Source organism: Scyliorhinus torazame, chromosome 3 (genome assembly GCF_047496885.1).
Source record: "Scyliorhinus torazame isolate Kashiwa2021f chromosome 3, sScyTor2.1, whole genome shotgun sequence".
Classification (NCBI taxonomy): Eukaryota; Metazoa; Chordata; class Chondrichthyes; order Carcharhiniformes; family Scyliorhinidae; genus Scyliorhinus; species Scyliorhinus torazame.
In genome coordinates, this window is record NC_092709.1 from 40,648,089 (window position 1) to 40,792,267 (window position 144,179).

The following is a 144,179-nucleotide window of genomic DNA, read 5'->3' on the forward strand; positions in this document are numbered from 1 at the left end:
CTCGCTGTTTGTAAGAACTTGCAGTGGGCAAGTTGGATCCCATATTTCTTTATAAGGCCACAAAGGAGTCCACACCGAGTAGTTCAAAGAAGTTATGGGCGGGATTCTCCAGCCACGTCTGCCTGACGGTCGAAGAATCCCGACCCAGGTTAATGGACTTCTCCGTTGTCCGCGTCTCGCCCGTGGCGTTCTTGCGGAAGGTGAGGCGGAAGAATCCAGCCCTTAGTTTATTTACAATAACTATTCTATACATCACACAGTAGTTCCCAACGGGTTCAGCTTTGACAATGCCTAAGTGGCCAGCTTAATATGTCATACAACCAGACATTGTTCAGAGGTCCCCGCCCCATTAACGGGGGAGCTCATATTCTGCAAGCTTCATGGGGAAGTTAATTGTTTCCACCCCATAAGGTACTTGCAGGTTGTAACAGTTCCCTGCACTACAACAATGATTACAGGTGGAAGTAACTGCACCACCCCCCCTCCCCGGTATTGGGCTTGGCGACGTGAGCGGCATTTCATTGGGTGGGAGGGTGCAAGTGGGGACCCTGCTCCCTTCTCACTTGTGCCTGATTAAGTCCAGTGTGGGATATCTTGTGGACGGCCTTCCACAGGATGCTAACTGAGACCCATAAGTGAGACCCTTTATGCCCACTTAACCTTAGGGAGTTAATTGCAGAGGCTCTGACCCACATTTTGTATTCCTCTCTGGCCACAGGGAAGGTGCCAGAGGATTGGAGGGCAGCTAATGTAGTTCCACTTTTCAAGAAGGATGGTAGAGATGCATCGGGGAATTACAGACCAGTGAGTCTCATATCAGTGGTGGGAAACTATTGGAGAAAATTCTGAAGGAGAGCATTAATCTCCACTTAGGGAGGAAAGGTTTGATCAGGGATAGTCAGCATGGCTTTGTCAGAGGAAGGTCATGCCTAACAAATTTGATTGAATTTTTTGAGGAGATGACCAGGATAGTGCAGTTGATATTGTTTATATGGATGTCAGCAAAGCCTTTGACAAGGTCCCACATGGGAGGCTGATAAAAAAGGCAAAAAAGCACATGGGATCTAGGGTGCTTTGGCAAGTTGAATCTAAAACTGACTCAGTGATAGGAGACAGGGTGATGGTCGAAGGCTGTTTGTGTGATGTCCAGTAACACATCACAGGAATCACTGTTAGATCTCTTATTGTTCGTGTTTTTTTTAACAATATAAATGAGAATATGTGGTGGGGGGGGTGATAAGTAAATTTGGAAATGACATGAAGATTGGCAGGATGGTTAATAGTGAGGAAGAAGGTCTTAGGTTGCAGGAAGATGTGGAAACTTTGGTCAGATGGGCAGATCTGTGGCAGATGGATTTAACTCTGAAAGTGTAAGGTGATGCATTTTGGAAGGAGTAACAAGACAAGGGAGTACTCAATGAATGGCAGGACACTAGGAAGCTCAGAGGAACAAAGGGATCTTTGGGTGTTTGTCCACAGATCTCTGAGTGTGGCAGGACAGGTTAATAGGGTAGTTAAGAAGGCATAAGGGACACTTGCCTTTATCAGTTGTGGCATAGATTATAAGAGCAGGAAGGTTATGTTGGACCTGTACACAACTTTGATAAGGCCATTGTGCAGATCTGGTTGCCTCTCTATAGGAAGGATGTGATTGCACTGGAGAGGACACAAAGGAGATTCACCAGGATGTTCCTTAGGATGGAGCATTTGAGCTATGAAGAGAGGCTGGATAGGCTCGGGCTGTTTTCTTTAGAGCAGAGAAGGCTGAGGAGGGCCTGATCGAGGTGTGTAAGATTCTGAGTGGTATGGACAGGGTGGATAGGTCAATAGCGAGTGGGCATAATTCTAAAGTGAGAGGCAGGAGGTTTAGAGGGGATTTGAGGAAAGATGTTTTCGCCCAGCGGGTGATGGGAGAATGGAATACACAGCCTGGGAGAGTAGTAGATGCGGGAAACCTCACAGCCTTTGAAATGTATGTGGATGAGCACTTGAACTATCATAGTATTCAAGGCTATGGGCCATGTGCTGGAAAGTGGAATTAGCGTAGGTTTAGTAAAGCTTTGACGGTGCAGACTTGATGGGCTGAAGGGCCTCTTCTGTACTGAATGACTCTATGTCTAGTTTGGATGCGGACCTTGAGATGGTCGTTCTGGTTGCCACTTCTCATTAATGGCCTTCCTTCAGGCTGGGCGGCCCTGGAGTAGGGGTACGAGTAGGTTTTGCCTTCCAGTACATTTGAAGCCTTCCATGATCGATGAGCACTGCAGGGACTGGAGTTCAGAGTAGATAATACTACAGCATTATGATTTAATCTTCAGTAGTTTTCTTTGTGGATACTAGCTGTATTTCTTTAAAAGAAGGGCATTATGGTTTATGGCTGCTGACACAGAGTGTCCCATAGATTGCTTCTAGAAAAGAATACAAGTTGCGCTTCGGAAATATGGAAGGATCAGTATTTGGAATTCAAGGACCATGGGCGGAATCTTCCCAAAATTTGGCGAAGTGTCGATTCCGGAGAGAAATCCGGTGCGAATCCTGCCGGCACCGGTGGGAAATCCCACGGAATATTGAGCCTATGCAGCAACTTTTCTTTCCACATGAATCACGGCGTGCACGTGCTGGACTCCCGCTGATTCATTCACCTCGGGGCAACTTAATCTCTGCAATCGGTGGGGAGCTCCACATAATCGCCGAGGGAGCCCTCACCAAGCTCCTGGATGGTGTGCAACAGAGGCAGGACTTCCTACTCCCGCAGACGTCCTTCCAGCAAGGTCACCACCCCCGCCTGGGAGGCCGTGGCAACCTTAGTCTGTGCCAGCTCACTGCATTGGAGGATGGGACAGCAGTGCCACAAGAAGATGCATGACTTTCTTCGCTTGGCCAGGGGAATCCACCTCCTCCATTCTCTCGCTGCACCCCCTCACACCTCCAAAGTGATCTCTCACCCAGCCACCTCGCGGATTGACAAGGCCTATTATGTGACTCTCTTCCTGCCACCATCTCACCAATCCCAATGGACCCCCCACCTTGCGAATCCCCATGGTTACCCCCCCGCCCCCCTAGTAGCTACTTTGTTCCTCACGTTCCCGCTCCCACTTAAGTCCCACCTATGCCACACCTCATCACCATCTGAACTTGCAGGACTCCCGCCTACACTCTTCCCATCTGTTTCTCCGCAGCATAAAATGGAGCATAACAGGCGACAGCGGACACAGCTAGCCAGAGTAATACCTGAGCTCCGATGCTTAACGCCTTTGAGGAAAGAGCCCTTGAGCTGGCTGGAGAGGAGCAAGGCCGCACTTTTGCAGAGGGCAAAGTAGGGACAGCAGACAAAAGTGAGAATCCTCTAGATACCCAGTCGTCGTTCAAACTTTGGGTGAGTAACCTTTCCCCCCATGATGCACTAATGCCACCGCCCATCCCCTGCAAGACGATCAGCCCACCAGCTCACAATGCTCGCATTGTGTAGTAGAAAGGCTTCTGGATCACTCATGGTGAGAACCTCACATGAGGTTCCAAGTTTGATTCCAGTTGTGGGTCAGTGTCTGTGTGGCGTTTGCACATTCTCCCTGTGTTTGCTTCGGTTTCACCCCACAACCCAACGATGTGCACGGTAGGTGGATTGGCCACGCTAAATTACCCCTTAATTGGAGAAAAATGAAGTCTAAATTTAAAAACAAAATGGCGAGATCCTCACAATTGAAGATCCACAGTAGGCAGAGGCAGGGAGATTTCTGGGACCCAGCATTCCAGATGGATGCTACAGCCCAGAACTCAGATGAGACCCTAGCCGATGCGTTCCCTTGGATCCGGTCGCCCAAGAACTGCAGGAGCTACAAATGCTGAGTCAAAAGCATCAGTAAGGGATGACAGGACACCTGCCAAACGTCAAGGCCCACTGGAGGAGTCCTATCATCTTCTAACCGAGGAGATGGTACCGTCACTCCAACGCAAAAGACTCACACTTTGAGGGTGGCATTCACTGTGGAAACCTTGGCAGAGGAATTGTAATCCATGGGGGGGAATGTCCGCCCAATGGTTCAGCTCATGACCTCCATGGCTGAGGGCATGAGCTCCATGGTGCAGGGCGTCAACTGCATGGTGCAGGCACTAACGGTCATGCACAAGTGTGATGGGCCTTCTGGGTCTCACTCCAGCTGCCCTCTAACCTGTGGAAGAGCAAATGGGCTCCCTGGCATCCAAAGGGAAAAGGATTGGCAGGAGAGCAGCTTGGGCCCTCCACACAGGGGACCCTGGGAGTGCCCACCTGACACACGCCTCTCTGTGAATCACACACCTCCAGCCAAGTGCACTGAGGGGGGTAGCACTGCAACACCCGTGCTGACCAAAAGTAGGCCTAGACCTTCAAGGTCATGGCCCCCTCCAAGGGACACCCGCCAAGTTTAACTCAGGCAACACAATGTGGAAGGCAGCAGGCTGCCTCAAACTCAGCTGCGGATCCTGGGCTTACACTTAGACTTAGCGAGAGAATGAGGAAGAGTGAGATGCTGTAGGTACCGACAGGGCATTGGTGAGCCTAGGCACTCGTTGTCCATTTTAATATAACTCTTGTATTAAACATCATTTTATCCACCAACAGATTCTCCACTCTGTCGGCCAGTATAATTTGTTTGGATTCACCATTAGCTTTATTCTCTTCCTCAGAATTCTCTTCATTGCAACTCCTGGATCACTTCAAACAGAGTTAAGTGCTTTCCATTCATCTCCCTTCATGGTTGAGTGACTTTGAAGTGGTCAACTGTGAAACTAACAGCACTTAACTTGGTTTGATGTGGTCCAGGCGCTGTCAATCAAAGCTTTATCAATCAAAAGTTTCACAGCTGACCACTTCAAGGTTACTCAAACAGGATGATGATGGAACAATGCTGACAGCTCGAAGTGTGTGGAAGCTGTCAATCACAGCCTAGAATATCAATATGAAAGAGAAATGAATGAAAGACTTGTGGATCAAAGATCAGAGGGAGTTTAAACCCAGCTGACCGTTTTTCTCCTTCCGGGAATTGACACGTGCTGCTTCCTTGCCTGAGCCAGCAGGTGTATTGCCAAGGTAAGTGTTAAAGGCTGTGACATACTTCTGCCAGCACTGCTCTCTAGATTCCAGACAGGGGTCTCTCTTCTGGGAGTGTCTCTTTATTTTGGCGGTTGCTGGGGTGGTCTTTTTATTTGAGGGGTCTCTGTTGGGTGTCTCTTTATTTAGGGGGTGTCTGGAGGAGGTCCCTTTAATTAGGGAGTCTCTGTGGGGGGATCTCTTTAATTAAGGGTGGTGGTGGGAGGGGGTCTGCTGGGGGTGGGCTGATCTTGCATTGTGGAGGAGGACAAGGTCACCCTCTGATGGACTTTGAGGCAAGCGTCCTTAAAGAGTTACCCCCTTGGCCCACTGTAAGGTCCACCAGGTCAAATACACGTTTGTCAGGACCAGCACCAATTCTCGCCCAGGTGATTTACGCCCAGAGGTCCAGAAACTCACAAGGGCCAGAGAATACGGTGCCCGGCCCAACCAACCAAGGCTGGTTGTAAATTTGTCTTAATCAACCGTTTGAATCCTCCCGGTAGCGTGGGGCGCGAACCTTGATCCCGACACCAGCGGAGGGCAGGAGCATCGGAAACATCAATGCCATTTTCTTCTGGATGCCAGATTCTCTGCTGCATCGGGAACTCCGCTACCGGCAGCACGAGGCGAAGAATCCAGCCCCTGGACTCTTATGAAATCTAGCAATCATTGAGCTTTTTATTTTTGTGTCACTGTCGAACGTTTCATTTGCTTCACAAAGGCTGAGGGAAATGACTACACAGGGCTTTTTTTTAAAAATGCAGTGCACCTCTGACCCAACATGGTCTCCTTCTCCAAGAACTGAATCCCAGTTAGATCAATTGCCAGTCCACATGAGACACCTTAATACAATCCGACAATCTTACTGCTAGTACCGATACAGGGATTTCCAAATTGGATTTTATCAATCTGTTATATAATCTGTTAAAGTCCACAATTTATACTTCCTTGGAATGACCATCTGTTTTCTGAATTTTGTCAAATTCTGACCATGCCTCAAAAGCATTTAGCAGATTATCTTTCTTGTAGATTTCACCCAAGAGCTCTAATGTAAGATTCAAACCTTCATCACTATCCAACTGGCAGACATCCATCTCATAAAATACTTTCCTTCAGATATTACTTCTCGTAGGAATTGACAATGCCTTGTTTTCTCTTTGGTAGAGAGATAAACCCATATTCACATAGCGACATCATATTGGTTTGAAATTTTGGTGCAATTTTAATTCCATATTCCTCATTTCAATATCCCATCCATCACTTCCCTGTTACCTGTTACCTGTTGAGTTTGTTTGTCTACTTTTGCTGTACATGAATGTCACACATTTCCATGTTTTTAACAAAATTACTTATTCTATCAATGAATTTTAGGATTTTATTTGATGCAAATTACCCTGCAATTCAGCTTTTGTACCGTGAACATATTTACTGAATAAACCGCCATGAAAAATATCAGTCTTCCACTCATCATTATGTTCAAATTTCAAGTTAATCAGTGATAACCATATTCCAACAAGGTTCACTTGCTTTCTGCCATTTTTTCACAATGGCCCCAAGGATTTTAGGTTTCTGTCTGTTAGTTTTTAACCTTCACCTCGAGGCAGCCATTCTCTAGTGCCATGTTTTTAGTTCTGGAAAGCCAAGTGGTGGAATTGGGAGCAACCTTTGCACACTTTTAAAATTATTTATTTGCCGATATGGATTGCAGACACCCGTCTCCTAAACCAACCACTATAGTTTCCGCCTGTTCCCGTTCTTAGCAGCACAGGTAATGCCCACCACCTTCAAACAATTAAATGCAATTAATAGATAATCAATAATTTTATTGTGGTAATTAATCTTAAAATTGCATTACAATAAGGAGGGTCCTGTCGTAGTCGAACTAGTTAATTGGCATTTGGATTTTATTTTCACAAGGCTGGCATCTTTGCAGGTTATAGCTGGAACCTTTTGGCTCATGTCTAAAATATATAGAATGTCAATTCAGATTCCCAAGCCCAGTTCAATTCCTCTGTGATACCAATCAACATAACAATCAAACAAACAATGTGACACATGCCAAATAAACTCAATGCCTGTAAGTATTAAGTGCCTATGCCATCCAACAATCTGGGACTGGCACAGAGAGCCACAGAGTGACAAATCCAACGTCATTTTGCTCCACCTTTGGTGAAGATAAGTGAAAGAAGAATTAACCTAATTTTTTTCTTCAAAGTAGTTGTGTTTCAATCCTGAAATTAGCCTGCAACCTTCTTTCTGATTGTTTAAAAATAAATTTGGATCAGCTTTCCAGTGAAAACAGGAAACTGCAAATAATTTTGTTCAGTTTTTTTTCTTCATGGAAGTATAATGGTGCAGTTATTTTTAAGAACCTTTGCTGCCTTCATAATACTTCTGCTAAACCATGAGTCCTGTTCCATAAGCTGACTTTCAATAAATGGATTAAGCTGAATGGAAATACAGTACCATTCAAACGCATATACTGTCTTTAATAATTCATCGAGCAAAGAAAGGGATACATCATTAGGAATTGTGTTATATGAATGTATTCAGAATTGAGGGCCATCTGACTAGGTATTTTTCACTATGAAGTATATGCACTTTAGTCAATTAAAGCAGGCGATTTGAATATAATTGATTTTTTTTAACATGCATTTGTTTACAACACATACATTTATATTTTGTTTATTTCTGACATTATAATGGGAATAGCTTGACTTGGATCAGAATGTGTGAGTCATTGGCTACTCTATTTATGTGTCATGGTTTAATAACTAATGACTCATTCTACAACCTTATCTAAATAATCTTATCACATGATATTGTGCTGGATCTCAGTGATTCATCACAGAACTCACAGGCCATCTTCCCATACCCTTGATAAACCTGTCTTCTCCATGTCCCTGAACTTACATTCATGGCCCATTTAAGTGAGATTCTGTCACAACTAAGATTGATCATTGTTTACTTTCACCCCTTGCTATCAAATAAAAGAAAATGAATCAGCTGATTATCCGAGAATGGAGGGAGCAGGAGGGAACAATATATTAACATTATAGGGGCTGTGATTTTAATGGAGATTAGCCTTAAATTCCCATTCTTTTTCTTCTGGGGAAAATACCTGGGGCGGGATTCTCCGTTTGGGAGACTAGAGGCTGCATTCTCCACCTTGCATTGCTGGAAACGCGAATCACAATTGGGCGGAGAATCAGGCGTCATGTGCAAATCGATGTTTGCGTCCGACACCCATTCCGAAGCCATGCGCAGGTCCCTCCACCGCGAAAACGAAGTTTGTGGCCCATGCCGGTGGGGATATGCAAAACCGGCATTTGCATGCATTTAAAAGTGATTAGGGTGTTGGGTGCTCATTCTCTGCATTTCTGTGATGGTACGCCCCTCTCAGGCTGAAGTCTTGTGGGTGCGAATTACTACAAGTATTTACAAATGGGGACTGGGCACCATGGTTGCGGAGAGGGAATGGGAGGCTAAAAAAATACTGAAAATCTGTTGAAAACTGTAGGGCTCGCTGGGGTGTGTCTGTGGGGGAAGGGGGGGGGGGTGGCTGCCTGGGTCGGGGACAGTCATGGGGAACGACTTGATGCCAAGTCCATCCACTCGGATTGTCCCTCTCAGAATCGGGGTGGCCAAGCTCAGATTGCATTGCTGCAGTCTGTCTTCCAAATTCACCCCTTTGGTGCTTTGGTGTTACCTACAGGCTGCTGGCTACTCACTATGCTGAGTGCTGCCTGTATCCTTTAAATACTCAGAAGACCTTTAGTCATCTGGGAGCCCACCCAGGCGGACCTTCTGGATGCCCTCATACCCCAGATTTATCATCAAGGGGATGGCCATGGCCATGATCAATCAGGGGCCCATCAGGCATTGGCACTCCTCAGACGCGCTGCCCACTGCAGAGGAAGGAGATGATCAGCAGAGCTCACCCCAACCAGAGGAGACCTGCATCCATGGCCTTTGGAGCCCTCCCTGGTTCTCTGCCCTTCTCAGGGCAGAGGCCTCACCAATAATCCCCACCCTTCAGGATCACCGCTGTCTCCTCCTGGTGAGGCTGGCAGTGCTGAGTGCCTCTACCACCACTTCACAGGCGGTGCTCAAGAGGCAGGCTTGTGTCTGTGGCCCACACTGGGGAAGAGGGTGTCCCTCCACTCCTCACTGGCATGGGACTGTGGGTTCACATCAGACTCCTGACCTCAGGGGGGCAGGTCTTCTCTGAGCTGCCTTTGTGGCTGCAGTCAGTGCGTGGTAAGTGGAGTGTTTAAATACAGCTCCAGCTGCCAGGCTCTAGTGGTTAGGATGCCCACTGGGCCAGGAATTGTTTTGAATTTGCACCAGCAGAGTGTTACCTTATTTGTTTGTCCTGACTCTCTTACCAAACAGTGCCCGGAATTGGAATCACATGCAATTCAACCCCGACAGCAACAATTAGGGCGCAAGCGAAATAAAGCGCAAAAAGACAGAGTCCCATTTTGCACTCAGCTCATCAGTGCAGGAAGAGATCGGGATGCCACCCTCTGATTCCCCCCCACCACCCCCCCCCCCCTCCTCCAACTGCCCCAACTTACTTCCTAGGGGGTCCGCAAGGCCCCTTCACCCCACCTCTTAAGGGCAGGACACACAGGCCTGATCCCTGGAACAGGCCACCTGGCAATTGGGCACCTTGGCACCACCAGCCTGGCTCCCTGGTGGCACTGTCAGGGTGCCTGGATGGCAGCGGGCATACCAGGCTACCTCTCTCCCCACAGCCCCACAACACAGGAGCCTCCGCTGGCCTGGGGGAACCCCCGGGTACCTGTTACGCCTGTTCCACGTTTGTGTGGACTAGTACTAAACGGCGCAGTGGCAAGGTCTCCCAGGCATGGACATTCATTCCCGGGCCTCAGGAGGATCAGGTGGCAACATATTTAAATTAGCCTAATGGCTCATTTAAATATGTTAATCTAGATCTCGCCCATCCGGCAGGATCCAGATCACGAGGTCTCGCAAGATCGAACGAGATCTTGCGAGGTGTGCCGAGATTAGTGACTAATCTCGCAACAGCCTTGTCGCGTCACTGTGTCGGGAGCGACGAGACAGTTTGATCACGCCCCAAGTCTCCCAGAGGGAGAATCCTGCTCGATGTTCTACCGCCATAGCTGATTGCACCCATTTTGTCCTCATGCTGGGAGTGCAAATCAGGAAGCGAGTCCTAATCCCCAGACATGCAAATTTATGCATGACAAGGATTGCGAGGGATTCTTTCGGGATTCCCGCTATCAGGTCGCCATCATGATCAGGTGGCACGATAGTGCACTCGGGTGGCTAGGGCCCCACCGCAATGCAATTCAGCATCCCCCCCATAATTTTCTGGATCACCCTCCTTGCCCCCCCACTCCGGAATTCTCTGGGTCGCCCACTGCCCTCCACATAGTACGGGGTTGATCTGACCTGATCCATCAATTTTGGATCCTGTGAAGCTTGGACTTGGGAAGCATACTTGGAATGCATACTGCTTATGAAGCACCCAGGCAAATGTAGAGGAAAGAATATCGGGCTCCTGTGTTTCATCAGTATTCCTCTTTCTATGAAGGGCTAGGTATGACTGAACTACATTGCTACATTGCATCACATATTATGAGTTAACCATGTTGTCCAACAGGTTAATAAAGTTGGTAAAGTTGGTCATCTCACTCCTCCTTGGGTCAGTGTTTTGTTGTTCACTTACCTATGCACAATGGCAGATGTTAATATATCAAGTTCAGGCAATTAAAGCTTTCATACTGCTTATCAGTCTGAAAAGGTAAGAGTGAGAGAATATAGTGGAAGACGGATAAAATCTATCATTCACGCATGTTCTTGGCGACACCCATACTGCAGTATAAGAACTTTATCCCGTGGCTGCATGTTAGCCAAGCAGGGGACCCTTTAGCTGCAATTTTCACCAGTTGCTTTCATGTTATCACTTAAATACTGCAACGTAAGCTTATTAGTGTCTATATTGCAAATGATGATGAGAATTCTTCAGTCTCATCCTGCCATACAATATTGCACACAAAATCATAAAAGCAAACTAAATTACTGAACATTTCTTACATACAATTTATAAAACAAAGTTAAATGAAAGCAGTCTCTTCTGTGATTATAAAGCTCTGAACGCTATCGTCTATGCAATTCAGATTAGCACTGTTATGTAAATTTATATCAACTCTGCCTTGCTGTTAATGAATAGTTTAACTGAATAGGCATGCTCAAAGGACTTCTTAGCCAGATTAAATTTAAAAAACAAAGATTATACTTATAGCTGGGCTTTGTTCTGTAAAATTAAAATAATTATTGGAATATGCAATGGCAAGATCACATCAGTTTGTATCGTAAGTTACCAATAATCTAATTTTAGCCCTCTAAAGCTAATATAGAAGAAAGAGATAATTTTGCAAATCTATGGCTCTGTTACCCAGAAATTGGGGGGGGAAACAAAATCAAGTTTTCTGAAAAATCGTCTACCAGTCTGAAAATAAACCGACACAAAATCCTCTTGGCATTTAAATTAACAGGTCGTTGCTGAGAATAATATAATTTTCATAAAAGTTTAATCAAATTTTGCAAAAGTCAACCGAGCTGCCACAAAGTTTTCCATGATGTCAAACAGGTGGCAAAAATAAAATGTGATCGTAACAAGCTCCAGTAACAAAGGATTTGGAGATGTTCTGGAGAAAGGGTAGACAGAATCTCCCTTTGGGCATTGGCTGGGAGGCAAAGAGGATGGCAAAATGGCACAGAAAGGCACTGGGGAGTGCGCAAAGTATACATGCCGCCGTGACATTTTTCCCGCCACAGGAAAGTTGGCAGATCAGCCAGCTGGCAGGAGGTTTTTTGATCCAATTCAGAGGGCAATTAAGCATCACTTCACACCTCCATAGGTGTTTGCCAATGTTAGGGTGGGTGGATCCGCCATGTGGGGAGACTGTGCAGTGGAATCCGGTGGCTTCCCAGCAGCCCCCAGGAAGGCCCTCTTTTTCATGGAGGAGCCCTTGGTGGCACTTGGAGAGACATCGCCACCGCTACTTAGTCACCTCACTCCCAGTCCCCCACCAATCCTTATTGCGAGAGCCTGCCCACCTGGCTCAGGGAGTCCCCAACCCAACTTACTTGTCTTCAAAGGCGTCCGGTGATAAAGGTGCCATTGCCCCTTTTTGGGCCTGCGATTCTTCAGTGTGGGGATGGATGGCAGCTCCACCAGCCGACATTTAATTGGGCAGTGCTAGCAATATGCCTCCCGAAGTTCCACCACCAGCCAAAGCAGGATTTACACAGAGACATACATAAGAAATAGAATCAGGAGGAGGCCATTCGGCCTTTGGAGCCTGCTCCGCCATTCATTATGATCATGGATGATATTCAAGTTCAATATCCTGATCCCTCCTTCCCCCATATTCCTTGATCCCTTTAGCCCCTGAGCTATATCTAATTCCTTCTTGAAATTACACAACGTTTTGGTCTCAACTGCTTTCTGTGGTAGTGAATTCGATAGATTTACCACTCTCTGGGTGAAGAAATTTCTCCTCACCTCAGTCCAAGAAGGTTTACCCCTCTATCCTCAACCTATGACATCTAGTTCTGGACTCCCCCACCATCGGGAACATTCTTTCTGAATCTACCCTGGCTAAGCCTCAGGTACCCAGCCACGCCAACAGAACACCACTGTTTCACAGGCGGTATTAAGGTGTCACCAAACTTAGGATTACTTCAGATGTCTGGCTTCTTGGTCGCCGACTTCTCTAGGTCTGCACCTTTTAGCTGACTTTAACTGAAGCCTTTCTCTGCCTCTTTCTTTCACTTCAGTGAACATACCTTATTCAGATTCCAGTTCGTTGTCTCTTTGACATCAGTCTCCTTGAGACTCTTCTTTTTACCCCCTGGTTTCCAGAACTATCTGTTCTTTCGCTTCTGGGACTTACATTCTGCCCCTTACTCCATTGTCCTGTCTCTCTGATGCTGTGCTCTGGTTCTAACTGAGCCACAAGTACACATGCCTTTCAGTGTGGGCCCCTAGTTACTAAGCAATAGCCTCAACTTTCTTCACCCTGTTTGTTTTCACGTCGTAAACTTTAAGTACAATGCAGGAGCTGTTTGAGATGATACAAAAACCCACACCCTGGCAGGCATCCTTGTTTAACATGAGCTAATTTAAAACACTGCAATGAAGTGAAAATCCCCTAGTCACCACACTCCGGTGCCTGTTCGGGTACATTGAGGGAGAATTCAGAATGTCCAATTCAACTAACAGGCACGTCATTCAGGAATTTGAAATATGGATAAATTAAGACCCTTGCCAGAGTAAGATCTAACAACTTTTCTTTGCTTATCATCAACAATTGAAACATAAGAGGGTAGATTATACAGTATCTCCTTCAATCTCTATTCCCATTGCTGGCCTGTTGCATATTATTCACCAAAGGAGACAAAGTTTCTCGACATGATTATCAGCTAAGGACTTAGTCCAATTCCAAATGTTGCACATTGAGTCAGTAACTCCACTATATGCTTATGCCAATGATGTTTTCACTTACAGTTCTATTTGGCTGTGAACTGATTTTGCTGTTTGATCTCAAATATCTTTTACAGCAAAATAAGCCTAAACACTGAAAGCTTTAAAGGCAACCAGATCCCTGTGGGATCATGATCCATTTAAAATCTCAATTTTATCTTGTCCTGAAGATGTAATCTTACTGAAATACACTTTTGGCTCTCAAAGTGCAGATTGGAAAACTACATTCTTGGCTAACATGTGTCCACTGAAGATTTTGAAAGCAAACACATTTCCAAAAGTGAAGGAGAAACACGGTAGGACGCATACCTTTGGCGTGCTGTGTAATTACAATGAAGCAACTCTTCCTTGAGGCTTTGCAGTGCCTTGTTGAGGCTCTGTAACTACAAATCTGCACAAAGAAATCTTTTTATCAAAAGCTTCCATCTCACTGAGAAGGATTCAGCCCAATCCTCATCCAATGATCTGTTCTGAAAACTCTCCTCACATTTTGACAGCTTTGACAAATTACACCCAAAAATGCTGAGACAATACACAACATTGTAAAATAGACTTAGCCCACCTTTTCACTCGGAGAGGTGGTGGTGGGGACAGGGGGAAAGAGTTGGAGAGCACATTTGTATAGTTTGCTTACTTAAGGGGTCAATGAGCAATTTTCAGAAACAGTTGGCACAATAAATTGAATTTCAAAAAGGTTTGGGTTTTAAGGAAATAAATAATTGCTGAGCAAAAATACAGAAAAGTCACAGCAATTAAATATCCAATTAAAAAAAATTATAAGTTGACGAGAATGTGAGAAGGTGCTTGTATATGGGCAGTGTGTGGCGGTGTGAGTGAATGAGAAACCTGAGACCGGGCACAAGGTAGATTGACATTCATCCCCACAGTCAGTCAGTCAGACTCCCACGCGCACACATGCACACACTCCCACACACACTCAGTCAGTCAGACTCCCATGCATACTCATTCGCACACTCCCATACACACACAGTCTCTCACTCCCACATGCACACATACACACACTTGCACACACAGTCTCTCACTCCCACATGCACACAAACACACACTTCCATACGCACACACATATACAGTCAATCTCTCACAGCCACATGCACATATATACAGGCATGCCATACAATGGCTCCGAAGTGGAGATGGTCGATAGCTTTAAGTTTCTGGGGGTCACTATCACCAACAGTCTGTCGTGGTCCACTCACGTTGATGGAACAGTCAAGAAAGCCCAACAATGTCTCTACTTCCTACGGAAGCTAAAGAAATTCGGCATGTCTGCATCGACTCTCACAAACATCTACAGATATGCCATAGAGAGCATCTATTCGGCTGCATCATGGCAACTACTCAGCACAAGATCGCAAGAAACTGCAGAGTGTGGTGAACTCAGCCCAATGCATCACACAAGCTTGCCACCCCCACATTGATTCTGTCTACACCTCCCGCTGCCCTCTTCCAGACCTTTCCATGAGGCAGAAGATACAGAGGTCTGAAGATCCACTCATCCAGACAAAGGAACAGCTTCTTCCCCACAGCTACAAGACTCCTCAACGACTCCCCCTCGGACTGATCTGTTCTCTGTAAGAACACCATTCACGACGCCCTACGCTGCTCTTGCTCATGTATTTGCTTTGTTTGGCCCTTGTTCCGCACTGTAACCAATCACTAATGGTCGATATACGTTTTGTCAATGTACTATGTTGATTATTCTTTTCAATGTACTTCGGTACATGTGACAATAAATTAATCAATCAATCAATCAATCAGCGTCTGACTCCCACACATACTCTCCCATACACTCAGCACAGCACAATCTGGGCCCCCTGATACTTGACCCTCACAGGGCTGCCAAGACCTCACCCTCAGCGGGCCCGATGGATCAGCCAAACTTCACCTTCCATAGGCCGCCATACCAGACTTACAGGCCTCTAGCCCTGCTGTGCCTTCAGTCCCCTTGGTCGGAAGACCTCAGCGCATCCTCCTCCCTGCTCCTCCAATCAGAGATTATTTCTCTCCCTGATTTGCTGCTGAAGGAGCAAGCAAATGCAGGAGAGAAACAAAACACTGTTTGGAGGTGCAAGTCGATGCAAATTCATCCATTGAAATACATCTCTATGACAGGAATTTTGGAAACTGGATCAGGAGCTGCATGGAGGGGCTTTGAGGGCCATATCTCGCCTATGGGCTGTACATTGGACAAGCCTATAACATTTGTTATGGGCCAGGGCTTAGAGAATCCCAAAGTGTATCATGGAGTTCACCTGTCCCACGACTTTTACTAGATTGTGTTATGGGGAGCATACGGCCCACTCTGCAGGTGTGGTACAGTAGAAATCGAAAAGTATTTTTTAAAGCAAAACAATGTTTATCCTATGAACTCAAGTTAACCTTTTTAAAACATAAAGTGAACATCTTAGCAACCATCAATTCAAATACAACTCTCAAAGAATACAACACTATGTAATCCTTACTTTCCTTTTGATACCCATAAGACATTAAAAAAAACTTTTTAACAGAAGCCCATCAGGTTTAAATTCACTACTGAGAACAGTTATTACTCTGAATTCACCAAATGATCAAGAGATAGTCTTTCCATGGCAGAGAGAACAACATTACACCTCCTTTGGCTGGCTGCGCTCCAACACTAAAACAAAACCAAACAAAACACAGACACACCCAAGCTTTTCTCAAAGTGAAACCTAAAGCAGAGCCAGAGCTCAGCTCCACCCACACTCTGACATCACTGCAGTAACTTGAGCAGACAAACATTTCTTAAGGTGACATTCTCATGACACATTCAACACCATTCTCCAGAAAACAACTCACTACGTTCCAAAATAAAAGTCAATTTGATCTTACTTCAAGCATTAATGGATTCTTTAGAAAAGAGTGGATCTACACCTTCACCAAAAATGAAGCATTTCTTCCCTATCCATACCCTATTCATGTACCAGGTTGCATTGAAATTCACCCATTTGTTTTAAAGAAATATTGGGCAAAATGTTTGGAGGAGCGGGAATCACTGGAACTCCACATCTCTTGCCTGGACTTCCGAACCAGACTTTATGAGAAATGTGGAACACATCTGCTACTGGGATCCTTCCCTCAGAGCGTAGGAACATGGGGGGGGGGGGGGGGGGGACCAAGCCATGTCCCCTTTTTATGGCATTAGCTGCAGTATTCCAATAAGTTTAATGTCCCTTTGTTTAAATTCCACTTTGACAAGCTAAGGACAGAAGGTAAGTGTGTAAGCTAATTGCATGAGATGACAGGCTGGGTCAGTGGTGGGATGGTAGTGGGGTCATCGGAAGTGGGGTTTAGGCAATTCAGTGTAGGAGGGTAGTCAGGGAGTAATAGGAAGTGAGGGTGAAGGATAGTTGGGGATAGAGGGTTAGCTGGGGTGGGGGGAGGTAGTCAGGAGGTGGGACAGGAGGTATGACTGGGACATAGTCATAGGGTCAGGAGGGTAGTTGAGGGATTGGAGGCGATATTCGGGTTGTTGGGGGAGGATAGTTAGTTCCAGGGGAGATAGTTGATTGGCGGGCTGGTGTTCCGGGGGATGTAGTTGGTTGGTGTTGGGTTGGGACAGTACTATTGTTACCCAGTTTTAATCTTTCTAATTGGTTTTAATCCTTCTAACTCTTCCGGGTAGCCATTCTGCTAAGTGAGGCAGAACCTTCTGACATCTCCACCTTCAAATCAGAGTTTCTGAGGTTCCAGATGCAGGTGAATTGCCCTATAAAAGATGAAGGTTACCAGGAAATTCCCAAGTAGTCAGTGCTTGGGGACTTCTCAGGGGTCCCACAATGCATCTCCTGGTACGACCATCTGGAGAGTAGAAGATCTGGGCCATTGTTTACAGAGAAATGTATTACTGAACAGAGGCAAAAACATTTCTTCTGCTTACCTTCAGTGGTAGAGGTAATAAAACATTGTTTAGGCTGCATGTTTTTTGAGCATGATTTTATATTTTCTCCACATTTAAGTATTGTGACATTTTATTCAGCTAACACTTCCATCGTTGAAACCAAGGAGGCCATTAAACTACTCAGGTATGTTATTCTCCTATGTCACAGTCTTGAGTGAATCATTTATTTATTGTACATATTTCCCAAGGAAATTCATGATGTCACAACTGATACTATTATAGTTGTTGTTTAGCTTTTGCACCTTGTCTGTAATAGTGTGACTGCCTTATGAATATTAATGACTCAAGGGGTTATTCCATCACCATTAATCATTCATCCGTGGTTTAAATACTTTGAATCGTACCAATTGATGTTTAGCCATTACCTGTGACCACAAAGCAAAAAGTGACATCCCTTACCACCATTCACGCTCTTTATGATACATTACTGGAATTTGTAGTTTAACAGTAATAGGAATATTGTAGTGTTTTTTTTAAAGCTATTATCCATTGAAGAAACAATTTTGCGCAGCAAATTGAAAACATTGCCACTGGACCTTTGAGTAAAATTTCTGTTAATTTTTGTTTCTTTGTCGTCCTGAAATTTTCTCATTGTTTCAGACAGTGATGCATGAAACTACGCAGCAGAAATTTCACTTCCTTACAGGGACAAGTATGGAGGTGTGCAAAAATTCAGGAATTTAATTTGGCCAGCCTGCCAGTTTTGCCATCCGGCACACCGAGCCAATTTGCTCGAGGTGGGATCTGGGTTGGAAGACACTTGGAGGGTATTGCAGGCAAACAATTGAAATAAGTAAATTACCTATTCAGGTTACAACAAAAACAAAAAAACCTGGACAAAATCTCAGCAGGTCTAACAGCATCCGTGGAAATAGAAGAGAGCTAACATTTCGGGTCATTTTGTGGGCAGCACGGCAGCACAAGTGGATAGTTCTGTGGCTTCACAGCACCAGGGTCCCAGGTTCAATTCCCCACTGGGTCACTGTCTGTGCGGAGTCTGCATGTTCTCCCCATGTATGCATGGGTTTCCTCCGGGTGCTCCGGTTTCCTCCCACAGTCCAAAGTTTGGCCATGATAAATTGCCCTTAGTGACCAAAAACGTTAGGAGGGGTTATGGGGATAGGGTGGAAGTGAGGGCTTAAGTGGGTCGGTGCAGACTCGGTGGTCCAAATGGCCTCCTTCTGCACTGTATGTTCTATGTCTATGTCTGCATGGCTCCTTAGTAGGCTTAATAGACAGTGACAGAGACACTGTCAGCCTACATTGGGAACTCAGCCAGCTGCCTGGTGGAGGCCTCCCAGTGGCAGACCAGGGGGCCAGCAATCCAAGCAGACTCTTGGCCACACCTCTGGCTGCAGGCTGAGTTAGAATGTGATCATTTTTTTAAATGAGATTAAGAAATATATTCCTTTTTTTCAAATTTAAAATCCAATTTTCTAGCAAAATGAAAATATTTCATTGAGTCACAAGCGGCTGTTGCCATTTTATATTTATGTTTGGCAGAGATGGCCACCTGAATCATGACTCCTTCTGAGCTGGAGGGTCCTACAGCTTTGAGAACATGCCCTCCATCCTAAATTGGATGGTGTGTCTGCTCTCTGGCCACTGATTGGCCAATTCATGTAAAATCTCTGCCACCTGACAGTGAAGGGTTAGGACCTCCATTTGACACAGAAATTGGAGTCCCACCAAAAGCTCCCAATCCTGTCCATCAGGTGCAACTTTGTAAAACACGTGATAATGAATAAGCAGCCAATTTCTCCCTCTTTCAAATTTCTTATAAGTCAATACAATTGAACTTGATTTCATCTGATGTAACATTCTTACATACTTTTCAGCAAGAGTGATCAGGAGAAGGAAATCTTCTCCTTTATTTAGTGACCTTATGGTGCTGAATGAAATTGTAACTTCCCAGCTGTTGTCTTACCTGAGATCTGATACAGAACCTTCTTTGGCCACATGGTTCAGTGGCATAATGTGCTGTGCATTTACTAGCTGAGCTTTTGCCCATCCTGGGAGAGACACCTGTGCATGCAGGGCTGCATCTGCATGTCTTCATTGATACCAAATGGACATAAGAACATATGAAATAGGAACAAGAGTGGACTATTCAGCTATTTTTTAAAAGCTATTTAAAAGGTGCCATGAAAAGTGGGCATGGTTTCCCTTCCTCCGATGCTGTTGCCATACACTGAATGGACATTCCTTAACTGACCCGGGATGGGAAGGCTGACCGGCCTGGATATGTAAAAGTACCTTGCATGTTCGGGGCCGTTACACAAAAGTGCAGACAGTGCATCTACCATTTTAAGATATGCACTGGGTGGGCAGGTTTCTCTGCTGCCAACGCATACTTAGGAGACTAATCTATAATCGAATTAGAAAGCTTTTGAGTTTGGTCTTTTTCAGTATTTGTGTTTACTGCTATTAAAAAAATAAGAAATTCCTCTTTGGAAAATTGAGTTCTGACCCCATTTAACAGGGACCCAATCCACCCTCATTCTCTTTGTGCTATTTTGTGCGTGTGAAAAACCTACTGCCTGAAACCAAGTTGTCATCTGTACATTATGAATCCTCTTGGAGGCATTCCTAACTGGCATGGGATAAAACATGACAAACAAAGTCATGCAATGAGCAAAGATTCATTTAAATCCTGCTTAAGTGCTTCACCTGTACTAAAAGTGTAAGCCTGGCAAGGACTGTGAGCAGAGGCATTGTGCAAACGTAAGGCTTTCATATCAAATTACCCGCCACTTTCCTATTTTGAAAAGAAAAATGTGAATAACTCTTGCCAAATTATTAACAGAGAAGAAATCTGAGATTTTGAGATCCTAAGTTACCTTGAACATGAAGCAAGAGTAGGCTATATGGCTCTTTTATCAATGTTAGACAATGTTTTCTACTTCTGTTCAATGGCCACAGTGCGGATCAAGCATTAAAACTGCTGGGAGACAAAGAGAAAAGATAAAACTTAAACTAACATATCCCATTTTTAAAAAGTGAAACTGGTAATGGTTATTTATTTGAAAAAAAACCATTTGTTTTGCTTGATAAGGCTGGTTAAAGGCTTTGTTAATGAAATCTAAGGGAAACAAAGGACAATGAATCAACCACTAAAAATTGTGCCACAGGCTAACAAGGATTTTTTAAAAAATGCATATCAAGCATTATTACTAGAGAGATAGACTTGATATGTAGAGAAGTTATGCTAAACCTGTATTAAGCCTTGCTTAGACCACACTTAGAAAAGTGTAAGCATTTTGGGTCTCAATTTATGAAAAGGATATACAGACACTGGAGAGATTGCAGAGAAGATTTACAAGGATAATATACCAGATGCGTAGGTATGCATTTCAGGAAAGGGTCGACAAGACTGGTATCTTGAAAAGAAGGCTGAGGGGTCTCCTTTTTAAAACAATTTAGTGTACCCAATTATTTTTTTTTCCATTTAAGGGACAATTTAGCATGGCCAATCCACCTAACCTGCATATCTTTGGATTGTGGGGGTGAAACCCACACAGACAGGGGGAGAATGTGCAAACTCCGCACAGACAGTGACCCAGGGTTGGGATCGAACCCGGGTCCTCAGTGCCGTAGGCAGCAGTGCTAACCACTGTGCCACCATCCCGCCCAGCTAAGGGGTGACCTAATCGAGGTTTTTAAAATCATGAAAGGTTTTGACAGTAGATATTGTGGGAGAGAGCATAACTATAAGCCATCAATAGAAGATGGCTACTGTAATGATGTTTGACCCAGAAGCAGTACAGCAAGGAAAACTTATAATTAACGTAAAGCGTCTCTATAATCTGTAAATGTTTGAAAAGAACTATTAAGAGTTTGCATCAATTGCAGTTTTGTTGGATAATATGAAATACTATAATAAAAATGTGTTTTGGTGACTCTTGACCTGGAAACAATATCAACAGAAAGGAAGTTATGATCGGATGTCATGTGACTGACAGGCACAAAGGAAAGCTAGAGGCAGAAGATAATCTGCAAACAGATGTGGATACAGGCACAAAGTGCTGCAGCAGGACAACATTATCAATCTACTATGAGCTTAGGAGAAAGCCGCTCTCTCTCCAACAAGAAAGTTTTTTATTTGGTAGTAAGAAACAATAAGAATTTCAGAAGCTCTTGGGAAGCGATGTGTGACCAAGTTAAAAGGGGCTCAATCATGAAAGTCATGTGAATAGCTCAGGCATGTGAAAGAGCTGAGAGTTTGTATCAGGAAATTATATTCTTGGTTTGTTTATTGAAAAGGAACACTGGAAAGCTCTGTCATCAGGACTAGTGGTGCCCTGAGTGAGAGAGATGTCATAGATGCATGCCTTTTCAGTGTTAACCATGAAATACATTTGCTGGAGAACAGAACTCAAGGACATAATCCATTGGGTGGGAAAACAAAAGATATAACATACCAGAAGCTGCGTTTGAAAGATTGAGATTGGACATAGTGCCCCATTTGTGACAAAGTGACCATGAAATGAAGGGATGTAGCAGAAATCTTAGGAGTAAATAAGAAAATAAGGTGAGATGCCAGGGCACCACTATGCCCAAAGGGCATGCAGCTTAGCGCTTGGAAACCCCCAGATAGTGGCGTTCAGTCTGGTCCCCATTTGTGGGAACGAGTACCAATCGGCGCTCGCCCAAGGCAAAGGGATTGAACCCAAAGTCTCAGGTACCTTGGGAATCTGCACACTCTACTTGCTCGAATAGGCAAATTTGCCTAAAACTGATCCCGCCCATTGAGGGCAGTATTCCCCTTGCAACGTCTCCCAAGAGCACGGGCAGCACGGTAGCATTATGGATAGCACAATTGCTGCACAGCTCCAGGGTCCCAGGTTCGATTCCGGCTTGGGTCACTGTCTGTGCGGAGTCTGCACATCCTCCCCGTGTGTGCGTGGGTTTCCTCCGGGTGCTCCGGTTTCCTCCCACAGTCCAAAGATGTGCAGGTGAGGTGGATTGGCCATGATCAATTGCCCTTAGTGTCCAAAATTGCCCTTAGTGTTGGATGGGGTTACTGGGTTATGGGGATAGGGTGGAGGTGTTGACCTTGGGTAGGGTGCTCTTTCCAAGAGCCAGTGCAGACTCGATGGGCCGAATGGCCTCCTTCTGCACTGTAAATTCTATGATAATTCTATGAGATGCAACGTTGCATGGTGTTGCGAGCCGGGTAGATCCCGGGAGCGGGATCTTTCAGCTTTCACCTACTACACAGCGCTGGCCGAACTACTTCTCCAGCGCAGCGTGGCCCGTAGATCACACCCAAAGGCTTTGCATATATATACATGGGGAGGCGGTGGGTTAGTGGTATTGTCACTGGACTAGTAAACCAGAAACCACGGTAATGCTCAAGGGACCCGGGTTTGAATCCCACCACTGCAGATGGTGAAATTTGAAATCAATAAAACTCTGGAAGTAAAAGTCTAATGATGATCATAATGACCATGAAACCATTGTCGATTGTCATAAAAAAACCCATCTGGTTTACTAATGTCCCTTAGCGAAGGAAATCTGCCATCCTTACCTCGTCTCCCAGACCCACAGCAATGTGGTTAACTCTTAACTGCCCCCTCAAGGGCAATTAGAGATGGGCAATAAATGTTGGCACTGCCCATGTCCAATGAATTAAATAAAAATACGTAGCATTCAAAACAAAACAGATGAACAAATAGAGATAAATAAGTATGGTCTGATAGCCATTACAGAGATGGCTAAAGGATGAGTGATTGGGAACTGAATGTTGAACAGTATGTGACAGGAAGTTAGGAAAATAATAATAATAATAACTTATTGTCACAATTAGGCTTCAATGAAGTTACTGTGAAAAGCCCCCAGTCACCACATTCCGGCACCGTTTCGGTGAGGCTGGTATGGGAATTGAACCCGCGCTGCTGCCTTGTTCTGCATTACAAGCCAGCTGTTTAGCCCACTGTGCTAAGTTAATTAATGATGGTATTCACAGAGAAGTCGTCCAATCTAAGTTCAAGAAACCAGGATGTAGAAGTAGCTTGGGCTGAGTTGAGAACTGATAAAGGCAGGAGTCAATTGAAATTATAAATTTTTTTTATTTTGTTTTTGAACAAAGTATATTTACTGTTATGTACACAGAATTATATAGAGGAGCACACATCAACAAACCAAAAAAAAGAAGAAAAAAATAGATAAATAAACTAAAATAACTGGTAGGGTATTATGCACTAGATCAACAGCAGCAACTCTGTACAATTGCCAATATTATTTTTAACACATAAGTAGGCATCTGTTTGTGGGGGGGGTGGGGGGGGGGGGACTGTGGAGGTACGTATACATTTGAGTGCCGGAGAAACAATTACACAGGGCAATATGCAAATGGGTCTGGTGTTGGTGTTGCCACTTGCTTCTCCCAGACGGATTTCGCTGCCGTTGTCGTCTCACATTCACCTCCGCTTCAGCTGTTCGTCCCGTCTTTCGCCTGGATTTTCCTTGCTCTCTGTTCCTGTAGATGCCAAGTTTGTTGCAGTTTCCCGTGCCCTCCTTCCGGCTATCATTCCCCTGCCTCCCCCCACCTCTCTGGTTCTCCTCTACTGTTCCCTGTCTCCTCACTCTTTCCCCCGCTCTCCCCCCCCCCCCCCCCCACCTTCTGCCCCCCTTCCCCCTCCCCTTCTCCTGTGGTTCGCCTTTCTTTTCTCTTAGGTTTAGCTGCCCCCCCCCCCCCCCCCTCCCGGTCTATCCCTCCCTCTCATGCCTTGGCTACTTTCCCCTGATTCTTGGCTACCTGGCTATTCTTCTGCTTGTTCGTTGGCCACAAACAGATCCCGGAACAATTGGGTGAATGGCTCCCACGTTCTGTGGAAGCCGTCGTCTGACCCTCGCATGGTGAATTTGATTTTCTCCATTTGGAGAGATGCAGGAGTCAATTGAGGGAGTGGTCGATTGGCCCCCTAATTGTAATTACATGGTGGGACAGAGTATAAGGGATAAGATAATGGGACCTTGTCAGAAAAGTACAGCAGTAAATGTGAGGGATTTTAATCTACATATAACTGGAAAAAGCAAAGGTAGCCCAGAAGAAGAGTTTGTGGAATGTTTTCAGGACAGTTTCTTGGAACAGCACTTTCTGGAGCCAAACAGACCTGATATTGTGCAACAAGATAGGATTAATTGATAACCTCGTAGGTAAAGGCACCTCCAGGTAACAGCAATCATAACGGGATGGAAATGTACATTCAGTTTGAGGGAGAGAAGAGTGGGTCCAAGTCTAGTATTTTAAACGTAGAGAATGGCATCTTTGAGTTAGAGCTAGCTAACTTAAATTGGCATACAAGGTTAAGAAATAGGTCAATAGAAATGTAGCGGCAGACATTTTAAGCAATATTTCAGAACTCACAGGATTGTTACATTCCAATGAATAAGAGAAATTTTAAGGGAGGACCCCCTCCCTATCCTTGGTTAACTAAATTAGTTAAAGACAATATCAAACTGAAAGAAAAAGCATATATTTGTGAAAAGACAGGTAGCTGGTCAAAAGATTCGACATAATACAAAGAGTAGAAAAGGATGGCAAAAAGATTAATGAGGAGGAGAAAGTTAGAGTATGAGTGAAACCTAGCTGGAAATATTATGATATTTAGATAAGGAAAGTGTTGTAAAATGACCATTGGTCCTACAGAAAATGAGTCTGGGGAATTGATGGTGGAAAGTAGGGAAATGGCAGATGAATTGAACAGGTATTTTGCATCAGTCTTCATTACAGAGGATAAAAACTAACATCCCAGAAAAAGCTGTTAATCAGGAAATGAAAGGGAAGGAGGAACTCAGGAAAATTATGAACACCAGGGAAGTGGTATTAAGCAGGTTGTTGGGTTTGCAGCCTGGCAAATCCATGGGTCCTGATGGACTTTATCCGAGGGTCTTAAAAGAAGTTGCTAGTGAGATAGCTGATATATTGGTTTTAATTTTCCAAAATTCCCTAGATTTGGGGAACGTTCTATTAGATTGTAAAAAAGCAAATGCAGCTTCTTTAATCACTAAGGGCAATTTATCATGGCCAATCCACCCAACCTGCACGTCTTTGGACTGTGGGAGGAAACTGGAGCACCCGGAGGAAACCCACGCAGACACGGGGAGAACGTGCAGACTCCGCACAGACAGTGACCCAGTGGGGAATCGAACCTGGGACCATGGCGCTGTGAAGCCACAGTGCTATCTACTTGTGCTACCGTGTTGCCCTCAGACTGACATCACACTGCTGTCCTTTCCAAGAGATTTATTACGTGAATCTCGTGGCCTTACGTAACAGGAAGATATCGGAGGTGAGCGCTCAGGCAACCGTGAATCTCCAGGTTGTTCAATGTTCAGGGTTCACCAGAGAGGATATGGGGAATACAAATAAGATAAACTTGGGTCAGGGTTCAGTCTCTCACAATAATATAAAAATCTTTATTGTCACAAGTGGGCTTACATTAACACTGCAATGAAGTGACTATGAAAAGCCCTTAGTTGCCTCATTCCAGCGCCTGTTGGGGAGAATTCAGAATGCCCAAATTATCTAACAGCACGTCATTCGGGACTTGTGGGAGGAAACCGGAGAACCCGGAGGAAACCCATGCAGATACGGGGAGAACATGCAGACTCCTCACAGACAGTGACCCAATCCGGGAATCGAACCTGGGACTCTGGCGCTGTGAAGCAACAGTGCTAACCACTGTACTGCCGTGCCACCCACTATAACTGTGGTGCCCATGATAGGTTGATGCCCATGTTCATGGGAAGGACACTAAAGCCATTGGCGAAACTCTGCACGAGAATGATGATGACTTGCATTGAGGACTGAGCGATGCTCCACTCGTCATCAGCGATATGTCCGACTCCTGCCTGGTAAGACAGTAAAGGCCCTGTCAATGAACGGTCTTATCATGGGGTTCAGAGATGCAGGATGAACTCTCATTTCTACAGCCTCCATTGAAGTTAGAGGTCATCGTGTTTGCTCCCAACTAACCTGAGGTTGGTCCGCCTCTCTAAACTTTGTCAGCCCATAGTCTCTTTATCACTGGAGAAGAGTGGCAGAATTTATTTTTATTTTTTATAAATTTAGAGTACCCAATTAATTTTATCCAATTAAGGGGTAATTTAGCGTGGCCAATCCACCTAGCCTGCACATCTTTGGGTTGTGGGGGCGAAACCCACGCAAACACGGGGAGAATGTGCAAACTCCCCGCGGACAGTAACCCAGAGCCGGGATCAAACCTGGGACCTCGGCGCCGTGAGGCAGCAGTGTTACTCACTGCGCCACCGTGCTGCTCAAGAGTGGCAGAAATGAGACGCATGAGTGTTGATGCTGGCTGTTGGGGGCCCCTGTCAGCAGCACCGCGTCTTTACTGAGTAATTGGTATGGGAGGTGGGAGAGACATAGTACTGCCTTTCTCGCACTCCACAGGGATGAAGCACTGAGTGTGGGCTGCGGTTTGCGGAGCATGGAGCCATGAAATGTCAGGGTAGAGGACCTACTTGTGAATAAAGTCATGTTTATCACAAGTGCTATAGTAGAGGGGTGAACTACCTAAACGGATGCCTATATTCACCTGTGCCCCTAGGTCCCTGCAGTCCTACCTTACCCTCCCACGACATCTAGGTGTAATCAATGATCCACAGGTGAGTTGAGGCGGCATACTAAATTCCACGTCCTGTTGCCTGAGATAACATTGGAGGGTGTCCCCTAGGGGAGCCTGGACCTTGAGGGTCTGGGCCTATTTTCGGGCAGTACAGGTGTGTCAGTCCTACCCTCCTCAGTGTGCAGAGCTGTAGGTGCGTCGCTCACAGGGAGGGGGGTGTCAGATGCGCTGGACATCTCCAGGGTCCCGTGGGTGGAGGGCCCTGGACTGCATTCCTGCAGGTACTCTTCAGGTGCCCATGGGCCCCTGTGCTCCTCCATGGGATAGATGGGCAGCTGGGGTGAGATCCATAAGCCCCCCCCGTCCTCTGGTGCTGACATTCATGGATTCACAAAAGTGCCTGCATCATGCCCTCAGCAGACTTTTCCCGCCCGGAGTGCACCTCCTGCACCAAGGTCTCCACTGTGGTCACCACCCCTTCAGTTTTGGTCTTGTTGTGTCACAGGGACAACACCATCTTTGCCTTTGCAGTTCCAGCAGCTCTGGGACAACCGGGCCCAGGGAACGTCATCGACCTAGGGCTCATCAGTGTCCTGTGCCCCAGCATCCCTCCGAGTGCCAGATTCCTGGAACGTCGTTGCTTCCACCTGCTGTGGATCATCAGCTGTGAGGTGCTCACCAGCGAGTGACCCAGAAGCCAGCCACTTGTCATCCCCATCTGCTCTGGTGATGTGACGCCTCTTCATTGCCGATGTCTGAAAATTCTACTTTAAAGCTGCTTGGGTCTTTGGTTTTCAAGGGGTGTGAGGATGGTCCGGCCTGCTTCTCTGATTACCCTGCAAGGAAGGCTGATGGCATTAGCACATTACGGGGATAAATTATGCAAAATATTTAATCACGTGAGGTTTGAGGATTTACTGTGTCTTGAGGGTTCTCACATTTGTTCGGGGCCCTCACTTCACCCTCTGCACAGGTGAGATCTTGCTCCTCACTGGCGAGCTCAGAAATTCTTTCCTCAAATGAGGTGAGCATTCGGAGCTCGCACATCTCTCCAGGTGGCTGTGCCCGCTGATGCCTGATGTGCTTTGCCCTACGGAGAGACTAATGGGGCGATTGTAGGCGGGTGTCTTGCCAGTTTACAGGGGTGAGGAGTGGCAGGCGTGAGACTGGAGTAGGAGTAGGAATGTCAAGAGCAGTGTAGAGACTTGTGGGGTGGGTGGGGGGAGAGCACCTTGCGCCAGGTGTTGGCAACCCCTGAGTTGCCTGGGTGAGATATCACACAGGTGGAGCAAGAGACTGGAGGTGGCAGACTTAATCTGGCCATGTGAAGAAGGTCATTCATTTTTCTACGGGACTGCTGCCCAGTCCTCCACTGCAGGGAGCTGGCACTGACTAATGCAGCCATTGCCTCCCAGGCAGCAGTGGTACCTTGCTGGATGGACGCCATCTGGAACATGCGTATTGGAGGTTCCACCTCTGCTGGACTCCATCCAGGTGTCTGGTGGGGGCTTCTTCTGAGAATTTTGGAGGAGGTTTCCTGGTTGCCACGCCCTCGATTGTATCTGCAATAAGTGCTGGGGAGGCATTTAAAATGGATCACCCCACTGATTGGCAGGAATGAAGTTACCCCAGGGCGAACAGGTCAGTGGGAGGCTCCCATGAGCGTGGCGCGATTCACTTGAAGGAAAGAACTTTTGTTTCAGAGGTTCAATATTCCATGAGATTTCCCGCCGCTGGTGTGGGTGGGATTCACAATGTTTTTCTCCCTGGAGCTGATTTGCCATTTTTGGTAAGATTGCGCCTGATGTGTCACAATGTACTGGAAGCTGTCCTCCCAGTAGATAATTGTCATGCGTCCAACAGAGTAAGTCAGGATGCTTTACTTACTCAGGAGAGACTGACAAAGACCCTAATGCCTCCAGCTTGATGACTTTGCAGCTGGAGATCCTCAAGCCCCATTTACTTACTGCAGATTTGTTTTCCATGAATTACACTGGCACCCAGGAACTTCCACGTGCTACAGCCATGATACATCACCCGTGAAGCCATACCGATGTGTTTTCATTAATAACTTAATTATTCCATTGAATTAGTTTGTTTAAATTTTATGTACTGTATTACTCTTTATAATTCAGAAGAAACATCTTCACCCAAAATGTGGTGAGAATATGGAACCCGCTACAACAGGGAGTGGTTGAAGTGAATAGTACAGATTCATTTCAACTAGGCAATGGAGCAGATGGTTATGCTGGTAGATTTAGATGAGAATAGATGGGTTAGAATAGAAAAGGCTCAAGTGAAGCATGATTACCAGCATGGAGTGGTCGGGATGAATGTCCCGTTTGTGCCGTATATTTTAGATAATCCTCTGTACAGAGGCATTAGTTTCAAATGGAGGGATTTAACTTGACAAGCTCATAGTTGGTTCATTTGGTCAGCTGAACTGTATTCAACACGGGAGCAACTACACTATTGGGAAGTGTTCCTATTTAAAGTGGATCTTTTTTCTTTGCGTTTTTCACGTAAGCTGGTTCAATGTCATGGTGGCAGAGATCGGGCATGAAGGGAGACCATCAGGCTTTTAAACTTCATTGCTCACAACTATTACTGGGCCTAGCAGCATTCAGCTTTAAGGAAATTGAGCTAATGAGCAATAAACTGTCGGATAGTCCATGTGCGGTCTTCGAAAGTACATGTCACTTTCCCTCATGATAAATCAAAACATCTCAAGGCTTAGATGTTAAATAAAAGGATACCAGCATCAAGAAGGCTGGGGACTAACCAAGAAATTCATTGAAATATAATCTGCAGAAGCAGACCATTCACACAATTTTTCACATTTTAATTGTCATTTACTTTTCGTTTGATTTCAGAGGCTTAGGAGGTACTCGCATCCGAGCAATTACTTTGGTTCCAGGTTCCAGTACCTGTGAATTAAGAAATTAGTCTTCTGACATCTGGAAGTGTCCTTGCCAAGAGGATTGGTATGTATGAATTCAAACTCTGCTTTATTTATTTTGATTCTAACTCCTTTGCATACCAACTAATCACGCAACAGGATGAGAACATTCCCGAGTTCCAGGTAACATACCTGATGGAGGCTGTCCTCCCAGTAGATAATTGTCATGCGTCCAACAGAGTAAGTCAGGATGCTTTACTTACTCAGGAGAGACTGACAAAGACCCTGAGCTCCCACTTCCATTCTGCTGCAATTAGTTCTGATGTGTGTAATAAATGAATCAGTTGGGCATTTGGTTAATAGCGTAGACGAAAGCCCTCATGTTAGAATCACAATTCCCATTCTACAATCACAGATACCATGTAGTCATGAACCAGTTGTGGGAAGGGAGCAAACATGATCCTAGATTAGTAATTGGTGTTTACTTTTGATCTCCACTACTCTCTGAACAACAGGAGATGCCAAAGTGAAAACATGACATCACTGCCATCTGCCTTCTGCACCTGATTTCTAAACAACGAAAACTGAATTTGCACAATACCTATAGAATTACTCAATGACATTTTCAAATAACATCAAACCTGAAGCAAAAGCAAAATTATAGGTGTTCGCACAGAAATTACAGAATGAGTTGACACAAATAGAACAATTGGATATGACATTTATTGCATATATAGGAAGGAAAAGAAGGATGAGATACATGCTCAAAGGTTAAAACAGCCAAGGATTAAGTCGGAGAAAGACCTTTGATGCTCAATATGTCTGTGCAATGCAGATCAACAAAACTATTAAGGAAAGACAGGAGAGTGCAAGCCAGAAGATATCACAACAAAATTATATTATTCTCTGGTCAGACCAAATTTCGAAGGAATAAATTCGAGCCTTGGAAACAATGCAAAGGAACCTTAAAAGGTGTGAGTTATGAGGGAAGCAATTTATACATTTCAAGCTTGAAAGGAGGTATCTGCGAAGTGACTGTACTGAGTTATACAAAATGTAACATGGTAATGTCACAATTCATGTTGGGATGTATAAACCAGAAAAATTAAATTTATCAAACATCCCAAATGAAGAAACAACCAAAAATGATTTCTCTCTTTGTAGCTTTCATTTTCACCCAATTTAGCATCAATGTAAATTAAACATAGATTAACAGGCAAGTCACAGTTGTTATGAATGATGCAGATGGAATACCAGATACAAAGCAATGAGATCTCAAGATTATTAGAGGCAGTCCACTTCGCTTGCTCTTTCAAGTTCAGATCTCCCTCCGATATAATTCCAATCCCCTCCCTTCAAAAAAGATTTCTCATCAACCACTACCCCACCCCCCTACCCCACCCCCGACGAACCGTCTCCCCTGTCTCCGGACACTCGCCTGTGTGATCCAACCAGTCTCACTGAAACTCTGATCTTTCCCACGAGAGCTTCCAATCTCTACATTCTAAGAACTCTTGGATTTCTTTCCCAAACAATGCTTTCATTCTGATGTCTTCAACAAGGATCCGCCTCCAGGGTATAAATCTCTCCTTGTGGTATTCCTTTCCCCTGGATAGAAACACAAAAATAGAAGCAGGAGGAGGCCATTCGGCCCTTTGAGCCTGCTCCACCATTCATTATGATCATGGCTGATCATCAGTTCAATACCCTGATCCTGCCTTCCTCCCATATCCCTTGATCCCTTTAGCCGCAAGAGCTATATCTAATTCCTTCTTGAAATTACAAAATGTTTTGGCCTCAACCACGTTCTGTGATAGCGAATTCCCGATTCACCACTCTCTGAGTGAAGAAATTTCACCTTACCTTCGTCCTAAAAGGTTTACCCCTTATCCTCAAACTGTGAACTCCTCCACCATCGGGAACATTTTTTTCTGAATCTACCCTGTCTAATCCTATTAGAATTTTGGAAGTTTCTATGAGATCCCCTCTGACATTTCTAAACTCTGAATATAATCCTAACCGATTTAGTCTCTCCTCATATGACAGTCCCGCCATCCCAGGATTTGCTGCACTCCCTCCATAGCAAGAACATCCCTCCTCAGAAAAAGACACCAAAACTGCACACAATACTCCAGGTGTGGCCTCACGAATTCCCTATACAATTGCAGTAAAACACCTCTATTCCTGTACTCAAATCCTCTCACTATGAAGGCCAACATACCATTTGCCTTCTTTACTGCCTGCTGTACCTGCGGGCTTACTTTCAGCGACTGATGCATGAGGACACCAAGGTCTCGCTGAGTATCCACCTCTCTCAATTTACACCCATTCAAATAATAATCTGCCTTCCTATTTTTGCTACCAAAGTGGATAACCTCACATTTATCCACATTATAATGCACCTGCCACGCATGTGCCCACTCACTCAGCCTGCCCAAATCCGACTGAAGCATCTCTGCATCCTCCTCGCAGCTCATATTCCTGCCCAACTTTGCATCATCTGAAAATTTGGAGGTAATACATTTAGTTCCCTTGAACAAATCATTAATATATAATGTGAACAGTTGGGGTCCTGGCACAGATTCCTGTGGTTTCCCCACTAGTCACTGCCTGCCAATCGGAAAAAGATGCATTTATTCCAACTCTTTGCTTCCTGTCTGCTAAGCAACTTTCTATCCATTTCCCTTGATCCCACGTGCTTTAACTTTATGTATTACTCTGCCATGTGAGACCTTGCCGAAAGCCTTCTGAAAGTCTAAATAAACCACGTCCACCAGTTCTCCCTGGTCAACTCTACCAGTTACATCTTTGCGCACATTCAAGTTTCACATTCCATGCACACACTCAGATAATCGGCCATGCTCAGCAGAGCACCACTTTTCCGAAGGCCCATTGTAAGGAGTCACCAACTTTCAGCTGTCTCCTCAAATCTTCTGGCTTCTCTCAGGCCCACTTTGATTTAAGTCTGATTCCTGGAGCTCCAATTTGGAGTCTTTTCCGCTATTCCTTACTTTTAACTTCATTCAACAAGACCCGTTTCAGATTTCTGTACTTCTCCCTTAATTAAACTGCCTTCTTGGGACTTCTTTCTGTCCCACTTAGTTTTGGGGGATCTTCTTCTTTGCTCCTGGATCTGATCCCCATCTACCTGGTATCAGACAGGAACTTGCAGAGGTAGATTGGGGGAGACTGTTGGCAGGCAAAGGGACTGCTGGTAAATGGGAGGCTTTTAAAAATGTGTTAACCAGGGTGCAGGGTAACCACATTCCCTTTAGAGTGAAGGGCAAGGCTGGTAGAAGTAGGGAACCCTGGATGACTCGAGATATTGAGACTCTGGTCAAAAAGAAGAAGGAGGCATATGACGTACATAAGCAACTGGGATCAAGTGGATCCCTTGAAGAGTATAGAGATTGTCGAAATAGAGTTAAGAGGGAAATCAGGAGGGCAAAAAGGGGACATGAAATTGCTTTGGCAAATAATGCAAGGGAGAATCCAAAGAGATTCTACAGATACATAAAGGGGAAAAGAGTAACTAGGGACAGAGTAGGGCCTCTTAAGGATCAACAAGGACATCTATGTGCAGAGCCACAAGAGTTGGGTGAGATCCTGAATGAATATTTCTCATCGGTATTCACGGTGGAGAAAGGCATGGATGTTAGGAAACTAAGGGAAATAAATAGTGATGTCTTGAGAAGTGTGCATATTACAGAGGAGGAGGTGCTGGAAGTCTTAAAGCGCATCAAGGTAGATAAATCCCCGGGACCTGATGAAATGTATCCCAGCATGTTGTGGGAGGCTAGGGAGGAAATTGCGGGTCCCCTAACAGAGATATTTGAATCATCGGCAGCCACAGGTGAGGTGCCTGAAGATTGGAGAGTGGCGAATGTTGTGCCCTTGTTTAAGAAGGGCAGCAGGGAAAAGCCTGGGAACTACAGACCGGTGAGCCTAACGTCTGTAGTAGGTAAGTTGCTAGATGGTATTCTGAGAGACAGGATCTACAAGCATCTAGAGAGGCAAGGACTGATTCGGGGCAGTCAGCATGGCTTTGTGCGTGGAAAATCATGTCTCACAAATTTGATTGAGTTTTTTGAGGGGGTGACCAAGAAGGTAGATGAGGGCAGTGCAGTAGACGTTGTCTACATGGACTTTAGCAAAGCCTTTGACAAGGTACCGCATGGTAGGTTGTTGCAGAAGATTAAAGCTCACGGGATCCAGGGTGAGGTTGCCAATTGGGTTCAAAATTGGCTGGACGACAGAAGGCAGAGGGTGGTTGTAGAGGGTTGTTTTTCAAACTGGAGGCCTGTGACCAGTGGTGTGCCTCAGGGATCGGTGCTGGGTCCACTGTTATTTGTGATTTATATTAATGATTTGGATGAGAATTTAGGAGGCATGGTTAGTAAGTTTGCAGATGACACCAAGATTGGTGGCACAGTGGATAGTGAAGAAGGTTATCTAGGATTGTAACGGGATCTTGATCAATTAGGCCAGTGGGCCGACGAATGGCAGATGGAGTTTAATTTAGATAAATGTGAGGTGATGCATTTGGCAGATCGAATCAGGCCAGGACCTACTCAGTTAATGGCATGGCGTTGGGGAGAGTTATAGAACAAAGAGATCTAGGAGTACAGGTTCATAGCTCCTTGAAGGTGGAGTTGCAGGTGGACAGGGTGGTGAAGAAGGCATTCGGCATGCTTGGTTTCATTGGTCAGAACACTGAATACAGGAGTTGGGACATCTTGTTGAAGTTGTACAAGACATTGGTACGGCCACACTTGCAATACTGTGTGCAGTTCTGGTCACCCTATTATAGAAAGGATATTATTAAACTGGAAAGAGTCCAGAAAAGATTTACTAGGATGTTGCCGGGACTTGATGGTTTGAGTTATAAGGAGAGGCTGGATAGACTGGGACTTTTTTCCCTGGAGCGTAGGAGGCTTAGGGGTGATCTTATAGAGGTCTATAAAATAATGAGAGGCATAGATAAGGTAGATAGTCAACATCTTTTCCCAAAGGTAGGGGAGTCTAAAACTAGAGGGCATAGGTTTAAGGTGAGAGGGGAGAGATTCAGAAGGGCCCAGAGGGGCAATTTCTTCACTCAGAGGGTAATGAATGTCTGGAATGGGCTGCCAGAGGTAGTAGTAGAGGCGGGTACAATTGTGTCTTTTAAAAAGCATTTAGATAGTTACATGGGTAAGATGGTATAGAGGGTTATGGGCCAAGTGCGGGCAACTGGGACCAGCTTAATGGTAAAAACTGGGCGGCATGGACTGGTTGGGCCGAAGGGCCTGTTTCCATGCTGTAAACTTCTATGATTCTATGATTCTACCTCCTGTATCCTGCTCCTTTCGACGCTCTCTGCAGAATGGCACTGCTGTGCCAGGTTATTTGATCTTTTTGTGCTGTTTAACTTTGGGTCTTTTCCTTTTTGTGCATGCGCGCAGAGCTGGTTTCCTGCCTGAAGGTATCAAAGAAACAAACCGCTCATGTGCGTGGGGCCGTTTACTGGTCTGGAAACTAGGAAGGCATAAACTGCACATGTGTGGCTATTCTCCAGCCAGCGCAGAGCACGAAGATTGAAAGATTGAGAGTGGACTGTGCATTTGTGGCCATTCTACTGCTTGTGCATGTGCAGAGACTGCCAGGACCTGTAGTTCCCAAACTCTAAGGGCTTGGTCTCTAATTTAAAGGTCAGCTTTTTCATCGTTTTTTGGGGGATTCGTCACAAAATACTTTAACACATAACACATTACGTATTACACAGGTGGCAATAATGATAGACTGGATGTGCAAAACAAGCTTCATTACAAACATATACATATGTTTTACCATCTTATAAAACTGAATACCTTCATCTGGCTTTAAGACATTGTTCTCAATTCTTGGTAGGACACCCACAATCGCATTGTGTCGGCCAAAAATCTGCACAATTTTTGTGTAAATGGTTGCAGCATCAAACTCCATTGAAAAAAGTCTTTAGCTCTGTTGGGGGGGGGGGGGGGGGGTTGAAGTTTTCCAGGAACACAGGTGGGTAGTGGTCTGTGCCTCCCCATACTTTGATCAAAAAAAATAGTCATATTGTGAACATTTTATTAACTCAGTTATTACACACTGTGTAGGTAACACATTTCCCTTGTCACAGTTCGCAATCAAATATTTATTGGACTTCACTAATAAAAGAAACAATCAAATGTGAAAATAAAAATTAACATTTTGAGTTTACTAGAGTCGCAATTTTCTTGCAAACACGAGTTTATTTTGCTACTGCACTTCCTTTCGATCCTGTCAAAAGATGATCCTACTCATTTTTCTTAATCTCTGCAGTTTTTTCAATGTCCTTGTCTAGGATGGTGTATTCACTTTTATATGTCTCATGTTGCTTTCTAAAATCTGTAGAGGATGGTGCACCATTTGGACACTGTGAGAGCATCCTTAAATAATCCAAAGGTTTTACAATTTATTTTGTCTGTTTAACTTTGTTTTTATAAATTTTAGAGTACCCAATTCTTTTTTTCTCCAATTAAGGGGCAATTTATTTTGGCCAATCCACCTACCCTGCACATCTTTGGGTTGTGGGGGGTGAGACCCACACAGACATGGGGAGAATGTGGAAACTCCACAAGGACAGTGACCCGGGGCCGGGATTGAACCCGGGTCCTCAGCACCGTGAGGCAGCAGTGCTAACCATTGTGCCACGTACCATGCGTTGGCTTTTTAGCTTGGTCAGGAAACAGACTGCTAAGTATTGGCAATTCATCTGGCTGCACAGTGCTGGCTATTATGAACTGGAACTTAGGAAATTTCCTGTCATACCATTCCTTACCCTCGGGACGCAAACATTTCCACTGCTTTTCTTTACTATGGAATACCAGACTTGCATCAGGACATTTTCGGTGCTAGTTCCAGAGCTTTCAACTTTTAAAACAGGCGTTGAACTATTTTGCTCATTGTGGTAGTCGGTATTAGGGGTATTACGGTACCTGGGTTGAGGCTGTAAAATCATTGATGTGGGAGGTACCTGAATCAGTAAGATCATTGGTGAAGCCTTCCTGCTGGTTCCACACAGTAAGGTGGAGTATCAGAGTCTGTGTCTCCCTAGCAGCTGCATTTAGCACACTGGGCTAAATCGCTGGCTTTTAAAGCAGACCAAGCAGGTCAGCAGCACGGTTCAATTCCCGTACCAGCCTCCTCGAACAGGCGCCGGAATGTGGCGACTAGGGGCTTTTCACAGTAACTTCATTGAAGCCTACTTGTGACAATAAGCGATTTTCATTTCATTTCATTCTGTACCTGCACTGCTGGGGGAAACATCTAATCCAATAAAGTCTTCAATTGTCATCCAATCTCGCTTCTGGAGTCATTGATCGAGCATCAATTTATTGGACTGGATTTTAAAGAATGGAGCTCCGAATCAAGCGGAGTGTCTGCAACTCAGCCCCCACGCAGAAAACTCAGCGGCAACCTTCAAACATTAGCTGGCGTGCTTCAACGGCCACGACTGCACCCACGGAGGACCAGAAGATGCAAGTTCTCCACTCGATGGTGAGCCCAGAGATCTACACCCTCATCGAGGATGCGGACGATTTCGAGGCCGCGATGGCCCTGTTGAAAGGACACTACATTTGCCCTGTAAACCAGGTTTACACCCGACATCTGCTAGAGACAAGGCGACAAATCCCAGGGGAATCGCTGGATGAATTCTACTGCACGATCCTGGTACTAGGTAGGAACTATGACTGCCCGCATGTTTCAGCCAGCGACCACACAGAACTTTTAATCCAGTACGCATTCGTCGCAAGTATGCTGTCCTCCCAAATCCGTCAGTGGCTGCTGGAGAAAGAGACACTAGGCCCATGCTAGCTCCCTGGATGTGGCTTCCCGAAACGCCTGCACGTACGTCTCCGACCGCTTGGCAGCCACTTGGGCAGCGAGGAACCCACCCCGGCCGACCCCGATGCATCCCCCATCCTCCCACAAGCTTGTGCCGCGCGGCTACCAGGCAACCCCGGGGGCCCCCGCTGTTATTTTTGCGGGCAAGCCAAGCACACCCGGCTGCGCTGCCCGGCCCGCTCCTCCACCTGCAAAGGTTGTGGCAAAAAGGGCCATTTTGTGGCAGTATGCCAGGCCCGGGCGGTTGCCGTTGTCTCCGGGGGTGAACCGGGGCCGCCACCACAACTCTCTCCATGGGCCACTTGTGGGCAGCGGGCGCCACCATCTTCATTTTCCCGGGCCACGTGTGGGCCCCGGGTGCCGCGATCTTGTTCCCCAGGGACCACGCGCGATGCGTGATTGCCGCCATCTTGCCCCCCCCCAGCCATGTGTGACCTGTGGGTGCCGCCATCTTGGCTGGATTCTCAGGACCCCGATTTGGATGACCACACACCACCCGAGGAAAATCTTCAACTTTTACCACGACTCGCCTCGGTGACCCTGGACCAGTCTCGGCCCCGAACGCTCTCGACCGCGACGATGACCGTGCTCATCAACAGGCGCAAAACATCTTGCCTGACCGACTCTGGGAGCACAGAGAGCTTCATACACCCCAACACGGTAAGGCGCTGTTCTCTTCCCATACACCCAGTTAACCAAAGAATCTCCCTGGCCTCCGGGTCTCACTCTGTAGTGATCAAGGGGTTCTGCACAGCGAACCTCACGGTCCAGGGAAGAGAATTTAAAAATTTCCGACTCTACGTCCTCCCTCACCTTTGTGCTGCACGCTCCTGGGATTGGACTTCCAATGCAACCTCCAGAGCTTAACCTTTAAATTCGGCGGCCCTATACCCCCCCTCACTGTCTGCAGCCTCGCGACCCTCAAGGTCGACCCGCCTTCCCTTTTTGCGAACCTCACCCCGGATTGCAAACCTGTCGCCACCAGGAGCAGACGGTACAGTGCCCAGGACCGGACCTTCATTAGGTCGGAAGTCCAGCGGCTACTGAAGGAAGGTATTATCAAGGCTAGCAACAGGTATACGCAGCTCGACGCGTACCCTCTCCCCCGCATATCTGATTTGGTAAATCAGATTGCGCAATACAAGGTATTTTCCACGGTGGACCTCAAATCCGCCTACCACCAGCTCCCCATCCGCCCGGGCGACCGCAAGCATTCGAAGCAGATGGGCGGCTCTACCACTTCCTAAGGGTTCCCTTCGGTGTCACAAATGGAGTCTCAGTCTTCCAATGGGAGATGGACCGAATGGTTGACCTGTACGGTTTGCGGGCCATGTTTCCGAACCTCGACACAACATCATCATCGGCGACCACAACACCAACCTCCGCAAATTCCTCCATAACGCAAAAACCCTTAACTTAACCTACAACAAGGACAAATGAGTGTCCAGCACCGACCGTCTAGCCATCCTCGGCTACGTAGTGCATGATGGAGTCATAGGCCCAGATCCCGAACGCATGCGCCCCCTCATGGAGTTTCCCCACCCCCACGGCTCCAAGGCCCTGAAACGCTGTCTGGGATTCTGTTCATATTACGCCCAGTGGGTCCCCAATTATGCGGACAAGGCCGGCCCACTAATCCAATCCTCCGTTTTCCCCCTGTCAGCAGAGGCCCGCCGCCAGGCCTTCAGCTGCATAAAGATGGACATCGCAAAGGCCACGATACACACAATCGATGAAACCCTTCCCTTCCAAGTCGAGAGCGACACGTCCGACGTAGCTCTGGCGGCCACCCTCAACCAAGTGGGTAGGCTCGTGGCCTTCTTCTCACGCACCTTCCATGTTTCAGAAATCCGTCATTCCTCCATTGAAAAGAGGCCCAGGCCATAGTAGAAGCTGTGCAGCACTGGAGGCATTACCTGGCCGGCAGGAGATTCACGCTCCTCACTGACCAACGGTCGGTAGCTTTCATGTTTGATAATGCACAGCGGGGCAAGATAAAGAACGATACGATCTTACGGTGGAGGATCAAGCTCTCCACCGACAACTCTGAGATCTTGTATCGTCCCGGGAAGCTAAACGAGCCTCCTGATGCCCTATCCCGCGGCACGGGTGCCAACACACAAGTGGACTGACTCAGGGACCTCCATGAGGATCTCTGCCACCCCGGGGTCACTCGACTCTTCCATTTTATCAAGACCCGCAACCTGCCCTACTCCCTCGAGGAGGTCAGGACCACCACCAGGAACTGCCAAATTTGCGCAAGCCACACTTCTACAGGCCAGAGAAAGCGCACCTGATAAAGGCTTCCCGTCCCTTTGAACGGCTCAGTATGGACTTCAAAGGGCCCTTCCCCCCCCACCGACTGCAACACGTACTTCCTGAACGTGATTGATGAGTACTTCCGGTTCCCATTCGCCATCTCCTGCCGCGACATGACCGCAGCCACCGTCAGAAAAGCCCTCCACAGTATATTTACCCTGTTCGGTTTCCCTGCCTACATACACAGCGATAGGGGGTCCTCCTTCATGAGCGACGAACTGCGTCAATTCCGGCTCAGCAAGGGCATCGCCTCGAGCAGGACCACCAGTTATAATCCCTGGGGAAATGGACAGGTAGAGAGGGATAACAGAACGGTCTGGAAGACCGTCCTACTGGCCCTATGGTCCAGGAATCTCCCAGTCTCCCGCTGGCAGGAGGTCCTTCCCGATGCACTCCACTCCATCCGATCACTGCTGTGTACCACGACAAACGAAACACCTCATGAACGTCTCCTTGCCTTCCCTAGGAAGTCCTCCGGGACCTCGATCCCAACCTGGCTGGCAACTCCTGAACCCATTCTGCTCCGCAAACACGTGCGGGGGCACAAGTCGGACCCATTGGTAGAGAGGGTCCACCTCCTTCACGCTAACTCTCAGTACGCCTACGTGGCATACCCTGACGGCCGGCAGGATACGGTCTCGCTACGGGACCTGACACCCGCTGGATCCCCACCCACACCCCACCCTCCCTCCCACCGGCGCACCCCACGACTGCCCCCTTCCCAGGTGGATCAGTTCTTCCACTGGTCCCACCCAGGAGTAATGAAGCTACCGAAGAAGCCAAAGTCACGCTCACGGAGTCATGGATGCCCGAGCCGGCGCCTGCATCACTGCCGAAACAGCGACGATCACAGAGGACGACCAGGGCATCCGATCGACTAATTGCTTGATTCTGATATGCACATGTAAAATGAATACTGTAAATAGTTGTGACATGTAATAAGGCAAAACACTGTACCACCGATGGGTACCACCATAACCTCTACCATTGTATGACGCGAGACCACCACCCCCGCCGGACTCTTTTTTTAACAGGGGGTGAATGTGGTAGTCGGTATTAGGGGTATTACGGTACCTAGGTTGAGGCTATAAGATCATTGGTGTGGGAGGTACCTGAGACAGGAAGATCATTGGTGAAGCCTGCCTGCTGGTTACACCCAATAAGGCGGAGTATAAGAGTCTGTGTCTCGCTAGCAGCTGCATTCTGTACCTGCACTGCTGGGGGAAACATCTAGTCCAATAAAGCCTTCAATTGTCATCAAATCTCACTTTTGAAGTCATTGATCGAGCATCGCTCATTCTAACTCCTGATCCTTATTTTCTTCCCTGTGTGCATGTTTTGTTTTAATGCCAACCAAACATGCAAATTGTTGCAAAGAACAATTGAATTCACTTCATCCTGTTTCACTTCAGGGTCACATTTAACTTTTAAGTTCTTTTCCACAATCTGACTCTTCATTATTCTTTTCCAAAAGAAACATTTTGAATGCTTCTTCCATTTGTGCAATAAGTTATTTTTTCTGTCGACTAATGTCCACTTTAGCCACTTTACAATCTTCACTGCGGTTATTTAATGCTAGGCTAAGAAAGCTTGATCATCGTTTTTGAATTTCTCAATTCCTCTTAATCTCTTCCTGTTTCTCCATATCCCATCAAACTTGAGCTCTGTCTAATTCCATTCAAGCACAAGTGATTGCATAGTTGTTCTGGATTTTTAATGTGCATTTAGGAAACATATATTCTTTACTGAAGCTTTGTATTATTAACACTGGGCTCAGATTTTCTATTTTCCTCCAAAGCATGGTGTTTCCCAGTTTCATCATTTGCTTTAAATACTGTGGCTCTCTGCTTTGTCGCATCTTCCGTATGTGTGTTCAGCATTTTTAATTTGGGTGGCTTGAAACATCTCCAACTACCATGAAGATTTTCTCCTTAGCCCCATGCCCCAATGTCCTTTCTAAACTAGCAGATGGAGTTTTTGACTCTTGATACATTTTTAGTCAGAGCATCAATTGCAACAATAGGTTTATAACAAGTCATTCATTCTTTAAATTCATCCAACATTTCTGGTACAACTTTCAGCAACCTTAGCAATCTTTCCCAAAACCTTTCGAGATGGTAATGCCAAGTTAATTCCTAATAAGAAATCCATACCTTCAATGGGTTAATTAGGAATGGCCTCTTCAGTAACAAAACCCATGACAAAGACACATTTTAGGTTAACATTGTACAATGGAATGGGTAAACTGCTTTCATAAATACCCCATATCAATACTTCATTATTCCGCAAACATTTTGACGAGAGCTTCATATCACCTGCCACGATCGGTGAATGTGCTGATCCCCCTTTATCTCAACTGATGAGTGTACTTTATCCTGAAACAGAAAACTTCCCGAGCTTTCCGCACTCTGATTTGTTCCATCAGTAAACACAGGAGAGCCTACCAGCTTGTTTAGCCACCGGCACAGTATTATCTGAAAGAACACGATGCAACTGTACTAATGCCACAGACCTGCTTTTCCACTTCCAACATTCAGCCTTTGTATGTCTTTCTTATGACAAGAGAAACATGTCTGTCCCCTCAAATCAAATGTATTCTCCAGACTTTGTCTGTTATTAACCTGAGAAGGTCTTTACCATTTCCACTATTCTCACAGGGCATGACCTCTTCTTATTAATTATCTCCCTCTCATCCAGTTTGGCTGGAAGGTTCCAAAGTGGGGCAGGGTACTAATCGACTAATGAGTTAATTCATAATTCTCTGCTATTACCAAAGCTTCCTTTAATTTACAAACTTTGTGGTCTTCCAGCTGAGATCTTAACCCAAAAGGGACACTAATTTTGATTTCCTCCACCAACGTCATCTCCCTAGGGTTACCACAGTTCTGTCCCAGCTTCACCAACCTACACCACTCACCAAATGCCATTTCCTTTCCCTAGCAAATTCTGGTCTCGGTCTCAAATTTCTAAATTCCTGCCTGTAGGCTTCTGGCAGCAACGCGTACATGTTGAGTACAGCAGGAGTCTTTGCTTCTTTATAATGACATGACTACTCGGCTGAAAGCGAGGAGTACACCTCCAAAAAGCCTTCCCTATCAAAACACTTTGTAGGAGCATACTTCACTGTTCTTTTGGTCACTTCAGATTGTGGCAATTTTCTACAATGACATGAAACACATCTCCACACACATCACTAAATGTGGGTGTGAAGCAAAAATGCCTTGCCAAATCAAAACTAAGATGTTTTCATCTCTCTCTTTCAATATCTATTTCCACGCTTGCCAATATTTCTCTTCCCAAATTAATCTTTCTCGGTTATATGCCTTTTTCAATTCCGGCCAGTTGTATTTGATCGGTAACAGAACGGGCCCTTTCTTCTTTGATGCACAGCTGCCAAATCAATTCTTCAGAGACCCTTCCCTCTCTTAGCGCCTGACCTTGTACCAATCCCCATGTTGCTCTGCTACAGTCTGCAAATCATCATTTCTCAACTTTTCAAGTCTCTGAGAGTCTGGTGCGCTTCTGAACAAAGATTGAGCCTCAACAAGGTACTCATGTACATTTCCCAATAAAATATAGCAAAAGAAAGAGAAACTGTGTTTATTTAAATGCTGAAAAGTTCCAGTATATTATTTTTTACAGCCTTTGGATCTGTGATGCAAGAGCCACAAACTTTGTGATGATCCCGTGAATTTCCATAAATCAAAGTCATCGAACAACCTCAAGCAAGGAAATTACCCAACAAGGTTTCACTTATTGTAACTTTTAACCCGAATCAGAATCAACGTATATTAAACGGCAGATCGCGGTTGTTACTGTTATTGAGAAGCCAAGCAGTGAACTAGGAAACCATTACTTAATACTAAGAATTATTTATAGAATGCAACATTAGACATGTCTATCTCCTCCCAAACCAACAGTCATTCTTCCAGAAGATTTTATAGATGTTCATAGGATTCAAATTCAATCCAGTGGGATTGGAACCCAGGTCTCCAGAGCATGTCCAGTGCTTTCTGGAGTAATAGTCCAGCAGCAATATCACTATGTTGCCAGAAGACTTTCTATTTGCTCAAGGTACTTAATGAATCAATACAGTCCACCTGTATATCCTTAACTTTAACATGTATGCACTATAAATTAAACATGGAATAGCCGATATAATGCAGAGAGATCACACAAACCTTTTAGATAGCTCGCTCCACCTGTACAGCACGAAGTTCAACCACACTGTTCTTCCAAGCTTGGACCTTCCTCAGGAAAGAATTCCAGATCCTTCCCATTGTGGACTTAGCTGATTCCCCACAAGAAAGCAGCTTCTGTATAAACAGCGTTACAACCATGCAATCTTCTACACAATGGCGCATTTCTTTCTGGAATCTTCGCAACTCTCAGCTTGGATTGGACAACAAATGCTGGCCTAACCAGCGACGCTCCGTAAATGAATTTTAAAAAAGAGTCGGTGCAGACTCCGTGGGCCAAATGACCACCTTCTGCACTGTTTCTAAGAACTCAATTGCCCTGCTCATGCATAATTATTTTTGTGAAGTTCAGAGTTCCAGTTTAAATTCTGTGAAACATTATGGACGCGATTCACCCAAAAAATAAGGGCTCGATTCAACCAATGGGAACAAAGTCCCATGGCGAATGCATTTAGCCGCGTGTTTCCTGGCACTCACAGCCCCCATATCCCCCAACATCCACGCAGGGGCACTGCCAGGGTGCCAGGTTGGCACTGCCAAGGTGCCAAGCTGCCACTTTTTGCGTGGGCGTGATCGGGCCGGGGTGTGCCCTGCACAGGTATTGGCGGGTGGCTGGGGATCGCTTTGGGGGCCATGGAGATCAGAATGCCATTTAAAAATAGTGTCCCAATCTCTCATTACACTGAGGAGTTCCGTCAAGACTGGGCTATGTGCAGCCTCGGCCGCGTGTTCCCCGTTGAGGCCCCTTATTAAATGCGAGTTGCATTTTATAGCCATGTGTTTCTCGAAGCTGCAAGCGCTGGGAAACATGCAGCTAAAAGCCCTTGGCTGTGGGACTTTGTTCCCATTTAGTTACATCGGGCCCATTGTTTTGGGCCTTGGGTTGTTTCTCCCCGGTGTAGCCCACACTTAGAAATTTTTTCAGCAGTGCGGAGCTGAATTCGCCATTGAAACTGGTTCCTCAAAGATCAGGGTGCCATTTTGAAAGAGTGCCCCAATCTCGAAATGAGCTTGAGGGTCCCTCACAGCCCCCATCCATGGGCAATGCTAACCCCCACAGACATGGGTATTAACCCCCTCCTCAAGTATGGTCAACCGTTATGGGGTCACTGAGGTTCTACCCATTTCTGGGCATGCCACTCCCCTTTTAGAACTCCCCGTTCACCTCTGCCAACCTTTAGGGACCTCCTTCATACCCCCTTCACCTCTACCTCTGTTCATACCCCGCCCCCACACACCCATTTCATGAGCATGAAGCCTCTCAGGCCCGACCCTTGGCAGTGCCAACCTGCCACACAAGCACCCTGGCACTGCCAGCCTGATACCTGGGCAGTGCCAACTGGGCACTTTAGCAGTGGCAGGTTAGCACTGCCAGGAGGACCAGGTGTCAGGTGGAGTATCAGCATACTGCCCTTCCCTGTCCCTGACCACCTGGAGAGCTTCAATGGGTTTCGAGACCACCGGAGTGGCTATCATGCCTGATCCCTTGCGAAGAACAGTACTAATTTGCACCCAGGTGAGACCTCATGGGTATGGCCAGTGGCTCCCAGACACTGGGAGAATGTGGCCTCAACTGGGCGGCACATGTTTAAATGAGCCTATTTGGTTTTGGGCGTGATCCATGGGTTGGGTGACTTGCGCGAGTTTTCACGTCCAGCACAAAGCCCAAGTTGGGTTTTTCCCGCGAAACACCCGGCGTGCCCTATATGTTTTCATGGAGCGGAGGCTGTGAAACTGCCAGGACTCTGAGCCAGCCAGCAACTCAGAGAGGAAGGCTGATATCCTGAATGGGGCAGTGGTCCTGCTCAAGCCTTCCTTATATGCCACTGCTATCAGTGACACTATCCCCCGTTCACCCATGCAAGGCCGGAACCATTTGGTCCCAGAGGCGGGTGCAGTGTTATGACAGTAGAATTCCAACTTTTAACTCGTTTTTTCTCTCCACAGATGCTGCCTAAATTGCGGTGTATTTATTAAGTGTCCAGGCATTGGATGTTAGTAACGGAGAAGAATAAAGAGGACGTTTGCAGCCCTTGTACTTGCATGGAAAGGTGCTGAGGTAGAAGTGCAAGTCTTGTGGCTAATGGAAGAGTGGAGCAAAATGTCACAGTGGGAATGGTCCCTTCTGATGCTGAGAGGGAGAGGGGGATGTGCTGGAGATGATGAAAACAGCTGTGGAAGATGAATCAACTGCAAAAGAACACAAGATATTTGCGTGGGAATAGGATGTATAACCCCCCCTCCCCCTCAGCGCCCACCCCCGAGTCTGGTCCACATTACAATAAGATCATGGCTGAACATTAATTAATGCTCGGCATTTCTATGGGCCCAGCAGTGCCAGGTTCAAGCAGAGGCCACTACTGGAACTACAGGTGGTTTCAGAAGAAAAGGAATAAATGGAGGCTGTTCAGTCCTGAGGTAATGGTAGTGCCTGACTGGTAGGCCTCTGTAAGGTGGGATAAGGGGGTATGGGGGCTAGGTTTGATAGGTTGAGAGATGTTTAAAGAGGGGGTATATTCATGTGTGGGGGAAAGGGGAAGTAGTGTCTGCGATGGGCACAGAAAACTGCTTAAAGTGGTTCCGCTCCCACCAGCATGCCCAGTAAAACGTGCCAGGCTACCCACATGACCCTGCCCTAGCCATGAATAAATTAGCAATGGGGCAGGATTAGGTACTTAAGTAGTCCATTAATTGGGCACACAAGGGCCTCCATAGATTCTAGGGTGGACAGGCATGCCTCCACCGCCTTCTGTAAAATGAGGACAGGTTGGGGGTCAGTAGGTAGTGTGCAAGCCTTGTGCGGCATTCTATCAGACCTTTCAAACCTGCTGGCAGGAGATTGTAAAATTATACCCTAGTTCTAGACATTCAATAAAGGGAAATAGATCTCCACATCTACCATGCGTAGCTCTCTAAAACGTTTATACATTTTAATGAAATCAATTTGTAATTTACTGAACTCCAAAATATATCGGCCCATTCTACTCAAGCTCTCCTTATACGAGTACCTTCCCACTCCAGTAATCAATCTAGTGAATCTTTGCTGCACCCATTCAGCAGCAAGTACATCCAGAGGTAAGAGACAAAAACACTGCTCAGTACTCCAGGTTTGATTTTACCAAAGCCCTTTATAATTGCAACAAAACTTCTTCACCCTTTTATGCTTACTCCTCTTTGCAATAAAGGCAAATATACTGGGCTGGATTCGCCGTTTTGGAAACTATGTCGCCACACCGGCGTGTGGCGTTTTAGAAAAATGGCGTTTTAGAAAAAATGCTTCATGGTTACTGATACTCTTCTCGCAGCACAGACTGTTGGTGGTACCGAATCATCTAGTCTTATGTGATATATAACTGGCAGCTTATCAATGATATTACGATTGAAGAGGTTTTTGTATGCGGTCATCTCTCGGACTTGGTGTTGTAAAGCACACATGCCTAGACCAAGTTGAATGAGCCTCATGTAATGCTGTCTAGAAGACCTAGTAGTGGCCTTACATTCTGCTTAACGATATGAAACTTGAAATTGCCCTGTGTGCAGTACAGAATGGCCACATCTTCAGTGTAGATGGTTCATCCGCCATGAGTCACGTGGTCCACCTGGGTGCTGGGGCCTGGTGCTGCATACGGGGCTAGTACCCATAACAGTTGGCTGGATAATATGTTGCAATTTGTTCCACTGACAATCTTTATCTTCAGTTTTGCCTTACTGCCAATTATACTGAGGGTGGTAAAGATCTCATCCTTTTCTGTGACGCAATAAAGTGTTGTTGGAGGCTTTGTAGCTTCGCTGCTTTGGCTGAGCTTCAATTCATTTACCTTACTGACACTCCTAACCCTGGAGAACTGACCTGCTGCCATGTTGCTGGTGGCACAGGGCTGCAGTGGCTTCGATCAGCAGTACTTAGCAAAGTGATTCAATTTCCCAGATTTGTTACATCTTTTACTACATGTAAAACAAACTGTTTTGTTTGGAGGATGCTAGGCACTGCAGTTGGAGCAGGACGCCCCTGTACTGTGAATACTTCTGTTTCCTGCGTAAAATCTCTGCTTTTTTCTGATTGTTTGTTTAACGTACAGATACTAATGGTTGTATTTAGCATTCTTTCTCTCGCAGCAGCTGGTTGCGGACTAAATCAGTATGAATTACACAAACTATTTGATCCCTGATTAATTTGTCAGTGAGAGTTCCAATATTTTAACGGTTGTGTATTGTATTGTATTAATTTAGCTGTTCTTTGGTTTGTTGAATTGAATGCATGTCTGTGTGGAACTATGATTTTTTTTTTAAACCAAAAGACAGATATTCTCAAATTGAACGCATGTCTATCTGGATTATGTTTCTTTTCAAACCTAAGTCTCAAACTTTTGGGGGATTTGGGGGGATGTTTTTCAGGGTCCTCTTTTTCCTCCTCCATCTGAAAAGCAAACATCTTGAATTTTTTGACGGCCTCAGGGGTCACTAAACTTAATAGAGTACAAATCTGTACCTTTTTCTGCTTGTCAGACAATGCACCACTGCAGAAAATACTCCACTCCACTCCATCTCAAAGATTTCTCAACTATCTGCAATATTTTCATCAAAGATGAGTGGTTCGGTGGGGCGAAGTCCTTGTGCCACACTTCCAACTTCTGACACCTTGTAAATATTGTGGGTTCCTGAATCACTGACAGCAAGGACTTTCAACAAGGAGAAGTTTATTCACTTGCTTAGCAGCCACTTCAACACTTGCTCTCTGCACACGCTCCAGAGGATTTGCCACAAAACCTCTTTTGTAGTCGCGTTATCACGTTCCCATGTAGCCATTGAGTCTAGAGCCCGTAACTCTCTAGCTCCCCAGCATCAGATTTGAGGGCTACCCCAGTGATGCAATGGGGAATCGCTCTCTATTCCAGGTAAGATTTCACCTGGCAATTGTCCAGAAGTGCTAACTTTCCCTGGATAATTTCACTGTCAAGGGAACCATCCGATAAAGCGGTTTAAATTGCTAACTTTGGATGGTTCTGCCAGTGTTATATTAATAGTTACTCTGAAAGAGTTCAAAGAAATAAAACCACTTCCCATTTCAGCGTACCAATTTCAAACACCCAGTCCGAACCCCGCATAGGACACCCCGCCCACACTCTGGAATCCCCACCCACCTCCACACTCCGCCAAATCCCCAACCTGCGGACCGATTCTTAGTCTCCCCTGATGTGATGCCCCCCAACCCAATCCGACCCCGTCGAGAAGCTAAACCCCATCCACTAACCTGGACATTTGCGTTCTCCCTGACTGTCAATTTCATTGGGTCCTTTAAAATTACCTATGTTATGGCAGCCAGTGCAGTAAAAAGGGGACGTGGCCTCCCTGAGCTCACTGGTGTTGCTCTGCACTGTGACCTTCCAGAATTATTTCATTGCAGGTCCTAAGCAGCTACAGCCAGCGGAGGTTTCAACAAAGTTTTCAAGAGTAGATAGGTAAGCTTTGAACTCTTCTAAAGTCGTGACGCGATGGAATTGCAAATTATGGCCTGTGGTTAAAACGCAAAACAAAATGACTTAGAATGGGTCAACTTAAAGAGCGGACTAAATGTAACTATAACATGCAGTCTACTCGAGAATGTAATCTGGTAAAAAGTTGTCACTTAATGAATGAAAGCCAACATGGATTTATTAAAGACAAATATTGCCTGACTAAATTGATTGAACTCTGCTGAAATAATAGAAGGGGTTGAGGAGGGCAGCTCCACTGATGTTTTATACATGAATATCAAAAGGCCTTTGATAAATTGGCACTTATCATTAGCAAAACTGAAGCCCAAGCTGAAGGGGCAATATGGAATTGGAAACGACGAACAAAGGAACGTCCACATACAATCTAATGCTACAACGTGTGGTTATTGAAGATAGCAGTGCTTACTTTGCTGTGACGGCCTTTGACTTGGAAGCAACAACAGTCAGGAAGATTTGTAATTACTGTAAACTATTTGGGAATCTGTAATTGTTTTTATAAATGTTTAAAAATTACTTGTAAACGTTTGTATCAATTTTAAAGGGGATCTATTATAATTTTTGGTTAGTAACTACAGGCCCGTGTGACCTGGTAACTCTTGACCTGGAAGGAAGTTAAAATACAGAGACCTATGTGACACACAATGAAGAAAAGGGACAGCTGGAGAGAGAAGGCAGTCAGGAAGCCAAGCTGGATTTTTGAGGGAGCGGAAAGCACATTTAGGACTTCTGCTGCTGTTTCCTTCACTTCCAAGTGATTGAATACCCAGAATCAGTCATACCGTGTCAGACGATTCTGGTAGATCCATGCTATCATTGTCAGTTGAGAAGTGCATTATTGTGTAGAAGGTTGCATGGGCAGAAATTTGTGTGGAAGCTGCTGCCTGCAGAGGTTTGTCTAAATCCTTACAAGAAAAGGACTGGATTCTACCTGAGGAGGATCTGTGCTTGAAAGATTTAGTGCCATACGGATGGAGTGGACAGCCTGGTAACTCCATGATATATCTTCAGTATTGCTGAAAACTAACATTTTGTCAAAGCTTTTGGTCTTGTATTCGTCACAATTACAAGAATACGAATGGCAGGGGAAATAACAACTTTTATAATGTATGAGAAGGGAGTGCTGATTGGTTGGCAAGTGGGGTCTGATTGGTAGAGGCATTGCTATGGCAAATGCAATGGTTACGGTGACTCACCATTAACTACCAAGCATTATTTGGAAATGTAAACCAAGCAGCTTGACTCTGATTGATCAAGGCATTATCCTGAGGAATGAACCAGAGAATGGCTATCACTGATTATATTTAGCTGAAATAGCTACAATGTGTGTATGTTTACTTTCTGCCTGCAAAGGGGCCTGTGTATTAATATATGTAGCTTCCAGTACACACATGTGTGCCACACTGCGAGCTTGATTGACAATCTTACATTGTTGCCAGCGTAATCTTTTGCTGACTGAAGATTATTTAGTAGATGTTGTCCAACCACTGAATCACATCTAATGTTGGACATTGTGTTTTGAGTTTTGCAAGCACGAGTTGGTTGGGTATGGTCTGTACCTTGCGGTCTGTACCTTGTCCGTTGACTACAAAATCTAGGCCATGAATTTATACTTAGAACAAATGCTGAAAAGAACCCAAATTCAAGCTGTTCTCTCAGTTGCAGAAAAGGAGAGCAGAAAATAGGACAGCGACTAAAGTGGGAGCGTGTTCAGCACAATATACCCTTTGTCTTGAAGCTGATTGCCAAATAACCACCAAAACCGAACAGTTCAGTACCAAAAAAAAATATTTTTCCAGCAGGAGGAGAATCAATGAAATAATGGAACAAAACATTACAGGACACTTTTCAGAATAAGGTCACAGCACAAAAATGACTAACAACTGAAAGAAACAGCGACAATCAATGACTGTAGATAAATCCCAGGTTCTGGACCGCAATCTTCTCTCAACTTTGATTACGATAATCTAAGAAAGTGTATCAGGGCTTGAATCAGGGCCCTGTTGCGGAGATTGCTGATTAAAAAGCAATCCATAAATACTTCCATGAGGCTTCTGTGCACATTTGACATATGTCAACTTATGAACATCATTTGTGCGTGGATTTATACATATTTTTAAAAGTTGGTCTCTTATTCTCATAAAATAAGGGAACCTATAAAAGTATAAACAAACTAGCTTTACTCTTTTAAGTCCTGCACTTTGAAAATGCAGTAGTTTCACAGCAGAATCCTATTTTGTGCACCATGCTGAGATAAATAAAATTGCGACTAAATCAAACTTTTGTGCATATCAGAAAATAAACTGAACCAGTACTGACCTTGCCAGGAGCAAACTGGGATTTGAATCGTTTCATTATACACATGTACAGAAGAATTATGCTACAGTGAAAAAGATTATATTTCAGTAAAACACAGTCACTGTCAGATGATTCTATTATAATTCCATGCCAGTGTCATAATATCGCAAATCCCCAACCCTTCCTGCCATGTGATCCAAATGACTATGACAAGGCCTAAGAATCTTACAGTAGGCAGTGTCAGTAAGCAAACAACAAACAAAACCACAAACAAAAATTGTAAATTTTAAATGTAAGCAATGAAAGGCTGCACAAGGTTTACAATTGGGCACCCCAAACTCATTCAATACATCAGAAAGAACATATGCTGTGTGCTGGTGCAAACACAATTCAGGCCTTGCTGGAGAGTGGGTGTGGAGCTGGAAGACCAAAGCCTTGCTTGGCATTTTAGGTGGCCTAATAACTGAGTGAACACAATCAAAATAGACCACTCAATCTTGTAGGTCACCGTTAAGCAGTGCACAAGGTAATTTTTACTGTAATAGCAAACATTCACTCAGCAATCAATCAATCTGGCAGGCCCAGGCTACATGCAACTTAGGGAGTGTTTTGAGAAAGACGTTGGTGCTTTCTGGGATACACAAGGAAAATAACAAATTGTGCATGACCAAAATGATGATGCTTATCTCTCTCTGCCCATGATTCACTTTGAAGCTAATGTGACCTAATTTTCAAGATGGTTTTCCAAATCCAGAACCAAACATTATTCTCAATTTGATACATATTAAATAATGCCTATCGTGTTTATATACTCACATGAAGGAGGGCGAATTAGAGTGGGTGAATTCAATGTAAAATTGGGTTGAGAGAGAAAAAATAACGACAGGGAAATAACGATTGATTAAAAAAGAGCAAAAAGGTACATTGATTGATTGATTGATATTTATTGTCACATGTACTGAAGTACAGTGAAAAGTATTTTTCTGCGGCCAAGGGAACTTTCACAGTACGTACATAGTAGACAAAAGAATAATGGACAGAGTACATTGGCAGTCATGCATCAACAAATAGTGATTGGTTACCGTACGGAACAAGGCTAAACAAGAGCAGCATAGGGTGTCGTGAATAGCTTTCTTACAGGGAACAGATCAGTCCAAGGGAGAGTCGTTGAGGAGTCTCGTAACTGGTGAGGAAGAAGCTGTTCCTATGTCTGGATGTGCAGATCTTCAGACTTCTATATCTTCTGCCTGATGGAATTGTCTGGAAGAGAGCAAAGCCTGGGTATGAGGGGTCTCTGACAATGCTGTCTGCCTTTCTGAGGCAGCGGGAGGTGTAGACAGAATCAGTGGGAGAATGGCAAGCTTGTGTGATGCGTTGGGCTGAGTTCACCACACTGCAGTTGCTTGCGATCTTGGGCCGAGCAGTTGCCATACCAGGCTGTGATACAGCCTGATAGAATGCTCTCTACGGCACATCTGTAGAAGTTTGTGAGAGTCAATAAAGACATGACAAATTTTTTGAGCTTCTGTAGGAAGTAGATACGTTGTTGCGCTTTCTTGACTGTTGCATCAACGTGAGTGGACGAGGACAGTTGGTGATGGTGACCCCCAGAAACTTAAAGCTATCGACCATCTGTACTTCGGAGCCATTGATGTAGATGGGGGGGGGGGGGGGTGCTGTTGTGCTATGCTTCCTGAAGTTGATGATCATTTCCTTAGCCTATCCAGCATTTAGAGAGAGGTTGTTTTCGGTACACCATGCAACCAAGTGATCTATCTCCCTCCTGTAGTCTGATTCGTCGTTGTTTAAGATACCACCCACCACAGTCGTATCATCTGCAAACTTATAGATTGAATTGGAGTTGAATCTTGCCGCACAATCATGTGTGTACAGGCAGTACAGTAGAGGACTGAGCACACATCCTTGCGGTGTTGAGGACTGTTGTGGAGGTGTTTTTACCTATCCTGACAGATTGTGGTCTGTTGGTGAGGAAGTCAAAGATCCAGCTGCACAGGGAGGGGTCAAATTCAAGGTTGCAGAGTTTACAGATGGAAAAATTCAGCAAAAAATGTAAAAATCTTCAGTTGTAAAATTTCCAAAAAATCCCTCACAACCTTAAGAAATGAGACTCGACACTTTGAGTATTTTTGGGTAACAAACTAAACAAAATCAACAAATTGAAGGACAAATTAAAAGGGAAGCCCCTTAAAGGGATATTGCATTACAGTAAAGAAATTCTCAAAGGAAACTTAAAACATCAAAAAATGTGATTAAGGTGGTCAATAAAACAGCCCAGCCCCCGCGGTGCCACAGAGCATGGTAGCCCTCGATCGTGCCGGCGGACACTGTGTGCTCCTTCTCCAAGGATACCTGCCGCGAACATAGCCCTGGAAGGCCATAGTGCCATGCTGGATTGCCCCCTTGATTGTCCAACTCTACAATTATATCATTTTATCAAAAACTAACACCCAATTAATCTAGATTAAATAAACTGAGGGACAAATTTAAAAAGCAGCCCTTTAGTAGCATACTGCATCAAATTAAAACAAATCACAAAGGAAACTTGAAACATTAAATCAAACTGTCATCAAAGAGGTCAATCAAGCACCTCAATGCCTGTAGTGCCCACCAAACATGAAAGGCTTCGATCATGCTGAGAGACACCGCATGTTCCCTCTCCAAGGGCACCTCGCCACAAATACAGCCACGGAAGAGGGACAAAGAGTTGGGCTAGATAACCCCCTTGTCATTTGACTCCACATTTATACTCTTCTAAGTTTCCATGCTGAATTTAATAGGCAATTAGTGTGAAAATGCAACAACTTCATGAAAATTACAGGGTAGTTCAGAATGGGATCCATTTCCACAAAGCTAACAGTGAAGCAGTGCAAATTAGCCAGAGACTTGTGTAAATTTGCAATTCACAGGATAATTCTTGCTAAAGGTTGCTGGCCTATCTGCACCTTAATAATGGCATCCGTTATTCAGATGCAATTAATATTTAAAGGAAAATCTGATGCAAATATAAATATAACTAGTGCTGTTAAATGGGCAGGAACAGATTGCAGCATTATCCCTTTTAAACCCGTTCAAAAGATTGCAAAAACCCAATTTGCATTGGATATCATTTGGAATTATTTTCTGCGCTAGTTGGGTTGAATTTAGTCAAATTGCTCTGATAATACTTGTGAAATCACATCAAAACTCAAGGCCTTTTTGTTTAATTGTCAAATATAAATCTCTCAAATACAAGACTTGATTCATATCAATTTCGATCTTGCAACATTAAAAACTGTAGTTTAAGGTAAAGTTCCAGAAAGGAAATAGTCGCTTTCATTGTTGCTGAGAGTAACATAAAGGTAAATGCTCAAAAATGCAACAGTGTTAAACTAAAACTATGAACGATGAAAAGGTGAAAGAAGTGGAGAAAATAAGCAGAAAGCTTCCAATATCACATAGTTTCTAACCCGAGTCACCCTGGCTAGGATTTTCAAAGGGTCAGAGAGTCAGGACCCAATATAGGAGACCTTTGAAAATCATGGTCCTGGAGTTCATGTTGGGGTCCCAATACATCTGACAGTCTTGAATTTTAAATAGGCTGCTGGGGATGCAGGGAGGGGAGCAGCAAAGGCACTTGCCTCCAATTACTGACCCCTTCAGCTCCTTTAGGAGCTTGTTAAAAGGCTTGTCATCAAAGGAATAAGATTTGATTTGATTTTCCGGGCAAGTCAGAACAGTTTTGCACACACCAGTGCACCGATTTTGGGTTAGCTGCATGATACATGAGAACTGCTTGGCACAATTTTTAAAGTTTAATCAGTGGGTCCAGTGGGAGCCAGCACAAATACTGCTCCAACCTATCTTGACTACAACCATTTGCAATTGCGTTCCACTTTTGGGAACTGCTCATCTTATCAGCAAGGCAACAGCAGCCCGCACATGGCTGCCACCTGCCTTTCCTGCTGGTGCCAGATAGGTAGCTCCCAACTTTTTTGAGCGATTTGGTGTCTCTAATTAGGCATTGAGCTGGCCTCCTGGTCAATTAGTCTCTTTCCGTTTGAAAATCACTTCGCAAGTGTGACACAGCTCAGTCACGGGGCCTGAAAACAGAATTCATTCAGGTGATGAGGTCCCAAATCCACATTGAAAATTAAGCCCCCATTATCACAATCTTTAATAAGTGCTCTAACTACATATAATCCTTCAATTTAATACAACATATAATACAACCCTTCCGGCAGCATATGGTACCACAGTCACCCCAAGATCAAATAGTTCTTTACGCATTCACTCCAAATCATTCAATCTTTAACACAATCATTCCTAGATTATATAGCCCTAAATAAAGGCATGGCAACATCATCCAATGACACTTCACCCAATCCTTAACGAGATCATTGCATTGTACAATTCCTGACACCACTATTAACACACGTGAGTGGAGTCACTCCAAAATTACCCAGTCTTAATAACCATTCTAAAATCATACAACCCTCAACAGTCACTCCAATATAATAATGCTTAAGGCATATTTACACATCATGTGGTTAGTATGCCGGTGCAGAAAGTAATTAGCGAAGTTAACAGAACCTTTTTTTTATTGTAAGAGGAATTGAATACAAGAGTAGGGAGGCTATGCTTCAGTTATACAGGGCATTGGTGAGACCAAAAGGAGAGATGCATTGGAAGCAGTTCAGGGAAGGTTTACTAGATTAACCTGGAGTTGGGCGAGTTGTCTTCTGAGGAAAGGCTAGGATTGTATTCAATGGAGTTTAGAAGAGTAAGAGGTCATGTGAGTGGAACATGTAATAACCTGAGGGGTCTTGACATGAGAGGATATTTCCTGTTGTGAGATAATCTAAAACTAGAGACCACTGTTTAAAATTAAGGGGTTGCCCATGAAAGACAGATGAGGAAGACATTTTCTCTCAGAGGATCATGAAACTTTGGTATTCTCTTCCTCAAAATTTGGTTGAGGCAGGATGCTTGAATATATTTAAGGCATAAGTAGGTGGTTTATGGATAAACAAGGGGGTGAAAGGTTATTGGAAGTTGGCAGGAATGTGAAGTTGAAATTAAAATTAGATGAGCCGTGATCTTCTTGAATGGTGGAGCAGGCTCAGAGGGTTGAGTGACCTACACCTGGTCCTAATTCATATACAGGTATGTAGTGTTGCTGACTTAGGAAAGTGACCTTCTTGGCTCACTCTCCCCTTTTTACACCCTTTGAGAATTCATTTATCTCAGTGTCTAGGACTCCTTTATAAGTCCGTGAGGTGAGAGTGTAAACATCTAGGACCAGGAACTTGCTAGCTCTTCAGAGGAAGTCATAACCCAATGGCATTTTCATGGACCGCATTTTCACGAATATATACTGATGTCAGTTCCTGGAATATCAGGTTGCTGCTGCCATGGACTTCAGCCAACGGAGGAAGTTGACAGTTGGCACCAATTCTGAGTTACAAAAGCATTGATAGTCATTTCAACACCAAACTGCACTTAACACAATTACTCCAGCATTAGACTAACATTATTACAGAGACATAAAAGGCGTTCACGGAACTTTTAATGAATAGCACTTTAAATCCATGATTGTAAACAATTGCATCATTATTCTGTACTGCTTGTTGAATTAACCCAAATGATTGCTGTGTAGCATTTTATATTTATTCCATGTTTCAAAGTTTTGCTGACTAATTTAAGCACGTATAAACTACTACAGTGTGGATAGAATAATAATGTATTACAGTTTTTATTGACAATAAACTGCTTCAACAATGTGAGAAAAATACAACATCCATTTGTTCATAATATCTTATTTTTAAAAAAGTCAAGTTTCCCCAATTTTTCACCTTAATCTGCTGTTTTCTTCTTTTAATCTAAAAAAGTTAAATTTGGTAGCTTAAAATAAGGGTTGGTTTAAATAGTTTATCTAACCACAAATCAAAAGAACGAGTGATCCTGTGTAATATAAAAGAGCTGACGAAGATTAGGATCTTCACTCAAAGATGAGATACGCTCTTGGGATTCAAATGGTCTGATTAACCATGGGAGCCTTGCTCTGTAGACTGCTGGATATCCAAGAGAACATATCAACATATATGGCCATTAAATACATTCCCACTTCTCACTAACTTTTACTTCAATCATACCAGGAATTGCTAGAAACATATATCATATTTACATATAAGTGGGTTTGATGGGAGTAACTTTATTCCTAAAAAAAAACATCTGCCCAAGTGATAGGGAAAAGGACATCACAAGAGAGGAATCTATAGATTATATGAATGAGATAAAGGAAAACAATCTTTTCTGCTGTCTACCAGTGGAATTGCTGGTTCCTCTTGGGATCCAGATCAATTACTCAACATGAGAAAATACCCAAGAAATAGCTGAAATGTTTGTCTTCTCGGAGGGAGCCAAACCTAATAAATGTGAAAATTTACTTTTGACTTCAAGTGTTATCATAGATCAACTTTCTCAATTTCTCTTTTGGTGTGGTTTTAATCAGTCGTGGAAACGAAAGAAGAGGCTATTAGATAAATAGACACTTGGGATTATTGATATTGCGTTTTGCTAAATCATCCCCCTTACTGGATACCATCACTTCAGAAAAAAAAAGGAGTACATTTCTTTTTATTTAGAATTTTCGAAAGAGTACAGTAAACATGTTTGCAAGTAACACTGTGTATAAACTACCGAACGTTGTTGAACCGAGGAGCTCTGATAATTGTGGGTCTGCGGCTCGTCACTAGTAGTGTGCGTGAAGGACACAGTCACAGTTTGAAAACTTGTCGCAATTTGGGAACACTCCATCACAAAAAAATAGAAAAAACAGTCACATCTAAAACAGTGATATTGCATCTTTAATGCACATCTGATTGGTTTCTGTACAGTTGGCTTCTTTTGGTGCCGATCTGTGGCGGTCGGTGATTAAAGAAAGAGCTGGGGAGCTCAGTAAAAGTTTTTTGAGTGCTGTAAACAGGCACACACAGGTCTTGGAAGTGACCAGACCAGTCACTTCCAAAGAAAGTCTCCAAATCGCATCATTCTCAGACCTGCTGAGAGCATTCGATTCCATAATTAGCACGACTGTCCCCAATATTACAGGAATCGACTGTGTTATGCACAACACGATGGCCAGGATGACGGACTCGAAAGTTGATTTTGTTTCTTTAACGTCGTTGGCTTGTGCAAAATCATGCTGCAACAGCAGAAGGGACTAGCAAATTCTCTTCCGTGCTGTGGAGAGAAACAGACAGAAGCAATAAGTTAGCCTTACAGCTGGGAAATAGCAACGTATCAATTCTGTCACTGCCAAAGTGTATATCACTCTTTAATAATAACCAACTTTATGTAACATTTTAATGGCTGAATCTTTCCCCTCTGTCACTGCGGCAATTTCATTTTATGCCTTCGCCTTCTCAGTGTCTACAACATTCTTTGTGAACCTCTTCCTTACAATGCTGCTCAAACTTCCCCTAACATTGAATTCAGCAGCCCAGGTCTTCTCCACATACCCATTGTTCTCTTGCTTGCCAAGCTGCATGCGCCTGAGTGAATGAACTTCAAGATCCTTATACTGAAATTCCTCAATGACCTTCCTGCACCCTATTCAGACACATGTCCTGATCATAACCTGTGTTCCAGCAACACCTGATGTGTAGAACTTTAGAGCCCCATCGTGGGAGTCGTCGGAAAATGTAGCGAGCCATTCCAAAGTCCATTGACTTTGCTGACACCAGAAGATCCGAACAATGGGAGGGGCTGTAATATTCTGCCAAATGAACACCTGTACACCACTCCATCATTGGAGGCCCATATTTCAGTCACGTTACTGCCGTACTGCACCTCCATAACTTTAAAAGTCTCCAAAACCTTCCTCTTAGACCTTGTCTTAGTTCACCACTGTATATATCCTGGCATTGACCATCGAATCTAATTAAGCATACAGATGTTTGCTTTCACAAGAGAAACTGTCTAAGTATTAACATTGTTGTTCTCATCATTCCACTGCACTACCTAATAGTTCTCTATTGAGAGGACATGCAACCTGCTCTTTGGCCTTTGCTCACAACTATTTTGAACTGGCTACAAAGAGGTACAAACGTAATGAGGATTGACTTGTCCTCCAAGTGTCCTTCTCTGGAAGGAAGCACCTCCCAAAATATCTGGCCTCGGACTCGAGAATTCATATCTAGGCAGTGAATAAATTTGGGGATCTGTGCTGTGACATATAATGATAGGCACTGTGTCAGCAGAACACTTTTTGCCATACTTTCTCATTAAAATGCAAACGCGATACGTTGCAGGCAAACATAAAATTGGTTAGTAACAATCTGAGCAGGGAAACATTCTGTGATATGCTTGGTGAATCCATGAAGGGAATTTACTTCAGCATAAACATCCAGGTTACATCAAATGCATTTTGAAATTCACTTATTTTCCTTTCAGTATCGGGTTACAGGACACCTTTTAATAATGTGGTTGTTTTGATGAATAACTTCAGTTTTCCATGTTGAAATGAAGATGAATTGATCTGAACAACATTTGTTGCTTTTTTTCAGTCCCATTACATGATCTTTAAAAACATCACAAATGATGAGGATTCTATTTTGCTCAATGTTGGGGAAAGAAAATCATCCTTAAAGGGCACAATAAAGTTTCATTTATCATGGTATTCTGATCTCATTACATTCAGATTTGCTTCGGAGCAGCAAGATTATAAAATACAAAACTGCCAGACACACACACAGATGGAGATTTTGAATATTCTTGATGCATGCCGAATATTTGACGCATTCACTAAGACATAAACCTGAGGATTTATACAAGTATATTCATCCCAATGTGCCAAATCATTCCCCATTGACTCCTAAGATATAGAATTCCAATGAACAAAAGCACCCCCATTAAATCTAGAGCGCGATCTAACCAAATTGTTGCAATCCAGGGCCTCAGTGGGGAATGCACTTAGTCCTGTTTCCTGCACTGAGGAGCTCCGCTCGCCAGAACTCCGCAGTGCAGGAAGAACAGGAGGCCATTTTTAAATGACGTCCCGATCTCTCAACCCCCAGCTCACCTACCAGGGGGTCTTCAGGCCCCTCCGCGCCTCACCTCACAAGGGCAGGGCAGCCCCAGGTCTAATCCCCAGCACAGGCAAAATGCCAACCTGGCATCCTGGCAGTGCCACATTGGCACCCAGGTGGCAGTGCTAGGGTGCCAGGATGGCAGTGCCCAGGTGGCACCAGCAGTGCCACGGTGCCACCATGCCCAGAGGGCAACCACCTGGGGGCCTCCAATCCCCCTAGTGCCATTCCATCTGGTCCCCATTTGTGGGGATCGACATTGAACAGAGCTCATCTGAAGTCTTTGAGGCAAAGGGGTTAAATCCCAGGGCCTTGGTAGATCAAGTGGTGAGTGCATATTAGAGTGAGACTACCTGTCTTGCTCTAATATGCAGTTTTCCAGATAGTAATCCCACCCACAATGGACTGGAATCAGATTGCGACACCTCGTGAGATCATGTTAGTTCTCGCGAGGCGTGGCGATCCGGGTAGATCCCGGATCTACCGGCCGTGTCATGTTGTGCCAGCATTCAGGCACAAAGCGGCTGGTAGATCACGGCTCTAACAAATTAAAATATTTTTTTCTCACCAATCTTTTCCTTTCCTCTCTGAAGGGAAAGAAAATTTACATGTACTTCAGGGCATAGGAAATATTGTGAAATGGGATGCATCAGAGTGTGGGGATAGGGCTTGACTTTGTATGGTTGTGCAAAATGGATGATAATGCATTGCTAACTGCTATCAACAATAATTGAGAGAAAGTGGGTTAGCAATGCATTATAATCCATTCTACACAACCATACAAAGTCATTTACATTTCTCTCAATTATTATTTTCATTGATATCATTGGTAATAATAATTGGGAGATGGAGAATGGGTTTCCAGTCATTAACAAGCGTGTTACACCATTGCACAGAATCAAAATGGCCACCCAGGTTTCTGAAGGAATCTGCATAATTTTTCTTCACTTGAATTAAAGAGTGGCGAATTCAAAATGTTCCTTTACGGGTGTGCACTCAAACTAGCCTGACCTTCTGATGTTCTCTTGAATGCAGTCTAAATAAGTCCTTTCATTGAGACATCCTCCAGGGCTTTGGCAGTCGTCACTCATGTTTAAAATATTGACAGTGACCATAAAAGTTAATTGAACCTCAAGGGATTCCTCACAGGGTGTCCTCACACATTCATTTCTGACAGTAGCAACCAAATAGTGATCAGAAGTGGGACGCCCCCCCCCCCCCGCCCCAACCCCAACCCAGTTTATCTTCCTAACCTGGGCTGTTAGAACAAATTGTAGCATCCCTCAGATGAGATGAGCTGCCTCTGTACATAGTCAAGATCAAAATTGGGACCGTTAGCATATTATACTCTTTCTATTATTATTAAGTATTGCCAGGCAAGCAGTAATTTTCATCCGGAGTCATCAATATATTTCACAGAAATAATTACTTCTCTGCAAAATATATGTTTTTGTTCCGTGTTTACTGTTTTGCTTTCAAATGGCTTATTGGAATGACTGATTAATTGGGCTTTTAGTCCAAATTTGCTGATCAGCTATTTTCATTGACAGTTTATAGAGGTGCTCTTCCAAACAGTATAATTTCTTGGCAAAGTGTATTTTTATGCTTATCAGGGGTCAACTGTATACACAGGTTTATTTGTTAATAAATGATTGATTAATCCCCCCCCCCCCCCCTCCCGCCCCGCCGATGCCCCCACTCCCCACTGAAAATAAAGTTACTCCGTGCTGCACCATGGACCATCCTACAGCCATAATGCATTATGGCCAGGCAAGACAAAGGCCAAGTGGGACCTCTACTTGTCACTGGGGAGAAGGTCCCACCCCCTGGAGATGCCAGTCTATCCAATTGCTCGGCAGCTCCATCAGACCTGGTAGTGTCAAGGGGGCATTAGTGACCACTGCTGGGACTACAACAAGGTACTGAACCAGTAATTACAGGGTCTTCGGTAGGGAGGGTTTTGGCTGTCCAGAGAAGGGCCAAGGGAATGGGGGCATTGGGTTTAAGGCTCTGGGAGTTAGGAAGAAAGGGAAGGGTTTTGATATTTTCTTTATTGGGGGGTGCACCACCTGATCCACCTGATCCACAAGGGGCAACACCCGAAGATTAAACCTGCCCTTCCGTCCTGCTCTTTGAAGCGATTATTCATAAAATGGAGCCACCCACTCCTGCCCGGCTTCCCATGTCAAATGTTTTATGGGATGGGCAATATATTATCAGGGTCAATTCCCTGGATAGTTCCCTAGCTAACAAGGCCAATTAGCCCTTGATTACCTATTTGGATACAGTGGGAGGGCTGCCGATTTTGGTGCTCTGTATTCTGTGGGTGAGTGGGAAGTTGATGGAACGAGCTTCTGCATTATTTTACATGCCCCCTGCTGGAAACACATCCAATGGAGGCAAGTTAAATGCAGCCCAAAGTCAACCCTCGCTGTTTGTAGGATCCAGTTCAAGGTAGTACAGACGACTACTTGAAAAAAGACACATTTCTCCCTCTCCAAATTATGATGTGAATAAACATGGTGGAGAACATATTAATTTAGAAAGCAAAATGGTTGGAATGAGACTGACTGGAGCAGCACAGTAGCACAGTGGTTAGCACTGTGGCTTCACAGCGCCAGGATCCCAGGTTCGACCAGGTTCGATTCCCGGCTTGGGTCACTCTCTGTGCGGAATCTGCACATTCTCCCCGCGTCTGCGTGGATTTCCTCTGGGTGCTCCGGTTTCCTCCCACAAGTCCTGAAAGACTTTCTGTTAGGCAATTTGGACATTCTGAATTCTCCCTCTGTGTACCCTGACAGGCGCCGGAATGTGGTGACTAGGGACTTTTCACAGTAACTTCATTGCAGTGTTACTGTCAGCCTACTTGTGACAATAAAGATTATTATTATTGTATGATATAGTAGACATCTTCACTTACATAGGGCTACCTAGACCCTAAGTTCTGGATTTCGTTTTGTAAATCTCTCTGCCTTGCTACCTCCTCTTCCACCTTTCAAACTCTTCAAATGTGCCTTTTGAACAAGCTTTTGATCATATTGTCTAATATCTCCAAATGTGACTTGGCATCAGATTTTGTGTGATAATGCTCCTCTGAGGTCCCTTAGGACTTTTTATTAAGTTAAAGATGCTGTATGAATACATTGTTGTTATTGTTAGCATTCTCGAAAAGATGATACTAAAGATGAATGGGAAGGAGAGAGGAAGAGTAAAAAGGGGAAAAGGGAGAAAAAGAAGGAAGAGAAAGAGTCAAGTTAATTTGATCCTAACCTGGCCAATGGAAACTGTCAGCAATATATCAACTGTCTGTTTCACATCCTGCCCTAATTTTACTTTTCATTGACTTTGTGTAAAACGGGCAGGCTCTCTGTCAGCTTTTCCCCCCAATTAAATTAATATTATCTCCAGGAGGTCAGTGAGGGAGCAAAAGAGATGGAACTTTAATGGTTAGGGTACCATACTGTCAACCAGGAAGTTGTTTGTTCAGGCCCCGCTATAATGAGCTGTGAAATTGCAAAGTTTGTGTATCTGCTTGTTGCACAATAGAGAGGTGCGTTATGGGTTTAAGCATCATTCTCTATGTCAGGAGTTCCAAATCTCATTCAATAGTCGCGGGAAATACCAATAGGGAAATAGCCAAGTTACCTATCAACCTCTTAATTACAGAATGAAACGTTACATGGGGGTATCCAAGCAAAAAAGAAAAAAAATAATCCTAAAGGGATTCTTCATTCACAAAACCTCCTGGTGTTTAGGGAAGAAGAGGTGTAATATTTGCCCTAATGGGATTATAAGCAAGTGAAGCTATGAAATCTTTTGACATTGTTACATAATTACACTGTGTTCTGGTACACAATGGAAAAGGGTTTTCCTGACTTTTTTTTGACACAGATGGTGCCTCTTTTAAATCTGAAAAATGGAGCGCAACCAAAGTTTGAAATCAATCATGCAGAATGGAGTCAATCTATTTTTATTGCTGAATGCACCGTCTAATTCAGTTCAGCAAGGGAAGTGAGAAATGGGAAAATACTTTAGGTGCTGGAGACTGAGAAGAGACTGGAAAGAGCAAAATAATGCGAAAGAGAAATGGTCGATAAGAAAAGAGAAACAGGAAACGATATATATTGTAACACTGAAAACTAGAGTGAGAAAAGAGAGCACAGGGACAACATTGTTTCCACAAAATCACAAAGATAGGCCTCCATGAAGAAAGATGATCAGGCTATTTAGGATCATCGAAAGCACAATACAGAAGAAACCACTCAGATCATTCCACCTATGCCAGTGCGAGGTGATCAACTGTTCCTTGATAGTTCTTCGCTGCCCTTTCTCTTCTCCTTTCCCAAGTTTCCTATTAATTCCTTATTCTATTCCCTTTTAAATAATGTGTTAACAGCCACATATATAAAAGTGTTTGATTTTGTTCTTCCAGAATACCAATCCTACACTCCCCACATTACAGGCTAGTATCCTGTCTCAACCATCTTTCTGTTAACCTTCTGGTGTAAAGAAATACTTCCTGACATCTGTCCTAAACATGACCTCACAACATTGAATGAATGTCCTCTTGTCCTGCTGCCACAGTTTATCGGAAGATATTGTTTCATGTTTACATTCTCTATTCCATTAAGTATCTTAAATAGCTCTACAAGGTAACTCTGGATGTCTCTTTTTCAAAATGAGTCCAGCTAATCTAATCTAATTTCTCATAGCTTGGGTAGATCAGGGATTCCATGGACGGGATTCTCTCAGCCCGACACCTGGCCGGAGAATCCCATCAATTGGCGCAAATCGCGCCACGCCACCCCGACGCCGGCACGCGATTCTCCACAGAGTGGAGAATTGGTGACGATGTGGTTGGCGCGGCGCTGGTCATGGGCCGCTCTATGCGGCCAGCCCGCCGATTCTCGGTCCGCGATGGGCCAAGCGGCCGTTGTGGAAACGCAGAGTCCCGCCGGCGTTATCCACACCTGCGCTCAGCCGACGGGAACTCAGTGTTGAATGGTTGGGTGGCGGCCTGTGAGGGGGGGGAGGGGGGATGGAGTTCCGACCCCAGGGGCGGCCTCCGATGTGGCCTGGCCTGCGATCGGGACCCACCAATAGGAAGGCCGGCCTCTCTGTCTCCCGACCTCCTTTCCGCGCCGGCCCCTGTACTCCTGCGCCATGTTGCGCGGGGCCGGCGCGGACAAGGGAGACACCGTGCATGCGTGGAAATGGCGCCGGTGGGACTGCGCATGCGCGGGTTTACGCCAGACCCACTGCGCATGCGCGCATCCCCTGCACCCATTTCACGGCCGGATTAGCAGCTGGAGTGGCGTGAACCACTCCAGCACCGTGTTGGGCCCCTGTAGGGGCCGGAATTGCTGATCCTGGGGCCGTGTTGACGCCATCGAGAAACGCGACGGTGTTTCCGATGGCGTCAACACTTAGCCTCAGGATCAGAGAATCCCGCCCCATGTGTGCTGAATGAGCACCTCAACTTCTCAGTGGTGGCCCTCAATGTGGTAGTGGCAAGCATGTCGCTAACAAGCCATTTAGAATAGGCGGCCCCAATAGTAAGAAGCATGGACTCCATAAAAGATCCGGCGAAATCAGCATGCAGTCTTACCAGTGATGCCCTGGCCATTGCCAGGGTGGAGGGAGGCCAAAAGTGGAAGTTTTTGGTGCTCCCATGCTGATCAACTATGCATGACTCACTCGATGTCCCCATCGATTCCAGGCAACCAGATGTAACTTCGAGCCAGCATCTTCATTTCTGAGGCGCCCGGGTGACCACTGTGTAAATCCTTCAGGATCAGTTCCTGACCCTGCAGTGGGATGACCACATGATGCCCCCCACAGAAAGGTGTCATCTTCCACACTCAATTTTTGTAGCTTTTGGACATAGGTCTTTCGGGCTGCTGGGGGGTGGTCCCCTGATAACCCGCCACGTAATAACATGTGTCGGAGCTTCGTCAATTTGGGCCATCACCGACAGTTGTGTTCCTAAAGTTCAGAGTCACCACAATTTCATCCACCACTGCTGGAGAAGGGGACCACTCTGGCAGTGGGAGGTGACTAAGCGCTTCAGCGTGGGCTATCTTGGCCCAAGGGTGATGTTGAAAAGAATACTCATAAACTGCGAGCAAGAGTGCCCAGCTCTGAATTTGGGTCGATGCTGAGGGGGGAATCCCCTTGTCCTCTTTAAAGAGGCTCAACAGAGGCTTGTGGTCAGATGAAGAAGTATTGCCCGTAAACATACTGATGAAATTTCTTGACACCACTGCCAGGCCTTCCTTTTCCATTTGGGAATCGTGACGCTCTACGTCTGCCAGAGTTCTGGATGCGAATGCAATGGGATGGTATCGTCCCATCTATGGGCCAGCACCGTCCCAATGCCATAGCGGGAGGTTGCGCAAGTAATGGTGAGCAGCCGTGATGGGTCATAGTTGGTGAGTAGTTGAGAGGGTGACAAACACCTCTTCACCCCAGAAAATGCCTCTTCCTGTGGAGCACCCCAGGCTCACTTTTGGTTCTCTTTCTAACAAATTGTGTAAGGCTGCCAACAGAGTGGCCAAGCTCAAAATGAACTTTCCATAGTAATTCACAAGGCCTAAAAATGATTGCAGTTCTGTGGTATTCCTTGGAGCTGGGGCCCCTTTTACTCCTGAAACTTCTCCTCCATATGGTGTAGACTGTCTTTGCCCACCCTGTACCCCAAGTACCTCACCGTTTTCACTCTAAAAAACATTTTCTTCTTTTCAGGCAGCAGCAACCTGAGAGAATCAGCGGAACACTTCCTCTAGGCTTTCCATGTGCTCCTTGTCGGTGGTCCCTGTATTGAGCACATCATCCAAATACACTGCTAACTTTGGCAGTCACTGAGGTCTGCCTCCCATCACCCTTTGGAAGATCGCAGGAGCTGAAGACATCCCGAATGGGAGGCGTGTGTTCTCGAATAATCCCCTGTGCATGTTTATGGTTGCGTATTTTTGAGATGTGGAGTCCAGTTCCAAATGCAGATAAGTATGGCTCACATCAAGTTTTGTAAAGGGGCACCCTCCAGTCAGTTTCACATATAAGCCTTCTACCCGAGGCATCGGGTAACGGCACAGTTGCGATGCCCTGTTCACCTTAGTTTGTAGTCCACACAGGGGTGAATAGACTTGTCCGGCTTCATAACCGGTACTAATGGTGAGCCCACTCTGTGAAACGTACTGAGCGTATGATTTCTAGATCTTCCAGAGACTGCAACTCTGCAACAACCTTGGCAAGTAAGGTTTATGGAACAGGACCTGCCCTAAAATATCTGAGCTAAGCCTCTGGGTTTAGGTAGATGCAAGCCTTGGCTCCCTTTATCCTGCCTAGGCCCTCCTGGAATACTTCTGGATATTTGCCAAAGACATCATACATATTTCCAGTGCCCATGAGGAAAATCTGCTGCCAATCGAAATGGAGGACTCGTGGCCAATCACATCCCAGCGGATTAGGTCCTGGCCCTTGCAGCATGACTAACGGTAGCCTGACTGTTTTCTGCCCGTGGGTCACTGGGGTCACAATGGTTCCCACGATGCACAGTGGTTCACCCCTGTATGTCGCCAATCTGGCCTTGTTGTCACACAGGGTTAGTGGCAAGATCTGTGTATGAAGTCGGCAAAAGGTTTGGTGACCAATGGTTGAGACTGCAACTCCTGTGTCCATCTCCATCATTAGGGGATGTTCATTCACTTGTAGCGTGACCCGAATCAGTGCCACCTTCAGGGTTGTGATGCAGTTTAGCTGCATCTTTTTCTTCTTCCTCGGGTCCTGGCTCGCGGTGACCTCATCACCTGCCTTGATGCTGCTCTCTCTGACGATTCTGGTGGTGTTGATTACCACGTGTTTTACACCCGCAAGCCTGGCAATGCTGTTGGAATTCCCCCTCATCCTCGGGAAAGGAGCCCGCTGGTCAGTAGCAGCTCTCGAGTGCTGAACCGGATGACGATATTGTACGTTTGGAGGTGATCTGGCCATTCGGGCACCGTCCTGGGATATTGCGGAAATCCGATAAGGAGGTCGGGTCACACTATGGATCCTTCGTCCATGGATCCTTAAAGTTCCTTTACCCCTTTCTTCGGGTTTTCGTGAGACAGTGCTCAATCAATGGCCGGCTTTAAATCCATTGTGGGCTCCGCCAACAGCTTCCTTTGTGTGGCCATGCTATTGATTCCACAAACAGGCCTATCCCTCAACATTTCAGATAGGGATGGTTCGAACACGCAGTACTCTACCAGCCACCTGAGGCGGGTCAAAACATCAGTCACTGACTCTTCCGCAGTTCACACAACTGTGTTGAACCAGTAGCATTGCATCATGACCGATGACTTTGCATCATACTGGTAAGGCACCATGCAAGAACTCATTAAATGACTTGGAATCCAGAGCAGCCGGGTAGGTGATGTTCTTTATAATCCCAAAGTTTGGGCCCTGCAAGCTGTTAGGAGGATTACGTTTTGTCCGTCTTCTCCCAAAATGCCTGAAAAAAATACCTCATACGTTCCGCATAGTGAGGCCAGTCTTCCAGGCCTGCCTCAAAGGCGTCCAGGTTCCCAAAAAGCGGGATTTTTAAACCTCAGTTCCTCACGCTGCTGCATGGCAGTCTTCCGGGGTGGTTGGGGCATCTGGAAACAGGGTCCAGAGTTTCCTTCCTCTTCATCATCAGTTTAATGACCAGGAAGCCAGCGGTAGGAATGACAAAAGATTTATTTAACCACACATAAAGTCTGCTCACGGCAGTAACTATGTACACATCACAGTCCTCAATGGGGCAACCAACATGCTGGCCCTCACTTGGGCCGGCTTTTATGCTCGATTTTACAAGCCCCAGCTGAGTGGGTGTAGAAGCCACCTCCGCCCACTACCGAGGAAGCTCATACTCCACGAGCCCCACGGGGACATCGATTAGGGCTTCCCTGTGGGCCTCACGGGGGTTGTGATATCAATTTGTCAGTGGGCAAAGTTTCTTACAGGCACTTCAGATTTGTAAAAGTACCCCTTTGTTTTAACCTCTTGACTATCTCCTCTGAGCACACAAATGAATACTAACCCAGATCATTTATGTAATGTAAGATCAGAGGGGATCCCAGCAAAGACCTAAGGCCACAATTTTTAAACTATTTTTATTGGGGTGTGGAAGTTGCTGACAAGACTAGCAATTGTTGCTCATCCTTAATTACCCTTAAATTGAGTGGCTTATTGGGCCATTTCAGAGGGCAATTTAAGAGTCAGCCACATTGCTGTGGGTCTGGAGTCACATGTGGAGCAGGTAAGGATGGCAGATTTCCTTCCTTAAAAGACCGTTGGAACCAAATGGGTTTTCAGAACGATCAATGATCATTTTATGACACCATGACTGAGATTAGTTTTCAATGCCAGATTTTGACTGAAACTGATTTTAACTGAATTAATTAATTGAATGAATTTTCTCACTTCAGCTGCCATTATGGGATTTGGACTCATGCTCTCAGGGCATTTGCCTGAGTCTCTAGATTGCCAGCCCAGTAACATTATCACTGCACCACCATCAATACTTGCTCACCTATTTTCCTGAAGTACAGTCACAAGTATCCTCTGCTTTCTTTCCCTTGACCAGTTATTTATCTGTATGCATGTCTTGTTCTAGGTCTACTGAGTTAGCGGATAGAGCAGTCTCTTATGCAGTATTTCAATAACAAAAAAAGGCCTTTAGGAAACTTTGGTGCACTATGTCACATATCTTTTGCCATCAGGGTCAGATGTTGCCTCCTGAAAAGATCCAGAAGGTTTATTGGAGGTCAACTCTTTAGGGAGCCATATTGGCTGGCATTAGTTTGGTAATTTTCATACAAGTACACTTCCATTTGCTCCTAATTATTGATTTCATTTGTATTTGGAATATAGATATCAGGCTAATGGATGCTCAATTGCCAAGCATAAATGTTACCAAGCTTCTTAAATATTGGAACAACAATCGTCTGCCTTCAGTCCGTTAATCTTCCCCAGCATTCCACTTGTTCAGATAACCCTGAGTGCTTTGCCGGAATATAGTTAATTCGTCCCAGGGAATAACTGGGTTTTCAACTCATTAGAGCTGATTCAACATTTGGCAATAGTACCAAACGCACAACATTAGCTCACCCAGTTTTTAAATACTGTTGTTGATTTTTTGCTTCATTGTCCAAGGGCAAAATTTTGATCCTCACCGAATCTCTACTTCGTGATCATCAAAGTCTTGAAGCAGGCCTATGACACACAACATGTGTTCATTGTTGGACAGAATATTGTTACTGTCATTGTATTATTAAAAGCCTTCCAGAAACAAGTAATTCTTTTATTTTTCTATTTGTCCTTGGGATGTGGAGATCATTGGCAAGGCCAGGATTTCTTGCCTAGCCTAATTGTATGCTTATCATATAATATTAATTCTCAGAGACAACGCAGGACAGTTCCTTTCAATTTTAACTTGCTTCTTCATTTTCTGATGACTGTTGTGGCACTGAAAGAATAGTTTCCGTTCTTCCTTGCCCTCTCATTTAATTTAAAATCTGTCCCAATAGATCATCATGCATTTGGTGATATGGTCAACTATTTCTTCCATCTGCAATCTTTTTAATTCTTTCTATTCACGAATCATATTTTAAAATTTGACTTTTTTTCATTTGGTCTCATCTGCATCCAAACATTTTAACATTTCACATGCAAACCTGAAGGAAAAAAAGAGTGCAGTGTTTTTGAATAATGGCTAGAATCCAGCTTCGACTGAGAATGGAAAATGTTTTATGGATTTCTATCAACGTGCATTTAAAGATTGCATTGGCCAATAAGAAGCAGTCAGTTTGGATTTAAAGATAATAAATCAGGCCTCCAAAATCTAGTGGACAATGGCAACCAGCAAAATATAATTTATGTGGATATTCACAAAGCAATAATAATGTTCTTTGGGCTAGGCATTTAAAAAGAGCTGAGTTCAGGGCAAACCAGCTTGCTGTCTTGAACATTTATTTGACAGAGAATTACATTAAAATTACACCATGGAAAGCTTGTGCTTATACTTTTCACTTTCACACCAACAGTAGTCCAATCCCATGTGCTTGCTCTGTTCCAATGTTAATTTATACTCCTTTCCTTCAACCACTCATCGAGACTGTTCTTAACAGGTCTCTGTTTCAGCCACTAATTTTGGTAGTACACTCTGCAGCCTCACAACTCGCTGTATAAATTGTTTCCCCTACTCTCAGCCCTACGTCTCTTCCATTTTACCTGAGTGTCTATATCCCCTCATTCTAAGGCCCTCAGACTGGAAAGAGTCTGTTTCCATATATGCTGTCCCTTCATAAAGTAATTAAAACATAGATAATAGTTGGTGATAATTGGAAGAAGTTCTTACTGAGGAGCAATCATTCCAAGAGTTGCATAGGATCTGTCCTTCCATATATTGCATTAATAGCAAGGAATGGTATCAGGTTTGTGGAAAATTAATAGTCACAATCTCTATTTGCATAGTTTAAATTTGTAAAATGGCCCAAGAAACTTTACAGGAGCGTTAGCAATTAAATCTAACAGACCGTTCAAAGAGATCTGGACAAATAAAAACAGATTAGCTAAGAGATGACATACATTTGAACTACAACGATAATAAACAAACTTGCAAACTAACAGTGATACAGAATACGTGAGTGCCCAGAATCAAATTGAGGAAATGCATTTGGTGTGATTATAGATCTTTCACTGAAGTATCTAATACTCAAACATCTTCAAGATGCATAAATTTAATTCCATATAAATCCCTGCTAAGACTATGTACTACTGTCTGCTGTTCTGGAATTCTACAAATAAACGATGATGCATTGTAGAGTTTAATGAACAAGGCAGATTGTTAAACCCTGAGTCTCAACTTTTTTCCATTTATAGAAAAGAACATTGAGGGAATAATATGATTCAATTTAGAGATGTAAGAAGTAAAGGTCATATAGACTTGAATAAGTCATGTAGTCCAGACTGTGATTACACCATTGGAAAACATGTGCACAATATTAGCAAGCCGCAAATGAAAGAAGAGATTAGAAGATTGTTTTTCAGTATGTGGAAAAGAGGTTTTGGCTGCATGATTAACCTCTTTAAAAGTTAGATAGGTATCTGGTTAACAATAGAATTGGAGATTATAAGGATATGTATAGACTTTGTATTAAAGACTTTGTGTAACACAATGTTCCCTTTGTTATAATGAGTCATATTTTAAAAGAACAGCTCAGAATTTAATAGTGCAAATTGTAAGAATGGATTAATATAAGAACATAAGAACATAAGAACAAGGAGCAGGAGTAGGCCACCTGGCCCCTCGAGCCTGCTCCACCATTCAATGAGATCATGGCTGACCTTTTGTGGACTCAGCTCCACTTTCCGACCCGAACACCATAACGCTTAATCCCTTTATTCTTCAAAAAACTATCTATCTTTATCTTAAAAACATTTAATGAAGGAGCCTCTACTGCTTCACTGGGCAAGGAATTCCATAGATTCACAACCCTTTGGGTGAAGAAGTTCCTCCTAAACTCAGTCCTAAATCTACTTCCCCTTATTTTGAGGCTATGCCCCCTAGTTCTGCTTTCACCCGCCAGTGGAAACAACCTGCCCACATCTATCCTATCTATTCCCTTCATAATCTTACATCTTTCTATAAGATCCCCCCTCATCCTTCTAAATTCCAACGAGTACAGTCCCAGTCTACTCAACCTCTCCTCGTAATCCAACCCCTTCAGCTCTGGGATTAACCTAGTGAATCTCCTTTGCACACCCTCCAGTGCCAGTACGTCCTTTCTCAAGTAAGGAGACCAAAACTGAACACAATACTCCAGGTGTGGCCTCACTAACACCTTATACAATTGCAGCATAACCTCCCTAGTCTTAAACTCCATCCCTCTAGCAATGAAGGACAAAATTCCATTTGCCTTCTTAATCACCCGTTGCACCTGTAAACCAACTTTTGTGACTCATGCACTAGCACACCCAGGTCTCTCTGCACAGCAGCATGCTTTAATATTTTATCATTAAAATAATGATCCCATTTGCTGTTATTCCTACCAAAATGGATAACCTCACATTTATCAACATTGTATTCCATATGCCAGACCCTAGCCCAATCACTTAGCCTATCCAAATCCCTCTGCAGACTTCCAGTATCCTCTGCACTTTTTGCTTTACCACTTTTCTTAGTGTCGTCTGCAAACTTGGACACATTGCCCTTGGTCCCCAACTCCAAATCATCTATGTAAATTGTGAACAGTTGTGGGCGCAACACTGATCCCTGAGGGACAGCACTAGCTACTGATTGCCAACCAGAGAAACACCCATTAATCCCCACTCTTTGCTTTCTATTAATTAACCAATCCTCTATCCATGCTACTAATTTCCCCTTAATGCCATGCATCTTTATCTTATGCAGCAACCTTTTGTGTGGCACCTTGTCAAAGGCTTTCTGGAAATCCAGATATACCACATCCATTGGCTCCCCGTTATCTACCGCACTGTTAATGTCCTCAAAAAATTCCACTAAATTCGTTAGGCACGATCTGCCCTTTATGAACCCATGCTGCGTCTGCCCAATGGGACAATTTCCATCCAGATGCCTCGCTATTTCTTCCTTGATGATAGATTCCAGCATCTTCCCTACTACCGCAGTTAAGCTCACTGGCCTATAATTACCCGCTTTCTGCCTACCTCCTTTTTTAAACAGTGGTGTCGCATTTGCTAATTTCCAATCCGCCGGGACCACCCCAGAGTCTAGTGAATTTTGGTAAATTATCACTAGTGCATTTGCAATTTCCCTAGCCATCTCTTTTAGCACTCTGGGATGCATTCCTTCAGGTCCAGGAGACTTGTCTACCTTTAGCCCCATTAGCTTGCCCATCACTACCTCCTTGGTCATAACAATCCTCTCAAGGTCCTCACCTGTCATAGCCTCATTTCCATCAGTCACTGGCATGTTATTTGTGTCTTCCACTGTGAAGACCGACCCAAAAAACCTGTTCAGTTCCTCAGCTCCCATTATTAAATCTCCCTTCTCATCCTCTAAAGGACCAATATTTACTTTAGCCACTCTTTTTTGTTTTATATATTTGTAGAAACTTTTACTATCTGTTTTTATATTCTGAGCAAGTTTACTCTTATAATCTATCTTACTCTTCTTTATAGCTTTTTTAGTAGCTTTCTGTTGCCCCCTAAAGATTTCCCAGTCCTCTAGTCTCCCACTGACCTTTGCTACTTTTTGTGTTTTTTCATTCAATTTGATAATCTCCCTTATTTCCTTAGATATCCATGGTCGATTTTCCCTCTTTTTACCGTCCTTCCTTTTTGTTGGTATAAACCTTTGCTGAGCACTGTGAAAAATCACTTGGAAGGTTCTCCACTGTTCCTCAACTGTTTCACCATAAAGTCTTTGCTCCCGGTCTACCTTAGCTAGTTCTTCTCTCATCCCATTGTAATCTCCTTTGTTTAAGCACAAAACACTAGTGCTTGATTTTACCTTCTCACCCTCCATCTGTATTTTAAATTCCACCATATTGTGATCGCTCCTTCCAAGAGGATCCCTAACTATGAGATCCTGAATCAATCCTGTCTCATTACACAGGACCAGATCTAGGACTGCTTGTTCCCTCGTAGGTTCCATTACATACTGTTCTAGGAAACTATCGCGGATACATTCTATAAACTCCTCCTCAAGGCTGCCTTGACCGACCTGGTTAAACCAATCGACATGGAGATTAAAATCTCCCATGATAACTGCTGTACCATTTCTACATGCATCAGTTATTTCTTTGTTTATTGCCTGCCCCACCATAATGTTACTATTTGGTGGCCTATAGACTACTCCTATCAGTGACTTTTTCGCCTTACTATTCCTGAATTCCACCCACATGGATTCAACCTTATCCTCCATAGCACCGATGTCATCCCTTACTGTTGCCCGGATGTCATCCTTAAATAACAGAGCTACACCACCTCCCTTACCATCCACTCTGTCCTTCCGAATAGTTTGATACCCTCGGATATTTAACTCCCAGTCATGACCATCCTTTAACCATGTTTCAGTAATGGCCACTAAATCATAGACATTCACGATGATTTGCGCCATCAACTCATTTACCTTATTCCGAATACTACGAGCATTCAGGTAAAGTACACTTATGTTGGCTTTTTTACCTCTGTTTTGAATCTTAACACCTCGATCAGTAACCTCTCCTAAGTTATATTTCCTCTTAACCTTTCTCCTAATTTTCCTTGTCATTGAACCCATATCTTCATGTAACAACCTGCCGCATCGCTTACCATTCATATTTTCACTTCCCGTTTTATTCCTTTTAGTATTCCTGGTCCTATTCACTGAGCTCCGCTCAGTCACTGTACCTTGTACTGTCGCCCTTTTTGATTTTTGACTATGGCTTCTCTGCCTTACACTTTCCCCCTTGCTGCCTTTTGTTTCTGTCCCTGTTTTTCTACCTTCCAACTTCCTGCATCGGTTCCCATCCCCCTGCCACATTAGTTTAAATTCTCCCCAACAGCTCTAGCAAACACCCCCTCTAGTTCATCGGTTCCAGTCCTGCCCAGGTGCAGACCATCTGGTTTGTACTGGTCCCACCTCCCCCAGAACCAGTTCCAATGTCCCAGGGATTTGAATCCCTCCCTCTTGCACCATCTCTCGAGCCACACATTCATCCTATCTATCCTGACATTCCTACCCTAACTAGCTCGTGGCACTGGTAGCAATCCTGAGATTACTACCTTTGAGGTCCTACTTTTTAGTTTAACTCCTAACTCCCTAATTTCAGCTTGTAGGACCTCGTCCCATTTTTTACCTATATCGTTGGTGCCTATGTGCACCACGACAGCTGGCTGTGCACCCCCCCCCCCCCCCCAGAATGTCCTGCAGCCGCTCCAAGACATCCTTGACCCTTGCACCAGGGAGGCAACTTACCATCCTGGAGTCTCGATTGCGTCCGCAGAACCGTCTGTCAATTCCCCTTACAATTGAGTCCCGTATCACTATAGCCCTGCCATTCTTCTTCCTGCCCAGCTGCGTAGCTGAGCCAGCCACGGTGCCATGAACCTGGCTGCTGCCTTCCCCTGGTGAGCCATCTCCCTCAACAGTATCCAAAGCGGTATATCTGTTTTGCAGGGAGATGACCGCACAGGACACCTGCACTGCCTTCCTACTCTTGCTCTGTCTTTTGGTCACCCATTTTCTATCTCCCTCAGTAACCTTCACCTGCGGTGTGACCAACTCGCTAAACGTGCTATCCACGACGTCCTCAGCATCGCGGATGCTCCAAAGTGAGTCCATCCGCAGCATCAGAGCCGTCAAGCGGTCTAACTGGAGCTGCAACTGGACACACTTCTTGCATGTGAAAGAGCCAGGGACAGTGGACGTGTTCCTGAGCTCCCACATCGCACTCGAGGAGCATGACACGGGTCTGAGATCTCCTGCCATGTCGTAAACCTTCAGTTAACTTCAACAATTACAATTACCCCCCCAAAAAATTAAATAAATAAATAAACAATGAAGAAAAAAATAAATAAATATACCAATGAAAAGAAACAGAAAAACAGAAACACTACTTACCAGTCACTTACCAGGGATAAAAAGCACTTCCTCCCCACCCAGCTTCGAATTCCCACCTAGATTCAAATTCCCAAACTCACTCTTGGCTCTGTCTCACTCTGGCTGTGTCTTCACTGGCTCACTGGGAGAACTCACTGCGAGTGAGTTTACAAGTTGCTCTTTTTAAACTGTCCTGAATTGACTCCCCTCCCCCACCTGCTTTTAGATCAAGGTAGATTTAAATGACTGACACTTAACTGCCAACCAGTTATGTGAGTGTGTGGGGCAGCCCTTGTTAACCTACACTGCACAATTCTAGCTTAATTTAAATTAATTTAAACTCCTGAAATTTAAAAGGAGCTGCCTTACTGATTTAATTCAATTCCCACCTAGATTCAAATTCCCAAACTCACTCTTGGTTCTGTCTCACTCTGGCTGTGTCTTCTCTGGCTCACTGGGAGAATATCTTGAAATTTGATTTGATTTACATCTATAACTATGAGAAACTTTGGATTTGGTTGTCTTCCCCAAGAGTCCACGAACACAATTTTCAACCATTGCCAAAGCAATGGGCCCTGTAGCAGGTCAGGAACACATTGACAGTTGTGACAAATGCTGCTGTGACTCTTTAACTGAGCCACGGTATTAAAATCCCACCTCGAGGCTCACTGAACAATTTGGGAGGTTGGGCAGGATCACATGCTAAATTTGGAACATAGAACATACAGTGCAGAAGGAGGCCATTCGGCCCATCGAGTCTGCACCGCCCTCACTTCCACCCTATCCCTGTAACCCAATAACCCTTCGTAACCTTTTTGGTCACTAAGGGCAATTTATCATGGCCAATCCATCTAACCTGCACGTCTTTGGACTGTGGGAGGAAACCGGAGCACCCGGAGGAATCCCACGCAGACACGGGGAGAACGTGCAGACTCCACACAAACAGTGACCCAGCGGGGAATCGAACCTCGGACCCTGGCGCTGTGAAGCCACAGTGCTATCCACTTGTGCTACCGTGCTGCCCAAAAGAAGGATTTCTAATGACAGAGACATCAGCGGGGCTTGCAATGGCTGACCTACACAGGATTCTCTGAGGCTGCAACAGCCACAAGAACAGATAGGAGAAGTGGAGAATCTGCCCCACCCACCGGGTCTCTCACTCCTGGCTGAGAAGGCAACTGGTGCTGTCACTGGTTTTGCTCTTGCTGGTACTGTTGGTGGTGGCATTGCTGCCCCTCTTGCTTCTTATCAGAGGTCCAGGGTAAAACTGCAAAAGCTGTTCCCATGCCATGGTGAAGGCTGGTAGTAAAGAAATGAAGCCTAAGATGAGTGAGGTCCCAGACAGGTGAACTGCATCCAAGAAGGTGGCAATCTCCTGTCAAGCAGTGCCAACACACTTTGCTGAGGAGCGCTGTGAGCACCAGCTTCTCACCTGGATCTAGCCAGAGCTCTTTGTTTTCACTGCTAAAAGACTTACAAACCTGTTGTTTTCGCTGAAGAGCACTCACCAAAGTACATTCGCCTCGGTGAAGTTAGAAAATTGCTGACTCGCTCAGGAAATAGGTGCATTGGCTATTAAAGCAGAATGGTTGTTCAAAACACTGGTTAATGGGTATTCAAATAGGATTACCTGATAGCTCCAAATGGATCCCTGACTTGGCTGAAAACCTGCCCTGGTGGAACAAGGAAGTGGGTAGAATGATGTTGTGATCCAAAGCTGATGGAACCTGTTGGGTACTTAACTCCCTCCACACACTGAAACCCCCTATTCCCCTGTCCATAAAAAAATCTCCTTGAGTGACTGTGCATATTTCATGTTCTTTGAGTGAACAGGATTAATCTGCTGAATACCTATTTCATGTTCCATAATTTCCCGACCTATTTTTAGGGTATTTTATCTTTGGGCGAAACTATGAAATGGGTGATATGAATTCAGCTGACAGTTATACATCTCTCCAGACTATCATTCCACCAAAGGTCAGGATTATCGTGTTCTGTTGCTGGCGGGTAGAACATAGAACGTACAGTGCAGAAGGAGGCCATTCGGCCCATCGAGTCTGCACCAACCCACTTAAGCCCTCACTTCCACCCTATCCCTGGAACCCAATAACCTCTCCTAACATTTTTGATCACTGAGAGCAATTTATCAAGGCCAATCCACCTAACCTGCACGTCTTTGGACTGTGAGAGGAAACCGGAGCTCCCGGAGGAAACCCACGCACACACGGGAGAATGTGCAGACTCCGCACAGACAGTGACCCAGTAGGAAATCGAACCTGGGACCCTCATGCTGTGAAGCCACAGTACTATCCATTTGTGCTACCGTGCTGGGTATTGTGGAGGTGGACCGTAGATACACGGTGGCACTGACGAGGGAGCTTTTGGTGGAAAGGAAGGACTTGCAGGGGCAGTTCTATCAATCGACGGCAGGAAAGGTGGTGGGTCAGCTCCATAGAGTAAGAGATGCCCAATACAAGTATGGCGGTTGGCACATCAATTGAGCAGACAAGCGGTGGCACGGGAAATTGTGCAGATGAGCACACCGTGGTTGGGGAGGGGGGGGGGAGCTGGGGGGTGGGGAGGGGGTGGCTGGGGGACTGGTTGTGGAGATGGAGTCAGAAAAGATCAACAAGGTCTTTGAAGTCTTCTATGGGGGTTGTACAGTTCTGAGCCTGGGGCGGAGGATACAGATATAGGGGGGGTTCTTGGATGGGTTAGTGTTCTTGAAGATGCAGGAAAACGGTGGCAGGAGTTGGAGGAGCCACTAAGGTTGCAGGAGATAGTGGAGGAGGTGGGGTCAATGCAGTCAGGGGAGACAGCGGGGCTGGATGGCTTCCCAGACAAATTTTATAAACAGGTTGGTGGAGGAATTGGCCCCGCACCTCCTTAGTATGTTCAATGAGGCACTGGAGAGTGGGGAGCTGCCAGACATGCTGGCATAGATCTCTATTTCATTTATGCCAAAGAAAGACATGGACCCACTGGAATGCATCTCATACAGGCCCATCTCGTTATTAAATACTGATGTGAATATCCTGGCCAGGTTAAAAAGGTAAAGTCACCAAAGTCCCAGATGACCATAAGCTGCTTTCTACTTTCAGGGGGAGAGCAGACTGGTTAACCTAAGGATCTCCACACCTCGGTCGAGGGGCAAGTTTGAGAAAGTGAGCCTTCGCAGCCAGTGTGAGAATTAAATCCGCACTGCTGGCCTCGCTCTGCATCATGAACCAGTTGTTTAGCCAACTGAGCTAAACCGGCCTCTAAATTCCTGGCCAGGCGGTTGGAGTGGTGTGTGACGGAGACAAAGAACAAAGAACAAAGGAACGTACAGCACAGGAACAGGCCCTTTGGCCCTCCAAGCCTGTGCCGACCATGGTGCCCGTCTAAACTAAAATCTTCTACACTTCTGGGATCCGTATCCCTCTATCCCCATCCTATTCATGCAATTGTCAAGATGCCCCTTAAACATCACCATCGTCCCTGCTTCCACCACCTCCCCCGACAGCGAGTTCCAGGCACCCACAACCCTCTGTGTAAAAAATTTGCCTCGTACATCTCCTCTAAACCTCGCCCCTCGCACCTTAAACCTATGCCCACTAGTAATTGACCCCTCTACCCTGGGAAAAAGTCTCTGACTATCCACTCTGTCTATGCCCCTCATAATTTTGTAGACCTCTATCAGGTCGTCCCTCAACCTCCGTCATTCCAGTGAGAACAAACCGAGTTTATTCAACCTCTCATCATAGCTAATGCCCTCCATACCAGGCAACATCCTGGTAAATCTCTTCTGCACCTTCTCTAAAGCCTCCACAATGTATGGAGGATACAAAAGAGACAGTGGCAGGGAAATCAGACAGGCTTTTTGTGAAGGGCGGCAGTTGTCTAACAACATTAGGATGCTACTGAATGTGGTCGTGACCCCATCAGACTGTAGAGCTGGGAGGTGATAGTATCGATGGATGCAGAGAAGGCCTTTGAACGTGTTGAGTGGCGATATTTGTGTGAGACCTTGAGGAGGTTTGGGTTTGGTCCGACATTTGTGGCATGGATACGATTGCTCTCTGCATCCTCCAAGGCAAGTGTAAGAATGAATGGGGCAGAGTCAAGAATTTTTAAGCTACATAGGTAAATAGGTGTCACTGTTATTGTTTGTGCTGCAGATAGAGCCGTTGGCGATTGCGCTCCGGGCCTCGGAAAGAGGCAGTGGATTGTGAGGGGAGGTAGGGAACACAGGGTGTCATTATATGCAGATGACTTACTGTTATACGTAGTGGATCCGTTGGGTAACATGGGAGAATTATGGCATTGCATGGAAAATTTGGGGCTTTCTCCTGGTACAAATTGAATGTAGGAGAGAGTGAGGTCTTCCCGGTGAATGAGTTAGGAGGGAACACATATCTGGGGCCCTGCCATTCAAGATTGTGAATGTTCAGTTTAGGTATTTGGGCATCCAGGTGGTGCATGATTGGGTATCGACACACAAATGGAACCTAACAGGACTGGTGGAGGAGGTTGAGGGAGATCTAAAGAAGTGGGATGCCTTGTCATTGTCGCTGGTAGGGAGAGTACAGGTTGTAAAGATGAATGTGTTCCTGTTTATAATAATAATAATAATTTTATTGTCACAAGTAGGTTTAGATTAACACGGTTACTGTGAAAAGCCCCGAGTCACCACATTGCGGCGCCTGTTTGGGTGCAGGATTTGTTTGGAAAGATTTACCCTTGTTCCCTTTGTTCTCAGAGTATACAATCCTGGAAATGCTGCTGGTTCCAGATGAATGGGGAAAGGGGAGGATTGTTTTTTTTTTATGGATTGCAGGGAAAGAAAGGGGCGGCATTGGTGAACAGGATTAAGGGCAAATGGGAAGAGGAGCTGGGGATCAAGCTAGGATGAGAAATATGGAGCGAGGTGCTGCGCCAGGTCAATGGGGCCTCCTTGTGCGCGGGGATGAGACTCAGACAATTTAAAGTGGTGCACAGGGTGCACGCGACATGGGACCGGATGAATAGATTCTTCCCGGGTGTGGAAGATCGCTATGAGAAGTGTGGGAGGGGCAGGCGAACCATGCCTATATGTCTGGCATTGTGAGAGTCTGGAGGGGTTTTGGAGGGGTGTTTAAGACTCCGTCAGAGATTCTGGGGTTTGGGGTAACATTGTTCCCCTTGGCATCGATATTCAGAGTGTCAGAAATGCCAGAGCTGCAGGGGTGCATGGGGAAGGGGGCCAATGTGGTGTCCTTCGCCTCCTTGCTTGTCCAGTGAAGGATACTGCAGAACTGATGGTTGGCAGCGCTGCCAGTGGTGGCAGTGTGGATGGGGGACGTACAAGAATTTTTGAACCTGGAGAACATTAAGTTTGCCCTAAGGGGATCTGAGGAAAGATTTTGTGCGCAATGGTATCCGTTGTTATCCATGTTTAAGGAATTGTTTGTCACCAAAGGGGAGAGGAGGAGGAGGGGGGATATAAAGAGGAAAAATTTGTACAAACTGCGTATATTAATTGTATATGTGGATGTTCTTTATAACAAAATCTGGTTTAAGTTTGGAATAAATACTGTAAATTCTATGATTCTATAAATACATTATAAAAAAAGATTATCTTGATCTGTTTAAGTCAGCAGCAGCATTAATTACAATCCAAAGGAATACTGGGACACAATTCTGAAGGAGCAGTTTGGAAAGATATCTAGTGCTTCAGTGGGTTTTAGCACATCTGTCCTTCTCTGAGGGCAAACTTTAAACCTGACCTGTAAGTTGATTTATTGTGTGTTTCTGGGAGTTCAATGTTAAATCAGTTGCCAAGCCGCAATTTAGTTCTGAGTCGGACTGTGCTCACTACACAAAAATGCCCAGATTTCAAACTAAGTAACAACCTTTCAAAAAAAGGCAAGACATGGAAGTTGAAAATTTGAATGCCCTAAAACCCTTTAGGGTGCTCCTCTAAGCTTTTTGGAGTAAAATAGAAGGATCTCTACTTCAGCTGTGCTATTTATGTCAGTGGAGTTCTTGGTGCTTTCATTTGATCTACAAAGTGGACAACTATTGCGTTCACTAATATTGGTAGCCTTACCCCAATGACCAAAATAAAGAGGAAGAGAGAAAGAAATAGAGCGAGGAAGGTGTGTGTGTGTGTTGAGAGGGGGGAGGGGGGGGGGAGGTGAGAACAGAGGAAGGCAGGAGAGAGAGAAGGAATCATAATTACATAGGGAGAAAAAGTTGTCCTGCGGAAAATATTTACTTTTACGTTTCACTGCGTAGCTTCCATCTTTCACGGCAATCGCAGAATTTTTACAATGCAGAAATCGGCCCTTCAGCCCATCGTTTCTCCAGCGGCTCTCCCAATGAGCAAGTCACTCAATGTACCTCTCCCCTAACCATAAACATCATGCAGCAGTCTACTTTCCTGTTGAATGCTCCAATTGAACCCGACTCCACCGCACCCTCAAGCAGCACATTCCAGATCTTGACCGCTCGCTGTGTATAAAAGCTCTTTCTCATGTTGGTTTTGCATCCATTGCAAGTTACTTTAAATCTGTGATGTCTTGTTCTTGATTCTTTCACAGTTTTCCCCGAACTATTCTGTCCAGAGCCCTCAGAATTTTGAATACCTCAATGAAATCTCCTCTTAGTCTTCTCTTCTCCAAACAGGAAAAGGAAAAAAGAGTCCTCATAACTCTTCTCTGGAAACACTCTCGTCAATCTTTTCTGCACTCTTTCCAATGTCTTCGCCTCCTTCCTAAAGTGCGGCAATACTCCAGCTGAGGCTGAACTAATTCAACATAACCTCCTTGCTCTTCTACTCTATTTTCAAAACATTTTTCAAAACCAAATTTGCACACCTTGCTGTGTTACCAATCACCACGAAGGCAACTCACAGCCCTACTATTCCCATGGCATGTACATTTCTGGGCAGGATTGTAGGAAGATTATTGGATTGCAGGAAGATAGAAATAGGTGTCGGGCATTCAACCCGGTGAGTTTATTCTGTCATTCATTTAGATTGTGGCCGATCAATACATCAACTCCATTTTTTTGTCATTGTTACAGAATCCCAAGGCATTCTTACCTAATAAACATCTATCGGCCTGAGTATCTTGAGCCTTTTAGCGGTAAGTGTTCAATAGCTGCACTACCCTTTGTGTGAAAACATGCTCCTGAGTTCACTCCTAAATGTCGATGGATTTAACTTTAAGATTTAAGAAATGAAGATGTTCTTCATTTCCCCATGGCATGAAATAACGTTTCTGTAGATTATCCTTCTGAACCTTCTAAACTCAAGGGAATACAAAGGGCTGGATTTTACAGAGGGCTCATGGCTCACCATCCTCCTCACCCCATTGGAAGAGTTGGCCAGCAGCCAACGCACAGACAAACGTTTGCCATGCAGCCATAATGTGCTGCCGGCGGGTTAAACAGGCCAAAAGTAGGACTTGCACCCCTCTGGCATCCCTGCTAGCACCAGAACAGAGTAGTGAACACTGCTGGGACTGCAAGCATTCACACGAAGGAGGCAGCCATAATGGTGTCAAGAACCATGTTAAGTCAAGGTCTTGTAAGGGGAGGGGTCAGGCAGCCTGGGGAAGGGGAGAGGGGGTGGTTGGAGATCTGGTATCGTGGAGCAAAGGGGGGTGCCCCGATGCGCAATTCCACCCCCCCATCCCCCCCTCCCGCCCCACCGGGCAAATAATGTGCTCACCCTTCCTACCTTTATAACTGTACAAAAAAAAACAGACTGCGTGCTTCTGCCTGCCTGCCCTCGCCAACTGCAATATGGCATGGGCAGCATTGACTGGCTTGCTAGCAAGCTCAATTGGCCCTTAATTATTTACATAAAATGACTGGCTGGCTGCCGGTATTGGTACCCGCCCCCCTAACATGTTAATTGGGACAGCTCAGATGGGTGGGCAGGAACATGGTGGGCTTGCCAGCCATTATATTTTACATGCCCCATCCCCTCCAAAAAAACACGTCCGCTTGGGGAGCTGTAAAATCCTGTACAAGGTTTCTACAGCCTGCTCTCATAATTTTCCTAGCTTCTGGATCACTAGTCTAGTGACAGTACCACTGCGCCATCAGGTCTTGGAATAATTCAGATAAATTTGTGCTGTATTATTTCCAATATCAGTGCAGTCTTAGATACATAGAAGATAGGAGCAGGAGGAGGCCTTTGGCCCTTCGAGCCTGCTCCGCCATTCATGACAATCATGGCTGATCATCCAACTCAATAGCCTAATCCTGCTTTCTCCCCTTAGCCTAACATGGGGTTCCATTGCCAAAATTAATGCAATGCTCCAAATGGAAGTTGACTAAGGCTCTATGACAAACAAAATACTCTTCCTTTAATTGTGTATTCAAACATCTGGGGGTAATAGCTAACCTTCATTAGCTCTGTTGATTCACTTGTGCACCTGCATGCTAGCTTTAAACAACTTGCATATATGGTTACCGATATCGCTTTCCTCCTCCTCAGCTCCTAGTCTCTCATCATTAAGGAAATATTCTGATTTTCTTGTCTATTTGCTGAAAAACAATGCAGTGCAACTTTCGACAATGGACAGCTGCCTTGTACAATTGAGCCGAATTGTTCTTGAAAGCAAGAAAATACCCTAGAGGATCTGTAGTAGGGAATCAAATGGGAAACTCTAAGCTTTCCTGTAGCCTCATTTCCATTTCAGCTATCCTGACCTAGCAGGGAATGGTTAACTTTGTGTTCAGATTTTTTTGATCCACACAAAGATCAGTTTCAGACAAAGGCTTGGTCCAGTTTCTTCAGGTAGATGAAATAATATTTAAAACAATAAGTGAAGATAGTTTAGGATTGATAATGAATGCTGAGATGGAGCTGCTGGGATTCTGACATAAATACATGTCTCAGGCTTAAGGCAAGTGACTTTTATCATTATGAATATGTGATCGGCAGCTTAGCTGCACATTCCATAATTTTTCAGGGTAAGGACTTGGGTAAAGAGCGAGATGGAGTCTTCCAATCCACCAGATTTGATGGCTTCACAGTGGTTCAAGTCAAAGAGCAGATTTTATTTTGATACCAACAAGACTATAATACTCTATCATTACCGCAGTATTGCAATTTGACTATTTAAGCACTCGTTCTACACCTGAACAACACAGGTGTAACTAACTGTTCTCTATATCCTGTTTGCCTGAAAATTCTTATTCTGCAATCAGTCTGACATCTTCATCTGCCCCATTATAATTCAGACTTAATTACCCACATTGCAGAGCTAGATGTCTATAATCGAAGAACACTTGGTGCTTTACAGAGGACATAATTCTTAACAGAGCAATTGATTTACTCTTCACCTCACTGAAGATAACATACCATTTGTCAGCCTCTGTTCAGATTTCTCTCCAATATCTGCCTACAATTGTTCAATGCCCTCTTGTTTACTGATGGCAAATTAATGACTCTGTGAAGGGTGGTGCCATCAGCAAAAAGCCTGTCACGTTTGATGTTATTCCCCAGATAATTGATCAAAATAAAGAATAGCATAGGATCCTCAGGGACGCGTGCACAAATGCTCCTTATTACCAATGAGAATGTTTGCACCCCACCTTCAATAGTCACCAAATAAGTCAGTTGCTACTTCTTCATAGGTGAACTAAACAAAATAATGTTACAGTCTCCATTCCTCCACATGTATCACCAATCATTAACCTCCATGTTTATTCTGTATATATTATAAATTCCCATTCTTCGATATGTCTTCAGGTATTGATAATATGTACGTCGTTATTTCATGATTATACCACATTTCTTCATTCAACTCTCTATTCTTCCATATTTGTATATTATACTCACTCGTGCAAACCCATCCAGTTTTATCTGAACTCTGTGCTGAACAAAGTGAAGAATACCAGTGCTTGGAAATAGAACACTTGCCATTTCAGTTCCCTATTTCACGTCAAGCACTTCCAGGCCAGGAATGGGCCAATTGGAAGCAGTGTAAAGCAGCCTCTCTTCTGCTTTAGGAGTGCATCTCAGTCCGAACCTCAATCTCAGAAAAATGGCCAAAATTATATATTTTTTATTTTCCAACGAACCATCTTGAAAATAGCTTCTCTGAAAGTGCCTGCTAAATTAGTGCCAAGTTAGAGGCTATTTTGGGCTGATGTCCAAATGATATAGAAACTTTTAAGAGGCAACACAGGAGAGCTTTCAGAGCATCACTCTAGTCTGGATTTCAACCCAGGTACCAGAAATAAAAGGTCAATGTCTATTGCACTGTGCGATCATCCCTCAAACATCAAGGGCGAGATACTCTGGCCTCAAATGTTTTCATGGTCAGCACTACCCCTCCCCCACTCTGTAACCTTCTCTAGCCCGCAAACCCACTGAGATATTCTTATTGACTCAGACTCTTTGTGCATCCCTGTTCTTATCATTCCACCATTGGCAGCCTTGCCTTTAGTTGCCTCGACAACTGCCTGGAGATCAAGGACTCCTTCCTGAAATCTCACCACCTTGCTTCCCTAAAATTAAGACACGCTACCTTTTTGACTAAACTTTTGGTCAACTAACCTAATATCCCTTTACGTAGTTTGATGTCATAGTTTATTTCACAATGCTCTGTAAAGCACCTTGGAGTGACTTCTTACATAAAAGGTGCTGGGGTCATCTTGCACCCATGTTCGCCGTGAGCGCAAACTGCGACATAGGCACAACATCTTGTGAGAAACTGAGAACGAGATTCTCGCCAACGAGATCTTGTTTTCCGATTTTCCCCACCCGCTCACCAGTGACATAGAGGTTTCTGCCCAGAAAGGGCGGGAACCTCATTTAAATTAATTTGATTACATTTGCATATATTTAACGGGCTCCCCTGCCATATGTTCCCCTCAGGTAAGCAATTCCCCATTTCAGCGAGGTTTACAACAGCTATTGAAAAACGGGACGCAGTTGAGGGGAACCCACCAGGGACACAAAGGGAAGAATAGTCCGCGGTGGGAGAGGAACATGCCCGGGAAGTGTACTGGCACTGCGCCCTCCCACTGGCCCCATGGCATCCTGGGACAGCAACAATCTGGCAGTGCAAGGCTGGCAGTGTCAGGGGGCTGTGCCAGGGGCAGGCAGGACATTGGGGGGACATGCCCCCCTTATGTGTGGGGGGGGGGCATGATTGCCCCAGTGCTCATGTGGGGTATTGCGGAGAGAGGGGGAGCCCCGATGCTTGTGGGGAGGTCCCTCATGCCAATGCGGGGCAGTTAATTTCAAATACAAATCGGGCGACCTTTCATGATGGCGCCCTGATCTCTGTGGAGCTGGCATTGTCGGATCTATCAGGTCCTTCCCCGCCATGGCGATGGTGGAAACCACGCCCCAGATGCACAGAGTGTCAGAGAATCTGGACAGAAAACTTGACTGTACAGCTTGAGAGCTACACGCTGGTTTCCTCCCCAGCCAGCACTTAGTGCACTGAATGCACCATTCCACCCGCTGTATAATAATAATAATCGCCTATTATCACAAGTAGGCTTCAATGAAGTTACTGTGAAAAGCCCCTAGTTGCCACATTCTGGCGCCTGTTCGGGGAGGCCAGTATGGGAATTGAACCCACGCTGCTGGCATTGTTCTGTATTATAAGCCAGCTAATGCAGAACAATGCCAGCAGCGCGGGTTCAATTCCTGTACCGGCCTCCCCGAACAGGTGCAGGAATGTGGCGACTAGGGGCTTTTCACAGTAACTTCATTGAAGCCTACCCGTGACAATAAGCTATTTTATTATTATTATATAGCAGGTGGAATAATATAAATATAGTTGTGCAAAAATGTTGTGTTTTTTTTACTTTGATCTATCATTTCTATTTTTCATCCACTACAAAATTGCTCTCCTCTATATAACAGCCAAACATCTTTGGTGTGCTGGATTATTTTAGGACAACGACAACACAGTAGCATTTCTGAAGCCAGTAAACCGGATATATTGATTTCAGAAAAGACGAGCAAACCAGAATACCTAATTTTTTTTTTTAACTCTGAGATTGAAATAAGGGTGAGCACTGAGGTATGTCATGTTAGACCTGCAATTAATTTTAAATGGCTTTGTTAAATATAAAATATGTGAACGCTTTACGATATGTATAATTTCAAAAGCCTCCAAATCAAAAGGAAGTCATCTTTGTATAATTAACTTCACAGAAGGCAACATTTGCAAAATTAGAGGTCTCACAGCTCGAGCAGGAATATGGAACGGAAGGTTCATTCGTAGAGGAGGAACTGATTCCATAGGGAAGTGCAAACACGTATGATGCACCAGTGGAAAGGGGTAAAAAAAGTGCAGGTTTTTAAAAATACAATCACGCATCACCCTTCATCATGTTAAATCCCTTCATACAAACATTTAAAAGGCACAATTGTATGTAAATTATAAAGATATAAGACCAAAAATATTTGTTAAACAACACATGACATGCATATAAATAGACTCTAAGAACTCTACTCAGAAAAAAGACTATGACATGCCTGTTTTGTTTGATGAACTAATGATTCAATATGACAATGCAATCTTTATCAAAACATGTCAATGTGTCTTTTGCATGTGATGGTTCCTGATGAAAAAATTGCCCAACTTGTACCTATGCTCAAGATAGTGGATTCGATTCTTATTTAACTTTTTTCTTCATTCCTCATTATATGTGCCCATGGGACACAAAACTCTGCACCAGGAGCTCTGAAGATGAAAATCTACCTCGGTGCTTTCTTTAAAGTGTGATTACACAGGATAATGTGTATGCTTAAAAGGCAGTTAAGGCATAAGCTCTACTGGATCAGGAAATGTGCAGGATAACTAAAGTCAAACTTGGCATTAATACAGGTATGAAAAAAGAAAGACTAACATTTAAAAAGAGCCTTTCACGACCATAGAAAATCCCAAGGTATTTACAGTCAATGAAGTATTTTTGAAGAGTCATCATTGTTGTGAAGTAAGAAACATGGCAGCCACTTTCCACCCAGCAAGCTCCCACAAACAACAACGCGATGACCACCAGTTAATCTCTTTTCATGATGTTGTCTGAGAGCTAACTATTGACCAAGCCTCCAGTGATAACTCCTCTGTCCTTCTTTAATATAGGGTCATGAAACGTTTTACAGCTACCACCTCAGTTTAGTATCTCATCAGAAAGGCAACACCTCCGACAATGTCGTACTCCAATGATACTGCACTAGCGTGCCAGCCTCAACTTTTACACTCAAGCCTTGAAGTGGGATTGGAACCCACAACACTGAGCTGGAGGTACGGATATTACCATAGCTGATATGAACATCAGGTCACCTCCATGAGGATTTTCACATCACAGCACTTCAGCTTCATTTCAGCTGTGACATAATTGCAACAATTATAAAGCTTTCATTTTAAGGGTAAAATGATTGCCTGCTTACTGACTGAACTGCTTTTCCTTGATTCCTTGATGAGTATAGTTCATCAACGTGAAGTGAGCACCCTGTGGTACCTTGCCTAAGTTATTGTCATGCCTGTCTGACCCCAATAGACAACATCACCTGGTTATTAGACCACAAAACATGGCACCCTAGACATCTCTGCACTCTGTCAGGAATTGCTGGGAAGTGAATTGCTGTGGAAGGCCTGATTTATTATCCTTCGGGCTGTTAAGACAGTAGTAACTCATTGGCTGCTCAACTTAGATCAGCTATATCTGCATAGACCAGGAACTGAATCTGGGCCATTTCTTGTTCATACAGTTCAGTTGCATACTGCTTTTAAAAACAGGGAGATCCTCAAGCTCAAATTTCAGTTTGTAATATCAATAAAAACCAAGAGGGCTGTCAGCTCATTATTTTCTTAAAGAATTTCACTCGCATTTGTTCACCATCACTAGGTTGTTTAAGTATTCTTGTTTGAACCTGATTTCAGGATGCCACAGCTTTGGTAGTATAACTTAGTGCTGCCAGTTTTCATGAAAGTGGAGCAAATTCTATGTGAAACTGTAGGACACCTGTTTCAACCTATTCATGGAATGGTCAGTCACAATTAATGCTTGTAAAATTCATGATACGTATCATTGGCTTGCACATTTCAGCTTAAAGTGGAATTTTTCATCCTTACAACAGCTGAGAAAATGTTTTGTGCCTTTGCATTAATCCCTTCCTGACCAGCAGAAACAAAAATAAATTGTGAAGAAAACCACTAAAGTTGCAGTGCGAGTCCAGAGCAATGGCTTGATCTTACTCCAGGGCACAGCATTAAGACGCCTCTGGACGAGACATTCTCACTTCACTCTGGTTTGACAACACATCCCTATCACAAAGGCATGAACAGTCTTTCTCTCTCTCTCCCGCCCCCCTCCCCTCCCCTCCCCTCTGGATTTCAACCCATCCTGCAGCTGTAATGCTGTAATGCACTGCAGGTTCTGCTAAATAGGCAGTCAGTGGGATTCCACCACTCACCCCCAGGAACTGCCAGGCATTTGGGTTGGCTGGCAGTTCCAATATCCCAGCAGCGCCAAGAGCACATTAGTGGATGTTGCAAGCAAGCTCAAGAAGAAGGCCCATGGATACCGGAGCAAGTCCAGGGTGTTGGGCATGGAGAGTCTGGGAAGCTTCGGGAGTGTGGGGTACAGGTGGCATATTTTATAGAACAGGCAGGCGGACAAAAAGGGTGGGCTGCCCCCCTTACCCTGGTGCACAAAGGCACCCCAACCCCGCTGAATAAAATACCTCCCTTTCTTTCCTGTCCTTTAAAAGTATTTTTTTAAAACAGCAAGCCCACTCTAGCCCAAATGTCCACGCCAACCATGTTAGGGTCTGGTCAGCATATTATCGAGGTCTATTGGCTTGTTAACAAGTTCAATTGATCCTTGATTATTTATTTAAATATAGTGGACGGGCTGCCCATTTCAGTGCCCCCCCCCCCCCACCTTGTATTATGGGGGTAGGTGGGAGGGGTTTTCACCTGCCCCCTTTTACGTGTCCCCCTGCCAAAGACACACCCAGTAAGGTCATGTAAAATTCAGCCCATAGAGTACAGAACCAATGCTATGTCAAATCTTGTTTGAAAAGTGTCCAAAGACCCTTGCATTTCCTGAGTATGCTTCAAATGTGCTTAGATTTGAGTTAAATGTGTGGACGCTTCAATTCCCACTTTCAACACACTTAACAATTTGGCATCATCTCAACTATTGGGATCCAGGTGGATCCAGTATCTGGTTCAACTTGATAATCAACCCCATATTGCATTTCATTAAAAATGTTAACTTACTTATTATTTAAAATAATAATATTAACATAGCCAGACGACTCAATATACTTTGACAGGTAATATTTTTAAAGGTGACTTCAATTTCCCTGCCGGGAATAATTTTTCATCGAAAGCACATGGAAAATTCACAACCAACAAATATTAGACTTGAGAAACACTCACTTAAATATGGCGGCTTGTAAGGCGCACGTGTGTTGGGCAGAAGTGCATCATATTCTTTCTTTTCCGAATTAGATGGATGTGATTTTTCTTTTCCAAATGTAGAGAAGGATTTCTCCCCAGTCTGCTCTGGAGCTTCATAGACCTCGGTGTCAGGCACAGAGTCCATGCCAGGGACATGCAGATTGCTGCGGTAATCAGGACCTTGGCGACCATCTGTGGGTACAAAGGTGGGCATCCAACAACGATCCGAATGCCCCAGTGCTTTACACTCTTCTGTGCAATTGGAAAAGAGATCAGCGCCTACAAAAATGAATCAAAATAAACAGCATTAAATTATGATATTACATTGATGGTCCGCTAAGGCCTGAAGGATACCATTTCTATATTAGTTGAGAAGGTCCTGATCGGTCTTAGGATAATTGCCACTTGTGCCTTCAGTATATTTGCTCTGACCCAGCACACCACTCCAATACAAATTTACACAATTTGTCTTTAATTCTGTTCTGTACAGAGATGTACACCAAACAGTAAGGGCCCACTAAATAACTCACTTCAGCTCTTGCCCCATGTTATAATGAACAAATACAGCACTACACTCAGAAGTGAAGGGTCGAAGACATTTAAAAATTCTCAAGAACCCATTTCTCTGGATAACAGCACTTATAGATTTTCCTTTTGTAAATGTAAACATATACTTTTTAAAGGGTATGTCTACTCTGCTTGTTGATGCAGACAAGTAGAAAGGTCATGTTTCTGTCCTGTTCAGTTGTGATGCTGTGGGAAGAAGGCTTTCACTCTGCATCTCATTTATGCATTAAAACTGATTTACAGTTATATCCAGAGAAACGATGATTGTAGATACTGCAGGCACTAACTGTAATACACAGACTGTGGTACAGTTCTAATTACAGATAAGGGCTCCATGTTAATACAGCTTTAAGATATATCCTGCACTAACGAACAGATGTCATGCACCAGTGAAACTGCCTCGTTAGCTTATCTGTTACAATTCAAGCCACAAGGACTGATGTGCTACAGATTCCAAAGTCACTTTGGACAGTGATTTACTGCAATATACTAGCATGCAGTACATACACAATTAGAATCTATTTCTTTCAAATTTGTAAATTATTTAATGTTTACCTGGGTGATTATTGTCAGTTGTGGGAATATTTCCACATTAAATATTAAGTAGATTACCTTTGATTCTACCTCGAAAATGCAGCTAAACTCCTTTTTCAGAAGAGTGCCCAATATTCTTAAGTAAGCCACATCTCTACATCTTTGTGCCTGCTCTAACACGCTGTTGTCCTGGAAATGAGTATAGGAGTTTGACCAATTTTCAAGCACATTATGACATTGTGGTGATGTACTTTAACTTTACCGGTGTACAAAAATGAAAGGAGTGGACTGGCTGCCCATTATACACCACCTAATGCCCGTTTCTATTGAGATATGCTAGTCCCTAAGCCAGTTTTGCACTAAAGCTGAGATTGGATTTCGCCCTCTGTGGCCTAATGTAATGCTGTTCAATTTGCTATGTAGCATCCTCATAATATACAGGCACCAACACAAAATGAATGTGGTTAAGCTGCCATTTTCTCCCGAGCAACTGTACAAGTGGTTCATCTGATAATTCGCATCAACTGAACTTGTTGCTAATTTCACACCAATACTTATTCAAAATCAATGTTTGTTTTCTAATAACATCAACAATAATGAGAATTCCGAATTGAATACGTTATTGTGTGCTGCAAACTCCCACCCCAAAACGAACTGGACTTTGATTGTCCATTTTGTTTTAGTTTTGAATTTTTTAATTATTGTAGAGCTAAGGAAAGTGGTAAGTCATTGTAACACTTGGCAGTGCTTTGGAGAGTTGATGTCTTGCAATGTCATGAATTTGAAGGGTCTTACAGGAACAGGATAATTGTGGGACAAAAAGGCAAGGAAATGTGGAATGCAAAGTAACTGTGTTGAAGTTATTTTATATTATTTTTCCTGTGAACTGAAACTTCTATTAGTATTAATTAAGGAAACTTTTGATGTGATCAACAAGGTAATGGCGGACATGAAGGTCATGTCACAATTTAGGTTGCCGGTTCCAAGATAAGACGATCAAGGGATGCAGAAGAAATCTGTGGCATCAGTTTGGAAAGATATGCAACGGCAACTCTGCAGTTTTCAAAAAACATGAACTTTCTCCCTGAAACTTTGAACACTTTGCATATCTTTTTTCTCCAATTGAACACCAATGCACTTTTTTACTGAACGAACGTTACACTGGAGCAGTCATTTGATCAATACTTTTGATATAAATCTCACTTAAGGATACTAATATCCAATCCATAAAGTCATAACCCATCAGATTATGATGTAAATGCAGGCAATGATTATTTAAAGATCGAAATGCCACAATACTCAGCCAGACAATAAACAACTATGTGGCTTCCGGTCAGATTTTGACTGTCTTAAATAACTTACATTTAAATAGCACCTTAAACCCAGGTAAACATCCCTTGTTGTTTCACAGAGGTGTGAAGAGAAGGTAAATATCAAAATGAGTTATAATTTCTGAGCTCTACTGTGGCTCATTTGGAAAGAACAACAAGAATCTGTGGCTAAGAAATGAACATATTCCTGCTTCAATTGCTGAATTACTTCTGAGCCAAAATAGCAGCATTACACCTACAAAGCAAAAAGAACCAGCTAGAGTTTCCACTTCTGGTTATAATTCAATGACCACTCCAGGAAAATGTGCATGTTAACATTGGTGAAGTCAGGAGGATTGACCATGGTCAACTAAGCTACCAACAATGTCTAGGTTCACACTTGAAGAACAGCCGCTTCAGTGACGTACTAGAGGTTAACCCAAATTAAACATGGGCATCCTCCAATCCTGAACTATCACTAAAGTTTGTTCTCCCTCCATTGTTTCTCCATCTCGCATGATGATGGTAATTCTTCCTGGGATATTATTTCCCAGGTACTGGCAGTTCTCTAGTAACGAGCACAATTGGACAATCTCCTATGCCAATTCCTCCTCTCCTTCCCTGAGATATTTCTCATGACGAAGTGTAGTTCAAGGGGTACTAGCAACCCTTCTTGACCTCTCACAAGTGCTCATTCTCCATGATAAATTAATATTGTATTTCCTTCAACTCTGAAGCATCAGTCCTGTCCTCATCCAATGTTCACATATGTGCAAGTTCCAGCACGGGTCATCGGGTATTGATCAGAAATGGAAAACTTGGCTGATTTTTCATCTCTTCCTAGCCCAGGAACATTGACACCAATTGTTGCCTCCTTCACAACCACTCCAGCTCAGATTAGCTAATCCAGCCCATGCTATTAGATGGGTACTGCTAAATAAGTTATATTCTGGTGGTTAGTGAATTATGCACGGAGGTCTGATGTTCAGTTATTAAACACATGTATGGCTGAGTGCCGTATTGGTCTGAGTATGTATGTGGTCTTCAATATGGGCAACCCTTGTCAATGAAGTAATTTGTAACATCCCAGCTCATGCAATAGGTGACACCCACCAATGCAACAAAGCAATGCATTAAACCTGGGACAATCTGCATCTGGGTGGATGAATGCTATATCGTATGTTGCTTTTGCAAAGTGAACTATCAAAAGAGCCCCAAGTTGAACTTTGAACAAGAGTTACTCCGACAGACAGATCATTTTTAGCAGTTAATGAATGTGCAAGTTTGAAAAGACATTCTGTGCTCAAAGGTTAATCTGCTCTGTTTCATTTCAGTGATGTGTACCAGTGGCAAAACATTCTGACCTCCAATGTGGACATTAATTTTCTTCAAATTTGTCCTCATCTATTTTCTTCAAATATATCATTCAGAACACAGCACAGTAAGTTTTAAAAGTAACAGCAAACTTTATTAGTTCAACAGGTTTAGACTTGACAAAACGGAATGATAATAAAGTGCAAGATTACCCTCATTTGTTGGGGTGGATTTCTGCTAAGGACTCATGAGATACATGGAATGGCTTGCTGCACAGGGAGGAGTACATTTTTGGATACTTTGAAAAGATACATACTTACCCCTCTTGGAATAGAACATACTTATTTTTCCTTATTTGCTTTAAGTATGTATTTTCCCCTCCTCATTGAGTCAATTTGAGTCGTACAACCTGTCCCAGGCATAAGAAAATTCCCCCAATGCACATTTGGCTCTGTCATCAGGAAGTATACAATAGCAATCAGCAGTGATTCACCCTCTGATAATAGCTCGCACATTCATGGTGGGTATCTGTCTTTTAACTTTATTAATCCTTAATTTCATAATCGTTATTTTCTTTACACAGGCGCCTTTGGTTTAAATGAACTCTCTTTAGCACAAATGAACCATTCCATTAAATGAAGTGCAGCCAAAATGGTCTTATAACAGTAGGCGGACAAAGAGGATTTTTAGAGAGCTTATTCACAAGTCAGCACAGACCAAAACATAGTTGATCTTGTTGAAGATTAGTAAAATCATTTCGAATGAAGTCTGTGATAAATGTTTTTTTACTGGGGACTGTGGGAAGAATTTTTTAAAAAGACAAGTGATGATTAGTTTGCAGGCAAACCAACTGCATTCAAAGAATTGGGAGCTAGTGGACATGGTCTAGAGTGAGATTACAGCTTTCATCCTTTTTACTGGACTGTCTTCTTTCAAAATTCCAAAACAAAGTCTTCCACAAAAGATTTCAGCAGAAGAAAAGAAAGCATTTCAAAAATAAATATGTGGAATACTTTAATGTCAGGTCATCAAGATCACATGTCAAGTTCTTTACATAAAAGTATGCACACCTTCAATTACCGTTTTTCTTAATCCTCAGACATGTACTCCTACAGTTACTTCCTTCTTTGGTCGCCTTGCGTCTATGGTATTTTGGACGAACATCATTTAACTCAACACTCACCATACACTTTTGGTACTGTACATTAAAAACATTGAACCTATTTACTATTCCCTTCAGGTGCTTTAGAATTAAAATACCAACTAACCTCCCATCACCTTTTGCACAAAAAAGCAAGATCAAGGGTAGTTTCTCAGAAGGAGCAATATTAGAAGCTGGGGTATAATTGGTCCAAGTCACACAGGACATCATTCTGTCCCCATTTTTTAGTTATATATTCGTCCTTTTCTTATTACACATCCCAATATATATTATTCATGAAAATCGAATGTGAAAACTTGTCACTTCTTAATCACACCATCACATTGTGTTGCAGTGCCTTCATAGGGAAATAGATGTAACTACAAGAATGGTTCCAGAACTGAAAAGTAATACTTATCAGGAATGTTTCCCTAGAAACTATAAAACTGAGGTACAGGTGTTTAAGACTGGTCTCGAGAATATTTACTTTTGTGGGTGAGGTCAGAAGTAAGGCCATAAATGTTGGATGGTCAGAAGTTAATCCAATAAGGAATTCAGGAGAAACATCGTTACTCAGAGCATGGTAAGAATGTGAAACTCATGAAATTCACTATCACAAGGAGTAGCTCAATGAATAGTTTTGTACATTTAAGGGCAAACTAGGTTTACCTGGTACATTACCCCTCCTTCCTTGGTGCACCTGATATATCATCCCCCACCCTTTGGTGCATCTGGTATAACTCCCCCCTCCCCTCAGTGTGCCTGTTATATTACCCCCAACCTTGTTGTACCTGATATATCACCCCCTACATATAGTGGACCCATTACATTACCCTCTTTACCAGTGTACCTGTTATATTGTCCCCCATCCCCAGTGTACCTGGTGTACCTGCATTCCTCTTTATAGCATACCTATAATATCAAATTGCCTCCCAGTTCACCTGACATATCACCCACAATCCCCAATACACCTGGTATAACTTATCCTACTCCTGGTGCACTTGGCATTGCACACAACCTTCACTGTTGTACCTGGTATAATAGACCCCTCCTCCCCCAGTGCACCAGATATATCAACCCCTTCCCCATGGTGTAATTGATATATCCATCCTCTCCCCCTGTGTACTTGGTATGTCTCCTTCCTCTGCTGGCATACCTGTAATATCAAGACCATGTCCCCAGTGTGTCTAGTACATCTATTCCCCTTCACTCTCAGTGCACCTGGTTTATCAACCTCCTCCCCAGTGTACCTTGTATATAGAATCGCAGATTGATTGGATGAAGGTGTGTGAATGATACATCCCTGTTCAAAAAAGGATATAAAGATAAGGCCAGAAATTACAGGCCAGTTCAACGTTAGTGGTCGGGAAGCTTGCAGAAATGAAAATAAACCAGGGGCTGGTTTAGCACACTGGGCTAAATTGCTGGCTTTTCAAGCAGACCAAGACAGGCCAGCAGCACGGTTTGATTCCCGTACCAGCCTCCCCGAACAGGCGCCGGAATGTGGCGACTAGGGGCTTTTCACACTCGTGACAATAAGCGATTTTCATTTCATTTTCATTTAATTTTTCAATTAGTAGCACTTGGGCAAATATGGGTTAACTAAAGAAAGCCAGCCTGGAATTGTTATGAGAAAATAGTGTTTAACAAACTTGCTGGCGTTTTTGTTGAAGTAACAGAGAGGGTAATGAGGGTAATGCTGTTGGAGTGGTGTGCATGAACTTCCAAAAAGCATTTGATAAAGTGCTGCACAACAGACTTGTGAGCAAAGTTAGAGCTCATGGAATAAAAGGGACAGTAGCAATAAGGATCTGAAGTTGGCTGAGTGACAGGAAACAGTAGTGGTGAATGTTTGTTTTTCAGACCAGAGGAAGGGTTTCCCAAGGATCAGTGTTAGGACTGATAAAGATTAATGACCTAGACCTTGGAGTACAGGGCATAGTTTCAAAACTTGCGGTCAGTACAAAATTTGGAAGTATTTGGGAACCATGAGGAGGATGCTGTCAAACGTCAAAAGGGCAGAGACAGGTTGGTGAAATGGGCAGACAAGTGACAGGTGAAATTGAATACAGACAAGTGTGAAGTGGTTCATTTTGGTAGGGAGAATGGAGTGAGACAGTATAAAGGGGGTGGAGGAACAAAGATGCTGGGTATATTTGTGCAGAAATCATTGAAGGTGGAAGGACAGGTTGAGAGAGCGATTGATAAAGAAATATGGCATCTTGGGCTTTACCAGTAGGGGCATACAGTATGAAAGCAAGGAAGTTATGTTAACTCTGTGTATAACACTGGTTTGGCCTTACTAGAGTATTGTGTCTAGTTTTGGGCAGCACACTTTAGGGAGGCTGTGAGAGAGTGAAGAAAAGATTTGTGGGATGAGGAATTTGGGACCATTCTTGTTGAAGAATAGAAGGTTGTGAGCAGATTTTATGAAGGTATTTAATTCATGAGGGGTCCGGACAGAGTAGGTGGGGAGAAAATGTTGCCATTACTGGAAGGATTGAGAGTTCTTTGGGGTGAACAGCCTGTTTCTGTGCTGAAAATGTTATCTAACACTTTGTAATACATCATAAAAAGTTTACAGATGTGATTTCCATTATAAATGAAAACACAGAAATTTAAAATGGAAAAGGAACTGTGCATAGACATAACATGACATCATTGACATGTTATAGATGCAACCATCTCTTTCAAATATTTTATATCGGAAGTCCTTCACCAAACTTCTTCCAAAACATAATCCAACAGAGTGTGCACACAGTAACCTTCCTGGTAAGTGGACCTTGCCCTCAAATTACAACTGCCTAAACTCAAAAATAATTTAAATCAAATTTAATATATTTTACCATCAGTTACAGAATTGTAGAATGACATAAACCCACCATAAAGAAACCAATTAATTATTAACTGTCCAAAAAAATCTGATCCTTACTTTTTAGGAAACAGTGATACTAGGATGTAAACTTTTCAGTTAGAGGATGATGATTTTGGTTTGCTTGGTAAGGTATGCATTGACTTTTGGTTTTATTTTGCTTTAGGTGTTCCAGATTCTTGAGCATCAAGTCCACACATACAAGGCGCTGCAATCCTCAAAAGATTTGAAGAGGGATCCTTACATTGAGCTTTCAATACATTTGTTGTTTGGTGATCACAGCTTTAATTGCTATTAAGTGTCAACAACACCCTTTGGAAATACTACATAGCACTGTAATTCCTAAAGGAACTAACAGCATCTAGTCGCAGAAATGGTACAGTGCCAACATTTTATTTTAATACTCCAAAAGATTCTCCAAATTCTGAATACTATTAAAATAGGAGTTAATTCATTCCTCTGTTGTTTCAAATATATTTTTGCAATGCAATTAACATCTGTAACTAATTGTGATTCCTCTATTACTTTAACAGAGGTCATTTCTTTTTTTCCGTTCATGAATCAAAGAATTATTTTTGTTGCCATTGGGAAGTTCAAGCAACAGATCATGATAAACCTTGGAGCAACTGGCTCAGTAAAGCCAACCAAAACTCTCATAAGATGGAACAATCGTGACATTATTGGCACAACTATTTTTCCCCAGTTTGCAGTTGAATTTTGAAAAGGAACAGGGTGATGCAAGGTGTAACGTCAGATAACTTGATTCAAACTCCAGCCCAGACCCATAACATGAAACTCTCCTTTGTCTGTTGCTCTGTGTAAAGTTTTTTTTAAAGTTGGCTAAAGCAGTTCCAATTGGACATGGGCCCAGTGAAGAAAACTGCCCTAACTTGGCAAGCTTATGCACAGAAATGCAAAAATGAGAACATAATACTTTTTCAGAGTTGGTGCTAAAGTGTACTGTTGATGCAAAAATAGAGGAAGTTTTAGCTTGCATCGAACTATATCGCATATGATTTTGGAATACCCGACAAAACGTTCAATATTGAAGTATTCCATTCCTAAGTATGAACATTGTTTGCTTTGATAAAGCAAAAAACTCACCAAAAGTAAAGTTGATTCCCTGGTTACAAAATTGCTACATTTGCTGCCTGATATGGAACTGAACCACGCAGAGTGAGCAGGATTGATTCCTTGTCAATGCTCAGTGTGATGATCCCATCTAGAATAGCAAAACAGGTGGCCCAATTGACCTCAAGAAAGCTGAGTTATGATTTTTTTTTTTTAAAGCCAGGGTACCTGTGTTCGATTGCTATCACTGTTGTGAGGTATATTTGTGTGGACCTTGGATGAGGATATGATCAAGCTCAGCTGTGATGCTCCCCAAGCTTCAATAGTTTCCTGGTATTCCCAACTGAAGCTCGCACAAGGAAGCACCAGCGCGATGAGGTACCAGATGACAGTCAGCATCTGTACACCCCACAGCAAAGATCAATCAGGAGGCAAGTGATGAGAAGTTCAGAAGGTGACAAACAAACATGATGAAAGGGATGAAGATGCAATTGATGCCAAATAATGTCACCGCCTCACTTATGATATTGTTTGATCAGCTTGTGTTTACAAATGGAATTGGAAGGTGCCAATGTTACGTTAAAGGCTTATCTTACATGCTAGCACTAGGATTGCCACGTCAAAACTTCTCCTGCAGTCACGTACTTAGGTTAATATGTTCTATTGAGACTTTTTTTCCACATAAAATTTGACCCACTGTAAAATGGTGAGCAAACTTTTGTTTTAAGTAGGGTGATCCTGTCCTTTAAAGATACCAAGGACATTGGAGGCAGCTCAAGCTGTTTCATGCTTTATTCCCAACCAGTAACACACATGTTCCAAGTCCCAGGGCTGCCTGTCACTCAAAATCAGTTGCCTCAGTTGGTTGAACTTCATCAGTTCTCGACCAGACCCCTAGAGGAAGTGCTATGTGGAAGCAAAAGCGTTCCATTCCCGGGGAGGGAGGATGGACGGAGGGAGGGGAAAAGAGAGAGAAGTGTCATTGTCCAACGCACCCTGCTCAAATCGCACCTCCTGCCAGCCGCTCACAGAGCTGCATTGACGGCAGTCGTGGAGAAGTCTGCATCCTGGACCGTCCTGCTCTCCCCCAGCTGGAGGAGGATGCACCTCGGTGAACGGCCTGCAAGGGGAGAAAGACAGGGAAAAAAATGGAAAGAACATTTTAAATAACTGGGGGCACCTTATTAGTGGGAGCACTTCACATGTTAAAAATCACAGTGGAATTCACTAATCAATGTCCATTAAGGCCAAACCTTAATGTGCAAAGCAATGGAACACTGACATATCAAGAAAATGTCAGTCTTGAGGTTTACTGTCAAGGCACTTAAAAAATGTATATATTTAACAGTTGAGAAGATTATCGATCAACTTATTTATTTTTCTGGTTACTTTTGCACATTGCTCATTTGTTTTTGAAAATTTAGATTTAAAGCTCCTGCTGGTGGCATCGTTGACTGGACTTTACAAGGGGAATTACCTGATATACTGCTCTCAGGACAAGCAGCTGTGATGAAAACAGACACTATGCTGCTGCTATTCAACTGTTTCATACCAAAGGAGAATAATGTTACGCCAAGAGAGGGATAAGGATTAAGTGACCCAATTAAGACACTTTCAGTGCATTTGCCAGAATCTTGATCAGTTCAGGTTGTTCAATGTGGATTGTTCATTTCTAAAATAGCAGCGAATAAATGGAGGCAAAAACCCCCCATCAACTTGCACATCTCTTTTGCCATTTTCCGTTCTCCACTGCCAGATTTTAACATGGGTGGCAGAAGCTGAACTGAGACAGACCACCGGTATATGTCAGGTCTCAGGAAATGCAACTTGCTACAATTATGAAGTCACATTGACGCGAGAAGCAGTAAGATGCCCTGAAGCACTTCAGCCGCCAGTGGAAAATGAAACAAATGTTACAACAAAGGAGTTTCAGAGTATGAAGCCAGTATCTCCTCAAAAATGTAGTCCTAACCATTGCTTATCAGCACCTGACATACAGCGATATTCCAAAAAATAAATTTTTTAAAGTGAACAGGCTGGCTCTATTTTCGGAAATGAAATTTTCTAAGAAGATTCAATTACCTACCTACGGTTTTGCCTTAAAACAAATCTGATCACATCTCGGGTGTTCATGGAATTGATCCACTTTGTCTTGTCAAATTGCGAGTCAGTACAAGCATAGGAAATGAACAGATGTATGTAATATAATTTCATGCCAGCTCAAATGGCCAACCTACCAGTGCTCGTGCTACTGAAGCGCCCAGAGCCATGTAATTAAAGCTTGCTCTCTATTTACAACCTGCCTCTTCACTCCTCTGGGACTACGAGGAGATTTATCAAGCATAATAAAAACTAAAGTCCGCGCCTACAGAAGCAGGTAAAACACTTACTCCGCTTTAAAGCTTGTTCCAGATATCACAGTCATGTCGCCAAAAAAAGTGTGATGGCACTGAGAAAGAGCATTGTTGCAGAAATTAAGCCATGAAAACTGAGCTTCACTACCATATGGCTGATGAGCACAAGGCAACAAAAAAAAGGATGACAGCGGGTTATTCTGCAGAGAGCTGAGAGATTCTGTTACTGGGCTGTGCCCTCTCAACGATAAATTTTACACTTTTCGTGTGAATTATAAGTTGTTTATCAAGCAGAGAGACAAGGGTCAAACATTTGTGTGACAGAAGGGAAATTAGCTAGGGAAATAGCTGAAGTACACATTGCAAGGCAGGGGCTGAAAGCGATACTGTGTAGCTTGGTGAGTACTGTATTTCATAAAATATATTCACAGGGTTAAGTGTTTTGCACAAAATGCACCATCCAGAGTATATTAAACAGGATTTTTTTTTTGCATAATATCTGTAACACGAAATGCCAAGCCCACAACAATTCAATCAGGACAATTTCTCTGAGCATTCAAAATATCAAAAGTCACTGATGTATGAATAATTGTTCAACTCCAGGGGGACTGTCAGAGAATAATTCCACTCTTGGAGAAACATTTACCTTCGTTGACCCAATTAGAAACATTTTGCAGATTATTTGAGTGTAATCATAATTTTGCCTAACTTGGACCATATTGCCTTGAGGGTCAACTATCCTGTTACAAATGGCACACTGCACATGTGAAGAGGAAAAACATTCCCTCCGACCCTGTATTCAGCCACTCTGCACATTCCTCTGTCTATTTCACCTCAGTAGAAGTAGATGGGAAGTCAATGGCTGGCTGCTCTTTGTTTATGGCAAAAAGTATGTAAAGTACCTGGCAAATGGAAATCTAATGGTAGGCCCTAGTGAATTCCACATCTGGTGCCTAATAATGTAATAAGAGAACAACAGGATCCATCTTGAAAACAGTGCTTCAATTTAGTTTCTGATAAGTGTCTGGTGCAGTCAATCCTGTTTGATCCAAGGAATGTAGCTTAAAATAACAATGTATCATAGGTTCATATTTAGTTTCACAATAACATTTGAACACTGTACATTCAAAACCCAAATAAACCCAATGTTTGAAGGGACATTCTCAGCAGTATTATTACATTGGACTTATCTTTTGTAGCATTCCTTCTGTAACCAACACTCGTAACTTCCATTTCCTCATATGCATGCATATAATTTGGTCACCTGATAGATCAACGTGATGCTAAATTGTAGTTTGATAAAATTCTATTTAAACAGACAAAATTATGATTTTCTTTTAAAAGTACTTCCCTCTCTTGTTTATCATTGTGTATTTATGCCTTTTATAAGGATTGTTTTTGTAATGCAATAAGTATACCAATCAAATTCAAAGGGAGATCCAGTATGGCATCATTAGCTCAGCAAGATGGATTGACCGATTAGAACATTATTTAGCTACATAGAATGGACTGGTATGATATTATCAATTTAGCAATAATGAATGAGATTGTGACGCAATTTGTCTCGGCAAGCAGACAGGACTCACTGTACAGTGCCACAGGAGCAGCTTGCTTGTATTCAAAGCACATTTGTTCACTAAGCCTACCCATATGTAACTAAGTGCCTCCATTGCAGAAGAATAGAAAGGGGAAGGCAGAAGAAAAAGGGGAAATTATGATCAGAAATTGTGAAGACAGAAACCAAGCAACAAGGGATTCAAAATGCAATGATAGTGTTGGTACTGAAGTTATTATATCAAACCTGGTTTATTGTTATTAAACTCCCTTGGCTATTAAAACTATTGGAGGCCTGCTTTTATTTAAGGAATGTGCATTCAAGCAAAGAAATCAGGTACAGTGCTTTAATGAGAAATAAATAGGCATATAAATCTGCTCCCCAGCAACAAAGCATGGACCTTTTAAAATCAATTGAAATTGCAAATGTTTCATATATTAAAATTAAGAAAGTATTTCAAATTATGAATATCGTATTCCTAACGAAATTAGCTCTTTGATATTATTTTACGTTATATCACATATTCGTAACGATTATTGGTAATTATTTGAAGGAAACTAATTTGAAGTCAGAAGTTTGTCAAATAATGCCCAGAATAGAATTTTATCTATCAACCTCCTTGCTGATTCATTATTGAATATTTGCACAAGATCCATTTCTTGTAAATTACTATTATAAAATACACCATTTGCTAGTCTGTGCTATCATCACCTGTCCGCATATTAAAGTCACTACATTTTGCATGAATATGATACAGCACAATGTTGTGTCATGGTGCGGGCAACAGTTCTCTGTGACGAGTGATCCCCACAGAATAAAGCTATTATATGTTTTAGAAAAACTTAAATAAACGCATGAAGTCAGTCAACATGAGGTGCAGATGGGACACACAATGGGATGAGGTGGTTTATGGAAAAATAAATCCCAAGTGGTTAGAGTTTATTGTCCTTTGGGTTATTGAGGCAAAGACCTTGCATCACTGGGTGATGTTCTTTTCACTTTAGGCATTCGGTCCATTCTATGTCCTCTGCATAAGCCAACTGGTAAACATATCAAATCTCGGTAACGGGCCAATTTAACGTTGTATCTGATCGTTATTAGTATTCGCTTTTGCAATCAGCACCAGAAAAAGGTTTTGAACCATTGCTCATTCCGGGGAACAGTGTGCTTAATTGATTTCATTTTTATGGAGAAATAATCCTCGGTTTTGTTTGACACGGAGGAAGATGCTATTGACGTGTGCTTGTAAATTACTATTAAAGAAACTATTTGCTAGTCTGTGCTATCATCACCTGTCCGCATATTAAAGTCACTACATTTTGCATGAATATGATACAGCACAATGTTGTGTCACGGTGCGGGCAACAGTTCTCTGTGACGAGTGATCCCCACAGAATAAAGCTATTATATGTTTTAGAAAAACTTAAATAAACTCATGAAGGCAGTCAACATGAGGTGCAGATGGGACACACATGTTCTATTGGCAGCGCTAGTCTATGTAAATACAAAAGTGTTTTCTTACATGAAGTTGGAGCCCAGTGGGGTTTTCCACTGACAGCGAAAGGATCGGTTGACACGGGTTTTATTGGTAGCAACCCCCAGGCAATCTAGGGAGCTATGAGCCACATTTAAACAAAAACGGTGGCAAAGGTTTGCATCAGGCATGTTTAACGAGACAGCGCCCCTTTCGCAGATTTTGCAGATCGCACGCAGATTCGCATGGACCCCAAACTCGCCACAGATTGGAGAGGTGGTCCCGAGGGTTTGGCCCGGGCGCCATCGCAAGAAAAGCAACTGACACCAAATACCCATCGACATGCACAACTCTCAAATCCAGTCCAGCCCACAGCAAACTGTTCGGAAAAGAAAGTGGTTTATTTTGCCCAGATGACCTGGCACGACTGCCGTTGTTCACTGAGAGAGGGGCTGGATCAATGGCAGGAACAACACTCCTGAGGGGCTGAAGTTAAAACAAACTGGCAACTGGCATTTGGAATGCAAGTCTGGTCCTCAACCAGCTCGCACCCTTTCGTCTGATCGGCTGGGCGCCAGGCCACATTCTTCGGAAGAGCTCCAAGTGAGGTTCACGGTCAAATAACACGGGGAGGGAGGGGGTGGGAACAGGCAATGGGTGTTATCACTGCATTTCATCTCTCTTCAAAATTACTTTATACATAGTGTTAAATTAAAGAAGCTCGTGCGATGCAAATGCAAAGCTTCGATCACAGCCCTACATCAGTAATTGCTCTGCAGAAATCTGAAAGCAAATTACTGATCAGTGAGCTGTTACAGACTGTGGACGTGAACTGGAAACGGGATCACCAGCACCGTTCTTTGAAAAAAATTGCACAACATTTGAAAAGAGCATTGGCTTGCAGGGGTCTTCGCTGTTATGACTTGGGGGACATTTCTTGTCGTTTGATTCTGTTCAACCCCCCGAGTCATTCCAACAGCATAACGCATTTCACCGTCGGCTTGCTAATTATAATGCAATCACACGAGCAGGGTGACATTTACTAGAAGTGTTCCAAGTTGGCTAGTGTTTGCACTGCAGGATCCTGCTGCTATTCCATGGCGGGGGGTTCAGCCCTTTTGTGAGAAGCTGACAAACGCTCTTTGCTAAAATAAACAAACACTTGTTTTTTTTTAGTTGTTGTTCCGGGGAACGTAATCGCAGCGGGATGCAGGTCCTTGGGCGGCGGGGGGGCTGCCTGTTCTCCCGAGTCATGAGTATTGAGTCCACACGACTTGAGAGGATGCCAGTGGGGTGGGCTTCGACTATTGGTTCGGTTGCCTATTTCCACAATCCCCCCAGTTCGTCACAGTTGGGATAACCACCCTCGACCATTTCCCTAAATTCAACAAGGTGCATCTTGGTTTAACTTTCATGGCTCATGCTCCATCTTAATACAGTCCTTGCTGTTCACACTGACAGTCCTGCACCTCAGCTCTGTTTTCAGAGAAAAGCTGATGTGATTCGCTCATCCCTTGAGACTTACATCCTGGCCTTTTTTGTTTGTGAAATATTTAAGTTAACAATCCTTTCAAATACCTGGCTTCAATTTAAATCTATGCGTGCCTTCTTCTTGTCAGAATGGTCTGGGCCGATTTAAATGCTTTGGGGGAATGCAACGCTGCTTTTAATGATCAAGTTTGGAAACCCACAGAAAGACGTTCGTGAAAATGGACCACATCTGTAGGGGGGGGGGGGTTAAATGTGTTCTCAGCCTTTCTTGCTCCAGGAATATAAAACTTCTGACGCTTTCTCTTACATTATACTTCACACTCCACCTGATTTCCCCATTTCCACGAGTTTCTCCTGCATTTCACTGAGGTGATAATGTCAGAACTAGGTCACTGAGGAATACTCGAAAACACATGGAACACTTTACCTTCCATTTTAAGTGAACATCTTTAAAAGCGATCTGAAGACTTGCTAATGTATAAGATACACAGGAAGCACTGAATTTTTTGATATCATATCAGGGGCTGGTTTAGCACACTGGGCTAAATCGCTGGCTTTGAAAGCAGACCAACGCAGGCCAGCAGCACGGTTCAATTCCCGTACCAGCCTCCCCGAACATGTGCTGGAATGTGGCGACTAGGGGCTTTTCACAGTAACTTCATTTGAAGCCTACTTGTGACAAGCGATTTTCATTTTTTCATATGTACTTTATATTCCTGCACACATTGAAACAATACTGCTTCTTAGACCAGCTATTCATGAATTTCAACAAAGAACACAAATCTTGGGAAGTCCTGCATTAGTTTTTGCATGAATGTGTTAGTTATTGACAAAAATCTGGAGCAATACTTTGCCCAAGATTTATCAAAGGGTAAATTGATTCTTCTAATATTCCATGGTTTTATTCTGAGGGGTGCGAGTCTATTTTTTTTACCCCATCCTCCTTTCAGTTCCACAAGATGAAGCATTTAGATGGTAGATTTTTTTGTTCCGTTCATGACAAGTGAACATCTCAGGCTGTGCCAGAATTTATTGCCCATCTCTATTTGCCCTTGAGGGGGTAGTTAAGAGTCAACCACAAAGGGCAGCATGGTGGCGCAGTGGGTTAGCACTGCAGCCTCACGGCGCTGAGGTCCCAGGTTCGATCCCGGCTCTGGGTCACTGTCCGTGTGGTGTTCGTACATTCTCCCCGTGTTTGCATGGGTTTTGCCCCCACAACCCAAAGGTGAATTGGTCATGCTAAATTGCCCCTTAATTGGAAAAATGAATTGGGTACTCTAAATTTATAAAAAATAGTGTCAACCACATTACTGTGGGTTTGGAGTCACAGGTAGACCAGACCAGGTAAGGACGGCAGAGTTCCTTCCCTAAAGGACATTAGTGAACCAGATGGGGTTTTACAACATTCAACAATGGTTTCATGGCCATCATTAGACTTTTAATTCCAGATTTTTATTGAATTCAAATTTCACCATCTGCAGTGGCGGGATTTGAACCTGGGTCCCCAGAGCATTACTTTGGGTCTCTAGTTTACTGGTCCAGTGACAATACCTCTATGCCACTGCTTCCCCGTATTTCCCAAATATAACTTTCCAATCAGTAACAGGGACACTTTTTCTAATCGTACATCTTCCTCCCCACACTGTGATTGAAGGCTGTGGATCAATGGGATGAAAGGATAACATGTGCACCCCTTTGCTAGAGGTTGCCAATTGGTTCTTGGGACATGCTCGGCCAGCGTGAGAATTCTAGTACATCCTTTTTGAATGGGCGATGGTCCCTCGACCACAAAATACAAAGCTGTATTCTCAAGGAGCTAACTGGTTAAGTGCTTGTGTTGGATTATCTGGAAACTCTTTGTTTGCCATGAAGTGAGGGACGTTATTGATGAGGAATTCCTTTTTCCACGTTATCACATGATGGTAATGCTATGTCCTCACATGGCTATTATTCCAGGAATGTATCTATCACGTAATGTGAGACCTCCCAGACTCGGATGTTAAACCCACTGTGCATTTTTGTCTTTCTTACATGAGCCATTTTTGAGGGCTGTCTAAATAATGTGGGGTTGGCTGTTTTAGACTTCAGGCCCATTCTTATTGCGTACTCAGGTTAGATAACCCAATTAATCTGACTAACTCTCCAGTCGTATTTTACTTTGGAGGTTGGATGGCTAACAATTACCCACAGACTAACTTCAGGTGTGCTGCAGGATCCGACCTGGATTGCGAGCAATGATGGAGACCTACTTTGGTGCCTTGTCTCCTGAAAGCGCCTCTCCCCCTTCCCCCCTTTTGGCGCCTGGGCTTTCTGCTGGTTAGGTTCCAATTCTTTGGAATTCCCTCTTTCAATACCCCCCTCCTTTTCTCCCTCTCATATTCAAAGCCTGCTTTCGTGAAAAAGCCATTAGTTCTGCCTCCTAAACCCTCAGTCTTTGCTTAGACATTGGTAACTTCCAAGCAAAAAACTAACGGTTGTTGTCATTCAGTGAAGGTTTGGCGCCAACACCCATGCAAACAAACACGCCGAAAATAACCTGGCTGGCTGTCGACATCTTTTTCTGTTTGTCTGTGAGACGGTCCCAAATAACAGAACGAGGAATCAACCGGATTGAGGGAGACAGTTAAATATACTTTGCTGAAGTGTTTTTTTTTAAATCCTATCAGGCAAACGCACTAACACCAACAGGGGAGACTGCATTATTCAAAATACATTGCATTATATTAGATGGAGAATTAGTGCCAGATTATCTAAACATACAAGGGAAGATATTGTGCAATAGCTGGCGCAAAGGGACACTGCACTATTGCAGGCCAACTGGCTCTATAGAGCCGGGTACACTGGTACAATATAATCCCGGCACCACTTATATCGGTTGCTTAGTTTAAGGAGATGGTGTTGTAAATCTGCTCTCGATGTTCAATATCGCACAGAATATAATGCATTTAAACATTTATAAGTAAGGCATTTAAAAAAAGCACACTTGGAATTATTGATTTCTATGCACGATCCGAAACTGGCTCATGGTAAAACGAAACAATTCACGAGTGGGTAAATCCGGTTGCAACCAAGGTGTTGATCTGATTTCCCGAGTTACGTGTTAATCAAACTGATTCACTGGCAGCATTTCAGGATTTGCCCAGTCAATGGGAAACATTAGCCTGTGCCTTCACTGACCAAGTTCAGTAATACATTCTGTCCTCATTCTGTTGCTGGTTTAACTGTTACTTTCAAACTGGCTGGCTTAAAAAAAAGGATATTCCATGTATTTGGGAGGTTTGTTACTATGAACAATAATTTCCACCTCAGCAGTGTAATGCAAAGGCCCTGCGGAGTCTGATAAGTTTTGCATTGCTGCCATCTTCTGAGATGTGGGTGTATTTAATAACTCTCCATTTTGAAAGCGAGCAGCAGGGTGATGCGCGAAACAGGCAATTCTCATAGAAAGGACCCTTTAACGATCCAATCCGCAGGGTTTGGGAAGATGCTGCAGACCAGGCAGGGTTTGAGAACTTTATGAGGCAGGAACACGCGAAACCAGTTAATCCCCTCTCCTCCCAGCTCGCCAGTTAAAGCCGGTGCGAGAGAGACATCTGGCAAAGATCAAACTGCTTTGTGTCCTTTTAAATTCCCTGATCCCGCCACTATCACTTCTTTCCAAATTCCATCACGTCCACCAACAAGCGGGGAATGATGGAGACGAATGCCAGTCCTGGAGGACTCATTTTCAGATTGCATATTCATTAACGGCAGAAAAATAAAGAGGCCATTGAGCGGCCGCTAGTGCAAAACGTGTTTCCCATAATGATCAGTGGGCGTCGGGTTGGATAAAAGCAACCCAGGAAACCAAGAGAGAGAGAGGGAGAGAGAGAGGTGGGGGGTGCAAAATTAGGCTGAGAGTGGTTTCCTCCAGGACTGCTTGCACTCAGTGTATGTTACAAAGAATCGCGACGCGGTGAGCAGTGAATAAGAACATGCCACTTCCTCTATCGCGCTTCGACAGTGTTTCATACAATTCTTGCAAAGTCCGTGACTCAGCCGCAATGTGCATGAGACACACACACACCGCGGGTGAAATTCTCGAGCTGCTGAGTTAACTACACGTTATTCTTAATTCAATACTCACATCAGCATGCTGTGCTGACATGCCCATTCATTCATACACATGAGCGCTTTGCTGAATGACTGAGAAGCACCCCCCCCCCCCCCCCCCCCCCCACCACAACACAGGCACAGGAGTGTGAATGGGAACCCTGCAGCTTTCTGCAAAGTGCTGGTGTTTGCTATGTTTTGTGTGTGGCGATGCCCAGATTGCATGCATCGCCTCCACCCCACCATCACCTCCCGGCGGAAAGGGCTGGAGGACACGTTGGAAAAAGCCACTGGGGCGCACTTACCGGAGTTGTGAGCCCTGCTGGTGGCATCGTGGTCGCTATCTCCCTGCTCGCTGTCCCCGTGGCCACTGTCCTTGGAGCTCACGATGTCCGCCTCCTGGAACGCAGAGCTGGGTAGAGACAAAAAAAGGAACGGCCAACGTTAGCGCCCGACATTCCCATCCGAATGGGCCAAACAGCGAAATCCCAGTTCAGTGAGCTGCCTACCTGTTCACTCGACGGGGTCTGTCCACAAGGAAACTGAGCTCGGTCCGTTGGTGTTTTGTCTGCAAAGGAGGCAAACGTCAAGTCAATAATCGTTACTTATTCGGGAGACAATGTGAAGCACCGTCAGGGCCGTTAACAAGAGGGAAGATTCCGCCGAACGCACGCAAGGGGTTTTATTTAGTCGAAGGTACCGCTGTAATGAGGAAATGTAATTACTGTTCCTAATATGACATTGGACCTCGCAAATGGCTGTACAATTACTGAATTGAAGGATGGTTCAAAGTTCCAATTGATAAACTATCAGGTCTGAATAACAGTTTATAGGCACAAGGTAGTTTGGGGGTTGGGGTTTGCGGGCCATATAATGGGACACTTTCAGATCTGTTTCTCCTAAGAATGTTTCGTGAGTTCTCAGGGCGCGTTACATCTTTTTATTTGCCCACAGTACGCCTGGAAGTACCTAAGATTTAAGATTGTTGGGGCTATGGAACTGTCAGCTTGCTGCTGACCATTCTGGCATGGTTAATGGGGAATAACCTCTCCTTCCCAGCAAAGTGCTAAACCGCTTCTTTCCATGCGGGAGGCCGAGGTACTTTCAATATACACTCCAAACTGTGCATTATTAAATCAATCTGGGGTCAATTGGTGAGATTTACCGGCATTTACAACATTTCCCAATGATGATAGCCGTCCTTGCTCTAAAGGAAGTGCACAAAGGGATTTCAAATGACACCATCCAGAGTTAATACTTATATATGTAAGACAGAGAAAGGGAAGGTTTAGATTATAAGTATAAAGGGGATGTGTAAGGCAAACTGTAATGGATGAAATGAGAGAGAATCTGAGTCAGGGGACAGGATAGATGGGTGTGAAAGCAGTTGCATGATCTTACCTCGTTCGATAATATACTCCCATTGGAAATGATGTCAGGCTGCTGGTCCGTGTACCCAGTTATGATCGCCCCACAGGGGTTGTGGTCAGCGTCCGTACTCCGGGCCGGGCTACAAGGTTTCAAGAACATGAGATCCGTTTTGGCCGATTCTGGGGTCAGGCACACCTGGTAACAGTAGTTCTGGCTGTGGTGTCCAAAGCTGCCCTCCTCCACCGACACCTGAGGCGCGTTGGTGTTCGTGGTCTGCACCAACATGATGTCCGACTTGCTGAGTTTCTTCTTCCTGTTCCTCGCCTGCCGACAGCAGGCGCAGCACTCGCCCGCCAGGCAGCTGTAGACGTTGAGCTTCTTGTCCTTCTGGCACCGAATGGCCAACATGATCATGGCCAAGAGGAAGACGAAGGACACCGAGCCCAGGGCGATGATCAGGATCAGGGTCAAATTCAGCGAGTTGTCCTTGGGGTTCCCGGCCCGGTTTCCCCGCTCCCCCTGGCGATCCACCGCGCTGTCCACGGCCATCACCAGGATGGTGGCGGTGGCGGAGAGAGGCGGCTGCCCGTGATCCCTCACCTCGATCAGAAGCTCGTAAGTGGAGCCGGGGTCCTTCTTGGTGCTGGGCAAACGCCTGGCTGTCTTGAGCTCCCCGCTCCTCCAGTCCATCCGGAAGAGCCCCAGCTCGTTGCCTTTGGCGATGTAGAAAGTGAGGCGGGCGTTATCGCCATCGTCCGCGTCCACCGCCACCAACCTGGCCACCAGGTAGCCCGGCTCGGCCGAGCGGGGCACCATCTCTTTGGCGCTGCCATTCTTGGCCACGGGGGACACGATGGAGGGAGCGTTGTCGTTCTGGTCCACGATGATGATGTTGATGGTGGTGTTGCTGCTCAGGGCTGGGCTCCCCGAATCCTTCGCCTGCACCGTGAAGCTGAACTCTTTGAGCTGCTCGTAGTCGAAAGAGCGCAAGGCGTACAGGTAACCATTCTCGGAGTTTATGGAGACGTAGGTAAAGACGGACATCCCCTGAATGTCACACTCCAATATGGAGTAAGAGATATAGGCATTCTGCCCCATATCGGGGTCCACGGCAGTCACTGCGTAAATATAAGCCCCGGGAACGTTGTTCTCGGTGACATACACGTCGTAGGAAGGTTGCGCGAAGCGGGGCGCGTTGTCATTCTCGTCAGCCACTTGCACCTTGATGGACTTGCTGGAGGCCAGAGGGGGCGAGCCCCTGTCCTTGGCCAGGATGGTGATGGTGTAGGAGTCTCTGCGCTCCCGGTCCAGCGGGCCGTCCGTCACGATGGTGTAGTAATTCTTAAAGGAGGACTTGAGTTTGAAGGGGACCTGGCCCAGGATCTCACACTGCAGCTGCCCGTTCTCCCCGGAGTCTCGGTCGGTCACACTCAGCAGAGCCACCACGGTGCCGGGCGCCGCGCTCTCGTTCACCGAGTCGGACACGGTGCTGAAGCTGATCTCCGGCGCGTTGTCGTTCACGTCGGTAACTTTGACGAGCACTTTGCAATGAGCCGGCACCGCGTTGGGCCCCAGATCTTTGGCCTGCACATAGATCTGGTGCAGGCTGCTCTCCTCGTAGTCGATGCTTCCCTTGACCTCGAGCCAGCCGCTCCGGGACTCGATGCTGAACAGCTCCTTGACCCGGGGGGAGACGTGGTTGCTGAACGAGTAGACCACCTCGCCGTTCTTGCCCTGGTCGCGGTCGGTGGCGTTGAGCTGGATGAGCAGGGTGCCCAGGGGCGCGTTCTCGGGCAGGCTCACCGTGTAGACTGACTGCTCGAAGACGGGCACGTTGTCGTTCGAGTCTAGCACCCTGATGGTGAGCAGAGCCGTGCCCGTGCGCTGGGGGAGCCCCCCGTCCACGGCCGTCAGCACATAGCGGTGCACCGCCTGCTGCTCCCGGTCCAGCGCCTTCTCCAGCACCAGCTCGGCGAACTTGTTGCCGTCGCCCTGGGTCTGCACGTCCAGCTGGAAGTAGCTGTTGGGGGTGATCTGGTAGGTGCGCAGCGAGTTGCTGCCCACGTCCGGGTCGAAGGCGCTCTCCAGCGGCAGGCGGGTGCCGGCCGACGCGCTCTCCGAGATCTCCACGGTCAGGTCGGCCTCCGGGAAGCCGGGCGGGTTGTCGTTGATGTCCACGATCTCGATCTCCACGCGGAAAAGTTCGAGCGGGTTCTCCAGGAAGAGCTCCAGGTGCAGCAGGCAGCTGGCGCTCTGGCGGCAGATCAGCTCCCGGTCCATCTTCTCGTTGACGAACAGCACCCCGTTCTCCAGGTTCACCTCCAGGTGCGGCGAGCGCGAACTCGCCACCGTCTGGAAGCGGCGGGCCGCCAGCTTGGTCACGTCCAGTCCCAGGTCCTCCGCGATATTGCCCACGAAGGTGCCATGCTCCTGCTCCTCGGGCACCGAGTAGCGGATCTGGCCGCCAGCGCGCTGCACACACATCCACAGCAGCAGAAAGACAATCATCGCCCCAGCCACAAGCCACTGCCGTCCCTCCTTTAAGTTCAAGGCGGTGTTTCAATCCTCTCTTTACAGCAACAACAACAAAAAACAAAAATGCTGCAACCGGCACTTTCCCCCCTCCTCTGAACCCTTCGTTACATTGGTCCGCAGCAGCCAGGTACGTGAAGCGACTTCATTGCAGCCGGAGCTTGAACTCTCTCCTCTTTACAGGGTGAATAGCCCCTTTGATCTCACCCCATTCAGCAACGGTGTGGCTGAACACATTCCCCGCGATTCTGGCTTCCTGTCAACTCCTCTGACATAGCGGCCGATCATATCTTCGGTGTAAACAACGGCAATCGAGTGGAGAGTTTCTCATTTAACCTTTTTTTGTCCGAGGGTTGAGTTCTGCCGAATCTGGGTGTCTCCCTTTTCTTTTAATCTCTCTTCCCCCTCTTCTTTCCTCCCCTCACTTGCCTGCTGCTGCCTTTCACTTGCCCCTCTCTCCCTCCCTCTCTCCTTCCCCCACTCCTCCCACACTTCCCCTGTTGCAGTGCCCGGCTCCTGCACACTTCTCTCGGCTGAAAGATTGCAGCTCTCTGGGCTCCAGAGCTCTGCTTTTGCGTAGCGCCCTCTTCGCGCCAGCCAATGGGCAGCCGGGGCAGCCGGAGCCCCGCTCCGATAGGACGAGGGAGGCTGACCGAGCGGCGGTGCGTCACCCCGCCCCTCCCTGGCTGACCAATGGGCGGCGGCAGCGGGCGGGTCTCTCCGCCGTGTAGATCATCCCGTGCCAGTCCCCCCCGACTTGCCCACAGAGTTAGTGGGCAGCACTCGTACAGGTGCCCATACTAATCAGATCACAGCACATCCCCACACAGAGGGACATTCTTGCTGCGATTTTAACCCCTCTTCTCTCCCTCTCTGCACTAAATGTTCTTGGTGTACAGGCAATTGTGTGTGCCTTCTCTCTGCAGCAACCCTGTACGTTACACTAACACAAACCCAGCACGTCTTGCAGGATTTACCAAATACAGGATCAAAAGAAATCGCAACAGTTATGCAAATATTTTTTTTTCAACTGGGGAGGAGGCGAACAGCATTTTTGGCATACATCCCGCCAGTGCAGATTGCTATTCAGTAAGAATCATATAGAAATCTCACTGTGCACATTTGCAAAGCCCTACCTCGCTTGCCTTTATAATATTTGATGCAGCGCCAGTCATTTAGCCAGACCGATCCTAGGAGTGGGAGGGGGGGGGGAGTTTTGTGTGTTTGAAATGCAGGGCACACCCCGAGTGCCCCCCCCCCCCCCCCCCCCCACACACACACACACATAACTCACTCAGACTCAGTGTCTGGGTGACACGTACTACATTGGCTGGGGCGTGACTAACGGGCATTCTCTGGTGAACCCAGTCATTCTGTTCGTGTTGGCAGCGAATGCGGCGGGGGATGAGCGCCGGCAAAAGGACCTGCGTGCTGCTCACTGTATCACACCGGGAATATTCTCCTCTGGGGCGGAGGGGACGGGGTGTGTGTGTGGGGGGGTGGGGGGGGGGGATGGGAGGGGGGTGGAGGTCTGGGGAGTGGGGAAGGGGGGTTTCGCTTCATCTTCATAGCCTTGTGCGGTGCGCCGGCTGGCTAATGAGTTGAGATGTTGACATTGCGATGGGAGAGGGTTGAACACTGACGCCGAAAACTCACACTGTAAAATATTGTCCTCCGAGACAGCGAGCTGAGGATATTCCGAACAGATCTGCCAGCTTGCAGTCAGCACTCCACCTTTGAGCAGCCCTGGAAGCTTCTGTGGGAGGGGGCAGGGGGTAATGAAGGTTTTAGTTTCCAATCTAACAAAGTCTCAGTGACATGCTGCACCCTCCAATGTGATGCGCACCCTGGCAGTGAGCAAGCGAAGCGCTCGGGTGTCAGAGGCTGGCTCACACCGCTGAATGGGGAAAACGCTTCAAGCCTTTCCGGGCGGCAGCAGAGGAGACACTGGCTTGTCTACAATGTGACGGCTGTCTCCAGGAGTCAGAGAGTGCGAGGGTTAAATACCAGGCTGAGGATGGGAGAGAGAGAGAGGGGGAGAGACAGAGAAACTAAGCTCCTCTGTCAGGGCACCCGCGTTAGCGTTTTGCACGTACGGGTTACAACGCTACAGATAAATACATAAAATGTAAAGTCCGGGGGTGTTTTCCTCCGGGATACACATTGATTTTTTTGCCGAAAGCACATTCAGCCCTTTCTGGGCATCAGTCTTCATTGTGCAGCACATGACAGACCCATTTCTGCGGATGTTTAATCGCGCTTCCAGTGGCGGCTGCGAGGGGAGGTGTGTGGGAGGGGGGGTGGGGGGAGGGGGTGGCGGCTGCGAAGGGAGCTGTGTGTGTGGGGGGAGGGGTGGGGGAGGTATGTGTCGGGGGGGGGGGGGGGGGTGAGAGGGTGGGGGAGGGAGGACTCCGTGAGCGCAAAAAAAGCTAATTTAATTTCAGGCTCGCGTGCGAAATGCAGAGAGCTCGGACAGTTTATAAAAGAATGGTTTGATCAATAAAAAGTAGATTATGGTCTATCAGAATATTAATGCGCCCGTCTAATCAATACGAGTTTCATGGTTCCTGGTAGACACACAGTCGGAAATAGAGTCGGAACATCTTGATTCGAGAATGAACCCTCCTTTGCTGTGTGTGAATAGACAGACAGACAACTGCACTCGCTCCTTAGCGGGCATTCTTCTTCAATGAATATATACTAATTGACCTGTATTCTTCGAGTACATCAAAACCCCTCCCATAATGAGTTCTTGTCAACAGGGTTTTTCAAAAAACCAGAATTAACTGAAATCGTTCATTGGAAAAGATAGTGCTGGAATCAGCACGTTCTCGCTGGGATAGAGACACAGGGTGAAATTTCCGCATGTGGCTCGATCTGCTGGGTATTCATGCCTCCTATCTGCGGTTGGAATAATAGCACACGCTTTTCTGTCGATGTGTCGCGGACTGGAGGGCTTATGAGAGAGACGCGCAGACAGACCCGTGCATCATTCGGTTATTAACTCTCCACAACTATCTAAAATAGTGGGCATTCCCACGACCGACTGCCAAAACTGAGGGGTTCAATTCGACGCTGAAACAAATCAGACCCAGTTTGTGTGCAAAATCGATGAAGTTTGTCACCAGTGAGACCCCCCCCCCCCGACCCCCGTGGAGCCAAGCTTGCAGCTTCCCCCCTCCTTTGTGCATGAGCTGCTATCTACCACTGGCGTGTTCAGAATCAAAATGATGCACAAGGGGGAAGAGTTTTGTCAGCAGCCGAGCTTGCCAGCAGACGGCTCTTTTCACAGTCGTCCAGCTGATGCATGCAACTGGACATCGCCGCTGGAACACAGGCAAAACATCCTGAGGGTTGCCCCACGCCATTCGAGGAGAATTTGCGGCCTACCGTGGGATCTGCATTGGTTTCTCTAAATCCGATCACCAATTTGGGCTAAATGGCGAATTCACCCTTACCCTGTCATTCAGTTGATCACATTCGGTGCTACATTGCCGTCAGAAGCTGCTGACCTTGCAATGTTCTTTGCAATATCACGAATGTTGGCCCACAGCACGCACCAAAAGTCCCAAAGAGCGACACCAGGGGAGAAGGTGGCAGCATGTCTGAGCGGCGAATCATCCCGGAGTGCAGTTGATGATTTCTGTGCTATTCACTGATTGGCACCATTTTCCTGGATTCTGATGTCTGAGACATGACTGCAAATTTCCAATTACCCAGCTCACGGTTCACAGAAAAAAATATCTGCTAACAAACACGTGCATGCCTTTCCCTTGGAATCTATTTCTGTGCTCCTTTAGTGTAAATCTGCAAACATTTCGTGCAATGCAATGTGAAAGAATGGAGAGAAAAGTAATATACTGCCGCCGAGAAGATTAAAATTAGTTTTGGGCTTAGGAAACTGGGCTCAAATCTATCACAGACAGATAAGATGCACGCGTCCTTTCATACTGGAACTTACACATCCTAAATTGAGTAACTAAAACTTGGACAACCGGTTCCAAATTCTAAGTGGGCATTAGTACGGAGCACAGCATGACCATTCTAACTCAAACAAGCACACATGAATGCTACTGTGGGAAACAGAAATAATCACACCGCACTTGGTAGTTTAACGTGGGTAATGATCCTACATAAAACATTGGGATCCTCCTTAAAAGGGCTGTGTGTTTATGCTGCTAAGCCACGCAGTAGAAATCAGTATTAACTCGAGGATAGGAACAATAATGTTGTAATACTTAGAAGGGTATGATAACCCAATTTGAAGGGAGGGAGTGAATGGACTAAAGGAAGGCAGTGGGAGGAAGGCAGGCATCAATCAGTGTGGTGTGATTTAGAGGACTGGGGCGGGGGGGGGGGGGGGGGAATGCAGGGGCAAGGAACAAATACTGAAGCAATCAAGGGATGGCTTTCAAAACAATGGCTTGGTGAAGACCTGGAATCAACTTAATTGCGGAAATGGTACTGTCCCGAGCTAAACGTCCTGTAATATGCAAAATAAAAATCCACAGAGCAGCCACCACTACAAAACATCATTAACTGAAGGGGGGAAATCATAATCTTGGCAGGCTAGAAGAAAAAAGAATAAATGAGCACAAGGTAGAAATATACTCATCATTGAGTTTCCCTGGTATCCAATGAAAGCACACCTTGTGATCAATGCACACCAATCATTAATTCCTCAGTGTGAATTCCATTGCCCATCAATAATATGGAGCGGAAAGTAGTTGTTGTCAGCAATGACAGTTACTGAAAGAATAACCTGTAAAGTATAATACCACCCTGAAAACCTATATGTATGATATATTATATCTAAAATTAATTACATCTGGAGTGATTTCCAGGTAATACTATATTCAGGGTAAAGGTGATGGTTACAGACTGCCTGAGCTCCATGCGAACTATTTGGACGCATTACTGCATTATGGTAATTCCCACACATCCACTGTTCATTACAATCTATCACGTGGAGGTCTTTGAACTATTGTGAAAAACAAGCAAATACTGTCACGTGTCACTATTGCCAGTAATCCCATAGATCCCGACGTCTTGCAGGTGAAAAAAGAAACAAAGTCAGTAAAACTGAATGTTTCCCTAATACTGCAGCAACCATGATCCAGATCTCTGCCCATTTGCGCGTTGTGGAAGTGGATTTCGAACCGTGTAGCACCAATGTGAAAATAGCCATAGAATTTTGCTACAAACCACACCATTCAAGTGGAATACCATCTGGGAATCTTTCGTAAAGTTAAATGGAAGATTTCCAAACTACTCTTTGTTCCATACTTTAAGTGTCTCTATCTTTTGGGAATAGTGAGTACTGTAGTAACCCAAAGCCTGAAAAGAGGCCATTTGACGTTCGCATAAACATATAACTGGAATAGGTTTAAATCCAATATTCAAATCAAGAGGGAAGGGAACATTTAAACACAGCTCGAATTTTGTTTTTGCATCATGTCTATCAACAAGTATTAACTAGTAATATGTTGCTGGAAAAATAAAGCTATTAGCGGTTCAATAACAGTCGTATTATATCCTGGATATCTTCAGGTGGTATGTGCCATTCGCTTTCTCTTAACAAACAGTACAACTAGTCAACAGCTCTGATACAGTAAGGGTTAGCGGTATGTACAGAATTATCAAGCGCCAATTGGCTTTTTCCTTCTTTCAGTGGTCTATACATTTCCAGAAAGTCCAAGCTTATCCACAATTTTCAAGATATCTGAGGAAGCCCTTTCAATTGTTTTGACAGAATAGAAGAACAAATTTGCCATCTAACAGGTGGTCCTTCTTTCAGCTTTAACCTCCGACCGTCATCTTCAGTGTGTGTGCTTTCTTGCTGGTAAAGTAAATGGTCATTACCCCTCTGAACACTCTCCATTGCCTAACCTCCTGAACTCGACAGCTTTGCATTCATTCCTCAAGCTTCACTGCATTGGAAATCAAGACACATGTCCTACTCAAATCCATGCTCTGTCCAGAAATTAGGAAATGTGCTAACCGTGTTGCTCCCTCGGTCACCTTTCATCCTTCAATCTTTTAAACTTGAGCTTGGCATCACGTGGCTACTATCTTGGCTCATCGAACCTTCTCTCATTTTTAAAAAAATCGTGGTAGGCGTGCTGCACGACAGCTCTCGAGTCTATCACTTCAGCACCATAAAAATAAACGACTGGATGAGCAATTAAGACTGTCCCATCAACTGTTCACTAATTAAATTTCATCCTCCCGTTATGCTAACACCTGAACCACTCAATTCAGTTAGTCTTGATACTCGGCGCCAGTTCCTATTTAGTACATTACCCACATGTAGCAAGCTCTCTTCCATTGCACCTTTTGGTATGTTGGGACTTGTGTATAGTTTTCCATGTAAACTTACAGTGTAGATGTCATCAAAGAATGCAATGGCTTGCTGCAAACTTCAGACTGAATTCTGCAGCAAACTTCAAACAAAAGCAAAGATAAAATATCAAGAGGTAACATACGGTGCACACTTACACCGTTACATGTCAAATGAGAGTGGATTGAAAGATAAAGTATATTGGGGATTCCCATGACTGGAATATGTCAATCAACCTCCTTGTCTGATTCATTAAGTCATCTAAATTAGGGTACACGATTCAATTCACTTTCAGAATGGTATATCACACAGTTTATCAATTTTGACATTTGGCATTGCGGTAAATTATACATTCTGATAATAATCTAAAGCTGCATTTACAGATCGATGCCAACTGTCCTTAGATTCTCTATGTCCCAACCCTGGTGTTTTATTTTCTGCTTCCAACGAAATTACAGATTTTTTTTCAATATTTATTTGCGATGTGTTTAAGGGAAAGGGACACTTAAGCTGTTTCAACATTAGGAAAAACTAGCGACAGGGTAAGCAAAGCTGACCTCGCTGCAACCTCGGCGGATGTGTACAGCCAGCAATAATTGGTCAAGAGCACGTATCACAGCTACTGGCCAAACGTGGGTGTTTCCGCTTCACTGTGGTCGAAAACTTGAATCGCGGAATTGCTCTTTTTTTGTTGCGAAGAGCTCGCCCAATGGCAGGTGCGTTATTCGTTATAAAGTAACACCGAGTTGCGGAAAATTCTTATTGCGGCAAGAACCTGATTTTAACGGCGGGCTTGTTTTGTCATTTAAGAATGCCACCGAAGTAAAATCCACAGAATTTCTGCAGTGCAGAGGGAGGCCATTCGGCCCATCGAGTCTGCACCGACCCCCTGAGAGAGCACCCTACCGAAGCCAACTCTCCCTCCCTAACCCCCGCAGCCCCACCGAACCTACACATCTTTGGACTATGGGAGAACATAGAACATTACAGCGCAGTACAGGCCCTTCGGCCCTCGATGTTACGCCAACCTGTGAAACCACTCTAAAGCCCATCTACACTATTCCCTTATCGTCCATATGTCTATCCAATGACCATTTGAATGCCCTTAGTGTTGGCGAGTCCACTACTGTTGCAGGCAGGGCATTCCATGCCCTTACTACTCTCTGAGTAAAGAACCTACCTCTGACATCTGTCCTATATCTATCTCCCCTCAATTTAAAGCTATGTCCCCTCGTGCTAGACATCACCATCCGAGGAAGAAGGCTCTCACTGTCCACCCTATCCAATCCTCTGATTATCTTGTATGCCTCAATTAAGTCACCTCTTAACCTTCTTCCCTCTAACGAAAAAGCCTCATGTCCCTCAGCCTTTCCTCATAAGATCTTCCCTCCATACCAGGCAACATTCTGGTAAATTCCAATGCTTCCACATCCTGTAATGCGGCGACCAGAATTGCACGCAATACTCCAAATGCGGCCGCACCAGAGTTTTGTACAGCTGCAACATGACCTCATGGCTCCGAAACTCAATCCCTCTACCAATAAAAGCTAACACACCGTACGCCTTCTCAACAACCCTCTCAACCTGGGTGGCAACTTTCAGGGATTATGTACATGGACACCGAGATCTCTCTGCTCATCCACACTGCCAAGAATCTTACCATTAGCCTAGTACTCTGTCTTCCTGTTATTCCTTCCAAAATGAATCACCTCGCACTTTTCTGCATTAAACTCCATTTGCGACCTCTCAGCCCAGTGCTGCAGCTTATCTATGTCCCTCTGTAACTTGTAACATCCGTCCACACTGTCCACAACTCCACCGACTTTAGTGTCATCTGCAAATTTACTCACCCATCCATCTGCGCCCTCCTCCAGGTCATTTATAAAAATGACAAATAGCAATGGCCCCAAAACAGATCCTTGTGGTACACCACTAGTAACTGGACTCCAGTCTGAACATTTCCCATCAACCACCACCATTTGTCTTCTTCCAGCTAGCCAATTTCTGATCCAAACTGCTGAATTCCCCTGAATCCCATGCCTCCGTAATTTCTGCAGTAGCCTACCATGGAGAACCTTATCGAACGCTTTACTGAAATCCGTATACACCACATCAACTGCTTTACCCTCATCCACCTGTTTGGCCACCTTCTCAAAGAACTCAATAAGGTTTGTGAGGCCCGACCTATCCTTCACAAAACCGTGTTGACTATCTCTAATCAAATTATTCCTTTCCAGATGATTATACATCCTATCTCTTATAAACCTTTCCAAGATTTTGCCCATAACAGAAGTAAGGCTCACTGGTCTATAGTTACCGGGGTTATCTCTACTCCCCTTCTTGAACAAGGGGACAACATTTGCTATCCTCCAGTTTTCTGGCACTATTCCTGTCGACAAAGATGACTTAAAGATCAAAGCCAAAGGCTCAGCAGTCTCCTCCCTAGCTTCCCAGAGAATCCTAGGATAAATCCCATCTGGTCCAGGAGACTTATCTATTTTCACACTTTCCAGAATTGCTAACACCTCCTCCTTATGAACCTCAAGCCCTTCTAGTCTAGTAGCCTGAATCTCAGTATTCTCCTCGACAACATTGTTTTTTTCCTGTGTGAATACTGACGAAAAATATTCATTTAGCACCTCTCCTATCTCCTCGGACTCCAAGCACAACTTCCCACTACTGTCCTTGACTGGCCCTACTCTTACCCTAGTCATTCGTTTATTCCTGACATATCTCAAAAGCTTTAGGGTTATCCTTGATCCTACCTGCCGAAGACTTCTCATGTCCCCTCCTGGCTCTCCTTAGCTCTCTCTTTAGGTCCTTTCTAGCTAACTTGTAACTCTCGAGCACCCAAGGAAACCAGAGGACCCAAAGGAAACCCTTTCAGACACGGGAGAAAGTGCAAACTCTACACTGACACCTAAGGCAGGAATGGAACCCAGGCCCCTGGCGCTATGAGGCAGCAGTGCTAACCACTGTGCCACCATATGTGTAAAAATGTATGAACATCTTGTGCCATCTTTCAACGTCAAGGCCGAATTTGAAACAAGCAACACAATGATGATGGGGGAAGTTTTTGTTTAAAGAAAGGCAAATACTTGCTTAGATTCAAAATAACAGGTAACACTCACACTCTGGAACACTTTAGGGTCTTCCAGACTTAAGATAAACCCATGATAGTTACAAGAAGTGTTTTTAAAGTGTGTTGTTTCCCCATAACACTTTGATTGGGCCCGAGGGCAGTTCAGCTCAGTGGGCTGGAGAGCTGGTTCATGGTGCCAAGTGTGGCTGACAGCGTGGGTTCAATCCTCATACTGACTGAGGTTATTCATGTCCTGCCTTCTCAACCTTGTCCCTCACCTAAGCTGTGCTGATCCTCGGGATAAATCACCACCAGTCATCTCTATTCCTTAAAGGGGAAAGTATCCTATGGTCACCTGGGACTATGGCAGCTTTACCTAATATTTTACGTGGGCCCCCAGTGAAAAATAGCAAGAACCAATAGCAAATCAGCGACCATACAACCTTGTTTACTAGTTTGTACTACTGAATGAATCAGATAAAACACATATTGACCATGGGTGATGTTGAATGTTTGGAATTCACAGGTACATGTCACAAAGTTGTGATTCTTTAAATTAATTTTTGGGATGTGGGAATCGCTGGCTAGGCCAGCATTTATTGTTGATCTCTAATTGCCCTTGAGAAAGTGGTGGTGAGCTGCCTTCTTGAACAGCTGCAGCCCCCCTTCCGTGTAGGCACACCCACAGTGCTGTTCAGGAGGGAGTTCCAGGGTTTTGACCCAACCACAGTGAAGGAACGGCAATACATTTCCAAGTCAGGACGGTGAGAGTGATTGCAAAACTCGAAAGGAACTTACATTTCACTTTTGCTCACCTTTATCAGTGAGATGTGGGGTCTCTTCACGAGCACAGAGGTGGTTCGTCAGATTTCAGTGCTCACAAGTGACTACATTTTGAAATTAGCTTGGTGAACTTGCCCAGCATGATGTACATAAAGTTAAAACTGATAATCCCATTAACAACAGCAACTTACAACTCCACTGATGCATGTTTTGTGTAAAACCCCCAAGCCCTTCAATGAAGGTAGTGAGACAAAAAAATGACACAAAGTCAAATAAGAAAGATGGTGGCAGGGCAGACGATCATAAGCTTGGTTTTGAAAGAGACACTGTGATTTGGAGAGGTGATTCCAGGGTCCATGCAGCTGAAGGCATAGCCAACTATGGAGTGGGGCAGCACGGTAGCACAGTGGGTAGAACTGTTGTTTCACAGCTCCAGGGTTCCAGTTTGATTCCCGGCTTGGCTCACTGTTTGTGTGGAGTCTGCACGTTCTCCCCATGTCTGTGTGCATTTCCTCTGGGTGCTCCGGTTTCAACCCACAAGTCCTGAAAGACGTGCTGTTAGGTAATTTGAACATTCTGAATTCTCCCTCTGTGTACCCGAACAGATGCCGCTCGGGGCTTTTCACAGTAACTTCATTGCTGTGTTAATGTAAGCCTACTTGTGACAATAAAGATGACTTTACTTTAAATTGTGGACACATAAGAGGTCGGGTTGCCAACTGGGGTGAAATGTATTCCTGGAGGTTTCACCACATGACTTGTGCCCACAGTCTAGCCATTGGTCAGCCAACACAGGTACCCTTGTGATGCACTGCCTCTCGTGGTTAATTAGAAAGGGAAAATACTCAACACTCCCAATTAGATGATGTTGACTGTTCTCCAAACAGCCCACTCCATTTTCAATAGTTTTATGCAGGGTAAGATGCTGGAAATCTGAAATAAAAGCAGAAATCGCGGGAAATACTCAGCGGGGTGAGAAACAGAGTTCGGTCACATTAGCTCTGCCTCTCTCTTCACCGATGCTGCCAGACCGGCTGCGCATTTCCAGCATTGTCTGTTAATATTTGTGGGAATTTTAAACGTGGGCCTTCGCTTGAACGGACACGCGGTGGATCGCAAACTCGCCTGTGGACACCGTCACGGTGCTTTAAAATATCATACTAAATTAGTCTCTAATCTTAAATAAAGGAACAACATTATTCGTGAACGACCTGTGCTCAATTGTTTTGCATTGAATCATGTGGAAGGAACGAAGCTGTCTGTCAAATTGCTCTACCCTCAAAAAATTGTGCTATAATAAATATTTTACTGAGGAATCATGTAAGTATCAGCATAGGGCGGTGAATAGCAGAATTGTCTTGCACTGAAATTTCTTACAAAGCTCTAGGCACTTAACAATGTGGTAAACTGCAGCACTCAGATGATTCATTACTTTGCTTTTCATCTTCGTCACTGGCCTAAGCCTGATGAGAAAGTGACTGTTGTCACTTTCAAATGGTGGCATTTCTCTCTGTCCCAATAAATCAGTCAATCTGTGTTAAGCAGCATCTCCCACAGGAAGACGCAAACGCCCTCCCTTTATGTCCCTGGGACTCACTGCACTCACTGTTCTTGGGCACATGTTATTGCCGCACATGTCACAGGGCTGCTAGACGTTGCTTGCAAAATGCAAACAAACACGTCTCAATTTTAAGAAATCTCAGGAATCAGGTTCACCGAGTGGGTTGAAACCGTCCAACACTTTCCAAAGTTAGTGGGCGCGATTCTCCACTCCCACGCCGTTTGGGAGAATCGCCTGGGCCGCCAAAATTTCCGGGGACGCCGGTCCAACGCCCTCCCGCGATTCTCCCAAGCGGCGGGAACGGCCCGGTCGAGTTTCGAGGGCCGCAGGCTGGAGAATCGCCAGAGACACCGAAAATGGCGATTCTCCGGCACCCCTGCGATTCAGAGGCCCGGATGGGCCGAGCGGCCAGGCCAAAAAGGCGGGTTCCCCCCGGCGTCGTCCACACCTGGTCGCTGCAGTCGTGGGCGGTGCATGAACGCTGGGGGGGGCGGCCTGCGGGAGGGCGAGGGGGGATCCTGCACCGGGCTTTACCTGGAATGTGGGGTGGCCCGCGATCGGTGCCCGCCGATCGTCGGGCCGTCCTCTCTGAAGGAGGACCTCCTTCCTTCCGCGGCCCCGCAAGATCCATCCCCCATCTTCTTGCGGGGCGGACTTAGAGAAGACGGCAACCACGCATGCGTGGATGACGCCCGTTATGCGGCGCCGGCCGCGTCATCTATGCGGCGCCGCTTTTACGCGGGCGACAAGGCCTGGCGCGCGTAGATGACGCGGCCCCGATCCTGGCCCATTGTCAGGGCCTGAATCGGTCGGGACCGGGGCCGTTCCGTGCCGTCGTGAACCTCGACGGCGTTCACGACGGCGCGGCCACTTCGGCGTGGGAGTGGAGAATCCCGCCCAGTGAGTGGTAATCAATTGGGTCCCGGAGATAGACTGTGAGGATTGAGAGAGCGAGATGCAGAGACGGGAGATTGAGAAGGGGCGTTCCAAAAGAAAGGGATGGGGGCAGTTGTACTTAACCGAAGACTCTGCCACCAGTGCTGGGACGAATGGGTGAGAGGAGTTTGCACAGACGAAAGCCCAGGGGAATGAGAGTTTCCTGCAGAAAATGCCGGGGAGAATTAATGGATGGCAGTGGGCGTGCACCCAACAGCCGTCATTCCTGGTCATCCCAATGCGAACCCGTCTCCTGGTCACCTACAGCCAATCCAGTCTGGCTGGAAATTCCCATGTGTGCATTGGATTCAAATAGTGGCAAAATCGTCTTGACACGTTTAATAGGGCATTTAAACCGGGGGAGAATAAAGTCGAAAACACCATTCTCGTCATGTTCAGAACTCCTGTGATTGCAATGGTGCAACCATTGTTTTAACAGGCAGAGCAAAACAGGCGCGATAGCTGGGCCGCCGGGTGCCGGGGACCAGGATTCGGGAACAGCGCCCTGGAAATGCTGTCGGGACCCGGGACCAGCTGCATCATGTTCCACACTCGCACGCACACTCCAGAGCAACCATTGGCAATCCACCCGGGATGTGGCTGAATGATTACTGCAGGAATAACAATAAACAAACGCACAATTCATCATTCGCAAGCGTAATGTGCCGTTTAAATTCATCAGCGAAGGGGCGAAACCTCAGCAGCAAATCCTTTCCCGTGTTTAATCGCAGGAGACAAATCAACAACGTCGGGGATCTGCCAGGGGATTAAGCATTTTGCCCCTGTTCCTTAACAACTCAAACACTCCTATCCTTTACGCAATGGTTTATTCTATGCTATAATAGTTATCAAGACGATGGAAGGGCGGCATAGTGGTATTGTGGTTAACACTGCTGCTACCCGGGTTCAATTCCGGCTTGGGTGACTGTGGGGAGTTTGCACGTTCTCCCCGTGTCTGCATGGGTTTCTCCTGGGTGCTCAGGGTCCCTCCCACAGTCCAAAGATGTGCGGGTTAGGTGGATTGATCATGCTTAATTGCTTCCTCAAATCTAAGGGTGTGCAGGTCAAGTTACGGGGATAGGGTAGGGGAGTGGGCTTGGGTAGGTTGATCATTTGGATAGTTGGTGTAGACTTGTTGTGGGCCGAATGGCCTCCTTCTGCACTGTAGGGATTCTATAAACAACAACAGCTTGCATTTATGTAGTGCCTTTAACAGAGCTAAACACTATACAGGACCGTAACCAACACAAATAACACTATCGAAGAAGATGCAATAAAAGGTAAATGATGTGGCCGCAGGATTGATGATCAGAGGCAGGGAGACTGACAAACTAAGATTTGTAAACAAGGTGTGTTCAGAACAGACTTCTTCACTCTGCAGTTACCTGCGCTTGTGATCAGTGACCTCACCTCCTGTGACATCATGCAGATTTCATTATACAGTGCTCAGTGCAGCTTCAATGGTGCTTCTCAGACATAACCTACCCTCGCCCTTTAACTCGAATGTCGCCAACAAATATAAACAAGTGTAACATGAACAATAATTAGACAACAATAAGTCAGATGGTTCTCTGAGCAATTGTTGTTCTCTGAACAATTCCTCAAACATGGACAGAAATAGCCTTCAAAACACAGAAAACCCCTCCTCCGACCCTTTAAGGGCGAAGTTGACCTTTTCTTGTCTGAGGAGTTCTGCCAACCATGCTGCGCGATCCCTGGCGGCACACCCGACCTCCCACTCAATAGTATCCATCGGTGGGCAATCAAGGAGGTGAAGGCCACCACATCGGCCCCCGCCCTTCCTGCAGCTCCAGCACCTCCGCCATCCCAAAGATCGCCACCACAGGGTCCAGTGTCATTCTCACCCCCACGGTCCCTGACAGACTCTCAAACACCATTTCCCAGAAGCAACTCAACTTTGCACCCCCCCCCCCCCCCAGATCATGTAAACGTAGTTTGCTGGCCCACATCTCTCGCACACATCCTCGACTCCCGGGAAGAACCCACTTATCTGGGCCCATGTCATATGAACCCTATGTACCACCTTGAACTGCATAAGCTCATCGGCGCACAGGAGGAGGTTGAGTTGATTCAACGCATCATCTTGCTCCAACTTCCCCACCCCATTCTGATCTCCAACTCTTCCTCTCACCTTCGCTTGATCCCTTCCAGTAGTGCTGAGTCCTCCTCTCCCAACCACCCATAGATATTCCCAATCCTCCATTCCTCCCACTCATCCAGGACCAACAACTTCTCGAGTGGAAAACGTCCGGCAGCCGAGGAAACGTGGGCAGCTCCTTAAAAGCAAAATCTCTCAACTGCCAATATCTAAACTCACTCCCTCTCGACAACTCAAACCTCTCTCGCACTTCCTCCAAACCCACAAACATACGCTCAGCAAACAGGTCCCTAACCCGCTCTATCCCTTCCACCTGCCATCTCCTAAACATCCCATCCATCCCTCCCGGTGCAATTTCCGCGCAATGGGATTAATACTGGCATATGCCCTAAACTGAAGTGTCTCCTCAACTGATTCCGGATCATAAATGAAGATTCCACCATTGGGCTGATTGTGTACTTCCTGAGTTTCCAGAGCCCTCAAACTCATCCCCCTACAAGATCCCTCCTCCAACCGGACCCAATCCAAACCCCCTTCCCCGCAGTATTGTCTCATCTTCTCAGCATTCGCTGTCTAATAATAATGTAACAGGTTAGGGAACGCAACCGCTCCCCCCCCCCCCCCCCCATCTCCCGCCTCCTTCTTTGCAATGGGACCCGACTAGTCCTCAGCCTCTTGCCTAGCCAAACAAGCTCCAAAATCAGTTTGTCCGCTCTTCAAAAAAGGCCTTGAGAAGGAAAACTGGGAGGGATTGAAAAGCAAACAAGAACCTCGGCTACACATTCATCTTTACCACCTGTACCCTCCCTGCCAATGTCAGATGCAGGGTGTCCCTTCTTTTGAAATCTCCCTTAACCCCTCTATCAGATCCGTCAAGTTCCACTTATGCATGGTGGCCCAGTCATGCGCCTGTATCCATAAATACCTGAATCTAACCCTAGCCACCTTGAACGGCAGGGCCCCCAAGTTTGCATTCCGCCCCAGAACATTCACCGGGAAGATCTCACTTTTCCTGACATTCAATTTATAACCGGAAAAGTCCCCAAATTTCTCCAAGAAGTCCATAATTCCCCCCATACTTTCCAGTGGATTAGTCACTTACAACAATAAATCATCAGGATACAGAGATACCTTATGTTGTCTACACCCTCACAACCCCCTGCCACTCGTCTGAGGCTCGACAAGGGCTTACTCACCAATGTGAACAGCAATGATGACAATGAGCATCCTGCCTTGTCCCCTATATAGCCCAAAGTACCCCAAATTTGTCTTGTTCTTTCTCACACTCGTCGTAGGGGATGCATACAATAGCCCTACCCAGACAATGAACTTTGGGCCAAACCCAAACCTCTTGAGGACCTCAAACAAGTACCGCCACTCCACCTGGTCATAGGCCTTCACTGCATCCATCAATACAATCACCTCAGGCCCCCCCCCCCCCCCCCCCCCCCCCGCCCGAGGGGGTCATAACCACATTCAATGGCCTCCTAATATTACTAGAGAGCTGCCACCCCTTCACCAACCGTCTGATCCTCTGAGACTACATCCGGCACTCACTCCTCCAACCTCGACAATAACCTAGCCGATACTTTCATGTCCATGTTCAACAGCGAGATGGGCATGTAAGACCTACACTCCATTGGGTCCTTGTCCTTTTTCAGAATCAGAGAAATAGCCTGCGCCAATGTATCCAACAGCTCACCCCTCTCCATCACCATATACTCAAAAGGCGGGGATCCAACTCCGAGAACTATTTATAAAATTCCACCGGAAAGCTGTCCAGCCCCGGTGCCTTCCCCAACTGCATCATATCGATACATTCCATTATCTCCTGCAACTCCAGTGGCTCCTGCAATGCCTGCTGCTTCCCCCGATCCACCTCCGGGAATTCCAACCCACCAGAAATTGGCCCAAATCTTTTTCTTCCCCCCAGGTCCGTCCCTGTACAATCCCAATAAAAGGCCTCAAATACTTCATTTATTTTCTCTGGCTCCGCCCCCCCTCCTCCCCTCCCCCCACCCCTCTGCCACCCTCACCTGCACAATTTCTCTTGCCGCTGCCTGCCGTCATAACTGATGGGCAAGCAGGCAACGCGCCTTCTCACCATACACATACTGCACCCGCCGTAGCTGACCCACCGCCTTCCCCATTGTCAACAAATCAAACTGCTCCTACAACTTCTTCTTTTCAACCAGAAACTCCCTTGTTGGGGCCACCGAGTACCTCCGATCCATGTCAACAATGCCTTCCAACAACCTCTGCCTCTCCTTCCTCTCAACCCTATCTCTAGGGCTTTAAACTAAATAATTTCTCCCTGCACAGCCGCCTCCAATGCCGCTGAGAATGTGGCTGCAGAGTCGGCCCTGTTTTTATTAAGGTCAACGTGATTCTTAATCGCCAATGCCACTTTATCACAAAACTCCTTTTCCACCAAAAGCACCAAATCCAACCTCTACCCCAGTCTCTGCATCCACCCCAACCGAAACCTAACATCCAAATAGGTGGTGCATGACCTGAGATCAGTATTCCCGCATATTCCACCCCCACAACCCTCAACAGAACCGCCTTTCCCACCGCTAAAAATGATATGGGAGTATGCCCGATGTACATGGGAGAAAAAAGAATATTCCTTCTCTTCTGGGTCTTAAACCTCCATGGGTCCACCATCCTCAACTGTTCCATGACCGCCCCCAACTCCCTCGCCATCACTGTCCTGTTTATTGATTTAGGACTCGATCTATCCAACCTAGGCTCCAGTTCACAGTTAAAGTCCCCGCCCGTGATTAATTGGCGCAAATCCAAATCCAGGATAGATCCCAACAATTTCTTCATAAACTCCATGTTGTCCCAACTGGGCACATACACATTCACCAGTATCACCGGTGCCCCCGCTAATACCCCGCTCACTATCACAAACCTACCCCCCCCGGGTCCCGCACCTACTTGGTCACCGCAAACACCATCTCCTTGCTCAACAACATCGCAACTCCCCTTGAATCAAACCCCGAGTGGAACTTTTGCCCCACCCAACCCTTCCTTAGCCACATCTGATCTTTCACCCGTAAATGTGTGTCCTGCAGAAAAATCACCTCCACCTTCACACACTTTAGGTGTGCGAACACCTGGGACCTTTTAATTGGACCATTTATCCCACACACATTCCATGTCACAACCTTCACCGGGGGCTGCTGCCACCCCCCCCCCCACCCCCCCCCCACCCCCCACCCCCCCCACCGGGGTCTGCCATCCCCACTCAACTTGAACACTGCCTAAACCTCCATCCCTTCACAAAACTGGGTCCACTAAAGATCACCACCACTTCTGCCCTCACCCAATCGCCATCAGCCTACCAATTGCGTTGCCAACCCACCCCTTCTACCCCTCACCCCAACCCCCCCAGCCCCCCTCCCCTCCATCTCCCACACAGTCTAACCACTGCAGCCCCTAACTCCACCCTGCTTCCGTTTAAAATCATCTCCTGCTAGTGTGGCGACTCCCATCTGGAGGCCCAGACAAAGGGCCCCACCTGTGCCTTCCAAACTACCCATTCCCCCGTTCCACATTCACCACCACATCTCTTCCTCCACCCACCCCTATACCCCCTCCCTTAACGTCCCGCTTCCATAACAATGAAATAATTACACCAAAGATATCCCCATACACAAAATGATCAACTATCTGCAATAACCCGCTTACGCGCAACCACAACAAATCATGAACTATACAAAAAGGCACAACAGTGTACAAAAAGGCACATCAGTGTACAAAAAGGCACAACAGTGTACAAAAAGGCACATCAGTGTACAAAAAGGCACAGCAGTGTAAAAAAAGGCACAGCAGTGTACAAAAAGGCACAACAGTGTACACAAAGGCACAGCAGTGTACAAAAAGGCACAACAGTGTACAAAAAGGCACAGCAGTGTACAAAAAGGCACATCAGTGTACAAAAAGGCACAACAGTGTACAAAAAGGCACAGCAGTGTACAAAAAGGCACATCAGTGTACAAAAAGGCACATCAGTGTACAAAAAGGCACAGCAGTGTAAAAAAAGGCACATCAGTGTACAAAAAGGCACAGCAGTGTAAAAAAAGGCACAGCAGTGTACAAAAAGGCACAACAGTGTACACAAAGGCACAGCAGTGTACAAAAAGGCACAACAGTGTACAAAAAGGCACAGCAGTGTACAAAAAGGCACATCAGTGTACAAAAAGGCACAACAGTGTACAAAAAGGCACATCAGTGTACAAAAAGGCACAACAGTATACAAAAAGGCACAACAGTGTACAAAAAGGCACAACAGTGTACAAATGGTACAAAAAGGTACACAAATGACAAAAGGGTAAAAAAGGTATAAAAAAACACAGATCTCTCCCGAGGAAACTCACGGTGCAAAAGTCCTACACTCAGCCCTCCCCAACCCGTGCTCCTTAACAAACTCATTTGCCTCCTCCGGCATGAAGAAATAATATTCCCGGCCCTCAAAAGTTACCCAAAGTTTGGCCGGGTGCAGCACCCCAACCTTGCACCTGGAAAAGTGCTGCCTGAACCTTATTAAACCCTCTTGGCCAGGTCGGCATTAATGTCATGTTAGATCCAAATCCAATTGCATTCCCAGCTGCAATCCTGACTTGTCTTGGCACACTTCAAGATCTTTTCTTTGTCCCAAAACTTGTGCATATGCACAATTCACCACCCGCGGCGACTTCCTAGCCTGCGGATTCTGCCTCAAGGACCTGTGGGCACAGTCCATCTCCGGGACCTTGTCGAAAACCTTCTCCTCCACCAACTTCACAAACATTTCTACGACGTAGCCCGTGGCACTTGTTTCCTCCGCACCCTCTGGCAGGCTCACAATATGAAAAATTTTCCAATTCTCTTGGTCATCTAGTCTTGCACACAGCACCTTACAGACATCCCCCAGGGACACCATCTCCGCCTCCAATGACACAATCCGGTCACTCTGGTCGGACACCACCTTTTCCACATCCTGGATCATCACGTCTTGCACTTCCAAGCACTTCTCCACCCGATCCAAAGTCCCGTGAAGAGGTGCTATTGTCCCCTCAATTGCGCTTGACCAGTCTTCCTGCACCTCCTTGCGTTGCTGCTGAAAATGCTCCTTAACAAAATTCATCATTGCTCCATTTGCAGTTTAATCGTCAATGACGGTCCTTCCCCCAACGCCATCTTCCCATCTGGTGCTGCACCATGAGTCACCTCCAACTCCTGGGCCAGGACTCTTACTGACTTTAACCAGATTTGATACCCCTTGGACAGTGCGTACTGGAGATGACATGCTGGAAATTGTATGACCTGGCAAATGTGGGCCATACTCGACTGTTAAAGCACGGGCCATTGTCGCTCATGACGGTGATTGGGATGCCATGCCTTGAGAACGTCTCCTTACAGGCTTTGATGACGGTCCGAGAGGTAAGGTCCGGGAGCTTCAGCACCTCAGGGTAATTCGAGAAATAGTGGATGATCAAGACGTAGTCGCGACCATTCGCATGCAAGAGGTCGATGCCAACCTGGGACCACGGAGAGGTCACTATGTCATGCTGTTGGAGCGTCTCCTTGCTCTGCGCTGGCTGGAACCTCTGACAGGTAGCACAGTTCAGGACCATGTTCGTGATGTCCTGGCTGATGCCGAGCCAGGAGACAGCTTGCCGGGCTCTGCATCTGCACTTCTCGACGCCCAGGTGTCCCTCATGAGTCTGGTGCAGCACCAAGCTTTGGAGACTGAGTTGGATGACAATCCTGTCCAGCTTGAGGAGGATACCATCAATCACCATCAGGCCATCCTTCACATTGTAAAATCGGGGCACTGCCCTTCTGCCAGCCATTGGTGAGGTTGTGGATTACGCGCTGCAAGTGGGGATCTTTGACTGTCTCATCACGGATGAGAACTACCTTCTCATCTGTCGCCGGGAGAGTGCTAGCACACAGCTGCACCTGCGATTCGATGTGCTGGATGATCTCCAGCGGCTCACTGGGCGAGGTGACGGAGCGGGACAATGCATCAGCGATGATGAGCTCCTTGTCAGGTGTGTACACCAAGTTGAAGTCATACCTCCTAAGTTTAAGCAGGATTCTCTGCAACCGAGGTGTCGTGTCGTTCAGGTCCTTGTGGATGATGTGGACCAGAGGCCTATGATCCCTCTCGACAGTGAATGTCGGCAGGCCGTAGACATAATCATGAAATTTGAGGATGACGGTGAGAAGACCAAAGCACTCCTTCTCAATCTGTGCATATCTGGTTTCAATGGGCGTCATCGCACTTGAAGCATCGGCTACTGGTGCCCAGGATGATGTGTCATCTCGTTGAAGCAACACCGCACCGATGCCATCCTGACTCGCATCTGTGGATATCTTTGTCTCCCGGTCCGGGCCGAAGAATGCCAGGACTGGTGCAGTGGTGAACTTGGCTTTCAACTCCAGCCACTCTGTCTGGTGTGCCGCCTTCCACTCAAAGGCAGTTGACTTTTTCACCAGGTTGCGTAGGGCCGTGGTGTGTGTGACCATAATTGGAATGAACTTGCCCAGAAAATTGACCATACCCAAGAAGCGCAGCACCACCTTTTTGTCCTCAGGGACCTTCATCGCCTCAATGTCCTTGATTTTGTCTGTGTCCGGGTGCACACCAGGCTGTGAGATCTGGTCGCCTAGGAAATTGAACGTCGATGTGCCAAAACAACATTTGGACCTGTTTAACTTTAGGCCATTGGCATATACACGGAGGAATACCTTCTGGAGACGGGACACTTGTTCTTCGGGGGTCGTGGACCATATGATGATGTCGTCCACGTACACACGAACCCCTTCAATGCATTCCATCATCTGCTCCATGATGCAATGGAATATCTCCGATGCCGAGATGATGCCAAATGGCATGCGATTGTAGCAGTATCTGCCAAAAGGCGTGATGAAGGTGCAGAGCCTTCTCCTGGACTCTTCCAGCTGGATTTGCCAAAATCCCTGAAATGCATCCAATTTGGTGAAGAAGCACGCATGTGCCATCTCACTCGTGAGTTCCTCCCGCTTCGGGATGGGGTAGTGTTCCCGCATGATATTCTCATTGAGATCCTTGGGATCAATGCAGGTGCGCAGGTCCCCCGAAGGCTTCTTGACGCACACCATCGAGCTGACCCAGTTAGTCAGTTCGGTGACCTTAGATATGATGCCTTTTTGCTGAAGATCCTTGAGCTGTGCTTCAGGCGCTCTCTCAGTGGAGCAGCAACACGTCCTGGTGCGTGGACCACTAGCTTGGCATCAGGTCGTAGCAGAATCTTGTATCGATTCGGCAGCATGCCCATCCCGATACACATCTGGATACTGGGCGAGCATATCGTCAATGCCAGCCTGACGATCCACAGGGGAGGATGTTGTGGTGTAAACCCTTTGAATGAGGTTCAGCTGCTTGCAGGCGTGCGCACCTAGTAGGGATGCCCTGGCCGGCTTAACAATTTCAAAGCATATCTGTGCTTGTGTGTATCGGTTGGATACATGCAGATGGCAGGATCCCAGTGCCGTGATGGCATTCCTGTTGTAATCCAGGAGCTTGCAGGCAGCTGGAAGGACCGTGGGGGGCTTCTTAATGCGTCTGAAGTCTGCCTGTGAGAGGAGGTTGGCAGAGGCACCTGTGTCCAGCTTGAACTGGATGGGGCAGTGGTTGATCTTCATCACTGCCCGCCATTCGTCCTCGGAATCCACAGTTAGGATTGACTGGACTTGCGATGAGTCTGGTGTGGTATATTCACACGTTGTAATAATGCCCACACGGTAGGCGTTGTCCAGCCATTCATCATCTGGATCCATTGCACAGCCGGGATCAGAATCCTGTAGGCGTTGCACACTCCGGATGTGCCGTCATCGGAATTGGGAGCGCTGGCTCCTGACTGGTGGTGCAAATCTGCCCAGGGCTGCATAGTGGCCTGGCTGCCCGCATTTAAACTCTTGCCTCTTGCAGGGCAGTGTTGCTTTAAATGGGTGGTGCCAATGTTCGAACACGTCATGACGTCGGCGTCCTGACGCTCCGTGTGTCGTTGCACATGCGCAGTGCGGTTCTCAGACGTCTGCACCTGCGCTGTGCAGGTTTCGGCCGCTTCGTTATCCCGTTCGCATCGCGCATGCGTCGGGCCCGGGAAGAGCGCGCAAAATGGCCGCTTTAGTTAATGTTGAGGTTCTGCATCCGGGAGATGGCCTGCACACTCTCCGCCTCGCGGGAGGCTAGTTTATCATTTTCTGCCATTTTGTACTGGGAATAGCGATTTTCAGCGTGCTCATGCACTGTGCATGTTTCAATTGCGACTGGCAGGGTCATATGCTTGATCTTCAGTAACTGCTCTCTCAGAGGATCAGAATGAACTCCAAAAACGATTTGGTCTCTGATCATGGAGTCAATGATGTTACCGAAGTTGCAGGATTGCACTAGCAATCTAAGGTGAGTTAAATATGAGTTGAAGGATTTGTCTTTTCCTTGCAATCGCTCTTGAATGTGTAGCGCTCGAAGATTTTGTTGGTGTCCACCTCACAGTGGCTGTCAAACTTGTCCAGGATGGCCTGAAACTTTGTCTTGTCCTGGCCTTCGGCAAAGTGAAAGGAGTTGAATATTTCCAAGGTGTGATCACCCACTGTGGTGAGGAAAAGATCTATCTTCCGTGCACCAGACGCACCATTGAGGTCTGATGCTTCGACGTAAAGCTGAAATTTCTGCTTGAATGTTCGCCAGTTGGCACTGAGATTGCCGGAGGTCCTGAGCTGGTGAGGAGCCAAAATCTTTTCCACTGTGCCGGTATACATTTGCTGGTCATCACGGATCCTTCTGAGTTGAACTAACTAGATTGAACAGACTCCTGGTATCATGTTGTGTTATGAAATTTGGAATAACACAAGCTGCCACTTGATGCAGTTTTGAGTAAAAGATGCTCCAGACTTTGAAGTGAGTTCAATGTGTTTTATTGAACTATTAGCACAGTTCTCAATGAGTTCGACTCTCCGCGAATCTAAATGTAGTAACTCAGTCTAACTGAACCAGCCTTGCTCTAAGCCACGTGCTGGGGTGTGATGCTGAGGATACACCCTGTCTCACTCTTAGATGTTGGTCTGTGGAAAGAGACAAGGTGTGAGTGCCTCATCCATTTTATAGTGAGATACCACCCCTGATTGTCCTGACTGCTCATTGGTCGTGTCCTATTCTGTGTGTTCATTAGCTGCATGTTTGCATATTAAGACAATGGGAACCCTAATATCTTCTGTTATTTTGTTTGCTGGCACTAAATAGTCAAACCATTCCATGTAGGAGCTCCATCGCGCCGCATTTTCATCAAAGGGTCCCTAAGTGCCAAAAAACCCTACCATTTTCTACCCAATGAAGATTCCCCATATGCACACTTTGCAACGTGTTTTCAGCAACTACTGGCTTTTCCCTTTGAAATCAAGGCACAACCCTAGCTTGAACCAGCTTTCTTAAACACCCTAATCTCTACTTGCTTCTGCAATCGCTCTTTAATCATCTTGTAGGGTGATCGTTACTCACATGCACCGAGTCCGTTCTGTCGAGAGCACATGTAGAGCACGTGACTTCTTCAAAGTCCTTTTTCCTGACTTTTCCGACGATTTGTTTCTCCTCCCCAGTGGTTAGCAAGCACTGTTCAACATCTTCGTTGCCAGTTACTATGTTGTGTCTGCAGGATTGATGCTAGGAAGCAAGGAGGCTGACAAACTAAAGGAGCTTTATTAATGAGGTGTGTTCAGTGCAGGCTGCTTCTTTACTCTGCACAGTTACCCACGCTAGTGATCGGTGACGCCACATCCGGCAAGATCTTGCCGCCATGCATATATCATTATTTTCACAGTAACTTCATTGCAGTACTAATGTAAGCCTACTTGTGAAACTAATAAAGATTACTATATAGTGCTCAGTGCAGTTTCAGTGCTGCTTCTCAGGAATCAATTAAAAATAAATAACAGTAGGTTTATGGTGAAATGCTTTTTTTTATTGCTTCACTTTTTAAAAAATTGTATAATTCCTCAGAAGAGGCATTGCACCCGATCTTGGCCTTGATCTGAACTTGATTTTAGCCAAAAGGTTACTTTCACCCAGAACTCCTGTGCTTATTTTCATCCAGAACCCTCAGTGTCTACTTTACCTTTAACATCCAGTGTTTAATTTCATGCAGAAGTTCCAGTGTCTACTTTTACTTTTAACTCCTAGCGACAACATTCAGCCATAACCCCTAGTGTCTTGTTCACCCAGAACTCCCAGTGTCAATTATTCCCCAAAATCCCCTTGGCTGGATTCTCTGTTGACGCTGACGCAGGATTTGTGGAGTTTCACGACAGCAGACCTGGTGCCACGCCTGGGCCGATTCTGCGACTGTTAAGGGGCTAGCACCGGTATCACGTGGAACACAATCAATTCCAGTGAGAAACGGCATCGGATTCACCAGATTCTTGATTGACACTCCGGAGGCTGACAAGCTGCAGCCGCAGATACACACAGCACTCCCCACACCCACCAGCCCAGCCAACAAGAGGGCAGCGAGGATAACAGCACCACTATATACAAAAGCTGAGCTGGAGACCCTCCTGGATGCGGTAGAGGAGAGTCAGGTGTCCCGATACGCCGGCCCGGGAAGAGGCTGCTAACCGCCGCCATCCGCTGTACCTGGGCGCAGGTGGAAGAGGTGAGCGCCATGAGCAACATCGTCCGGACCGGCCAGCAGTGCAGGAAGAAAAGGCACGACTCCTCAGGGTGGCCAGGGTGAGTAGGCAGCACTGAGCTCTGGCACCAACCCCTGTCCCACACACCCGTAACCCCACCCTCCCGCACCCCCCACCAGGAGGGTGGCCGAACTCCCACCCTGCACCACATGTTGGCACCCAAACTGGCTACCATGGCCTGGTGCCTTGGCCACTGAGGCCACCAGCTACCCACCCTCTAGGCTGCATATGTCGGACTGTCGTTTTCTGTTACCCCCCCCCCCCCCCCCCCCCCCCCGCCCCCCACCAAGGGATGGCTGCGCATAACCGCCGGGAGCGGGAAAAAACTGGAGGGGGACCGGCGGACCTGCGGCCCCTGACCATAGCTGAGCAGAGGACTATGGATGTGGTCGGCAGCGGCCAAGAAGAAAGAGAAGTCACCAGGGTGGAGATCTGCCACTGCGAGGAAGTGAGACCCTGCTGAGGTGCGGCTCCCCATGAGATGTGTGTCAACGCAGCCCCCAACAGTACTCCCACACCATCCTCTCCACCACACCACACTCACACTCACACTCAAACCCACCCTCACCCCACCCTCACCCCCATCCCTACCCCTCCCCTCACTCCAACGCCCACAACATCTATCCCCACCCAACCCGTGGTCTAATCATGCATCTTGTCTTGTGTCTTGCAGGACCTGCTGGTGATGGGGCGGGTCCATCTGGGCCCCCCCGCCCCCATACAGTGCCACAGTCGGAGCCCCGGGTGCTGAGCAGTGATGATGAGAGCAGCACAGATGGCAGACCTCGCTGTGAGACTCTAAACACCTGGAGTTCGAGTAGGAGGATGACACTGATTTCCCGTCACAGCTGTCTCCATCACCTTCCACCTTCCCAGGGACACTCACCTCGGTTGGGCACTTTAGTGAAGAGGCTCCTGGGACACTATCTGGTGTGCACCACACAGCTGATCCAGTACATCAGGTGGTACATCAGGTACCGGTACATCGGTACCATCAGGTCGATAATGGGTCGACCCAAGGAACTGGCTGCCGTCCAGATGGGTTTCGGATGTCTGGAATGGGCAGTCTATCGATTGTAGAAATGCAGTTGCAGAGCCAGGGACTATATGAGGGCTTGTCGGCGAGCATCCAGCACCTTCAGGCGCAGTTGGAGGAGTCCAATCGCTTGCAGGAGCAGGAGGGAGATGGTACCGAACAAGCGTGCCACCCAGGACAACACCGCACTGGTGGCATCCATAGTGGAGGCATTGGGGGCGAGGGTTGTGGCTATGGATCAGGATGTCAAAGGCCTGGGGCATTCTGTGCAGGCGCTGTCCGAGGCCTAGGTCAGGGTAGTCGCCTCACAGGTAGCCATGTGCAAGAACCACCTGGAAATTCCAGCAGCGCTCCTGGACGTGGCCCATTCACAGAGGGCCATAGCTGAGAACCTCGGCGATATTTCCCAGGTGCTGGCCGACGTGGCGCAGACACAGAGCGAGGAGCCTCAGTCCCAGAGGGAGACGATGCAGTCTCTGGCTGATGTGACACAGACCCATAATGTGGTGGCACAGTCAATGGGTGATGCGGCGCAGTCCCAGAAGGTGATGATCCATCCCCAGTGCGCCATGCCCCCAGC

General features: G+C 45.4%; 1 protein-coding gene and 1 long non-coding RNA gene across 4 annotated transcripts; one reads left to right on the top strand and one right to left on the bottom strand.

Annotated features, from left to right (window-relative positions):
* Nucleotides 1-57,792: 57,792 nt before the first annotated feature.
* pcdh10a (protocadherin 10a) lies at nt 57,793-117,529 on the bottom strand. 3 transcript variants are annotated; one of them, XM_072495569.1, is made up of 5 exons: nt 114,519-117,525; nt 113,627-113,685; nt 113,423-113,529; nt 93,322-93,621; nt 57,793-59,485 (listed from the first exon to the last, which is right to left on the bottom strand). In XM_072495569.1, the coding sequence occupies exons 1-5, from the start codon at nt 116,994-116,996 to the stop codon at nt 59,466-59,468; spliced, it is 2,964 nt and encodes a 987-aa protein (XP_072351670.1). In that variant the 5' UTR covers nt 116,997-117,525; the 3' UTR covers nt 57,793-59,465. The 3 variants fall into 3 exon arrangements, with proteins under 3 accessions (XP_072351670.1, XP_072351672.1, XP_072351671.1); XM_072495571.1 differs by lacking the exon at nt 57,793-59,485 and adding an exon at nt 103,147-103,271 and having other exon boundaries at nt 93,467-93,621; nt 114,519-117,529; XM_072495570.1 differs by lacking the exons at nt 57,793-59,485; nt 93,322-93,621 and adding an exon at nt 97,196-103,271 and having other exon boundaries at nt 114,519-117,529.
* Nucleotides 84,968-101,403, top strand: LOC140408412 (uncharacterized). The gene is made up of 3 exons (XR_011940104.1): nt 84,968-85,032; nt 97,088-97,194; nt 101,247-101,403. It is a non-coding gene; the product is annotated as an uncharacterized lncRNA (long non-coding RNA).
* Nucleotides 117,530-144,179: the final 26,650 nt, after the last annotated feature.

Bases quoted from the DNA above. Each gene is read 5' to 3' on its own strand.
- pcdh10a (XM_072495569.1), bottom strand. From the start codon at position 116,996: ATGATTGTCTTTCTGCTGCTGTGGATGTGTGTGCAGCGCGCTGGCGGC. The intron at 113,686-114,518 runs GTAAGATCATGC...CCTCCTTTGCAG, and splicing joins GGAGTATATTATCGAACGAG to ACAAAACACCAACGGACCGA. The intron at 93,622-113,422 runs GTAAGTGCGCCC...TCATTTTTGTAG, and splicing joins CAGCAGGGCTCACAACTCCG to GCGCTGATCTCTTTTCCAAT.